Source organism: Anolis carolinensis, chromosome 6 (assembly GCF_035594765.1).
Source record: "Anolis carolinensis isolate JA03-04 chromosome 6, rAnoCar3.1.pri, whole genome shotgun sequence".
Classification (NCBI taxonomy): Eukaryota; Metazoa; Chordata; class Lepidosauria; order Squamata; family Dactyloidae; genus Anolis; species Anolis carolinensis.
The window spans coordinates 115,491,514-115,635,692 of NC_085846.1; the positions used below are offsets into that span (position 1 = coordinate 115,491,514).

Consider the following 144,179-nt stretch of genomic DNA (forward strand, 5'->3'; position numbering starts at 1 on the left):
CTGGGTGACTGTGAGTTTTCCAGGCTGTTTGGCAATGTTCCAGAAGCATTTTCTCCTGACATTTCGCCTGCATCTCTCTCTAATGGCATCCTCAGAGGTCTGTTGGCAGTGAGGCAAGTGGAGTGTGTATATATCTGTGGAATAATGTCCAGGTTGGGAGGATGAGCCCCTGTTTGTTTAAAGCAAGTGTGAATGTTGCAATTAGCAAGCTTGAATTAGTATTTGAGTAGCCGTGAAGTTTGCAAAGCCAATCAGTGAATGCATCTGCATAGATGTAGCCTGTCCCTTGTTGCCTGGAGGCATCCTCTGTTTGTGTGAATGTTGCAATTAGCAAGCTTGAATTAGCATTTGAGTAGCCGTGAAGTTTGCAAAGCCAATCAGTGAATGCATCTGCATAGATGTAGCCTGTCCCTTGTTGCCTGGAGGCATCCTCTGTTTGTGTGAATGTTACAATTAGCAAGCTTGAATTAGCATTTGAGTAGCCATGGAGTTTGCAAAGCCAATCAGTGAATGCATCTGCATAGATTTAGCCTGTCCCTTGTTGCCTGGAGGCATCCACTGTTTGGGAGGCGTTAACTGGCACTTGACTGCTTGTTGTGAGTTTTCCGGGCTGTATGGCCATGTTCCACTGACACACAACATTTCTTCTCAGCCGTTACACAGTCATAATAAAGAAATAAATTAAAATACATGGATTAAATACATAGCCATAATACAGAAATAAAAGGCATCAACAGTGTTTCGTGAATGTACAGCTTCCAAAGGACAGAAATGCCTTTTGAAGTTGTATTTTGGCCATATCATGAGAAAGAGATGATTCACTAGAAAAGACAAATATATACTATAGAATAATGGGAGTTGTAGTTCTCCAAGGTCTTCCACCTTCTCTGGCCAAGAGAGCTACTGGCCAAGCTACAACTCCCATCATTCCTTACTACTGAGCCTATGCAATTGTATGGAATAGGTCATCATTCCTACATAATACCGTAATATCAAATAATTAAAAAAAACTTTTAATAAGACATTATTCCTAAATCATCATGGAGTAGACTAGATGACCTTAAGGGATACCTTCCTACTTTATACATTCAGTGTGCCAATGGGTTGTGACTTCATTCACTGCTCCTGTTGAATTAAACTGCATTCTTTCTACAGTGCAGACACATCCCAATACTTTCTCTCTTCTCTTCTCCAGGAATCCGGAACACTTTCACCCTTGGAAGGAGCAACTTCTGGCGCATGGATCTCCAAAGCAGGGGGTTAAACTCCCTTTAACCCTGCGAGCGAATGATTAACCATTAAAGCAATAGTTGGCTGACCTGTTGACCAAAGAGAAGATGCCTTTCAAAGTGGCTGAAACAAACACACTTTGGATACAAAAGACACGCTACTTAGGCTGGATCCACACTGGCATATAGACCAGTTTCAGAATGCAGAATGCAGCTTAACTGTATTTTATTTTATTCATTGTGTCAGAAGCGTACTAAGGGTACGGATGAAATGTATTTAAAAACAGAAACAAAGTTAAAAACTTGGTATTGTGCTAAATGTCCTTTGACCTGAATCTGGCCACTTGGAGTTCCTCTGGTGTTGCTATAAGAAGGTCCTCCATTGTGCGTGTGGCATTGTAATAAGTGGTGTGTGGTTTGCTCTTCTCCACATTCACATGTCATGGACTCCACTTTCTTAAGATGGCTCTGCATCTTGTGGTGCCAGAACACAGCTTGTTCAGCGTCTTTCAAGTTGCTCAGTCTTATGTGTGTCCAGGAGGGAGTTTCTCGTTCAACATTAGCCATGGCATGAGATTCCGGGTTTAAGCCTGCCACTTTTGGACTCTCGCTTGCTGAGGTATTCCTGTGAGTATCTCTGTAGATCTTAGAAAACTGTTTCTTAATTTAAGGCATTGCCTTGCTGCCTGATATCCAAACAGGGGATGAGACGGAGATGCCACTGCCTTGGTCTTTTCATTGTTGGCTGCTACTTCATTGTGGTGCAATGTCAACTAAACAGTATAATTTCTCCAGTGGTGTGGGGCATGGGCATCCTGTGATAATGCAGCATGTCTCATTAAGAGCCACATCCACTGTTTTAATGTGGCGATTCCATACTGGGCATGCGTACCCAGCAACAGAGTGGCAAAGCGCAAGGGCAGAAGTCTTCACGGTGTTTGGTTGTGATCCCCAGGTTGTGCCAGTCAGCTTTCATACAATGTTATTTCTAGCACCCATTTTTTGCTTGATATTCAAGCAGTACTTCTTGTAAGTCAGAGCACAGTCCAGAGAAATCCACAGGTATGTTGTTGTGCTGCAATGCTCCAGTGGGATTCCTTCCCAGGTCATCCTCAGAGCTCGAGATGCTTCTCTGTTCTTGAGATGAAAAGCACACGTTTGCATTTTAGATGGATTAGGAATCAGATGGTTTCCCCTGTAATAGGCAGTAAGAGCACCTAAAGCTTCAGAGAGCTTCAGTTCAACCATTTCAAAGCTCCCTGCTTGAGCGGTGATGGCACGATCATCAGCATAGATAAAATCTCTGTTCCTTCCGGCAGTGGCTGGTCAGTTGTGCAAATGTTGAACATTGATGGAGCAAGCATGCCCCCCTGAGGCAGGTTATTCTTCTGTTTTCGGCATTTGCTTCTCCGATCCTGAAACTCAACAAAGTTTCAGAAAACAGAATCCAAATTAACTGCATTGAACTAGAGTAAAGGGCGATATAGACTTGTATAATCCAATTCAATGCAATTCTGAAATTGCATTATATGTCAATGTAGATTCAGTCTGTTACGCCACCGATGATGGTCCTATTTTCTCTGGCATTGGTTTGAATTGGATGCCTTTTAGGCTCCCTTCCAGATTCTACTGAAAAAGCAGATGGTTAAAACAATTAAAACATAATTAAATCATCAATAAAATCACAACATTCAAAGCACCCTTGGGGTTTCTCCCAACTCTATGATTCTATGATAAGCATTAAGCACAAAGTCCTGCCCAAGGATACAGCCACACTGCCGAATTAGTGCAGTTTGACACCATAGTAACTGCCTTGGCTCAAGTCAATGGGATGCTGGGAATTGTAGTCTAATGAAGCAACAGTAGGCTATTAGGTATTGTGGGGGTTGAAGTCCAAACCCCCTGGAAGGCTGAAGTTTGCACAGACCTTCTGTAACTGAATAGTGGAAGGACCCTGAGTCCACACCGTCATATATTCCAGTTTGATGTGGATTTTATACAGATGTGTGGATTTTGTACAGAGGTGAGGTACATAACAAATAATAATAATGAAGCGTGCAGATCCCAGTAGGGTGGCCAACTGTAAAAGGCCACCCTACTGGGATCTGCACGCATCATCCGAAAATACATCACACAGTCCTAGACACTTGGGAAGTGTTCGACTTGTGATTCTGTGATACGAAATCCAGCATATCTATCTTGTTTGCTGTGTCATAATAATAATAATAATAATAATAATAATAATAATTATTATTATTATTATTATTATTGAAGGAAAAGCTGATAAGGAGAAGACCTGTCTCTGGCTCACGAATGGGACCCTGAAGAAGGAGACAGAAGGCCTGATCCTTGCAGCCCAGGAGCAAGACATCAGAACAAATGCAATCAAGGCCAAGATCGAAAAATCAGCTGATGACCCAAAATGCAGACTGTGCAAGGAAACCGACGAAACCATTGATCATATCCTCAGCTGCTGTAAGAAAATTGCACAGACAGACTACAAACAGAGGCACAACTATGTGGCCCAAATGATTCATTGGAACTTATGCCTCAAGTCCCACCTCCCAGCAGCAAAGAACTGGTGGGATCACAAACCTGCAAAAGTATTGGAAAATGAGCACGCAAAGATACTGTGGGACTTCTGAATCCAGACTAACAAAGTTCTGGAACACAACACACCAGACATCACAGTTGTGGAAAAGAAAAAGGTTTGGATCATTGATGTCGCCATCCCAGGTGACAGTCACATTGACGAAAAACAACAGGAAAAACTCAGCCGCTCTCAGGACCTCAAGATTGAACTTTAAAGACTCTGGCAGAAACCAGTGCAGGTGATCCCGGTGGTGATGGGCACATTGGGTGCCGTGCCAAAAGATCTCAGCCGGCATTTGGAAACAATAGACATTGACAAAATTACAATCTGCCAACTGCAAAAGGCCACCCTTCTGGGATCTGCGCACATCATCCGAAAATACATCACACAGTCCTAGACACTTGGGAAGTGTTCGACTTGTGATCTTGTGATATGAAATCCAGCATATCTATCTTGTTTGCTGTGTCATACACTACTACTACTACTACTACTACTACTAATAATAATAATAGGAAAAGGCCACCCAAGCAGCCAGCCTTTGCATATCTTTTGGGGAACGCACCCCTCAAACAGCACGATGAACACATTCCAGCAGCTTGATGTGTGTACGATGAAGAGTTTCTGCTTCCCTTGAATGAACGGGATTCAGATCTGGAGGGGGAGAAATATAATCGTATCTGCTACGGATTCCTGAGATTCCAAAGCAATACCGGGGACAATGGGTTGCCAGAGCGTGCCCTGGAGCTCTCCTCTGGCCCAGGTGGGTCAGCCTCAGGCTTGCCTTTGGCCCAGTTGGAGGGGAGTTGGGACCAGTTTCCTATATTTCCTTTTCAGAATCCTTAGCCTGGCTGGTTGGCACGCTGGACAGGCAAACTGGTCCCAGCTGGAGGGACGTCCAATGAAGGTCAGTTCCATGAAGGTGAACCAGATGGAGCAGGTCAGCAGACTCAATGCCCAGAGAAATAGTGAGTCTGGAATCAATGCCTTTGGCAGAACAATGAAGGCATTTGCATTGAGGTGGGTTAATTGCCCAGGAGAGTTGTCCAGGACTCATCTAGACTGCCCTATAACTCAGCCTGGATCCACACTACCCTACAATCCAGATTATCAAACCGGATAATCCATATACCATATATACTTGAGTATAAGCCGACCCAAATATAAACTGAGGCACCTAATTTTACCACAAAAAAACCTGGGAAAACATTGACTCCAGTATAAAACGAGGGTGGTAAATTTCAGAAATAAAAATACTGTAGATACCAATAAAATTACATTAATTGAGGCATCCGTAGGTTAAATGTTTTTGAATATTTACATAAATCTCAAATTTAAGATAAGACTGTCCAACTCTGATCAAATCATTATTCTCATCTTCTTCAATGTAAATGTGCTTATATATCCTTTTAATAATAATAGAGTAAAATAATACATGTAATAATAATAATAATAATAATAATAATAATAAATAACTTTATTTTTATACCCCGCCCCATCTCCCCAGTGGGGACTTGGAGCGGCTTACATGGGGACTCAGCCCGAAACATACAGCAATAAAATGAAAAAATATTTATTCCAACAATAAAACATCAATATCAATAAAACCATCATAAAAATCAACAGACAGCATAAAATGTTAAAAACAAGAGACTAAAACAAGGATCTGGGCCAAAGTGGAGAATATATCAAAATGGGAGAGGTAGATTCTCAGTCAAAGTAGTCCATAAAGTGCAAAGTAGTAGTGGCAGAAAATCCTGTAGTTGGATGGGCAGATAGTTCAACCTAGTAATTAATAATAATAAAAAATACAGGAAAATAATACATGTAATACTGGAGTCTACACTACCATATCAAATTCAAAGCAGATAATCTGTATTTTATATAGCAGTGTAGATGTTGCCCCAGTTTCCGAATCCAGATTATCTGCTTTGAACTGGATTATATGGCAGTGTAGGCTGGATCTACGCTGCCATCTAATTGAGGTTATCAAAGCAGATGATCCAAATTATCTGATTTGAACTGGATTATAGGAGGCTCAATGTACACTGCTCTATAGGCCAGGATATGATTCCAGATAATCTGCTTTGAACTTGATTATATGAATCTACACTGCTGGATAATCTGAGATAAGAAGATAATCTGGGATTAGATCCTGAGATATAGGGCAATGTAGATCCAGCCTGAGCCTCTTCTGCCATATAATCCAGCCCATGGTATGGAATTTACATGGTAGTATAGGTGGGGCCTCATATAATCCAGTTCAAAGCAAATGAGTAGGAAAGGATTACGGGAGAAGCAATGGGTGGGATCATGCAAATTCCACACTAATTGAGAGAGTAAGGAACACTGGGATGTCTGTGGTGGAGGGCGAAACGTCAGGAGAGAATGCTTCTGGAACATGGCCATACAGCCCGGAAAACACACAACAACCCTGTGATTCTAGCCATGACAACATATCTTCGACAACATATCTAAATGCCACTTTTTAAGGGTCCAAACGTTCTACAAAGTAGCTCCCCTGAGATCAAAACTTGTAGGGTTCATGTATCTTAAGCTCCCTGCAAAGTAACGTTTCTATGTAACTACATTCCATCTTTTTCAGAATCCATGTATCCATTTATTCCAGATCTCTGTATCCAATTCCCTTGCAAGACTAACAACCCTTGCAAATTTATATTCAGTTCATACTAATATTGATTTATTTATTAGTGACATTTATATCCTGCCCTTCTCACCCCAAAGGGGACTCAGGGTGGCTTACAAGTTATATATACAGTACAGTCTCACTCATCCAACATTCACTTATCCAATGTTCTGGATTATCCAACGCAGTCTGCCTTTTAGTAATCAATGTTTTTGTAGTCAATGTTTTCAATACATTTTGATGTTTTGGCGCTAAATTCATAAATACAGTAATTACTACGTAGCATTACTGCGTATTGAACTACTTTATATGTCAAATTTGTTGTCTAACATGATGTTTTGGTGCTTAATTTGTAAAATGATAACCTAATTTGATGTTTAATAGGCTTTTCCTTAATCCCTCCGTATTATCCAAGATATTCGCTTATCCAACATTCTGCCGGCCCGTTTAAGCATTATATATTGTGATATTATTAGTAATATTGCAGGCAATATAAATATACAATTATAATAGTGTATTGTTATTATTACATTGAATTACATCAAAATATTATTATCAATATTATATGTATATACAATATATTATAATATTAGTCTAGTATAATATGAATATTATATATTATTACTAGCTGTGCCCGGCCACGCATTGCTGTGGCGAAGTATGGTGGCATGGGAAATAAAGTATTGAGGAACTGTATATTGTATATTGATAATCTTATATTATCTGCTTAGAAGTGGATTATAGAGGCTCCTTCTTCACAGCTGTATAAAATGCCCACTGAAGTGGATTATATGGCAGTGTGGAGTCAAGATAATCCAGTGCAAAGCAGATAATATAAGATTATAAATGGGTTATATAGCTGAGTGGAAGGGCCTTGAGTCTACACTGCCATATAATCCAGTGCAAATTAGATAATCTGTGGAAGAGGCCTAAGTGAGGCCTAAATCTGCCTGTCCCCTAACTGAACCCTGGTTGTCCCTTGGCTGAGTTGGTTACTAGGAGACCAAGTGAGCAGAGATTAGCCCTCTAAACTGGCAGCAATTGGATAAAAACAATTATTGCTCTCCCTCTAATTAGGACTTTATTTTTCTTTTCTTTTTGTTGTATCAACCTAGAGGCATGGATGATGGGTTGTGTTGTCAAATTTCGAGGTTGGGGGGCCTATAGTTTTGTTGTTTTGTGGGTCGCCGTGATGCCATCACTCATTTATATATATAGATAGAAGATAGATAATGTTAAATTGATACCGTACAGGAGACGTGGAGGAATTTCCCCTTGTCTTTTGCTAGGAAAGTTAGAGAAGGATGCGGAAGGGGGCGTGGCCTCTCCGCACGGCCCCGCCCCCTCGCTGGGATTCCCCGCCCCTTCTCCTTGGCTTCACTCCCGAAGCCACGCCCCTTAAAGGCTCCTTGGATTCCTTTCCTCGAAACCACGCCCCCAGCACGGGATTGTATCCCCCGAAACCACGCCCCCTCCGGAAGCCACGCCCCCCGCTTCCCAGCTGGGCTATAAAAGCGGAGTCTGGGTCGCGAGGGCTCCAGACCGGGCTTCGCGGGGGAAGGAACGAGATGGTCAGCCCGAGCGCCGCGGCAGCAAAATGCTGGATGGACACCGCCTGGTGCTGCTCCTGCTCCGCTGGCTCTGCTTCTTCGTCGCCGGCGGGGGACCGGGACCCTCCGCTGCCTACTTCGGGTGAGGCGGGCAGGATGATAGGCTTGGCAGTCCCTTCTCTCCCAACCCTTTCCACTCCTTCCTTTGCCATTATTACTGTCTTGTCGAAGGCTTTCCTGGCCGGAATCGCTGGGTTGCTGTGAGTTTTTCCGGGCTGTCTGGCCATGTTTGAGTAGCATTCTCTCCTGACGTTTCGCCTGCTTCTATGACAGGCATCCTCAGAGGCTGTGAGGAATGTTGGAAACTAGGCAAGAGGGGTTTATATGTCAGGGTGGGAGAAAGAACTCTTGTCTGTTGGAAGTGTCAATGTGGCAAATAATCACCTTGATTAGCATTGAATAGTCTTGCAGCTTCAAAGCCTGGCTGCTACCTTCTTGAGCACTGAATAGTCTTGCAGCTTCAAAGCCTGGCTGCTACTTTCTTTAGCACTGAATAGTCTTGCAGCTTCAAAGCCTGGCTGCTACCTTCTTGAGCACTGAATAGCTTGCAGCTTCAAAGCCTGGCTGCTACCTTCTTTAGCGCTGAATAGCTTGCAGCTTCAAAGCCTGGCTGCTACTTTCTTTAGCATTGAATAGCCTTGCAGCTTCAAAGCCTGGCTGCTACCTTCTTTAGCACAGAATAGCCTTGCAGCTTCAAAGCCTGGCTGCCACCTTCTTTAGCACTGAATAGCCTTGCACCTTCAAAGCCTGGCTGCTTTCTTTTTTGGGGGAATCCTTTGTTGGGAGGTGTTAGCTGGCTGTGATTGTGTCATGCCTGGAATTCCCCTGTTTTCTGGTTGTTGCTCTTTATTCACTGTCCTGATTTTAGAGTTTTTTAAAAAAATTATTAATTATTATTAATTAAAATATTATGATTTATTATAGTATCCCATTATTATTATTAAAATAAAAAATTATTTATAATAGTATTATATTATTATTAAATATAATAATTGTTATTTATAGTAGTATCCCAAGCTTCTGCCAACCTAGCAGTTTGAGAACGTGCAAATGTGGGTAGATAAATAGGTACTGCTCTGAAGATAATGGTGCTCCATGCAGTCATGCCAGTGGCCACATGACCTTGGAGGTGTCTATGGACAATGCTGGCTCTTTGGCGTAGAAATGGAGATGTGCACCAAACCCCAGAGTCAGACACGACTGGACTTAACGTCAAGGGAAACCTTTATCTTTATTTATCCCAAGTTTTGCCTATTCTTATTTCCGTCCTTCTTGCACAAGCCTTTCCCCCTCCTTACTTTGCCATTATTATTATTATTTTATTATACATAGTACCATTTATAATATGATCCCAAGTTTTGTTCTTTCTCTGCCATTATTATTATTATTGTTATTTATAATATTTATTTTATTTACCTTATTTATACCCCGCATCTCCCTACCATGAAGGGGGACGCAAGGTGTCTCACACATGGCAATTATTCAGTGCCTTAAACACATACAGAACATTGAGCTTAAAATAAATACATTAAAAATAATACATATTAAACTTTTAAAAAACAATACATTCAATATTAAAATCTCACCATCCAGAAATCCTAGTCTAAGGACGTTCCGTAGTCATTGCACATATTCCAAAGTTATTATTACACTGTGCTATTCTCTGAAAGCCTGATAGTATCCCAATAATATCCCAAGTTTTGCTGTTTCCTTCTTCCTTCCTTCTCTAGCAACCTTTTCCTCCTCCTAACTTTGCTGTTATAATAATAATAAAATAATAATTTAATATTATTTTTTATAATGTTTACATTATTATTATTTACAATATTATTTACGATATTATCCCCAATATTATTTACGATATTATCACCAATATTATTTATAATATTATCCCAAGTTTAGCCCTTTCTCTTCCTACTATTATTATTATTATTATTATTATTATTATTATTATTATTTATGGAGCCCCCAGTGGTGCAATGGGTTAAACCCTTGTGCCAGCAGGACTGCTGACAGAAAGATTGGCGGTTTGAATCCGGGGAGCGGGGTGAGCTCCAGCTTTCCATATTGCACTTTCCTAAGTCTTACAACCCTTTCCACTTCCTTCCTCTGCCATTATTATTATATTATTATCAATACCACTATTATTGATACTCCACTTTCCTCTCCGAAGAGAGACCCGAAGTGACTAGGATCACCCTTTAAAAAGGGCTCAAGAAGTCTCTGCCCAAACTGCAAATCCCTGGATTCCTATGAGGAAGGAGCCAGGAGGTTTCAAAGTGGCATCAGATTGCAATAGTTCTATGGTGTACGGATGCATTGCGCTTGATTCTTCTTTGCAATCTTTTTCTCCCTTAGAAACTTTCCTTTGAACCTTCCACGACTGTATCCTTATTTATTTACTATCCGTATGCCAGTTATTTGGGATCAGGGCCGTGGGGTTGCATTGGCTGATGCTGCACCCCTTTTTCCTTGAGGGGGGAAATGTGTGCATCTTCACTGTACAATAAATGCAGTTCAGCACCACTTGCAATGGACTCCTGAGATTTGTAGTTTGCTAAGCCATCAGTGAAACTACAACTCTCAAGATTGCATATAGCATGGGGCCACTTGCAAAGAATCTCTCCTTGGAGTAGAATGGAGAACCAGAGCTGGAGAAAAGTAACTTTTTGGTGGCCTTAACTTCAAGTAATTTGCACAGAGACAGGTAAGAAGATATCCTATGGGACTACAAAGCCCACCATCCCCTAACCATAGATACTGGGAAGCTTTTGGATAGTGAAGGGAAAATCTCCCTTAGGACTACAATTCCAACAATCCCCCATAGATGATAGACAGTTGGAATAATGCAGAACAAGGAGGAAATGGCTCTTTAGGACTCCAAGTCCTAGCATCCCCTGTTAATGTGGTCATTTGGGATGAGAGGCAGGGAGAAGGCAAACCAGGAGGAAGTTGTCCTTTTGGACTACAACTCCCAGAATCCCCCATCCAGGCTGGCCATAAGTGTTGAGAGGAAGAAGGTAAAGCAAAGGAAGTTCTCCTTTAGGACTGTAACTCCCCAAATCCCCAGACAGTATGGTCATTGGTGACTGGAAGCATAGAGGTAACAAAACTGTGGGAAATGAATGAGTATCCTTTTGGACTACAACTCCCATTAACTTTTTAGCCTGACTGGGGATTATGGGTGTTGCAGTTCCAAAAATAGCAGGGATCTCTCCCTTTTCCTTGTGGCCAATTTCTGCAGTTCTCTCTCTTCTGAAAAGTCATCCATTCTTAGAAAACCTATTTGCTGAAATATATTTGGCCTCTTGTTGGGATATTTGGGATGGGAAACTAAGCTTTTGGAAATGGTCTAGAAAGTGATTGACAAGTTGGTGCAAAAACGGGTTTTGCTTCTGGGGATGCTGGGAGTTGGAGTCCAATATTGGTGCATTTGGGGTGGTGAGTTGATAAGAAACTATCAGTGGTCAAATCGATAGTGTCATTCTGTGGATTCTCCGGCCTTTGGGTGTGTCTACATTGTGGAATTGATGGAGTTTGACACCACTTTAACTGTCAAGGCTCAAGGCTCTGCAATTGTGGGATTTAGTAGGCAAGATCACTTTTTGTCTACTGTAATGATCTTGTAAAATGACAGCTCTCCCTATTCCTTTGCACTGATCCAGGGCAGTTAAAGTGATGTCAAGTTGCATTAATTCTAAGGTTTAAGCATTTACTTTGCAGGCCAATTGCCTGTCTATTCCTGAGATGTTAGCTTTTAGCATAGCATGGGAGACTACAATTCCATCATAACTATTGGGGGGATTCTGGGAATTGTAGTCAAAAAATACCTTAGACTCTGTTTGGTGGCCTGTTTAGCAGATTTACTAAAACACAAGTGAGTGGTGAGCAGTGTTGTGATTGTGTTGTGGAAGGCTGTCACGTCCAGAATCACTGGGTTGCTGTGAGATTTCCGGCCATGTTCCAGAAGCATTCTCTCCTGACGTTTTGCCCACATCTATGGCAGGCATCCTCAGAGGTTGTGAGGTCTCTTGGAAACTAGGCCAGTGGGGTTCATATATCTGTGGAATAATGTCCAGGGTGGGAGAAAGAATTCTTGTCTGTTGGAGGCGAGTGTGAATGTTGCCATTGGCCAGCTTGATTAGCATTGCAATTATGGAAAACTCCATCCATGGCTTTGGTGCTGGGTGGGTCTAGATGTCCATTGGGAGTCCCTTTCAACTCAGATGAGATAACAGAAATGCAGCTTTATTTTTTGATATTGCCTTTCTCCCAATACAAGGTGGAAGACATCTTCCCCCAACACAGAGATTTATAATCAATCTGGATATTTTCCAGATCCAGGTAATGTGATCCAGGGTGATGGGTGTTGTAATCCCAAGGCAGCTGGGTTGAAGAGTATTGGTTAGATTGGGTACCCTCTTTCTATTGGACTTTTGGAAGGCATTTGTCAAAAATTAAGTATATATTGGCATTCCTGATTTGATCTATACCTGTCTATATCTATCTGTGTATATATTAATATACTAGCTGTGCCCGGCCACGCATTGCTGTGGCTTATGGGAATGCTTTGTTGGCCAGGTGGAATAGCAGTGAATAGCCTTGAGGCCTCAAAGTCTTGCCGTTTCCTTCTTATGGTAATCCTTGTTTGGTGAGTTAGAATGCAATGGAATAGACTTGCTGCTTGGAAGCCTGGGTACTTGCGTTCTAGGGGAATGGTTTTTTGGGCTGCTAGAATTGCAACGAACAGCCTCGCTGCATCAAAGCCTGGCTGCTTGCTACCTAGGGGACTCTTTAGTTGGCCAGCTTCAATAGTACAGAGTAGTATTGCTTCTTCAAAGCTTGGTCTCCTTCTACTAAGGTTAATCCTTTGTTGCTCTGGTTGAATTGCACCGAATAGCCTTGCAGCTTCAATGCCTGGCTGTGTTATACTTAGGCCAATCCGTGTTTTTTGTTTTTTTTTGGGCGGGGGGTTGGGTGAAGAACATACCTTGGATGTGTTGGTGTATTGTGGCCAAATTTGGTGTGATTTGGTTCAGTGGTTTTGTTGTTTACTCAGTCCTATAAACGTATATTATATCTATATATAAAAAAGGTTAATGGGATCACGGCACTGGACAAAACAACTAAACTAAACGCCCCACAACCTTGAAAATTGACAGCACAACCTCTCATCCATGCCTCTACGTTCATACAACAAAAAGAAAAGAAAAATTAAGTCCTAGCCACAGCAATGCGTGGCTGGGCACAGCTAGTTTATATATATATAGATTAACATTCCCAAAATGAAAGGCAACAGCAAAAAGTTGGTCTGTCTTTCCCTTTGTTTGTCTTCCTGTGTCTCTTGAAAAAGCAAAACTTTTCCTGGCCTCTTTTTAGGGATTTATTTTTCTATTTTCTGAGCAGATAGGGCTGATTTGGGTTTTCTCTGTATTTTATTTTTGCTGTTTCCTGTCTGGAAAAGGAGCTGGGTGTGCCACTGTCTTGGGTCAGGAGGAATCTCCACTCTTGATGGCAAATCCTGGATAGATGTGACCACAATTTGTGTGTGTGTGTGATATCTCTTGTTGGACTACAAGTCCCAAAATCCTCCCAGGAGATGCTGGGAGTTGTAGTCTGGGGGATTCTTGGATTGGGATGGTGATGATGATGGTTTATACCAGGCATGGGCAAACTTGGGCCCTCCAGGTGTTTTGGACTCCAACTCCTACCATTCCTAACAGCCTACCGGCTGTTAGGAATGGTGGGAGTTGTAGTCCAAAACACCTGGAGGGCCCAAGTTTGCCCATGCCTGCCTGAATGATATGGACAAGTGCAGTTCCTCTTCTGGCCAGCAGAGGGATCCATTAACCTGTGAATCAAGATGGGAAAAAAGAGCCCCTCCCTGGGTTGTTAAGACTTGCAGGTGTATCCTGTTCTATAAGAAAATAAAATATTTTTCATGGGAAAGTTTCTTTTTGCACTCTCTTCCCCTCCCCCCCTCTTCTGTTCATTGCTATTTATTTTGTTTCTCTCTGGGAGGATCCATTCTCTGGAATGGGAGGCAAGATGCCAGCCTCCACCCGAAATACCATCACGGGATGGGGTTTCTTTGAAGAAAAGCTGTAATAATAATAATAAATAGGGGGAAAGAGGCCGAATCTGATTTTCTCATCAGCTGGTGCTGCGTCGGCTATTGTATTCCTGCATGGAGAATGGGGTTGGTCTGGATAGCCTTTGGGAGTCTCTGTGATTCTATCTCTTAGGCCTTTTGGGGTCATCTACAGGAATAACGGCATGCCATACAGTCATGCCGGCCACATGACCTTGGAGGTGTCTACGGACAACGCCGGCTCTTCAGCTTAGAAATTGAGATGAGCATTTACCTTTACAGGAATAATAATTTCCCTTACTTCTGGTTCTCTTTTCCCACAAAAAATGGGACCTGAAAAGCAAAATCCCAACACAGACTGCATGTAAGTTTGGGAGAGTCTTAATGTCATTGAATTACGGAGTTGGAAGAGTCATCTGCTCAATCCTTTTCCCAGAGAAGAACTAAATTTGGAGAGCTGGATATGTTTTGCTTGGAGAGGCAGAGAGACCAGAAGACGAACATGAGTCAATAGTGTGATGCAGCAGCGAAAAAAGCCAATGTGATTCTAGGCTACATTAAGAGGAGTCTAGTGTCTAGATCAAGGGAAGTAATAGTCCTTCTCTATTATACATTGGTCAGACTTCACCTGGAATAATAACCCTGTATCTAGTTTTGGATACCAGTATTCAAGTAGTAATGGGCCGTGGTGGTGCAGTGGGTTAAATCGCAGAATTCACTGACCAGAAGGTTGGTCATTCGAATCTGTGGGATGGGGTGACTTCCCGCTGTTAGCCCTAGCTTCTGCCAACCTAGCAGTTTGAAAACATGTAAAGGTGAGTAGATCAATAGGTACTGCTTTGGTAGGAATGTAATGGCGATCCATTCAGTCATGCTGGCCACATGACCTTGGAGGTGTCCACGGACAATGCTGGGTCTTCGGCTTAGAAATGGAGATGAACACTACCCCCCAGAGTTGGACTATACTATATTAAATATCAAGGGGAAACATTTACCTTATTCAAGTAGGATAATTTTTGTGTCAGAAATGACTTGAGAACATACTCCTTATTGTGTGAGAGAATTGGCTGTCTACAGAGACATTGCCGGAGCCCCCAGTGGTGTAGTGGGTTAAAGCCTCGTGACTTGAAGGTTGGGTTGCTGACCTGAAGGCTGCCAGGTTCAAATCCAACCCCGGGAGAGTGTGGATGAGCTTCCTCTATCAGCTCCATGCAGGGACATGAGAGAAGCCTCCCACAAGGATGGTAAAACATCAAAACATCTGGGCGTCTCCATGGCAACGTCCTTGCAGACGGCCAATTCTCTCACTCTAGAAGCGACTTGCAGTTTCTTAAGTCGCTCCTGACATGAAAAAAAAAAGAGATATTGCCCAGGGGTCGCCCAGATGTGTTACCATCCTGATGGGAGGCTTCTCTCATGTCTCTGCAAGCTAGAGCTAACAGATGGGAGCTTACCGTGTCCCGTGGATTTGAACTGGCAACCTTCAGGTCAGCAACCCAACCTTCAGTTCAGCAGTTCAGTCAACACAAGGGTTTATTTAATCCATTGCTCCACCATAATTCACTACTCAGTAGGATATTGACAAGTTTGGAAAGTGTCCACTGAATAGTCACTAAAATAGGCCTGGAAGCTATGCATCTCTCTGAGGAAAAGCATAGGGAGTTGGATATTTAGGTATTTGAAAGGATATTATATGGAGGGAGGAGCAAACTTGTTTTCTATTGCTCCATAAACTGGGATTATGACTCCCACCAGCCTTCGCCAGCATAACATTTTGTGATTTTTGTTCCTGGGTTATCAGTGCCATTTCCTAATTGGTTCTATCATAAAAACATAGGAAAAATTTATTGAACTGCCAAAAATTTGTTTTTGTGGGAGGCACATCCTTCAGTACATTTTGATCTAGTTTTTCAATGAGTCTGAACTAATGCAACGTACTTTGTGGCAGCCACCAAAACAAAGTTTCTGTACTATAACAACTAATTTCAATGTAAGTACCACACATTTGAACAGGAAATAATACTTTCAAGCCAGGAACAGAATCTTTTTGTTGCGTAGCGTAATCCGTGATGTTGGGAATTGCTTCTGGATGGCTCCATAGTTGTCATCCCTATACCAAGTTATGATCTCCATGGGCGGAATGGGTTAATGTTTGAGATGGAGATGGGAGAACGTACCTGAGGTTGGGCTCCTGAGATGATTCCAGCTCGAAGGAGCATCAAGGGGAAGTGGTCAGAGCCTTGGCGAGGGAGAGCACCTTTGGAGGCTAGCGGGCTGCAATTCTGAGAAACGAGGGCTGTATAAAATCTCTCTTGCAGAACATCCTTTGGTTGCAGTTCCAGTTTGGGGCAGGTCGCCTGCTGTGTGATGGGGATGTGCCCAAATCTTGGGGGAAAGGTTGGCATCTGAGTTTGCTCAGCCTTTAGTAACTAACAATGATGTCTCCTGGAAGGCATTTTTGCTCTGGTACACTCCATTCTTGCTGTAGCTGTTCGCTTTTCCGTGGAAGGTCCATGGTGAAGTTATCCCTTGAAACATGGTGGCCACAACATGTGTGAAGGGATCATCTAGTCAAACATAAGCAACGGTCATCCCCGACTCTTGTATTTCTGGTGCTGACAGCATTGGAAGCTCGCCTTGGAGCGTATCATAAGAGGATCCAAGAAAGAGTTTGAGCCTTGTGTTGACTTCAGTGTCCTTTGCTAGTCTATAGGATAGGACATGTTTTCATCTTGGCATTGGTTAGCAGTTCCAGTGTTGGTCCAATAGACCACTTGGGCATTGTCTTGTGTCCTATCATTGGTCAAGCTCCAGTAATGTCATGATAGAAGGGCAAAGTCTTGGTTGAAGGCACATTTCACACCAGATCTGGCAACAAGGGTTTATCTGCACTGAAGAATGAATGCAGTTTGATGCCATGTGAACTGCCATAACTCAATGCTATGGAATCATGGGAGTTGTAGTTTTATAGGTCTAAAGTCCTTTTCTTTAACCAAGATTCTTGTTTAAATCTCATTGTGAACAGCCAGGAGAAAGGCAGCAAAAGTGGTGCATCCCTTACCCAAAATGCTTGGGACCTGGAGTATCTTGGATTTCTTATTTCCTTCAATGTTGGAATATTTGCATATAAGTGTGGGACCCAACTCTAAATACAAAATGAATTTATGTTTCATATGCACTTTCTACATATGGCCTGAAATATACAAAATATTTTTTAACAAGACAGTTTTTAAAAAATAGCTTTGTGTGTGGGACAAAGTTTGTATACATTGAACTATCAGGTTTGATGCCAGTGTAACTGTTGTGGCTCCAACATATAGAATCCTGGGATTTGTAGTTTGTTGTAGTTTGTACTTGGAATTCCCAGCTAGAAAGCTTATATACAGTAGAGTCTCACTTATCCAAGCCTCTGGATTATCCAAGCCATTTTTGTAGTCAATGTTTTCAATATATCGTGATATTTTGGTGCTAAATTTGTAAATACAGTAATTACAACATAACATTACTGCGTATTGAACTACTTTTTCTGTCAAATTTGTTGTATAACATGATGTTTTGGTGCTTCATTTGTCCTTATTATCCAAGATATTCGCTTATCCAAGCTTCTGCCGGCCCGTTTAGCTTGGATAAGTGAGACTCTACTGTACTTCAATTCAGGGGCTAATTCAGCACCCACTTCAACCTACAAATCCCAGGTTTTAAGAGGATGGAGTCCTGACAATTATGCTGGAACCAAAGTGCTGTGAAGGCGAAGTGCAGATACTGCCTATATAGGCTTGGAGGTCTGGATTTGGAGTCCCACCTGCTACGCTTTCCCTCTTGACTTGCAGGAGCCGCAGCTGTTGCAGTCTCAACATGTGTTTGTGAAGCTTCTGTTGGCTTCCATAGGCTGTATGTTCCCATTTAAGTTGGGCCGGGGAAAATGCAAAATGCCTTCTCAGTCTGGAGTCGAAAGATCATCTTGTAGGCTGGCCTCATTTCTGCCTGTTGATCAGGCCTGGGCAAACTTGGGCCCTCCAGGTGTTTTGGACTTCAACTCCCACAATTCCTAACAGCCGGTAGGCTGTTAGGAATTGTGGGAGTTGAAGTCCAAAACATCTGGAGAGCCCAAGTTTGCCCATATCTGCTGTAGATACTGCGTCTATCTTAAGCTAGAGTTTAGTGTCATGTGGAATTGGTGAAGCTGTGCTTGTGTTGCATTGGAGTGACTGAATATTAACTTTGCAAGGTATTATTCAACACTAATAAATGCCATTTTAAAAATGGACTTCTAATCATCATGAAGGGGAAATATTTATAGTCAAGGGCTTGAAGAAGCTTTAGCTTTCTCAAAGTTGTGACCATGAAGTCTTAGAAATGGGACGTGAAGGCCACAAGTGGTAGGTGTCCAAGGATTTAAGGAATGCTACATTTAAGGCCCCAATCTTTACAGAGAATCCCAATAGGAACAAAATGATATACAGTAGAGTCTCACTTATCCAACATTCACTTATCTAATGTTCTGGATTATCCAACGCATTTTTGTAGTCAATGTTTTCAATACATCGTGATATTTTGGTGCTAAATTCGTAAATACAGTAATTATTACATAGCATTACTGCGTATTGAACTACTTTTTCTGTCAAATTTGTTGTTAAACATGATGTTTTGGTGCTTAATTTGTAAAATCATAACTTAATTTGATGTTTTATAGGCTTTTCCTTAATCCCTCCTTATTATCCAAGATTCGCTTATCCAACGTTCTGCCGGCCCATTTATGCTGACTCTACTGAGACTCTACTGTACTTGAAATGTTGTGATAGAGAAGCATTGCATGGCTGGTCAAAGAGATAAATGGGTTTAAGAGCTAATCTAGCCTGAAGTAGAATCATAGAATCGTAGAGTTGGAAGAGACCTCATGGGCCATCCAGTCCAACCCCCCGCTAAGAAGCAGGAAAATCTCATTCAAAGCACCCCCGACAGATGGCCATCCAGCCTCTGCTTAAAAGCCTCCAAAGAAGGAGCCTCCACCACACTTCGGGGCAGAGAGTTCCATTGCTGAACAGCTTTGCTCCTTGCTTTAGGTAAGCCCTGTCTACGATTGCATTAAAAAGCTGAGTTTGTGCTTGACTCACTGTGAGAGCTCCAAACGGAGGCTACTGTACTTTGGACATATCATGAAATGGCATGACTCTTTGGAAAATATGACAAAAGGAATGTGAGAAAAGGGAAGACCGATATCTTGTGTGTTAAGATTTCTGGCTCAGTTTCCAAAGTGTTGTTACTTACAGTCTTAGGAAATGATGGAAACCAGGCGGTACCATTCAGTTGGTGGAACATTCTTCTTGCCAAATGCTATTTGTGCCTCACTGGGCATTGAATGGAACGTCTCAATAGAGTTTCCATACATGGGATTTCTGATCGGCGGCTGTTAACCTGCCTGCTATGGGCACCTCATCGCATTTGGAAGAAGTCACTTGTTCGAAGTCTTCCTTGAGCCTCCGCCGAAGCCTTCTCTGGCCGGTGGAAAGAATGGGGACAGCTGGGCCTAATCTCTTTCTCTTTCCCCCTCCTCAATCCCAGCCCAAATGTTTGCTTTTATTTCAAGTGAGGAATTCTTGGCCTTTCCAAATGTGTGGCCTGTCTAGGCCCGGGAGCAGCGTGAGGACGGAAGGCTTTCATGGTTGTCCGTTAATGAGATGGTGTCAGTCGGAAGCTATGCTGCTTGTCTGGTTCCTTGGTCCTGGTGGCAACTGTTGTCTGGAGGAACGTGGTGGCCGAGGAAGCCGGGTCAGGGCCCTAAGCCATCATTAGCGCTAAACGTGTTATTTCCACCCCCAAAAGCATGGCACAAGGCAGCTCACAAACTAAAACAGATGCATTGGAGTTGGGACATGCATGAGAATATTTTCCACCATTTCACAGATGAAATCTGGAGTCATGCTCTCTAATTTTCCCAATTTGACAGGGACGGTCCCATCTAATCCTATGTCCTCTCAACTTTTCAGTTACTATTAAAATGTCCCAGTTTCTTTCATTTCTTCCCACCTTGTCTTTGTCCTCAGCTTGTTGCAAACTGAGTTCAAAGTGCAAAAGGAGTTGCCATTGCAAGAGGAAAGAGAAGCAGAATCATGCTTTTCCAGCCAGTTCAGGCAAAAGCAAACTGCTGCAGTCCTTCCTTAGCCTCAATAATGTTTGCCATCTTGACTGCATCCTGATGTTGCTTGGCCACATGAGTCCTGATGTTCACCTGTGAAATGTTGGTGGGTATGTTGCCAATTTGGCAAATATTCTTAAGGAGGAAGAATGCACAAATATGGAGAGACTGCTGAAGTTTGCATTTGGCGAAAGCCAAGATTCTACCCCTATGTTCTTTTTCTCCTACTGAATTAATTGGGTGAAGACTACTTTTGCACTTTGAACTCAGTTTGCAGAAATTGGAAGGGAACTGAGAACAGAAAGGGAAAGTACGATGCAAGAAAAGTTAGGACGCTTTAAAAGAAGCTGAAAAAACAGGATGGCGGAGGATTAATCGGTACATGGAACACCTAGGAACATAGGAATGATACTAAATGTCCTTGGTAATTGTTGCTAGACAGAGAACGGCCTCTTCAGAAAAGTCATGGGCTATCCTGGCAAGGATCTCATCCTTGGGTTACTTCACCCAAAACCCAGCAGATCGGATTCCTATGGCAAGTGATTCCTGCTGATGGCTGGCCAGCCCTTGGCAATGTGCTTTGAACCACAGTCTTGTTAGACATGGTAATTTGCACAATTATTATGCTTGGCTGCTTTGGTACTTCCTGGCTTTTGTGGGGATGAGGACTCTTGTGTTTGCGGAGTGGCCTCGGCTCTTCCAGGCTGCTTCCAAATTGGTGTTCTTTGGGTTGGAGGAGGACATGGGTTTGGCGCTGGGCTTTTAGTGTCTTCAGGCCTGATGTGAGGACACTGTGCTTGCAGAGTTCATGGAGCTGACCTGCACTCTCCCATGAGGTTGGTGTGTGCTTTTGAATCATTCCTGACTTAGTGCGACCTGATCACATAGTCGTCTTGACAGAAGACCATGAGTAGATGGTGCCTATGGGCCAGGAGCTTCCACTCCTCATGTTGGTGGTTTTGGAAGGCGGTTGGTTAATTGGTCTTGTTGACAGGAGGATGGCCCATTGCTGATTTGTCTGTGTCTTGCTCATTCTACAAGAAGAGTTCCCACGCTGCCCTTATCCATAAGGTAGACCTCTTTAGCAATGATCCCAGGAACATTCAACTCTGTCTTTGTAGCTTCACCTCTGAATTGTTTCCTGATTCATTTGGTGGTGGTTGCCATTGCATGCATTTCGGTGTAAGTCTGCAAATTTTAATCAAAAATGACCCCCCAAATTGCATCAATTTATCAATGTGTCATAGTTAAGTATTGTATGTTAATTCTGACAAAAAACAGAACCATCCCTGAGTAGATGTTGGCAAAAGGCAAGAACTTAAAAGAAGCACTGAACTTTTTTGTTCTTTCCACCATACTTCCCCTTCTAGGCTTTTTGAATGCTAGGCTTAACTTATCCACAGTTCATATAAGTCCATATTTTGGCCAGAAAATCTGCCTTAGACTATTAGACGAGGTTGACTCATACTTGGTTATATACAGTACTTATGACTAGTTTCTGAAGTCAGCTTATACATGAGAGTATATATGGTACTTATGGTTTCTGAGGTTAACTTACTGTATATACTCGAGTATAAGCCGACCTGAATATAAGCCAAGGCACCTAATTTTACCACAAAAAACCTGGGAAAATATTGACTCTAGTATAAGCTGAGGGTGGTAAATTTCAGAAATAAAAATAGATACGAATAAAATAACATTAGTTGAGGCATCAGTAGGTTAAATGTTTTTGAATATTTACATAAAGCTCAAATTTAAGATAAGACTGTCCAACTCTGATCAAATCATTATTTTCATCTTCTTCAATGTAAATGTGCTTATGTATCCTTTTAATAGGAATAGAGTAAAATAATACATGTAATAACAAATAGACTAAAATAATAAATGAAATAATAAGATCAGAGTGAAATAATAAATGTATTAATAATAATAAAAATAGAGTAAAATAAATGTAATAGTAGCAACAGTAATAGAGAAAAATAATAAATGTAATAATACCAATAATAATAGAGAAAAATAATAAATGTACCATATATTCTCAAGTATAAGCTGACCCAAATATAAGCCAACCAGGACTCTCACCCGAGTATAAGGCGAGGGGGGCTTTTTCAGTCTTAAAAAGAGGGCTGAAAAACTAGGCATATACTCGAGTATGTACAGTATATATACTTACTAATTATTTCTGAATTGTTTTCATATCAATTTCTGGGACAAGGGGTGAGGACAGACATGTAGCCCATCTTTCTCAGAAGGAATTGGCTGGAAGTAGAGTCCACTGTTACTGACCTCACCATCTAAAGGATCACTCTTCCTAATAATGTTTTTTGTTCCTGGGTTATAAATGTCATTTCCTAATTGGTTCTATCATAAATACATGGGAAAAAGTTTATTAAGCTGCAAAATATTTGTTTGGGCAGGACATCCTGCAGCACATCTTGCTCTAGCTTTTCAATGAATATCTGATAGAGTCTCAACCAACCAGTTTCTGGAGTAGAACAATGACTTGCAAAGTAAGTAATTCACAATTAAACAGGAAATAGCACTTTCAAACCAGGAACAGAAAATATTTCGAATTTTGTTGCATAGTGTAATAGGAGCTAAGCTTCTTGGAGATTTTGACCCATTTGAGTTTGCACTCTTGCTTATGAATGAACCGAGCACTCTTGGGGGTGAATTAATCTTCCTGGTTGTCTTGTCACCAGAATTTGGTGTGATAAAATACCCTGAAAGGAGCAGATGCTACCTGCCAGCTGGCATAGGTAACTCTTTGTGACATCAGTGGGGAGGGGTCCCAAGGAAAGGTTGTCCATTCTGGGTCATGTTGTTTGGGTCTTTGGATGAACGAGAAGAACTTTAGCTCTGCACTGAAGGCAGCAGTCCTTCGGCTCATGCAAAGAGATGGAAGAAGGTGAATGATTAACTTTTAAGGGACGCTGCGAGTTGGAAAAGGGAAAACACCACTGCCTCCTCTTTTTCAGGGAGCCTTTTTTGTTTAATAATTGAAAAGGTTTGTGCTCTATCTCTCCCTGTCAATGGTTTCCTATTAGGCCTCACTTGCTGCCGGTAATTGAATTGGCCGGACCAGGAGGCAGGTGATGGAGGGTCTGGAATTTGGAGCTTGGGGGGTGGGCATGTGGTTGGCACAAACTAGATCACTTCTATTCTAGACAACAATATCCTTTTGAATATCTCACCCAAACTGCCATGGTTTTGGCCTTAGGAGCTCAGGGACAAATGCAACATACTTCACATAGGCAGAAAAATGAAATGCAAAGAAACAGAATCGGAGACGCCTGGCTTGACAGCAGAGCGTCTGAAAAAGATCTTGGAGTTTTCGTGGGGAGGAAAGGGAACATGAGCGAACAATGAGATGTGGCAGCTAAAAAAGCCAATGGAAGTTTGGCCTGCATCCATAGGAATCTAGTGCCTAGATCCAGGGAAGTCCTGCTTCCTCTCTCTTCAATTCCGCCTTGGTCAGACCACTTTACCTGGAATCACATTGTGTCCCATTCTGAGCACTGCAGTTGAAGGGAGATGTTGACTCTAAGCTGGAAAGTGTCTAGAGGAGGGTGACTCAAATGATCAAGGGTCTGAAGAACAAGCCCTATGAGGAGCGGCTTAAAGAGCTGGGCATGTTTAGCTTGCAGAAGAGAAGGCAGAGAGGAGACATTATGAGGGCCATGGATCAAGATGTGAGGGGAAGGAAGTCATAGGAAGGAGGGAGCAGGCTTGTTTTCTGCTGCTCTGGAGACAAAGACGCAATGGAACAACAGTTTTAAACTTCAGAAAAGGAGAACTTTCTAACTGTGAAAGCTGTTCAGCAGTGGAACTCTCTGCCCCGGAGTGTGGTGGAGGCTCCTTCTTTGGAGGCTTTTAAGCAGAGGCTGGATAGCCATCTGCCAGGGGTGCTTTGAATGTGATTTTCCTACTTCTTGGCAGAATGGGGTTGGCCTTGATGGCCCACAAGGTTTCTTCCAACTCTGGGATTTGTAGTTTATTGAGGGACTTAGTATTGTCGAAGGCTTTCATGGCCAGGATCACAGAGTTGTATGTTGTTTGGGCTGTATGGCCATGTTCCAGAAGTATTCTGTCCTGACGTTTCGCCCACATCTATGGCAGGCATCCTCAGAGGTTTCCAGCAGACCTCACAACCTCTGAGGATGCCTGCCATAGATGTGGGTGAAACGTCAGGAGAGAATACTTCTGGAACATGGCCATACAGCCCGAAAAACATACAACAACCCTGGACTTAGTATTCTCAGCCAGATAGTTCTAATGCATTCCCAAACAACTACTCTCAGGGTTCTCTAGGATGTGCAATGGTATCAAAGTACTTGCATTTTATAACGTGAGGGTTCATTCAGCTTGGGCAGAAGTGGTGGACTTTGGCTCAACCTGTTTTTGTTAACTTTTGTTGAGTTCTGGTTATGGCAACTTTATGAGTAACAGACTTCCAAGTCCCCCTGTTACCACGTTTTGCAAACTCAATGTTTTTCTTGACTGGGTCTGTCCATCTGAGATATGCTCTACTGCCTTCTTCCTGAAATTTGCATTTAGATCTGGGTCACATCTCCTAGATACCTCACTATGTATATGCAAGTTTTCCAAAATACAAATTGCTTCTTCTCCCAAGCAATTTGGATAGCGGATATTCAACTATACCAGTATTTTGGGGACTAAAGAACGATGTAATTGGGAGGGGAGAACTCATTTACATCCATAATAGGATATTTGCACCATCTGTAAATTTTAAAAAAATGATGGAATAGCAATAAATTTGTCTTGGATTTTGGATTTTCTCTATTTATTGAGTCCCCCCCCCCCTCCAATGTCAAAGTGAAGCTGTAAATAATGGGAAGAAATCACTGAAATGCTATAGTTTCTAGTTCCTTTTTTTCCTCTCCAGATGGAAAAAGCAGATTCAATCTGCTTACTGCTCATGTTCTGGGAGGATCAGGAAAAAAAGAAGCCCAGAAACCCTTCATGTCCAGAATGTTGCGTGTGGCTGCCGGCTTCTGTTTCCAATATTAAACCACTCGTTTCCAGCGAAAGTTGAGGGTGGGGTGATTCTATGGTTTGGCCTTTTTTTTAATGGAACGTGGGGAGGGGAGGGGGGGGGGAATAGCATTTTTAAAACCCGGTTACTCCCTCTGGCTTCGGATTTGGCAGCCGCTTGCAACACGGAGTATGCGAGAGGCACTCACTCCACCGCGGCAGTTCATGAACTTTCAGCAGATCGGCTGTCGAAGGGAGAAGCGGATCGGAATACTTGCCGTTAGAATAAAGCCGGGGTTGGAATTTCCTGGTCTGGAGAAGCAAGGAGCAAAGATGGGTGCAGAGCTCAACATGAGAATCGTTCTTACAAAAGAGGAGGAGCCCACCTCTAGAATTCAGGGATTACGTTGGAAAACTTGCCCCAGACAATGGACTCAATGGATGAACATAGCCTTCTGTGTGGAACAGAAATGGGAACATTGGTTTATGTTTAAGGCTTTCATGGCTGGGATCATAGTCAACTTCATGGCCTTCAACAACAACCAATGTTCTAGGGTTATTGTGTCTTTTCCGGGCTGTCTGGCCATGTTCTAGAAGTATTCTCTCATGATGTTTCGCCCACATTTAGGGGCCGGGCTGTGGCGCAGGCTGTTGAGTAGCTGCAATAAATCACTCTGACCATGAGGTCATGAGTTTGAGGCCAGCCCGTGGCGGGGTGAGCACCCGTCAATTAAAAATAAAAAATAGCCCCTGCTCGTTGCTGACCTAGCAACCTGAAAGATAGTTGCATCTATCAAGTAGGAAATAAGGTACCACTTATAAAAGTTGGGAGGCAAGTTTAACTAATTTACGACTTGGAATGAGGAAGTGCCATCAGAGTGGATGATGAAGCAGCTGCTCCCCCCTGTGGCCAGAATCGAACATCCCCTCAGGAGAAGGTTAAATTGCCTCTGCGTCTGTCGGTCTCTGTTTGATGTGTTTATGGGCATTGAATGTTTACCCCATGTGTGTATAATGTGATCCGCCCTGAGTCCCCTTCGGGGTGAGAAGGGCGGAATATAAATACTGTAAATAAATAAATCTATGGCAGGCATTCTCAGAGCTTGTGAGGTCTATTGCATAGTTTTCCAACAAACCTCACAACCTCTGAGGATGCCTCCCATATATGTAGGCGAAACGTCAAGAGAGAATACTTCTAGAACATGGCCATACAGCCCGAAAAAGACGCAACAACCCTGGAACATTAGTTGTTGCTGTCTACCATGAAGTTGACTTTGACTGATGGGTGCCCCATGAATGAGAGATCTCCGCATCACCCTGTCCTCGACAATAGTGCTCAGGTCTTGTGGATTTAGGGCAGGCATGGGCAAACTTGGGCCCTCCAGGTGTTTTGGACTTCAACCCCCACAATTCCTAACAGCCGGTAGGCTGTTAGGAATTGTGGGAATTGGAGTCCAAAACACCTGGAGGGCCGAAGTTAACCCATGACTGATTAAGAAACATGGCTTCCTTGATAGGATCTATCCATTGGAATCTGCCCTACCAAGCATTACTGCCCTGGTGAGTCATCTCCTCTAATGGTGTTGTCCTTGACCAATGTCAAGTCAACTTACAGCGACTCCGGTGCCTTCCACATAGTTGTATAAAATCCACATTGAGCTGGATTATATGGCAATGTGTTCTCAGGCAACCCAGTTCAAAACAGATATTGTGGATTATCTGCCTTGATATCCTGGGGTACATGGCTGTATGGAAGAGTCCTCCATGAATGAGAGACCTCCAAGTCTCTATCCTCAACGATTCTGCCCAGATCTTGCAAACTTAAGCCTCTTCTACACAAAGCAGATGATCCACATTATCTGCTTTGAACTGGATTATGAGTCCACACTGCCATACAAACCAGTTCAAAGCAGACAATCTGGATTTTGTATGTCAGTGTAGAAGGGGCCATTGAGGCATGGCTTTCCCGATGGAGTCAATCCATCTGGAATAAGGTCTCCCTCTTTCTACTGCTTTCTACCTTCTTCTTGTTCTTAACTCCATTCTATATGACTTTGAGTTTTTCTTGCATGGCAAGGGGTTGGACTAGATGGCTCATGTGGTCTCTTCCAACTCTATTGTTCTTCAACTTATGGCAACCCCATGAATAAGAGGTCTCCAAGTCACTCTGCCTCCATCTAGGATGTGGTCTTCCTCTTTTCCCTACCTTCTGCTTTATCGTAGTTCTTGACTGTCATCAAGTCAAGGCTGATTTAAGGAAACCCTATGAATGAGAGGCCTCCAAGTCTTCCTCAACGGCTTTGCTCAGGCCTGGCAGGCTCAGGGCAGCTGACTTCCTTGAGGCAGTCTATCCATCTGGAATGCAGTCTTCCTCTTTTCCTATTGTCTTCATCTTAAGTGCTGTCAAATGAACTTTAATGTATGGTGACCCCCATGAATAGAAGACCTCTAAGTCAGCCCATCCTTGACAGCCCTGCATAAGTCTTGCAGACTTGGGGACATCACTTCCTCCATATCCTCTATCCATCTGGAATGGGTTCTTCATCTATTCTTCCTACCTTGTCAATAATTATTGTATTATTGCTAGTCATCTTGGCTTCTTGGGAGAATCCAGACTTCGTTTGCTCTAGGACTCTATTTATTGGTGTTTCCAAAGAACTCTCCTCCAGCACCACATTGGCAATGAGTTGATTTTCTCTCTATCAGCCTACTTCATTGTCTAGTTTCACAACATATCCTTAGTTAGCAAAGGGTAGAGACGAGACACATCTTGCCCTTCCCAGTAGGCTCAGGCAAAAGCATACTGCTGTAGTCTCTCCTACATAATGTTTGCTCCTTGAATATTGCCTTATGCAGTCATGACTCATCTTGGATTTTGCTTGCCTGTATGTCTCTGTCTTTCCCTCTGTAAAATGCTGGAGGGTCTGCAAGATTGGAGAAAGTCCATTATTTCAATAGCTTGGAGTTTTTCTATGCGGGTATAGTTATCCCTTTTGGTTGTTCTCACTAAAAAATCTGGCCTAAAAGGAACTTGGTGGAAACTTTAAAAGTGTACGGACACCTTGCTTTGCTTGGGTCTTGCATTTTTCCATTGACAAGGCAATCATGAATAGAAATAAGACTTTCTGTTGTAGCTTCAAAATATTTGGAACTATATCACCACCTTCCCAAGGGAGTCTGTTCCACAGTTGAAGGTGTTGCATTCCAGGCCTGGAAACACCCATGACCACCGCACCACACAAGAGTCCAGGAATATAAGCGAACAGTGTATTGTAAAAACACATAAAACGCGTATAAACATCAGGAATAAGAAAGGAAGATATATAATCCAAAATGGTTTAGCAAAAGGTGAGAACCAAACAATTATCCAAATGTCTCATAAACTTCAGAGGTGGCAAAGTTTAGGAACAGCCAGGAATCACAGATGTGGCATAAGTCCACAATCAGAAAGATAGAACTAGTAAGACTTGAGCAGAAGTACATGAACAGGAACATAGAAAACTTCCATGATATATTAAATCCAAAACCAAAGCTTGACTTGAACTAGGAACAAGAGGACTCAGGCTTAGCTTCTCACTCTAGCGCAGTGTTGCCTGAACTGACCTTCAGGTAAACAACTTGTAGTTTAATAGACACCCATGAAATCATTCCGTTTTCCATGAATTTCTTTCACAGCTTTCCCAAGTAAAATCTCTGAATGATCCAATCTATTTTTGGCTCTGATTTGTAAATGAAGACCTTCGTTGATCTCCGTAGCTAGGTGGGTTCCCATGGGAACCCTCTTTATCACTCAGCTCTTCACTCGATTCCTTATCTGCTGTTAATACTTCTGACTCCTCTGAATGCCCTTGAGGCCTTGTACTTTCTGAGCCAGTTTTCTCACAGAGAGAATCAGAAATTCTTAATGGTAAGAGCCCTTCTGTTGGTAGATCAGTCACCAGAGACTGATGGTTTAACTGATGATTTAGAGAGGATTGTGAGCTTTCCAGTGGCTCAAAGTGATGGGCCCTCAAGTCTGGGAAATGATGGTGATTTAGCACCACACTTTGTGTAATGTAAATCCATTGAATCAGGTCCTATCCTCTGGAGCAGCAGAAAGCAAGCACATTTTGTGTTGTGATAATAGTGATTGATTACTAATAGAAAAACACATTTATGTATGTTAGTGGATGGTGGATACCCTTAAGTGCTGTATAACACATGGCTGCCTAGAAGCATTGTGCATTGGAAGGTTACACAGCAAATGCTTAATGCTTCTTTGTAGCCATTATATTTGGCTAGATCTGGATTGGACAGAGGGGATAGAGAGAAACCCATGTTGACCCATGTGATGGTTGATGTATTGAGTCTAAAGATGAGAGACTCAGGTGAAAAATGGCTAAAAGACATGTTTTTTTGAGTGTCAAAACACCTTGACAAGATCAATCCTGAACCTGGGATGTTGGGACTTAATCTGTGCACAATTCACACATGGTTATTTTGTGCAAGAAAACAGCATTTCCTGTTGAGAAAAGTGTTTTTCTATAGAAAAATTCCATGTACGGATTTCGTGCAAAATAAGCCTTGAGCTTTGAAACAGTCTTCAAAAACTATTTAACAGCCATGTATGGATTTTGAGTCTTGCTAAAATTACTTCCCTTGAGAGGAAAATTAGCGAAGAATTATCGACCTTAATTGAGATGCCAGGAGCCGAAATTTCCTTGGCATTTGAATCCTTCCACCAAGTCATTTGGGCCGCTGTGTGTCATGGAGACTGTTCGACGGAGTCCAAAAGTGACACCACGTTTGGGGAGCTAAAATGTTGTAAATTTGGGCCCCTTTTTGCTCCTACCAGCTTTCCCCAACTCTTTTGTTTGCTGATGTAAAAAGAAGGGTGAATCTGCCGATTGCAATGGAAACCTCCGATTCTCGGCTCGGGAGAAGACGTTGACTTTCCCCCTCTTCTCTCTCTCTCTCCTCTCCAGGAAGTTCAGCCAGAGAAAATATCAACAGTTCCATTAAAAAGTCTGCCGGTTTTGCTAGAGTAGTGAAATAAACATACCTGTAGGCAGAGCAGATTGAACCACACAGGAAACATTAACTAGAGAGAACACACACAGAGAGCCTCGCTCCCCGCTCCCCCGTATAATCTCTCTCCGATAAAAAACATTGTATGGGCACATGGCAAGGGATAAATCAAAACAGCCTCTGTGGGGATTGGGCTGGAGGTGGGGAAGGGGAGACCCGGCCGCGGTCCAATGCAAATGGAGCCGCCGGTCAGCCAAGAAAAAGACTTGTGCCACCGGACTTGGAACACAAAGCCTGAAACTGGAACCGTGGGTGTAGCCCAGGCCAAATTGGGCCACTTTGTGCCTTTCTCTGCAGAAGAAGGGGAGGCAAAACAAAGTCCCATTCACAGGTTCAGTCTCCAAGATGGACCATCAGAAATATCTTGGATGCCCTGGAGAATGAGCCTCAAAAGACCTTTCCTGGTTGGCGTTGACCAGAGCTTAAATCCTAGGGTGGATCTACACTATAGAATAGATACAGCTTGGCACTGTACTTTGATTTCCATGGTTTAAAGCAGAGGTCCCCAAACTAAGGCCCGGGGGCCGGATGCAGCCCTCTAAGATCATTGACCTGGCCCCCACCCTCAGTTTTAGACTTTGCCTCGCCCAAAGTCTGAAATGTCTTGAAGGCACAACACCAACAATCCTACTTAACTTGACTATCTCATTGGCCAGAAGCAGGCCCACATTTCCCATTGGAATCCTGATAAGTTTATGTTGGTTAAAATTGTTTTTATTTTTAAATATTGTATTGTTCTTTCATTTACTAATATTATGCTATGGTAATAATTGAATATATTGTGTATACATATAATATTGATACTAATATTATAATGTAATACAATATAATACTAATAATTATACAATATAATAATATTAATTACACATTATATATTAAATGTAATATTACTAATAATATTACGGTAGTGTTATAGGACAATATACAGTAGAGTCTCACTTATCCAACATTCGCTTATCCAACGTTCTGGATTATCCAACGCATTTTTGTAGTCAATGTTTTCAATACATCGTGATATTTTGGTGCTAAATTCGTAAATACAGTAATTACTACGTAGCATTACTGCCTATTCAACTACTTTTTCTGTCAAATTTGTTGTATAACATGATGTTTTGGTGCTTAATTTGTAAAACCATAACCTAATTTGATGTTTAATAGGCTTTTCCTTAATCTCTCCTTGTTATCCAACATATTCGCTTATTCAACGTTCTGCCGGCCCATTTATGTTGGATAAGTGAGACTCTACTGTAGTAATACATAATGCTAATATTGTGCTAGCCAATAATATAATATATATGTACATACAACTTGTAAGCCACTCTGAGTCCACTTCGGGGTGAGAGAGGGTGGGGTATAAATGTAGTAAATAAATAAATAATTGTTTTTTTTTGGGGGGGGGGGTAGTTGCACTACAAATAAGACTTGTGCAATGTGCATAGGCATTTGTTTGTTTTTGTTTTTTTTCAAATGATAATTTGGCCCCTCAACAGCCTGAGGGACCATGAACCGGCCCTCCACTTAAAAAGTTTGAGGACCCCTGGTTTAATGCAATCACTGCTAAAGACTGATGGTGCCTCACCAGACTCCAAATCCCAGGCATTTTGAGTACTGTCAAACCACATTCACAGTGTATACCAGGCCAGGGCAAACTTTGTCCCTCCAGGTTTGGGAGTTTTGGATTTCAACTGGCTCTCAGGAACTGTTGGAGTTGAAGTCCAAAATACCTGGAGGGATGAAGTTTGTCCAGGCCTGGTATAGATGCATCCATGATGGACATCTTATTGCCCAACATAATGCTCCCCACCAAGTGTTGGAAACTCTGTGCCAAAAACTTCTGGAAGGGTATTGTTATCCCAGTTTTGGAGCAGGCAATGGAAGCTTCCACACCAACCAGTGGTTGGGAGAGGTCATATTGTGTGAAGGAACATGCCTTGTTGGTCTGAACTGTCATGGAAAACTGTGGTAGGAGGTATTGCTGACCCTTAGACCAACATCAACATCCAAGGACTGTTGCTAGTTGGAGCAGACTGGAGATGAATTATGACCTCTCCAGATTTTATTGGCCTGCACTTCCCATGGTTTCTCCTCGATTGCTATGCCAGCTGGAAAGTTCAGGCCAAAACTGCTTGGAAAGGACACTCTCAGTCTTGGAGGAGATGATAGGAACTTCAATGAGAAGTAGTGGTTGATAGAGGCTGGTAGAAGGAACTCAGACTGCTTGGTCAGACCATGGTCTGGACTCTCATGTTAAATTGGGGTAGAAGGTCTAGTTGGCCTTCCATTTGTGGGTTAAACATTTGCAGATTTGATTAATATGGTCTTTCTAGGAATCTAGGTTTTTCTGGGTGACTTCTGGTAGAGGATTTGAACAATTTCTAGTGACAACACATTCTTTGATGCCCATCTTTTCCACTTGAAGGTCAGAGAGCTGTGATGGATGTTGTGAGATTCCAAATTCAGATCAATTTTGAGGGGAGAAAGTCCTAAAATGCAACTACAGAAATCTTAGAGATGACCACAGTTATTGGTCCCCGGCGTCTAAAGAAGGATGACCAAATGGTCAAAGTTCTGGAAAGTATCACTCCATATCCATAGGGAAAGAGAAGGTTGAGAGAAGGGGACATGAGAGCCATGTTCAAATACTGGGAAGGATGTCACATAGAGGAGGGAGCCAACTTGTTTTCTAGTACTCCAAACACTGGGACACAATGGAGAAATGGATTCAAACTCTGGGAAAAGATTCCATCAAAACTTTAGGAAGAACTTTCTGGTGGTAGCAGATGCTTGGTAGTGGAATCCACTTCTGCTTGGGAGTGCAGAGGCGTCTCCTTTGGAGATTTCGAAATTGAGATTGGATGGCCGTCTGTCGAGATGGCTTCTTGTATGACAGAAGGAATTGGACTAGATGATCCTTGGGGTTTCCTGACATGCTGTTCTGAAGGGAAATTTTATTGCCTCAAACACTATGCCTAGGAGTTGTGATAAAAGTAAAGGTTTCCCCTTGACATTAAGTCTAGTCGAGTCCGACTCTGGGGGGTGGTGCTCATCTCCATTTCTAAGCAGAAGAGCTGGCATTGTCCATAGACACCTCCAAGGTCATGTGGCTGTCATGATTGCATGAAGCGCCATTACCTTCCCACCGGAGCAGTACCTATTTATCTACTCAACATTTACATGTTTTTGAACTGCTAGGTTGGCAGAAACTGAAGCTATTAATAAATTCACCCTGTCCTGCAAATTTGAACCTCCGACTTTCCAGTCAGCAAGTTCAGCAGCTCAGCAGTTTAACTCCCATAGGAGTTGTGGTACAACCAGAAAAATACAAATAGTAAAAATGAAATTTTCCTCCAGATGCACTTACAGATTTTGTGTCTTGATTTCTCATTGCTCCACACACCCCCTGTTCCACCAGACTCTGTTCTGTCAAACCCATTGGCTGCTTCCTCTCCAACATTTTGGGTGTAGCAGCCTTCTTGCCTCATAACTCCATTTTCCCTGCCCTGGCCATGCTGTCATCTGGCAAGAGGAAATTCCACTGGAACATGCCGTGTGAAACCTGGGCAGTTTTGCCAGCGGCCTCTCCAGGTCCATTTGACTCTTTCAAAAGACCCGTCTCCGGGCTTCCTTGGCCCAAGGGTTTGCCATCCTCCGCGTCCTCCTCTTCGTCGCCATCCCCCATCACCAACGTTTTCTCCAGGATGGATGGAGCGAAGCGAAACCTTGGCAGTCCATGGAGAGGTTTGGCGAGCAGGGCTCTTCCTTGACTCCTATCTGCTCTGCTTGAAGCTGCTGAGCTGTGATGGATGTTGGAAGACCGCAAGTGTGGAGAGGTTGAAGAAAAGCATGATAATGCAAATTGGAGCAGACTTTACAAAGGCAGTTCCAATTAATCCCATTCTTCTCACTTTTCCAGCTGCTTTTAAAATGTCCCGGTTACTCTCATTTTCTTCCCCTTTGTCCTCAACTTACTTTAGCTGTGACAAACCAAATTTACGCGCAGAAGTAATCACTACTTTATTATTTCGAGGAGAGAAACTTTCCTTTCCCAGTAGGCTTGAGCAAAAGCAAACTGCTATAGTTTTGGCTCTTCTATGTATTCATAATTAATAAGTTTTGTTATCTTGATCACATACGTCCTAATTTTCAGCTTTGAAATGTGCACAAGCCTTCAAGTTGCCTGTTGGCTTTTGGAGACCTAATGGATTTCATGGGGTTATTCTTAGGCAAGGCGTCCTCAAAGGAAGTTCCTTCCTCTGAAAGCATTATAGCACTTTGTATTCATTGGCGGTACCCCATCCAAGTCCCAACCAGGACTTACCCTGCTTAATTCCCAAGATCAGATGGGAACTGGTGCCTTGTATATGTGGATATATGTGTTTTCAGGTGGCCTATGGACTTGTGGTGACCCCATGGATTTCACAGGGATTTCCTAGGCAGAGGGAGCTTTGCCAGTGTCTTCCTCTAAAATAGAATTTTTGATATTCATTGTCAGTCTCCCATCCAAATACTATCCAGGACTAACCCTGCTTAGCTTTTCCCAGTCTGGTGTAATTCCTATTATTTTTCTCTCAGATTGGAAGGCGATCAGCTTCTCCTGTTGATGTACTTCTCCTTTCTCATCCATCCTGGCATGTCTTTCCCCCCCCTGAAACATAAATACCTGTTTACATCTTGACAACCTAGAACAGAGTTTTCCAAACTTTTTATGTTGGGGACAGATTTTTTAGACATGCATCCTTTTGCAACATGGTAATTCAGTTTTATTAGCAAACCGGAGATCAAACTAAACCTAGAAGAGTTGTATGCAATATGTATATATGTGTGTGTGTATACATATAATATAATACATATATCAGTTTTGTATCATCTTTACTGCAGATACGAGGTTTGGAATTTTTTTCTTTACACTTCTTATGTATTACAGCTGATTCTTGTGTAGTTTTCTTTGTATCCGCCCCATGTGGTTCATCACAAACATTGTTGGCCCCAGATTTTCTTTCCTTGATTAGAAACGTATCCAATGACAAATTGTGCAAATTATAAAAGTTGTTTTACTGCCTATGCTTGAACAGCCCTGGTATCCCTCATCTGTAGTGATTAAATGCCTTTACTTAAAGGGACATGTATGTCAGGATGATGGTGGTGATATTTACATCCCATTTTCCTCGCTTAAATAGGATGCAAAGTGGCTTAGTGTAAAGAATATGCTTGCTAGAAACTGAACACATTGCTCAAATGTCATAATTATTGACCTACTCAGCACTTTTCCTATTGGTTCTATTACACCTCCCATTGTTTGTAGTCAGCATGATGGGCTTTGAAGTTCAGTATATATAAAGGCAGATTGAACTGGGACACTGAGAAGGCACAAGTTCGAATCTCCACTCCGCATTGGATGCCAATAGATGCTTTTAGGCTGGTTATTATATCCTCCAGAATTTGCTAATATGTCAGTCAGTTGCTCTTCCATCTTTGTGAGTCATTGGATTTAATTTAAGGTGCTAGTTGTGATGTCACATCTTGATTTGGGTTCACCACATTTTGGTGATTTTTGCAGTATATGGAAAACTTACTATGTAGTGAACTCGCTGTACCTGGAGATCTGCTTAGAAAACCTTGGACCTCTTGCATGTTTTGTCATCACTGCATAATCTCTTTTTCCCATAAACTTTTTTTTGTGCCTAGCATTTGGGTCAGTCTAATTCAGGATAGCAATTTTGCTGAAATCCATCGGCTTGCCTCTATTTTTAGGGGCCCACGGATCCCTTTATATAACTAGATTGTGCCGAATTTGTCACAATCTTGAACCCGTTCTAATCGGATTGAAATATTTTGCAATGTTTCTTTAGCTGCTGTTTGTCCTACTTTTGGGATCTTTTCACACTGTTTGGTTACAGCAAGCACGGGCAAACTCGGGCCCTCCAGGTGTTTTGGACTTCCACAATTCTTAACGGCCATCATTCTTTGGGGACCTCACTGTTTGTGATTATGTACTGTAAAGGGAAGTGTGGCTTTGCTTTCCATGTGCTTTCCACCATGTGTGATCTCATTACCCTTTATCAGAGCCCTCGTCTTGTCTCCGAGGCTATCTATGACTGGCTATCAGCTTTCCTGCATCCTCCTCTGGAATCCGCGATGGTATATGTCTCACAGTTGTGCAAATCTATGGCTGTTCCATCAAGATTAATAGTCTTCCTGTGGTGACAAAGAGATAAGGATCAGGACCACCTTTCCCTCCTGCCATTCATACTTTATGCTTATCTTCCTGCATAAAATACCACATCGCTTTGTGATGATAGCTCATTAAAGCTTATGGAGGGAAAAGGTCTGGATTTGCAGCAAAGTAATATCTTCACTGTGTTAAAGGCTTCCATGGCCAGAATCACAGGGTTGTTGTTTTCTGGGCTGTATGGCCATGTTCCAGAAGTATTCTCTCCTGACGTTTCGCCCACATCTATGGCAGGTATCCTCAGAGGTGTATACACCTCACAACCTCTGCGGATGATTGCCATAGATGTGGGCGAAACGTCAGGAGAGAATACTTCTGGAACATGGCCAGACAGCCTGGAAAACACGCAACAACCCAATATCTTCACCTTCCATCCTTTTGTTTGGCTGAGCTGTTTAAAGGTCCCTCCTTAAAGTGGATTTAAAGTGGATCCAAACTCTAGTGTGATGAGATCTCTAGCGTTGGAAGAGACCTTGAGGGACATCTGGTTCAACAGTGTTCTTCTATGTAGGGAGACACAGTCAAAGCTCTCTTGGCAGTTTCTGTTGACAAGCCTATATATGTTCTGCTGTCAAATGTCTCTGACCATCAAGAAGTTCTTCCTAATGTTGAGGTGGAGTCTCATTTCCTGTGATTTGAATGCATTACTCCATGGTCCTAGTCTCCAAAGCAGCAGAAAACAAGCTTCCCTTCACAATGGGACATTCTTTCAAATATTCAAGCATGATTATCATGTCTCCTCTCAAACATCTCTTCCGAAAGCTGAACATCCCCTGCTCCTTAAGCTTCTTCTCAAAGGGATTCATGCTTTCCAGACCTTTGACCTTCCTCATTGCAGGTCCCAGCCTGTCAATATCTTCCTTGAAGTGGGGATTTATCCCTTCTGCTGTCACAAAGTGGGCCTTTGTTTTGGGTGTCGCTTACTTGCCTAGTAATCCTAGGTGCGTCCGCTCCAAACCCGCCCAGCCTGCGCTCGCTTGTGGGAAGGGAGGACGTCACGGCTCTTATTTGGAAGCAGGTGGTGGGTGTGGATCCCAGCCAGAAGCCGGCCTGTTACGGAGGTCTTTTAATTTAGGAGGTGAGACCAAACAAAAGCTGTTGAAGGGTGTTAGGAAGACAAATGGGTCAGCTGTGCGCATTCTCCGGCGCCAAGACTGACACTGACACCTGGCCTGGAGCTGATGGAGAGCCACGGATGGGGGTCCCGGACAGCTTGCTTGCCTGCCTTGTACAGACAGGCTGTTCTGGCCAAATCTCAGGAGAGCCCTTGTCTTGAATTAAGGGGTGGAGAAAGGAACCCTCTCTGCTTCCAAGTCTGATCCCTTTCACCATCTCCCTTCGACCACCAACCCTGCATGTGGCACATGAAGTGCTGTTCCCTGTGAAACACCACAAATCCTTGGCACTAATGCACCACGGGGAGAGCTTGGGAATGCCCCTTTAAAAATAATCCTGCAACCTATTGGGAATTATAGAATTATTGGCCTCTCTCCCTTAAAGTTGACCCAGAGACAACAGAGAATTAAAGGTGATGTGGCAGCTAAGAAAACCAATGTAATTCTAGGCAGCATTAATAGGAGTATAGTGTCTAGATTGAAGGAAGTGAAAGTCCCACACTATTCTGTGTTGGTCAGATCTCACTTGAAATATTCCCCTGTCCAGCTCTGGTCACCACAATCCAAGGAGGACATGAACAACCTCAAATGTGTCCACCAACATGGTCAAAGATCTGGAAACCACAAATTCTTTTGAGTCGTGGCTAAGGGAGCTGGACATGTTTTGCTTGGGGAGGAGGAGGTTGAGAGGGGACATGGCAGCCAGGCTTGAGGAAGGGGCAAGCTTGTTTGCTTCTACTCTGTAGGACACAATGGAGGAATGGATTCAAGCTGCAGAAAAAGACTCGACCTGAACATTAGGAAGAACCCTTTGGCTGTTACATGGTACATGGGCTTCTCATCTAGCAAAAAACATCCCTACCAGACTTCTAGAAAGCCAGAGTCATGTACTATTTAAGCACTGGATTAAGATTCTGGGACACCAGGGTTCAAATCTGGAAACCGAGCCAATGAGGAATAACTTTGCTGGATGTGTTTGGCTTGGAGAAGAGAAGGTCAAGAGGGGACATGGAAGCCATATTTGAAAGGATGCCATATTGAAAATGGAGACAGCTTATTTTGTAATGCTCCAGAGACAAGGATGCAATGATGCAATAGTTTCAAGTAGCAAGAAAGATTCCATCTCAATGTTAGGAAAACATTCCTGATGATAAGAGTTTCCTTCTTTGGAGATGGTTATCTGTCAGGAGAGTTTTCATTGTGTGTTCCTGCCTGGCAGAAGGGGGTTGGGCTGGATGGCCCTTGGGGTCTCTTTTAACTCTAGGATGCTATGATTTCAAATCCCTGCCAGCCATGGAAACCTCCCGGGTTATTCAATCAGGATGATAGTTTTGCTTTAGGTTCACTATTAGTTGGAAATGGGTGGAAGTTGCATAAGAACAATAATGTCATGGGCATCCTACTATCAAAGCTAATACAGGGAGGTTTGGTTGAATAACTTATAGATCTGGAAAACAGAATGGAAAATGTAGCTACTCTGTCCTGGCACAGAGCACACTATATTTCTCTGCAAAACTGGAACACTTTTTCTGGTTGGTGCAAGCGATTTGGGCAAGGTCTGTGTATGTGATGCTCAGGGTGAGAAGAAGGAAAACAAATGCAACTTGGCATAAAGGCTGGCTTAGGCATCCCCTTGGAACCAAGTTGTCTTTTAACCCTCTGACATAAAGTATCTGCCAGATTGGAGAAGACCAAGGACAAGGAATGTAATATTTCATCCTGCCTGTCACTGCCTTGCTTAGCCATGATGGATGGTTTGCCTGTTGATGCTGCAGGATGTTGTTTGGCATCTCAAAAATGTCTTTGGGCTTGAAGGGGAGACTTCTGATCTCTGCAAGGGGTGGGAGGTTGAGCAGATCCTGTATCTTGGGCTCCACCCCAAACCAAAGTAGTCTACCTCCAAAGGGAGTAGCTGTTATCTGAAATGCTTCTGTGTTATAATGTGAAGCTTGGAGAACCATCTTCTGTGCTTTTTCGTGTTTCTTGCACCATGTAATTAAAGCATAGTGGAATTATAGAGTCTGTAGAGACTCCTAAAGACATCCAATCCAGTCCCATTCTGCAGAAAGACCCAGTCCAAGCCCTCCTGACAAATCCCACCTTTGTGCAAACCTCCAAAGAAGAAGGCTCCACTTGGCTCTCTTAGGCAGCAGCAGCAGCAAATTTGACTCTCAAACAGCTCTTATTATTGGGAAGTTCTTCCTAAGGTTTAGGTGGAATCTAATGAGCAGTAGAAGAATTACCCCGTCTTCAATATGGCATCTCTTCAAATATAACTTGGCTCCAGATTAAACATATCCAGCTTCCTAGACCATGTCTCATGTGGATCCTTCATATGAGAAACAGCTTAGGGAGCTGGACATGTCATGATAGCCATTTAAAAATGTTTGCATGGATGTCCTATTGAACCTGGCTTGTTTTCTGCAGCTCCAGAGACTAGAACATTGAGCAATAAATGTAAACGCCAGCAGAAGATATTCCAGTTGAGTATTAGAAGCAACATCCTGATAGAGCTGTTCAATCATTGAATCCAGTGCTGACTCAGAGTCCATTGGAGTCTCATTCTCTGGAGATGTTTAAACAAAGCTGGATGGTCCTTTGCTGGGAGTGCTTGGATTGTAGATCCCTGCAGAGTAAAATGGGGTTAGGCTGGATGGCCTTTTAAGGGGGTCTTTTTCCTAATTGTGTACTCAATTGACCAGGAGGAAGAGTAGAGCAGGGGGGGAAATCTTGCCCTTCTCTGTAGGTTCGGACCAAAGCAAACTCTGAGTTGCTATGTTCTTCCTCATCCATAACTTTTCCTCCCTTGATTGTGCTCTGATGTTGCTTGGCTCTGTGTCCTGGTTGTGGTCTGACAATGTGGAGGTGAGATGGTGCCTTGAGCTTAGAAGCATTGCTTTCCCCGTCCTTCGAAGTAATCTCTGGCCCTGACTCACTCCTCTGAGATGGATACAAAAGAGGTCCTGGCAGGGGATGCCGCTGGCACTGGGCCGCCCGATGGGCGATTCCAGGGAGCCGGTGCCAAAGCTGGCAAAAATAGCTCCTTTGCTGCAGAGACTTTGCTGAGTCTCTGGCAGGGTGACCTCAAACGACCCCTCCCTCCCATCTCTGCTTTACATGGCATAATAAAGGGGCTTTATCGGAATTACATGGGTGCCATGCAGCGGCAGCTCCCAACCGATGCCCTAAGCTGTGAGCACGGAGTTGGCCTTAATGGCTGTCCTTGTTAGATCTTGGTAGAAAAAGCGAAACTACGTTGGCTGTAAAATAGCCATGTTCTGGGGCCAAGCTCAGGGGCTTATCTGTTGCATGCACAGAACCCCTTAACACTCCACGGTGGGTGAGGCCACGTTTATGTGCTTGGGGAGGGCCTTTCCATCGGCAGGCAGGAGCAAGTGTGTGCATGTGGGAGAGCTTATGTACTGATGTCCTCTTCGCTTTCTATAGACTTTAGGACAACAGGGAGGAATCTCAGGGTGAGAGCACTGGGTTCAAAGTTGACCATTTTCTGCACTTGTGACCCTTGGACCCTGGACAACGGTGACTTATGCTTAAGGACGTCATTCAGGGCCTGTTGTTTCTGACATTGCAAGGGATTAGCCCTAGGTTTGGACCTTGAAGTCCTAACATGGCAATTGTAATACTGGCCCATTCCAGATGTACCAATTCCATTCCATTCTGGCTGCAACCTTGTTGTATTAGCTCAAAGCTTCAGCTTCCCCCTAAATTATAAAGGCAAATTAAAAGCCCTATTTGTTGTATCATTTCCAACTTATAGCCACCCCAAGGTTAACCTATCCCAGTGTTTGCTTTGGAAGATTTCTTCTGAGGAGGTTGACCTTGATCTTCTAATGCCAAGAGAGTGGGACCTACCCAAGGTCACCTAGTGGGTCTTCCACTGGATGTTACCATAGAATTGCCCTGCAGGATACAGCAAATTCTTATAGTGGATACCTTTCTAGGAATTTTTTAAGCCTTTCAGCTGGAGTTCCTTTTAATAGGGCTTCCTTGACCTTGATCTTCTAATGCCAAGAAGGTGAGACCTACCTAAGGTCACTAAGGTCACTGCCAAGAAGGGTCCTCCGCTGCATGTTACCATAGAATTGCCCTGGAAGATATAGCAAATGCATAGAGCGGATAACTCTCTAAGCCTTTCAGCCAAAATTCCTTTTAATAGGACTTCCTGTCCTGGAATGTGTCCCCTGCAGATACACGGGTGCTGGACTGAAACTCTGTTCTGTTTGAGCCTCTTATATTTTATTCCTTCCCCTTGAGTGACAGCAAATCTCACTGCCTTGATTCCCCCTGGCTCCTCCTTGGGAGAACGCTTGAGCCATGCTGGAGATGGGAGCGATCGGCAGTCCGGCTGAACTGGTCCCAGTTCCAACAGATGTTCTTTCAGCCCCGTGAACTCCCCAGAGCTGGTGCCATGCTGGTGCCCGTCCAACATGTTGTCACACACACAAGGCTGGGAACAGTACTCTGGCACCTCTCCTTTGCACGTTTGTGGGCGGGTGGGGAAGAGAAGAGCAGCCCTCGCTGTCATGGGAGGGACTGGGAACAAACATCTTTCCCCTGGTTGCATGCTTCTTTGGAAGGCTGCCTTGCCAAGTACGGGCAGCCTGAGACACTGTTTGTATCTGGGATCTGAGTGTGTTGCAGGTCAGGATGCAATGAAGACATTCTGGTTAGAATCATAGAATACAAAAACTGGGAGAGACCCCAAGGGCTATCCAGTCCAACCCCCTTCTGCAAGGCAGGAAGGCACAATCCAAGCCCTCCCGACAGATGGCCATAGAAAACAAGCTGGTCCCATATCAAGTATAACATCCTTTCACATTTTGAAACATGACTCCCATGTCCCTCTTGACCGTCTCTTCTCTAAGCTGTGCATCATATTCTGAGGCAGGGAAAGAGATGCCACCCAAACCTTAGGAAGAACTTCCTGATGCTCAGAGCTGTTTAACAGTAGAATAGGTTGCCTGATGGAGTTTCCTTCTCCTGAGGTTTTTGAACATGGGCTGGATGGGCATTCTTGGGCAGGCTTGCATTGTGTTTTCATGTGTGGTGGAATGAGGTTGGACTGGATGTCCTTTGGGGGCTCTTCCAACTCTATGGCTGGAAGAGTCCCCAAAGTAGGCTTCCCAGTGGGCATCTCAGTTGGGAAAACTGACTCCTAGAAGGTTGTCACCATTGGAAAGGACTTCTATCTCACGGTTAGTTGTTTTGTGAACCTTATCACACAAGGCAGGTCAAATGGAATTGTTTCAGGACAATAGCACCTTTGGTTGTGGCTTACCACAAGACATTGTTCTTGTGTTGTCACTAACTCAAAATAATTTTTAATGATCTCTTTTCCCATTGTGATTTTTCGTGTGTAAAATTCCAGTGGTATTTTTACCCTGTCTTTGGGTGACCAAGGCAAGCATTGGCCGGGAAAACGTTTGCTGGAAGCTGAACACAGAATGACATCTGAGGACTTCGGAAATCTTAGAGAGTTGTTCTCTCTAGAAATGTATAGTATGGCTGAAGGAAGGTGACCATGAAGTCACCTTAGAGAATCCAGGTACACCTAGAGAGAACATTTGAAATCAAATCTGCCAGAGTCAAAACCGCAACTGTAGAAGGATTTACATGGACTAATATGAAATCCTTGATGTTCACCAATTTGAATCATTTTGCCTGGGCTACTGTTAGACTCTGGGAGGCTACTCCCATCCTACCCAAGTGATTCTTTTTCTGGATGACTTACGGCGTCCTCTTCTCTCCCCAGGTTGACTGGGAATGAGCCCCTGACCATCCTCCCTCTGACTTTGGAAATGGAGGAAGCTGCCGTCAAAGCCCATTACAAAGTGTGCGACCGCCTGAAGCTGGAGAAGAAGCAGCGGAGGATGTGCCGGCGAGACCCCGGCGTGGCCGAGACCCTCATGGAGGCCATCAGCATGAGCGCCCTGGAGTGCCAGTATCAGTTCCGCTTTGAGCGCTGGAATTGCACCCTCGAGGGGCGCTACAGGGCCAGCCTCCTGAAGAGAGGTAACGGAGGCCATGCCAAAGTCGGGGCCGGTTGGGGTTATGGGGTGGCATTGATCCCTTGTCCTGCCTGCTTCTGGGAATACGGTCAACTCATGTCGATTGATTAAAATGTTATCTCTAAGAATTTCTAGGTCCTCTAGGGCATCTTTAGGGTTATCTTCCTCTGGAAGTCGACCATAAATATGTGCTGGAGGACCCAGAGATCCCCAGAGATCTGCGGTTGAAAATTGTGGATTTTTTTTCATGGTTTCCCCACTTTTGTGGGGGATCCTGTGCCTCTAGCCCCAGTGAATGATTGTGTTTCATTCCCTTATGTTCAAACCTACAAGGTGGCACACAAGTAGGGGTTTTGCCACTATTGTGGGTCTCTCTGGGCATCTTAGACTCAGAGGAGGCATTACTGTCCAGTAGACAATGTCCCAGAACTTGACTTTTGGATCACACTATTTTTTGGGGGAAATAAAGATCTCTTCTGGACCTAAAGTGGCCTTAGTTGGGGAAATATGGCTTAATTGGGGGGAAATATGTCAAAACTTAGTCCTTTAATCCAGTGGGGCATTTGTAGGTATGTAGGACAATTTTGTTGCTTGGTTTTAAATAAAAACTAGAGAGCCTTTTGGACCCCAGAAGCAACACTCAGGGGTCCATTACCTTTTGGCCTTACTTCTAGTTGCTTGAAGGTTTATGAAGTTTTAGTAGACCTTTCAAGCAGGTTCATCCATCCATGAAGACCCAGGACCTTGGTTCCAACCATAAAACAAAACTCAGGGTCTAATTAGATAATGTGAGGAACATGTATCCCTTAAAGTGAATCTTGCTTTCCCTTCCCACCAATCAATCCATGAGACTTGTAGATTAAGCCCATGTTTCTAGGAGCCGTTCTCCAAACTCAGTGTGATAAACGTGTGATGCATATAGGACAGATAGGCAAACCTGGGCCCTCCAGGTGTTTTGGACTTCAACTCCCACAATTCCGAACAGCCTACCAGCTGTTTGGAATTGTGGGAGTTGGAGTCCAAAACACCTGGAGGACCCAAGTTTGCCCATGCCTGATATAGATGATTGATACGGTTGCTTTTGTGTCTCCCTCTTTTGCAGGCTTCAAGGAGACCGCCTTCCTGTTTGCTATCTCTTCGGCGGGGCTCACCCATGCCATGGCCAAAGCCTGTAGTGCCGGGCGCATGGAGCGCTGCACCTGCGACGAAGCCCCCGACCTGGAGAACCGCGAGGCCTGGCAGTGGGGTGGCTGTGGGGACAACCTCAAGTACAGCAACAAATTTGTCAAGGAGTTCCTCGGGAAGAAGTCCAACAAGGACCTCCGTGCTCGAGTGGACTTCCACAACAACTTGGTGGGCATGAAGGTGAGGGTCTGCCGGCATTGTGTTAGCCTTGGAAGCAAGCCATGCTGAGCATGTGTGTGTATTTTGGGCACTGGTGTTAAGCAATTGACTTCTCCACCAGTGTTTTTCTAAGAACCATGGTGTGATCCTAGGGTAGCTCTCGGCTTTGAAGGAACGCTACTATTGATTGCCATGTTTCAAGATCTCCTGTGTATTTTGGGCAATGGTGTTAGGCAATTGACTTCTCCACCAGTGTTTTTCTAAGAACCATGGTGTGATGCTAGGGTAGCTTTCAGCTCTGATTGCTGTATTCCAAGATCTCCATATTTGCTTACACTGAGAGGTTTGAATGTTGGATTATGACTCTAGAGACCAGAATCAATGTGGAAAACTACTGGGTGACCTTGGGGGCAAGTCATGCTTTTTCATTCTCAGAAAAAGGCAATGGTAAACCCACTTTGAAATAATCTGTGATGGGTCTGCTTTAGGTTCTCCATCATTCAGAATTGAGTTGAAGGCACACAACAGCGATTGTAGATGGGACCATATAAATACAATGGGAATGTGTTTGGCATTTGATGTTTACTCCCAATGTTGGGATCCTAGGGTAGCTCTCAGCTTTGAAGGAACGCTACTGTTGATTGCTGTATTCCAAGATCTCCAGATTTGCTTACACAGAGAGGTTTGAATGTTGGATTATGACTCTGGGCAAGTCATGCTTTCTCATCCTCAAAGCAAGACAATGCTGAACCCGCTCCGAAATAATTTGTGATGGGTTTGCTTCAGGTTCTCTCATCATTCAGAATTGAGTTGAAGGCACACAACAGCGGTTGTGGATGGGATCATATGAATACAATGGGAATATGTTTGGCATTTGATGTTTACTCCCTATGTTGGGATCCTAGGGTAGCTCTCAGCTTTGAAGGAAAGCATTTTGAAAAATAAATACATAAACAAAATAGAAAAGGCATACTGCTATTTTTCCTTTTGTGTGGCACAAAACCATTTTCCAGACCTTGATTAATTTTGAGAAAATTATGGAATCTTTTTTAAACATTCCCATGCTTGTGAGGTTTGGAGAAACCTCTGGTGGCCTGTCTGGGGATGATGGGGATTGTAGTTCAGCATGCCATACTTTTGGAGGTGGCTACCTTGCAGCATCTCTTTGCACCATAGGTTTCTGCAACGGGTGTCCCCCGATTATAGATCATTCAGAGCTGGCTGAAATGGCTGATATTGGGTTTCAGGGAAAACAAAGAAGGCCTGCATTGGAGAGTGAAGGTTTCTTTTTTCTTTTCTTTTTTTTTGGGGGGGGGGGTGATCGAGGTAAGCTGATGCTAATAAGATTTGGTTTGGCACAGTGTGTTAATCAGAGCCGAAGCCCCGTGGGAGTGTCACTATGAGGTTGGCCTTGGGGTGTGAGAGCCTGGGCTTCTGTTTGCTTCTCCCGAGAAGGACAGAAAACACCTTGTTGAGAATCTGGAGTTGTATTTACACTACTTAATTTTAGCACAATTTTCTGTTGCTGCCAATCTCAGGATCTCAAGGATGGAACCATGTAGGATAATAGAACAAGCGCATTGTACAGTTGTTGCCACATTTGCATTGGTGGTCCAGAAACCCATCTTAAAAGTCAGTCAGCCATCTGTGTGATGCAGTTCTGGGAGTCTGGAGGGCAAAGTGTTGCAGGATGATGGAGGCAGTCCTCCCCTGTCAGTAAGGGACTTGTTGTGATGCTTCATTTCATTATTGTCACCAAGGAGGGAGTGGGTCATCTCACTGTCCCTTTGGCTCGTCCCATGGACCTCCCTTCATTGCTGAAGGCACCTGGCTTTTCAGTACAACTCAAGGGCCACATTAGGAGAGGAAACATAGCTGCGATGTCAAAGCTTTGTCTCTGGGTGCCGAGCCAAGGCCCACATCTCTCAGTGTTGGAGTCAACCTCTCAAGAATCCTAAGAATTCTGACTTTGCTCTCCTGAAATTTCTTTCTTCCAATTTCTTCCATCTCCATCTAGGTACCAATTCCTGGCGAGGCAGATGAGTCCTTAAACTCCCATCAAGCAGGGATGGGTGACCATTTTCCTCCACAAATCGTTGCCCTGCAGCCCGTCATCTCAGGTTGTCATAGTCCATTGGTTCTTAACTTGTAGGTCCCCAGACGTTTTGGCCTTCAACTCACAGAAATGCTAACAGCTGGTAAATTGTCTGGGATTTCTAGGAGTTGTAGGACCCATAAGTTGAAAACCACTGCCATAGTTGAAAGTTGTCAAACTTGTGGCCCTCCAGATGTTTGGACCTCCAATTCCCAGAAGCTCTGGCCAGCTTGCCCAATGGCTATGAGTTCTGGGAGCTGAAGTCCAAGACACCTGGAAGGACACAAGTTTGACACCACTGCCATAGCTTATGATGAGGGATGATGGGACTTCTAGTCCATATGATCTGGTGGGTCAGTTTGGATGGAGAACTGGTGGCTTCCATGTCAATGAGAGCGGTAGATCTGATCTGGATCTAAGTCAAGAGGTTGTCTAAAGTAGCTTCACCTCCATCCCCAGACCTTGTTCATTGACTAGATCATTTACCCAGAAAGCATTCATTCTCTGTACTGAGATAAGGGCATAGTTCATTTTGGCCACTTTGTGTATGACTCCAAGCATTCGAGTTCCAGTCATTTAACGGCTTGACCATTGGTTCTGTAGATAATTTGGCTACTTCTGGTTCATATTCAGCTTGAGAATCTTCTAGCCCAATATTGCCTTCATTTGTTTTGTCTAGGAAGATTTCCTGGAGGTGCTGCAGCCAGAATCCAACCAATGCTCCAATAGTAGCTTTTAGTCCGGAAACTTCCCTTTGCAGCAAATCCATTCTCTGAAATAGTTTTTCTGCTGTTTGCTCTACTAGGAAACATTGATCTCGCATGTAGTCATGCAGTGTAGATTCAATGTTCTCTTTTGCTGCTGGATGAAGACTGCCAGAACTCTATTTTAGAGTGTTTATAATTTCTTTGTATGAAGAAGGTTGTCTTTACAATGCTGGTAAGGGAGTCACTTCCATCAGACCTGAGTCAACGGACCAATTAGCAGCACCTTCATTAAGGGAGAATAGAGAGATAGTCTCTGCTTCATCACCATCATCTCTTGCCTCCGGTAATTTTATTTATTTATTTACTACATTTATATCCTGCTCTTCCCACCCTGGAAGGACTCAGAGCAGCTTACAAATCAAATGTACATACAATATATTATTAGCATACCACAATATAAGCACCATATAGTGATATTGTACTATATCACTATATGGTAATATTATTAGTAATATTACATTTAATATATAATTAATATTATTATATTATATTATTATTAGTATAATATTGTATTACATTATAATATTATCAATATTATAAGTACAGTAGAGTCTCACTTATCCAAGCCTCGCTTATCCAAGCCTCTGGATAATCCAAGCCATTTTTGTAGTCAATGTTTTCAATATATTTTGGTGCTAAATTCGTAAATACAGTAATTACAACATAACATTACTGCGTATTGAACTACTTTTTCTGTCAAATTTGTTGTATAACATGAAGTTTTGGTGCTTAATTTGTAAAATCATAGCTTAATTTGATGTTTAATAGGCTTTTCCTTAATCCCTCCTTATTATCTAAGATTTTCGCTTATCCAAGCTTATGTCGGCCCGTTTAGCTTGGATAAGTGAGACTCTACTGTATATACGATATATATTTATAAATTATTGTGTGTGTGTGTGTGTATGTATATATATATATGTGTGTGTGTGTGTGTGTGTGTGTGTGTGTGTGTGTGTGTGTGTAAAATAAGGGAGTCACTTTCATCAGACCTGGATCAACGGACCAATTAGCAGCACCTTCATTAAGGAGAATAGAGAGATAGGCTCTGCTTCATCACCATCATCTCTTGCCTCTTTGATTTATTTATTTATTTATTTATTTACAGCATTTATATTCCACCCTTTGGTTGCACAGTCTGTATTGCTCCTAATATGGTGACATCTATGAATTCTTGATTGAGCTGGTGCTCACTTGCTTCTGATTCTTTCTCAACGTTTGTTGGATTATAGTATTCCAAAATTGGCTTTTGTACAAAGGTAGACAAAGTATTCAGAGCAGAGGCTTTGAGTATCTGGGCCCATGTAAAGATCATCCTATGGCGTTGAAAGTTTAACTGTACCTAAAATCAAAACTGTTTAATAAAGGAGTGCAATGGTGATGCTACTTTTACTTTTACTGTCATGGGAGGCATGAACCAGGGCCAGTCTGCCATCAATAAAGGCCTTGCCCCGGCTGTGTCCTGACCAGGTCCCTGTAGGAAACTCCCGAAGATGCCTTCTCCCAAGCTCCATCTCGGTGGTCTCTCCGCCGTGGCATGGAATGTTGTCTTTTCCATTACACACGCAAACATGCCGGATGGTAATGGGACTCGTGGGACTTGGTAGATGGGTTAATACCCCGGTCCTTTGAGCGAGCCACCAGCGAGAACGGCTCGCTATTTCTGGCTCAGGAGAACGTTTTCCCCGTCTGCCCCGAAACCAGAAAATGGTTCCCGAGTGAGGCAACTCTTCCATCGCCAAGGTCAAATAAAAGAATCAAAAGGCTCTCTTGCTCTCCCAAAACGTTAAGGGAAGCTCCCTGATAGATTTTTTCCTCCCCTTCACACCCTCCTGGGCTCGGCTGGCGCGAGCATGCCGCAAATGGTGAAATAATCAGCCGCCCGGGCTTTGGTTGCGCACATTTTGTGCCGTGCTAAGTCCTTACCGCATGACCTCAACGCCGGTGACAAGGCCGGTTTGTCTGGCACGAGAGATGAGGTCACTGGCCGGGAGGATGCCTCCAGCCGCCGCCTCTCTCTCGATGGAAGGCCTGGAGAATGTGGCCAACGATCTTTAATTAAAAACAAGGCAGTTTCCCATCTATTTGAGGGCATTCACGTATTCTAGGACTAGAAGTTGCAGGGATGAGAAATGGGAGCATCGTCCTCTCTCATAGGTTGTGGCGACGCTGGATGTTTTTCATCTGAACTTGGGAAAGTTACTTTTTAAAACAGCTGTTCCTCGAAACCGTCTGCCAGTTGGTGTTTCCATAATCCTCAAACCAGCCTGCCAGGAAACTAGAAATATGTCTGGTTAGATTCTGGTAATTGTCATCCAGGAAAAGTAATGTTCCCAAGTTTGCATATTTCTGACATGTAAGAAGTGAAAGTACAGTCACCCCTCTGTTTCAGTGGATTCTCCAATGGATCCTTCAACCAGAGAGGTCAGCCATAGCAGAGCACTTGATGAACCAACCTGGACACAACATATTATTTGAGAACATAAAAATGCTGGACCACTCTCACAACCACCATGTCAGAAGACACACAGAAGCCATTGAAATCCACAAGAAACACATGGACAGTTTCAACAGAAAGGAAGAAACCATGAAAATGAACATAATTTGGTTACCAGTATTAAAAAAATTCTAAAATCAGGACAATAAATAAAGAACAACACTAAAAACAGGGGAATACCAGACAAGAAACAATCAGGGCCAGCTAATGCCTCCCAACAAAGGATTCCCTGAGACAGGAAGCAGCCAGGCTTTGAAGCTGCAAGGCTATTCAATGCTAATTAAGGTGATCGGCTGCAACATTCACACTTGCCTCCAACAGACAAGAGTTCTCTCTCCCACCCTGGACCTTCCACATATATATATATATATAAACCACACTTGCCTAGTTTCCAACAAACTTCACAACCTCTGAGGATGCCTGCCATAGATGTGGGCGAAACGTCAGGAGAGAATGCTTCTGGAACATGGCCATACAGCCCGGGAAACTCATAGCAACCCAGATCCTGCATCTTTTTAAAACATCTTAAAAAAGAAAATACTGTTTTTGCCATTTTGTGTAAAAGGCCCCACATATATAATGGGATTTGAAGAGCCATGGATTTTGGTATCGAAGAGTTTTCTCCTTGCCAGGCAACATCACGAGAGCTTTTGCCAATTTTTAAAAAGGCTATTCTTTGCATTTCTGAACTTTTTGTGAAAATGTCATAGCATTTGTATGCAAACATCTGAATTAATTTTTGGAAAAAAGTCAATGTATTTTTTATTTTTTTAAAAAAAACACCTTGCGAACCTTTCTGAAATTTTCGTCCTGAAAGTCCTGGAGTGTGCAAAATCTCCGCATTCTTTGGCGGGGGCCCCTTTATGTGTCCAAACTTTCCCACCACGCTTGGCACAGTTTGCATGCATTCTTTAATCCCTTTTCTCCATATATATTAAATTGGGAGGTGTTGCTCTATGAGGGCTATGGGCTGCCCTTGTCTCGGTCTAATAGAGCCCCCCCTCCCAAATAATTCTCCCCTCGGTAGCCGCTCTCCCTTGGTATCCCCTTAATGAAAAGTCAAGAGCATTCGCCCACTTGATTTGTTCCACCAAGCCCGAGTTAACCGATGCTTTAATTAAATCTCCCTCCCACCCGCCCCTCTGCTTGCCTGTTTTTCTCAAAGTATCATTAAGCATGACTTTCCGACTACATCTCTCCGGAGTGTTGCTAAGTTCCTTAATCCCCCTTTGTCTCACCCCCCTCGAGAGATATCTGACCAAGCCTGTCTTACAACTTGGAGCAGATGGCATGAAAGTGGAGGCCGTTGCCCACGGTAGAATCGTGTTCACAGCTGGCATATCATTTTGGAGCTCTTGTGCTTTCCTGCTGGAAAGCAAGAACTTCAACGTTGGATGTTGACCAAACAATGACTTGGGCCAACTGAGCCAGGAAAACGTGACTTGTTTGCATGGGTTTCTGGTTAGCTGCAGGAGGTTTAGTGGTAGAGCATCTTCTTTGTGTGCCAAAGGTCCTAGGTTCATCTCCTATCACCGCCATATAAAAGCACCTTTTCTGAAAATTTGGGAGGAGTTCACTGAGGTGTTTCCCAAACCTGGCTCCACAAACATTTGGCCTCTCATTCCCAGCAACCTTTGTCGTAGGTGATGCTTCACAACTGCTGGGAGCTGAAGTCCAATAACATCCAGGAACACTAGTTGGAGGTCATTGGTGTAGACCAGGCATGGGCAAATGTTGGCTCTCCAGGTGTTTTGGACTTTAATTCCCACAATTCCTAACAGTCTGACCTGGAGGGCCCAAGTTTGCCCATTCCTGACATACACACATACCTGTGGGCTACATACATTCCAAATCATTCCAAACTTGATCGTTGGAATTCTGAGAGTGGATATCCAAAACACTTGGACGTCTAGAGCAGGGGTCCTCAAACTTTTTAAGTGGAGGGCCGATTGACAACCCCTCAGACTGCTGGGGGGCCGGACTAGGATGAAATAGTCCAAAGTTAGGATTGTTGTTGTGTGCCTTCAAGTCATTTCAGACTTAGGTCAACCCTCAGTCTAAAGTTTAGGGCCTTAGTTTGGGGACCCCTGATCTAGATGATCTCATAAGACCATAGGTAAGCAAAGAGACCTCCAAAGACCATCGAGATGATCTCATAAGACCACCAGTAAGGAAAGGGACCCTCAAAAACCATCTAGATGGTTTCATAAGACCATAGGTAAGGAAAGTGACCTCCAAAAGCCATCTAGATGGTCTCATAAGGCCATAGCTAAGCAACGAGACCTTCAAAGACCATCTAGATGGTTTCATAAGACCATAGGCAAGGAAAGGGGTCCCCAAAGGTCATCTAGACAATTTCATAAAACCATAGGTAAGGAAAGTGACCTCCAAAAGCCATCTAGATGGTCTCATAAGGCCGTAGCTAAGCAAAGAGACCTTCAAAGACCATCTAGACAGGCTCATAAAACCATAGGTAAGCAAAGAGACCTCCAAAGATTGAGGTCAACTTTAAGTCTAAAGTTTAAGACAGGGGCCAGGTCAATGGCCTTGGAGGGCCGCATCCGGCCCACGGGCCTTACTTTGGGGACCCCTGGTCTAGAGCATGGGACTCATTTCTGACTTGCAACCCATTTCCTCCTGAGAAATGTTTATGTGACCTTAGGTATGTAAATATATAACATAGGTATAAAATCAAACATTTACTTTATAACAAATCAGCATTTGCAAGGCTTTCTAAGGTGGAGAGTCTACTGTAAATTCTTCAGGTTGTTGCGAACAGGTTTGTGTACATGGGAGGTGTTGAGACACCTTTCACTGTATCCAAAGTTTTTGGGACTAGAGGGTCCCATTTGGGGTCAAGAACCACAGTTAAAGAAGCCTTGGTGTAGACAATACTAGATTTAATGGACTGAGGACCTGATCTCCACAATGTAGGTTTCAGTTTTGTGGATTTAATTATTCACAGATTTGTTTGATGGTCTCTTGAGGTTATCCAAAGTGATTCTGTGGTCAACTTCTGCTAGATGTTGACTACACGTTTGTGTTGGAGGACTCAGAGATTACTAGAGAGGTGTTCCCTTTTGATATTGGATTTTCCCATATTTGTGGGGGTCCTGCACCCCTAACACCAGTGAACGTGGAGATCTTACTATACTTAGATGCATGGTCAGAACTACCCTGCCCATTTTTTTCCATTTTTGAACCAACAAGCTACTTGGAGGTAGGGAGTTAGGTCTACTTCCCAGTTTTCTTGTCCTTCACCAAAAAAGAGAATCTCCACTAGAGAACAAGTGTTTTAGTATTGTGTGAAAAAATTATTAATTTTGGTGTCGCAGACACAAACATGTATTCTCTGTGTTCTGTACACGTGTGTGTTTTGTACAAAAGCAGGGGTTGTTTTTTTGCAGAAAAATAATTTTTGGTTGAAATGATAATTTTCAGTGTGAAAAGCCATGGAATAATGCACCCTCCCCCTCATAATCTTTCCCTGTGGGGAGCAAGCATTCCTTCTTGCATGCAAGAAAGCAATAAGGAGAGATTAGCATACGCTGAGGTCACTGCATGTTCTCCCTGCCTCTCCCTTTGCAAAGTATTAATGAGCGTTAGCATCTGTCAGGTGCGGATCCATCCAGAAAATGCTTCATTATGGAGACTTGCCCAAGGTCACCCAGTGGGTTGCTGTGGGTTTTGAAAATACAATCTCAACGGATGCAAATTTATTCTCTGTAGATACTTGTGTATAAGTATAACTTGTGCATAAGTTGAGGGAAAGTTTGGGGGCCAAAGTTATGGATTTTGATACGACCCATGGATACATTAATTCAGTTTTTTTAGGATGATTTTTTAAAAACTTAAATGTCTAGACTTATAAATTAGCATACACAATCGATAGAAGCAGGGTGTTGTGAGCTTCTTTAAGTCAGAAATACTGAGTGAGGTAGTCAGAAGGTTGGTTAATGTATATAGAGCAGATATGGGCAAACTTGGGTCCTCCAGGTGTTTTGGACTCCAACTCCCACAATTCCTAACAGCCTACCGGCTGTTAGGAATTGTGGGAGTTGGAGTCCAAAACACCTGGAGGACCCAAGTTTGCCCATGCCTGATATAGATAGATAAAGATATATACTGCATATACTCGAGTATAAGCCGATCCGAATATAAGCCAAGGCACCTAATTTTTATTTATTATTTTATTTACAGCATTTATATTCCCCCCTTCTCACCCCAAAGGGGACTCAGGGTGGATCATATTACACATATAGGCAAACATTCACTGCCTTTTAACATAGAACAAAGCAAAGACAAGACAAACATAGGCTCCGAGCGGGCCTCGAACCCATGACCTCCTGGTCAGAGTGATTCATTGCTTGCTCTCCAGTCTGCGCCACAGCCCGAGCCCATAAAAACTGGGGAAACTTATTGACTCGAGTATAAGACGAGGGTGGGAAATGCAGCAGCTATGGGTCAAATTCAAAAATGAAAATGTATATTAATAAAATTGCATTGTTTGAGGCATCAGTAGGTTAAATGTTTTTGAATATTTATATAAAACTGTAATTTAAGATAATAATAAGACTTTAATAAGATAAGACTGTCCAACTCTGAGTACCTATATACTCAAGTATAAGCCGACCTGAATAGAAGCTGGCCAGGACCCTCACTCGAGTATAAGCTGAGGGGAGCTTTTTCATCCCTAAAAAAAGGGCTGAAAAACTAGGCTTATATTTGAGTATATACAGTATATACGGTGGCAAAGTGTGTTAAAGCACTGAGCTGCTGAACTTGCAGACCGAAAGGTTGCAGGTTCAAATCCCAGGAGCAGAGTGAGCGGTTGCTGTTAGCTCCAGCTTCTGCCAACCTAGCAGTTCGAAAACATGCAAATGTGAGTAGATCATTAGGTACCGCTCCGGCAGAAAGGTAACGGTGCTCTGTACAGTCATGCCAGCCACATGGCTTTGGTACCGCTCCGGCAGAAAGGTAACGGTGCTCTGTACAGTCATGCCGGCCACATGGCTTTGGAGGCGTCTATGGAAAACGCCGGCTCTTCGGCTTAGAAATGTAGATGAGCACCAACCCCCAGAGTCAGACATGACTGGACTTAATGTCAGGGGAAAACCTTTACCTTACAGTATGTTTGCCATGAGTGGGAATTGGTAACTTGTAGAACCTCTGCCAGTTTGAGAAATGGGGAGGAAAAACCATGTACAGCTCGCAAAAACCCTGTGAGATATAAGCAACACTTTATCCGCACTGCACAATTATACTAGTTTGATCCCCCTTTAATTCCTCCATCTGTCAACCTCAGACCCTCTTCTTGAGAAATCTTGCCAAGAAGACCTTCTGATGGCTTTGCTTTGGGTTCGCCACAAGTCAGAAATGTCTTGGAGACACACAACAATAAAGCTCAGAAGAGGCACATCACCCACATTGAGACCCCAGGCTGTTATTGAATGATGTTGGAAATCCAGGGGTGTGATTACAACTCTGTTTCCTTCTCCGCAGGTCATCAAAGCCGGGGTGGAGACCACCTGCAAATGCCATGGCGTGTCGGGGTCCTGCACCGTCCGGACCTGTTGGCGGCAGCTCTCTCCGTTCCACGAGATCGGGAAGCAGCTGAAGCAGAAGTACGAGACGGCGCTCAAAGTGGGCAGCACCACCAACGAAGCCACGGGCGAGGGAGACATCTCTCCGCCCAAGAAATCCATCCAGGGCCACGGCGACCAAATCCCGAGGACTACAGACCTGGTCTATATCGACGACTCCCCGAGCTTTTGCCTGATGAGTCGGTATTCGCCCGGCACGTGGGGCAGGAAATGTTACAAAGACAAGAACTGCGAGAGCATCTGCTGCGGCCGGGGCCACAACACCCAAAGCCGCGTGGTGACCCGGCCGTGCCAGTGTCAGGTCCGCTGGTGCTGCTACGTGGAGTGCAAGCAGTGCACACAGAGGGAGGAGGTCTATACCTGCAAAGACTGACAGGTCTGCGGTATCATCCAGTAGATGTTCTGCAACGATGGGAGATGCCACCCGAAGACGACCATCCATGGAGGCAAAACAGGGTCTTGGCAGATTTTTGGGTGGTGGAAATGGTGGACCGAAGGCTCCAAGATGATGCAAGCACTTTTTGGGGGTAGTAGTAACCAACTGTATGGTTTTCTGTGACCTTCCCTCCTTTTTTTGTGCCAGTCCAACTGATTTCAGCAGCCCAAGAGGATGGATGAAAGTGCCTTTCACCTATAAGGGGACATTAGTTTTGGAGGTGATCACCAAAGCCATCAACAAAATGGTTCACCTTGACTGGATGAGATTGGTTTCTGTCTTTGTCCCTTTCTCATCTCATATCATTTGCAAACACTCTGAGCTGAATGAAGGCATCCTGCTCAAGAGTCGGAGCTCGTGACTTTGATTTTATTTCGGTCCTCCTTGTTCCACAGCTGGCTGGGTTACCTCCATAAATAGCTAAAGCGAACTTTCCAATGGAGAACACAATTTTCAAGAAGCGACGTAAGGAATGGAGTTCTTGTTTGGCCTCTTCTCACACATGAACTGAAATTGGGAAGGGCCATCTTCTTTGTTGGGTCTCCAGAAGTGGAAACGAAGCCTGCTTTGAAAGCGGGAGGAGCATTGTGGTCCTTCAGAGAGACTCAGTGGCTAAAGCCACCCGCACTTTGCACCGGACATTGTGGGAATCCCTTCCCTGCCTTTCAAATTGCTCCCTTTCATTGACATGCTCCTTCAGAATCCACTTGTTGTTCACTTGCCACCTTCATTGTCTACCTTGCCAATGATTCATACCACTAGAGGCCTTCCTATACACTTCTGTCTCTCCAGATTGTCTGGTTTCCTTACCGTGTGTCGCTCCCAGGTTGCCCTATGATGGCTGCTTTGAATCCCTAATATGGGCTGTAATTCCTGGTTCTGGAAAGATAGTTAGACGAGTCATCTTCTGGGAAAAAAAAATCCCATTGCCTTAAGGACCTTTGTTTGTTGCTTCAACTTTGCCTTGATTTGTAAGCCATTTGGGGAGGCCACAGGTTGCTTCCTACGATTCCTCCATCTATTACCCACCCAGAGCTCCGTGTGTGCCTTTAACTCTCTCTAAAAAACCACTATGGGCATGCATATTGGAGACTGAAGGAGAACCAAGAGCAATGCAAACGTTTTGGAGGCCACGAGTGACCGGGAATGGGAGAAGAATAAACCAGAAATGACCAAAACAACGATTGAAACGATGGCTGTGGACTACTCGACATTCCTTGGTCTGTTACAATGGGGATGTTACAATTTGCGACGGGGCTGCGGCAACTTCAACAATACTACTTTGGATCAGAAGCATCTGCAGGCAAATCTCATGGCACCAAATCATGTGTCGGGAGTCGCATGGGCTGTGAGCACCTTCTGATTCTCCTGTAGTGGCAATTTCTCTAGTTTAACCAATGGACTTGCTTTTCCCTGCAAAACGGTCCAATCCTTTGAGGATGTTCTCTCTCTTTCTTGGAGCTTCTTTCAAATAATAATGATAATAATAATAAAGTAGTCACTTGTATCTAAGCTATGTTATTGCACATGTACCGGGAGCTCATGCCTTCAGCTGGTCTTCGTCTTTGGAATCACTGATCCCATTGTTATTATTGGGGAAGGTGGAAAAGGAGGAAGAGTATGCTGTTCTTCCATTTGTTGGTCCAAGATCCTATAGATGTGGAAGATCTAACTCTTGGGCATCTCTTTGAGACCTTCAAGAATTGGTGTCCTCTCCGTCCCGGTGGCTCAGCACCGTTTTGCACCTGAACTGTCACCTTCCACCCAAAAGACAGTCCTGAAGCGATGTGCAAATAATATTTTACGCATAACCTTTAAGACTGATTGCAAGCCTATTATTCAGTGTGAATACTTTATATATATATATATATATATATATATATATATATATATATATATGCCTAAATATAAATATTGAACAGTTATTTATTAAGTCTTTCAGAAGGACCTTCTTATGGTTTCAATGTGGTATTATGTTCAGTCCTCTCCTGAGTGTCGGCTTCTCTCTCCTCCAGTTTTGCTTGCACACCGACTTTTGGTCCCCCAAAGGCCTAGCATTTTCTGCACAGGGAATAATACATTATTTTAATATATGAATATTTCAGCAATGCCTTTTTTTGGGATACAATGCTGTTTTATGTGCCAAAAAACCCCTAAACAAAATGTATGATTTTCTTGAAGAATGAAAACACTGTAGATTTAATGTAGCTTGATGCTACTTTAACTGCCATGGCCCAATGCTATGGAATCCTGGGAGTTGTAGTGTCTTTAGCCTCCTCTGTCAAACAGTCCTGGTGTCTGACCAAACTAATGTCAAGAATTGGTCTGGCATGCTGTATATATAAGATGTATATATCTGCAATAAAGTTTAAGCCGCTGTTTACAGCTGAAAACTTAGAAGTTTGAACTTTGTCCCTATATGATTTGAGCTGATGCCAGATTCGTCAGGAGAAGGACTGAGACTGATGGAAGTAATTCATCTCTATTTAACCAATTCTTGACAACTGCAACTTCCATGATTCGATAGTATTGAGCTATGGCAGTTCAAGTGGTGTCAAACTGCATCTATTGTACAGTTTGGATGCACTCCCTAGTGAAGACTTACACAAGTTGACATTGAAAGTGAATTCCTAGCACGCACTTGGGGGACTTGTTCAGCTTTTCCAAGTTCTGACACTTCTGGGAGTGTTGTCCAATCTGTCTAGGTCTCCTGCACTCACCTGTTTTGCTCGAGCGTTGTGTGCAACTCTATGCGGGGAGGAGAAATGGCCTCACGGAGAGGATGTTTTACAGGCTGGTCCAGCGCATGGTTGCTCAGAAGCTGTGCTCCATTCACATGACACAGTTATGGCGTTATCATTCCACTTTGAACTCTCATGGTTCCATCCTATGGAAGACAGCAAGGTTGCAAGTAAAGCTCTTTGGTTGAGAACTATGATTGACTGTAGAGCAGTCATGGGCCAACTTGGGCCCTCCAGGTGTTTTGGACTTCAACTCCCACAATTCCTAACAGCCTACCGGCTGTTAGGAATTGTGGGAGTTGAAGTCCAAAACACCTGGAGGGCCCAAGTTGGCCCATGACTGCTCTAGACTGACAGTTGAAGCAGGAAATTGTAGATGATAGAAAACCCTATTGGGAAGCTACCATAGAGTCGTGCTGGAGGACCTAGAAAATGTCTAGAGAGGTGTCCTTTCCAGGCCTGTCCTAGGTTAAAGTGGATTCATAGCGCTCTAACTGCCTGGTGTGGATGGCCTCCTGCTCTCCCTGGATCCGGTGGGAGCCTGCCTGGGCTAGTAGCCTTTGAGACGAGAGGCAAAGAAGCGAATGAACTACTGAGTGGGAAAAATGAAGCTCTTCTTTGTGTAATAATAATTCGCGTACTGAAGCCAGGTGGGGTTTCTGTGAGTATTTAAGACTGTATTTATGTTATTGCAAATATTAATTGCGTTCTCCTGTTATATATTGTAAATAGTAAGGTTTTATTTCCTCCTGTGGTTTTTTGGGGAAAAAAAGAAAGTTATAAATAGTACCGAGGCACATGCTTTCAATGTATAGGCCGGCGTAGTATGCATATTATTATTATTATCTTCATCCTGTTCAGAAACTGGGAGAATTGTGTAACTTGGGTCAACTTATTATGGGGAGGTGGGTGGAAGGGCAAGGACAGAGCATGGATACTGGTCATGCTGGCTGGGGGATGCTGGGAGGTGGAGTCCAAAAAGGAGTTCATCCAGTTCTGGACAAGGATCCCAAAGAAGGGTTGGTCAGGAGCATCTCAAATTTAGCAACCAAGGGCTGCATTGAGTATTGAAAATAGTGTGGTCCTTCAAGTATGGCAAGATCCAGTTGCAGTTCAAAAATATATGGAAATCTATCTGATTCCTATCCCTGGAAGTACAAACACATAAGTTGGATAAAAGTCTACTTCAAGTATAGCAATGTTGGCCCTTCCAGCTGCAGTCCAAAAATAATATAGAAGCCTATCTAATTCCTATCACTGGAAGTACAAGCATATAAGTTGGAGAAAAGTCTACTTCAAGTAGAGCAATGTTGGCTCTTTCATACATTGGGTTGCAGTTCCTGGTCTCAATGTCACTTATCAATGCTGCCCAGGATTGATGTGAGTTGTAGTCCAGGAGCATCTGAATGGCCAGATGTACTCTTCCCACTTAAAAATCACTCCTCAAGTGTTGAAATATGTTTAGAACAGCATTTGCTTCTCACTTCTGTATGTTGCATTTGTTGTTGTGCGTATTGGGATTGGTCTCGGAAGGGAAACATGGCTTTGCTTTGTTTGTTGAGGAACGCATCCCATTATGAGAAAGACAATGGATTACACCTCCCAACATTTTTTTCTCTTGGTGTCTTGGTTTTTAGGCCTGTTTCTTGGGTTATTTAGGGCACTAATTCAGAAAATTGCATTAGGTACACCTCATCAGCTCTAGTTTTTCCTAGTTATGATCATTATGGTTTTCTATGGGTGAGCAGATGGTGACTGGTAGATAGTATACCATGTTCTGTATTGCAAAAACTAGAGCTGATAGAGGAAAACCGGCATCGTTTTTGACATCAGCAGGTCAAATATACCCAGAAACAGGGCTTAACATTTGAGGCATCAAAATGTGTGTTGGCCAGTGTTATCTGGCCAACACATACTTTCCCGTAATGTCCATTGTGATCATTAGTCTGAAAAGAAACCTATCTCACACTTTCTAAATTGGACTCTGTGGGAGACCCAATAATGGCATATGAAGCACCTTGGTTGCATCAAGCCTGGAATCAATGGGGCTGAGGGTAGAATGAGGGATTATAAATTTAAAGGTAGCTTACCAACTTTTCCAAGGCTTTCTTTAGAGCTTATTAATAGTTATAAATGGGTGTCATCAATAAGCAGTTCAGCTATTTCTGCTGATGCAGTTAGGTAGTATAAGAGAGGTAAATGGGGCTAAGCTGTTAAGACATTGGCCAAAGGTTGGCATGAATGGTCAACCATTCCATCAACGCATGAACTAACTGAAGAATAAGGAACGTGGTGGTAGTTTTAGTGTTCATCACATGTCAAGAGAGAAGGACTTGACTTCCCACTCTCAATGGAATACTAGGGCTATTGTAAGTGCCCAGTTTCTGCCCAAGGTTGAGACATTGTTCTTCATTCGTATCATGGCTTCAGGAAGTTGAAGTATAAAGCAGCTTGGAGGATCTCAATCCAAGCCTGGCTAATTTTGGAGACAGGAGCAAGGATTTGGATCCCTAGATCTTAGATTGGCAATGGACTGAGAACATTCGTGAGATTGACTTTTGTGGTTTTGGTTATTCAGTGGAGTAGATTAAAATATTCTTTCTAGGAATCCCCACTTCTTCTGGTGCAATTATATAATCAGCTTACATCAGAGGTCTAGTGGAGACCTAGAGATTCTTGGGCCATTTTACATAGATATTGAGAATTGTGCTGGAGGACCTAGACATTCCTAGGCAAGTGTTCTCTCAGATAAAAAATAATATTTTTATTTATGGTTTCTCACTTTCACTGGGGTTTTTGTCCCTCAATCTGGCCAATGTGGAAGGATGACTGTAGTTGTCTACGGATTAGACTGAGAAGAAAGAGGACTTGCATTGAGACCATTAGATCATTGCCTACAACCATCTTAGAGTGGAATGGTCCTTCAGACTTGTTTGCATTGCAGCTCTCAGAATTCCTTACCACTGGCAAGGCTGCTGGAAGATGTTGTCCATCTGTTGGGTCATGTGATTCCCACCTCTGTGTCACAGTGTCTCTACACTACAGGTTTGTACCAGCTTGAGACACTCTTAACTGCCATGCCATGAAATTTTTACTTCTTGAAGACCCTAGGCCAATGTCCAGGACATTCTGGGAGCTGATATCTTAAACATCTGGAGGACTAGCATCAGACCCACTGAATTCGGTCAATTCCTCAGGATGCCACTGTTCTGATGCATCTGGAAGCAAGTTCTAAGTCTCTCTCCCAGAATTCCATAAATGAGATATAACAGTTACAGTGGTATCAAACTGCTATAGAACATAGAATAAATTATATTCTCCAATGTTCAGGATGTGAAGGAGGGATAAAAGTGCCCTCCTGAAATAGAGGTGTGGAAAGTGGGGGTACTAAACACAACAGAACCCCCCATAATTTTGTTTCTGCTACTCCAGACATTCAATATTTCTTGCCCTACTGTGTTGGCATGCAGGATGGAAAGACAGAAGCAAACCAGAAGGAGGACCATGAGATGTGAGAACATCCCATGGTCCTCAACATGGACCCCTTCCTACATTTGGGCCCATGACTCTCATGAGCTCCACTTAACATGGCCAATGTTCAGGATGGGAAGGATAGTCTGAAACATCTTCAGGTGATGGACTCTTCTTTGGATGTTTTGAGATGAAAGATCGGTGATCCTGACTTGAGATGTCCTTTCTGGAACATCTTCCATCCTTTCTTGTCCTCCCCTCAAGCCAAAACAACCAGCTGGTGGGGGTGATGAAATCTCCCTTTCAGAAATGACTACCACCTGGACCAGTGTGTTTCCCTGCGGACAGACATATTATTAATCTCTTCTATCCATAGACATATTGGGGGATTTTGCTTGTTCTTGCTTTCTCAGTGCCGCCTTTCCTCTAAGGAGCTGGCATACGGACTCAAAGACTTCTGTGCACCTCGAAATGGAAGGGTTGAGAGGAACAAATGCTAACATATGAAGGATTTGTAGTTTTTTTAAAAAAAAAAGAATTTCCATGGGGATGGGTTGGGGGCGGTTTACGTCTTATGGGGAGCCTAAATTATTATTTTTCTCTACCTCATGTGTACAGCTTTGTAGGTATATAAATCTGATTCTGGAGTGACTGTGGAGAATGTATTTAAGTTATTTAACTTCTTTGTATAACAAAATGAGAACAAATGAGACAATAAAATGTATTTTAAATTATACATGCAGCCTTGGCTTGATGTTTTGCTGGAGTCAGTACTAATATACACAGAAATAGAAATCCCAGCTTTTAAAAGTATCCAGAATCTTGGATTAGTTCAAGAAACAGTCCTTGGATGGAAATCTCTAGATCCTCCAATGGTCAATTAGTGGATCTTTAGGTCAACCTAAAGATTCCAACAGAGAACACTTCTCTAGGCATTTGAAGGTGTTCAAGTGCATAGAGTCTACATAGACTCATGTTGGAGGATCTAGACATTTCGAGAGAGGTGTTCTCTTAGGGTTTTTTTTTTGTTGAAAAATAGCATATTTGTTCAGTTTTTCCACTTTCGTGGAGGTCCTGAGCTCCAAACCCACCGTGAAAGAGGAAGCCGGCTTAGATGACATCTTCCCATTCCATGTTTGGTTAACTGTCCTGGTGTGAAACTCACATTTCCTGCTTCAAATCTTCTCCTCTTGGGAACCTCGCACATCAACATGGAGACCTTGGAGTCCTGGCACACTCTGCTGAAAGGCACTTTGTCCACATTTGGGTGTGGAGACATGAAAGTTCTTGTTGTGGTGTTGTTTACCATGGAAGGTCTTACTCACCCCTTTGGACCATCCTCTGAGCCGTAAATCTCTGCTGCTATGCACTCAACATGGTGAAGTCTCCCTTCTCTTTCAGAGCAGAGCCAGTTACCGTGATCAAAGACATATCTCTCTTGTTGCTTTCCACAGAGACACTCTGGATACCAAGATGAATTGCTTTACTACTGCCTATATACTTCAAACATTATAGTCCTTTGTCCCCCATGCCTGATGGAGTGGCCTCCAGGCCAACTGGGTAGCAACAGATACAAAAGTAAACTAGTAAGATGTGATCTCTAGACAATGTTAGGTGGATTTGTGGATGGTTGACCAAACACAAAGGGTCTCCTCAATAGCTCCTCTTCATCCTGAAGAGAAGTGACCAGCGAAGTCCTACAATGTTCTGCCCTGTTTTCAGTGCTGTTCAATGTCTTTATCAATGAGTCAGGTGATGGAATAGAAGGCATGCATAACAAACTTGCAGATGACATCAAATTGGGAAGACAGAGGACAAGATCAGTATCTAAATGTACCTTAACTGATTAGAGAACTGATTGGGCAAAATGAACTTAATGGATTTCAACAGGGAAAAATGTGCATTACCACACAGGCAGAAAAAAAAAGAAATACGCTTGCAGATATAAGATGGGTGACACTTGGCTCGAAAGCAGTCCATGTGGGAAGGATCTCGGGGTCTGAGTAGATCACATCAGGAGTCAACTGATGTGGCATCTAAAAAAGCCAAGGCTGTATCAACAAAAGCATAGTATCCATCTAGATCAGTAGTTCTCAGCCTCAAGTGTTTTGGCCCAAAACTCCCAGAAACTCCAGCCAGTTTACCAGCTGTTAAGATTTCTGGGAGTTGAAGGCCAAAACATCTAGGGACCCACAGGTTGAGAAACACTGATCTAGATCACGGGGAGTCATGTTGAAATTTCAGATGGCACCAGCTTGGCAGGGGGAGCTAATACCACAGAGGAGAGGATCAGGATCCAAAATCACCTTCAGAGATTGGAGAGCTCATTGGTTAAAACTATGTCAATGAAGCCAGGAGTCCATAACTTGCAAATTGCATGACCCACCAAAAAATAAACTATCTTGATGTCTTGGTTTTTAGGCCTGTTTCTGGGGTTCTTTGGGGAGCTGATTCAGAAAATTGCATTGGATAGGTAGCATCAGCTCTAGTTTCTTAGATATGGCTATCATGATTAGATTGTGACTGGAAGATGTTCTGTATCTCAAAAACTGCAATTCATAGGAGGAACCTAGTGACATTTTTGGAATCAGTGGACCAAATATACCCAGAAAAAAGTCTAACATTGGAAGCACCTTTATGTGTGTTGACCAGGTCAACCTGGTTCCTTGGATCAGAGACTAAGGGATGAAGCATCTCTACAGGATTTGAGATCTGAAGCAATGCGTTGGGTTGATTCAGAACTTTGCCCCTTCTTTTAGTGAACCCCAAATGAAAGTATCATGAGCTTTAAGGTATTGTTGTTAACTGCCATCAAGCTGACCCCCCTGGATAAGAGACTCCCAAACCCTCCTGTCCTCAGGTCTTTCTCACACAACTCTTTCCTTCTGCCTGGATCTGAGATCCCCAAAATGCAAGCGTTGCACCCTCTTCTCCCTTCTATAGATGACCCATGAAAACTGGACCCAGAGATCTGTGAGCCGTAACCAGAGTCCCATCTCTGCAAATAGTTTCTCCCTCCAAACAAGGAGGCATTGAGCGCCTTGCCATGTTTCCACCCGCTCTTTGGCCACTTTGACTCAAGGCTGGGTGTACCTGTCATGCGTCAGCGTGCGCTTCGCCCAAGGCCCCGCTTGGCATCCCACAAAGGGAGAGGGCCTTTTTTCCCTCCCCTCTTTGGCACGGCTGTTTGCACATGGTTCTTTCAGGCCTCCTTGGGTTTCAGCTCCCACGGATGCCACCCAGCTTCATGCCACCTTTTCCTTCTTTTTCATACATTCTTTTTTTTCCAAGCTGTCTTTTCACGAAGACTCTGGGGGTGAATGCGGAGAGGTAGCCCAGGTAGTAAAAAGGAGAGAGAAAAAGAAACCCATTGCCTCACTGGTAGGCAAACAAGTGATGTCACACTGTTTAGTAAACCTGCTTCCTTTCTCTGGAGCGGTGGAAAGAAGCTGCCCATTTGCAAACCCCTGGAAAGTATAACATCGGCTCTTCCTCTCTCCCCCTTCCACATTTCAATGGCTTAGGTTTGTTCCATTGGTTGCAAGAAGGCGCCTTTGGACTTTTTTCCTTCCTTAAAGGGTCAGGTGGTCAATGAATTGGTAGGAGAATGACCTCCGGCGTTCCCCAAATACCTCCACCCAATATTGGATAAATCCCCTCCTTATTTTTCTAGCTGAATCTTGGGCACTGTCAATGCCATTTTTATTCATTTTTCATGGCAAGGAGCAGAAGCTGAATTTCCAAGTGTTTTCTATATAAAGAGTTGAGTAATCAATAGCTGGTGCTTTAAACAGCACCTGAAGTTTGGGTTCACCCATTGAATCTCCACTTGGAAAAGGAAACCAATTGAGTGACCTCAGGCAAGTCACACTTTCTCAGCCTCAAAGAATGGCAATGGCAAGCACCCTTTGAATAAATCTTGTCAAGATCTCAATGAATTTGGAATGACTTGAAGGCACACAGTAACAACAATGTAGTGGATACATGCACACACACACACACTAGCTGTGCTCAGCCACGCATTGCTGTGGTATATGGGAATCCTTTGTTGGCCAGATGGAATAGTAGTGAATAGCCTCACTGCTTCCAAACCTGGCTGCTTGCTACCTAGGGGAATCTTTGGTTGGTCAGCTTCAATAGTAAAGAGTAGTATCGCTGCTTCAAAGCCTGGCCGCCTTCTTCCAAGGTTAATCCTTTGTTGGTCTGGTTGAATTGCACTGAAAAGCCTTGCAGCGTCAATGCCTGGCTGTGTTTTACCTAGGGGAATTCTTGTTTAGTGAGCTGGAGTAGCACCTTCAATCAAAGAGCTGCTTTAAAGCCTGGCTACTTCCTTTGTAGGGGAATTCTTGTTTGGTCAGCTTGAGTTGCACTGAATAGTCTTGCAGCTTAAAAGCCTGGCCTCTTTCTACATATGGTCATGGTGTTTTTTTTTTTTTTATGGCCGAGTGATTGGAAAGTGATTAGTTTTGTGGCCAAATTTGGTGTGTTCTGGCCTAGTGGTTTTGGTGTTAACTTGGTCCTAATTATACACACTATTATACAATAGATTATTATTACATTTCATGTATGGTGACATGGCCTAAAGGCTAAGCAATGAAATTTATTTATTTATAAGTTTTAGCCTATGATTTAGCAGTTGCGGACACCATGGTTTAGTCCAGAGCTTAGAAGGAATGCCTTGCAAGTAACAATGAGACAACACAGTCCCCTTCCAGAGTCATAGAAATTAGAAAGCCTTGCCACTAGTAAGTAAAATGGGCCCAGGATATTAGTCATAATATAGAGTCAGCCTTCCACATTTGCTAATGTTAGAAGTGCAGGATCCCCATAAAGTGAGAAAAAAATGAATAAAAACACACACTTTTTATTGGAGAAAATATTATTACCAAGTTTATGTTTATGTATACCCTGCTTTCTCTTCCATAAGGAGACTCAAAGAGGAATACTTCTCTAGGAATCTCTAGGTTCTCTAACTAATCTAACCCTTTGGTAGCAGTTAATGCATAGAATCAAGGTGATCTATAGAACTTGGTCCATAGAATCATGCTGGAGAACCTAGAAATGCCCAAATAAGTGTATGGAGAGGGGAAAAAGGGAAGGAGCTAAAACTATTGAAGCACTATCACCACCACCACCATTTGTATTCTGATTTTTCTCTTTAAGAAGGGGACTCTAGTAGTTAGGATTTTCCATTCCTTGGCTGATTCATTCAGGTGGAGGCTGCAACCCAAAAATCAGAAGACAAGCACTTGAGAGGATGACTGTGAGGAACTAGGCAAGATCCTGAGGTTTAAAGCTATATCCTTGAATACTAAAATGAGGGTGGTCCATGCCATTGTTTTTCCTATATCTGTATGATTATCCAAGATGGACAGGGGAGATACTCTGCTCATTCGAAATGTGTTGATGTCTCACCAAACTGCAGTTCGGAGGATCCCATCGCACGCAGCCAGGGTAGTTAATGTGGTGTCAAACCACACCAAGTTTACAGTGTGGAGTAGATCCACCCTAACACAAAGTGCTGAGCTTTCAGAAAGACCCAGTGAAGTGTGCTTGCTCCATCAATGTTTAACATTTACATAAATGATCAGTCATTGGCAGAAGGGACAGTGAGTTTTCTCTATGCCAACGATCATGCAATCACTGCTCAAGCAGGGAGCTTTGAAATGGTTGAACAGAAGCTCTCCAAAGCTTTAGGTGCTCTTGCTGCCTATTACAGGGAAAAGCAGCTGATTCCTAATCCATCTAAAACACAGATGTGTGCTTTTCACCTTAAGAACAGACAAGCATCTCAAGCTCTGAGGATGTCTTGTGAAGGGATCCCTCTTGAGCAGTGCAGCACACCAAAATACCTGGGGGTTTCTCTGGACCATGCTCTGACTTACAAGAAGCACTGCGTGACTATCAAGCAAATAATGGGTGCTAGAAATCATATCATACGTAAGCTGACTGGCACAACCTGAAGATCACAACCAGACATAGTAAAGACTTCTGCTCTTGAGCCTTGCTACTCTGCTGTTGAGTATGCATGCCCAGTGTAGAATGCATCTTGGTATGTTAAAACAGAGGATGTGGCTCTTAATGAGACATGCTGCATTGTTACAGGACATCTACGCCCTACACCGCTGGATTGATTATACTGTTTAGCCGGTATTGCACCACCTGATATCTGCCAGGAAATAGCAGCCAGTAATGAAACGACCAAGGAAGTGACATCTCCAGCCCATCCTCTGTTCAAATATCAGCCAGCATGCCAATGTCTTAAATCAAGAAATATTTTTCTAAGGCAGTGGTTCTCAACCTTGGGTCCCCATATGTTTTTGGCCTACAACTCCTAGAAACCCCAGCCAGTTTACCAGCTATTGGGATTTCTGGGAGTTGAAGGCCAAAAACATCTGGGGACCCCAGGTTGAGAACCACTGTTCTAAGATGTCATCAGCAAGTGAGAGTCCAAAAGTGGCAGGCTAAAACTCAGAACCTCAATCAGTGGCTGATACTGGATAAGAAACACCCTCCTGGGCACACAGAAGATGGGGTGATGTGGAAGCCACTGAATAGACTGCACTCTGGCACTACAAGATGTAGAGTCAATCTTAGGAAATGGAGCCAAGAAAGTGGAGTCCATGACAAGAGAGTGTGGAGAAGAGCAAACCATTGACCACTGACTACAATGTGGTCTGAGCCCCGCCACATGCATAATGGAGGACCTTCTTATAGCCACACCAGAGGCACTCCAAGTGGCCAGCTTCTGGTCAAATAACATTTAGTATTGTAGTCGACCGCGCTTTAGGGGATCGGGCCCTTAAGGAGAGTCCCGATCCGGTCCTGAGAGAACGGACCTTGGCGGAGCCAATAGGAAAATATGAGCCGCAATACAACCTGAAGCCGAAATGAAGAAGGTCCGCCAAAGTTGAAGGAAAATCCGCCAAGGAGTCTTTATTGAGCGATTCAGCTGAAAAGGACTCTAGTAGTGATCATTCAGTCTACTAGGGTACCATATAACCAAAATAAAGCCATATTTATACAATGTTTCAGTCTGACAGCCCCTTGAATTTCCCGCCCCGCTCCCCCGCCCATCTGATCGCGGATAGGCTAGAGGGTTGAACGAGGCGGGCTTTCGTTTCCCGCCTTGCTCTGCTGGCCCAATAGGGAGCTGCTTTTTGTCCCCACTCGAGCCAATCAGAGAGGAGAAGGCGGGAGTTATTGGAACAATGAAGTGACTGAGCAGGAAGGATCGGATTAATTCCTGCCCGGCCGAATTCTAAAGGGATTAATGACAGCAATCAAGGGTTCCTGTCACGTACACAGATTTCAGATATGCCTTGGGGTGTCAGAGGTGGAAGTAGGGATGGGTGGTGATGGGCTCAGCAGGGCACCTTCCTGAGGTGTCCTGGATTTCCTTTTTGGAGGAGATATGACAATGTTTGCCTTGAGGGCGAATCACCTTTAGGTCAAATACTCCGAATTCGGCGACTCAAGCCCTATATTGTCCATGCAATCTGAATTTGATTGGGTTAGGCGGCAGCGGATTAACCTTTTGTTTTTGGGAAGGTAAGCCTGGGTCATAGAAAATGGGGCAGGTTCTGGGGTTCAAGTTGAGTTCGAAATATTCCCTATTTGATTTCATGACTTGGCAATTATATGAAATAAAATGAAAAATAAAATAAAGTTGGAATATAAACCCAGCTGGGAAAAATACATATTTTCCGGGGATCCCAAGGAGTACAAATACATATAGGCAGATAGATGGATTTCAAGGAAATAAGGGAGAATCCATAGAGGTGGGTTACATTGCATAAAGGGGAATCATGAATGATATAAACAATTGAAAACATTTGATAAGAACGAAGTTCACAACATCTGGGGAATCCAATATGGAAATTCATAGAAGTGGAGTTCTAGCAGCATGATCTCACAATTCATGAAGTTAGCCCAACGATTAGAAATTCATACAACAGTGATTCATGAGGGTGTCCAGGTACATAGAATATGAAAATTCACGGATACATGAGGAAAAAGAGTTCATCTGTGATGGAAGGAATTCATAGAGATGGCATGGGAAGAGGCACATGTGGGTTGCAGTCTTTGGAAGTATAAGATTTCATAAGTTCAGGGATAGGTCTGGGGAAGAGTGTTCTTCTCCTTCATAAAATTATGAAGGTATGAATGAAACGTGGAGGGCGCCCGTCCAGGCACCCTCCTGGCCGCTGTAGAGAGGGTGAAGGTCCTTGGAGAACTATGTCTCCCCAACGGGAGAGCGATCCCCCCATCCCCAGTTCACAGAAAGGGACCAGGGATCTCCTAAAACCATCCCGCGGGTCGCGGGGAGAGGAAAGTCCGGGATAAGGCTGGAAGAGAGCAGTCTGGCTTGAAAGGAGCAGTCGGTTCCGTTTGACAGTCAGCTGATGAGGTGCCGAGAACTGGACCGATTTTGGTTCCGCTGGTGGTCCTTGAGTCAGGAGCCTTAGGAAGGGTTAGGACTAAAAGAGGAGTGTGCTAGGGGTAATTTTGATAAAGATATGAGCCAATTTGTATCGTCCGCCGTATTAATCTATGGCGGAGAAGCCTCAGCCAGAGTTAAAGGGACGGACGGGTTAGAGAGAGAGAGAGAGAGAGATTGCGTGCAAAAGAAGGAGTCAGGGAAAGACACAAAATAACCAGGTAGAGAGTGTTACTGTTAAAAATGAAGGCTACTTTTATTGGGGGATTTGTTACATAGTTCAGGGAAGGGGAAAGTGAGAAAAAAGATCTTTTAATAATAGTCTGCTGCGGTCCCGCTCCGTTCCTTTTGGTGATGGATCTGCGGAACTCTCCGCTGCGGGTTCAAATCAATTTGAAAGCCGGGGTCACGGTCATCAGTATCATGCCAAATTATTAATGTTGTTTGTGGCTTTTTATACATTACTAGCTGTGCCCGGCCACGTATTGCTGTGGCTGATGGGAATAATTTGTTGACCAGGTAGAATAGCAGTGAATAGCCTTTCAGCCTTAAAGTCTGGGTGTTTTCTCCTTACATTAATCCTTGTTTGGTGAGCTGGAATACAATGGAATAGGTTTGGTGCTTGGAAGGGTGGGTACTTGCGTTGTAGGGAAATGGTTTTTTTTAGCCAATTTGAATTACACTGAATAGCTTCGCTGTTTCAAAGACTGACTGCTTTCTACATAGGGGCATCCTTTCTTAGGTAGGTTGAATGAGACGGAGTAGCCTCATAGCTTGAAACCCTGAGGGTGTACTATCAAGGGGAAATTTTGCTTGGTTAGGTTGAACATCACTGAATAGCCTTGCTGTTTGCAAGCCTGGTTGCTTCCTGCCTGGAGGAATCCTTTGTTGGGAGGTGTTAGTATACATTATAACTGTATTCTCAATTCGCTTCCGACCCGATAAATAAGGGAGACCTAAGGTGCCCCCTGGTGGTACCACGAGGAATGGGTTCCTATGAAGTTCAACTGAAAAGACTCCAGGTCAATGGCATGAAAGCATCAGTTTTAGACAGAGGACAAGAAACAAAGACATCTTAGTGGTGAGTATGGGCCTACGGCAGGCATGGGCCAATTTCGGCCCTCCCTCCAGGTGTTTCGGACTTCAACTCCCACCATTCCTAACAGCCTACCGGCTGTTAAGAATGGTGGGAGTTGAAGTCCGAAACACCTGGAGGGAGGGCCGAAATTGGCCCATGCCTGGGCTATGGCCTTCTTTTGTCTCCTGTTAAGAGCTGTAGTCTAAACAGGTGATGCATCTCCAGAAACACACAGTCTCTCCAGCAGGTCCCAGGTGAAACCAGTGCCCAAGGTGTCATGATCTCCAATCTTTGACATCTCCGGTCGGCTGACAAAGAAGAGATGCCAGCCATAAAACGGGCCAGCCATAAAACCTCAATTACCCTCTGGTATGTGAGAGCCCCTGTGCCGTCGCGCCTGGGGCTGTAAACTCTTAGTGAAAGAGGCATGGACGTGACATCTTTGCCCAGGGGATTGCTTCTTGCCCTCCTTTAGGGAAACTGGAACTCCCAAGGACCAAAACACTGTAGTTAACTCAAAAACTGGGTTTATTCTTCACAAAGGGGGTAAAAGAAAACATACATTACAGTCTTTGATTGTTTAAGTCCATGAAGCTTGTCCAGATCCCTCTTTCTCTGGCTGTGAATGCCGGAGCAAACTCAGCCTCAGTCCAATGACCTATATCTGAAGACAAGAGTCTTCCTCTGTTGCCAAAGGACTGATGTGAAGGCGCTTGAGACTCCTCAACGTTGTTCAGGTTGGCCCTGAACATGAAGTGTGAGTCCCAAGGGTAAGAACCTCAGAATTGGTGCTGAGAGGTAACTTTTGAAGGGCTTTCAGAGCCAAGCCTCTCTTTCACGTCCATCCGATAGAGTGGAATGAAAAGGAGGAAACACAGTCCTACTCCAGGAAGAGGTGGAGCCAAACAGTTTTGCTGAGTGAGCAATATAACAGGTACACACAACATTGATTGACAGATATAAATAACCAATCCAACTACATTTACAGGGTAAGGGCAAAATCAGGCATGATACAACAATTCAAACCTTGCAACTTATAGTTCCAACACATAGATGGCGCCACTCGCGCCGTCACAGCCCCTATATAAATGGGCTAAAGAGAAGGTTCTGGTATTCTGTACAATAAAACCTGTTGGAATCTACCAGTGTGTGTCTTGGTGCTTTTTCTGGTGGAAGACTGACCCACAGCACAACTGGGAGAAGAGAACCCGACACAAGGCTGCAATGGCAGCCTTGGGCACTGGTTTCTCCTGGGACCTGCTGGAGAGTCTGTGTGTTTCTGGAGAGGCCCCCGTGGCCGCCTTACTCATGGGCACTTTGCATCACCTGGTTTCCCCTTTTGAGTCGACATTTCCAGGGAAGATGAAGGCGACTGTCAGCTTTCTGAAGGGATGCCAAAGACATCTGAGTGCCGAGGAGGTTTCCACCGAAACAGGAAGGGGAGCCTGGGTGGGACCCAGAGGGAAAGCAAGAGGAGAGCAAAACGATGTCACGGCTCCTTTGGTGCCAAGGACGGTGCGCAGAGAGAGAGAGAGAGAGAAAAAGAAAGGAGGAGAAGCAAATAAACAGGGATGAAAGCAAAAGGGGTTTACGCACGGAACATGCCAGTTGCATGCCTTCAAGTTGCTTCCAACCTATGGAGACCACTAAAGTGGACCCTATCCCAGGGTTTTCTTTCTTGGCATGATTTTAATTCACAAGAGGTTTGTCATTGTCTTCCTCTAAGGATTTGCCCAAGGTCATTCAGTGTGCTCTCAAGACCAAGCAGGGATTCGAATCCAGGTCTCCAAAGTCTCCATTGTGGAATTAGGGCGGTTTGATGCCACTTTCGTTGCCATGGCACAATGATATGGAATCATTGGAGTTGTAATTTGGTGAGGGACTGGCGTTTTTTTTAGCCAAAAAGGCCAAAGACATTGTAAAACTACATATCCCATGATTCCATAGAAGTCAGCCTCAGCCACGGCAGTTTAGGTTATGTCAAAATGCACTCATGCACCTATAATCCGATGCTCATACAAGAAGATAAAAAGGTAAAAGTTTTCCCCTGACGTTAAGTCCAGTCATGTCTGACTGAGGGTTGGTGCTCATCTCCATTTCTAAGCCGAAGAGCCGGCGTTGTCCGTAGACACCTCCAAGGTCATGTGGCCGGCATGACTGCATGGAGCGCTGTTACCTTCCCGCTGGAGCGGTACCTATTGATTTACTCACATTTGCATGTTTTCAAACTGCTAGGTTGGCAGGAGCTGGAGCTAACAGCGGGCGCTCAAGCCGCTACCGGGATTTGAACCTGGGATACTATATAGAAATATATGGTTACTATGCATTAAATAAGGGACCTCTGGTGGCAAAGTGTGTTAAGGCGGTGAGCTGCTGAACTTGCAGACCAAAAGGTCGCAGGTTCGAATCCGGGGAGTGGAATGAGCGCCCGCTGTTAGCCCCGGCTTCTGCCAACCTAGCAGTTCGAAAACATGCCAATGTGAGTAGATCAATAGGTACTGCTCCAGCGGGAAGGTAATGGCGCTCCATGCAGTCATGCCAGCCACATGACCTTGGAGGTGTCTACGGACAATGCTGGCTCTTCGGCTTAGAAATGGAGATGAGCACCAACCCCCAGATTCGGACACGACTGGACTTAACGTCAGCGGAAACCTTTACTTTTACCTTTACCATACATTAAATAGGCCATAAAATATAATATTAATTCAACTTAAAAGAGAATAAAACATTGTTTTGAAGTGGCTATTACAGAGATGAGTTAAAGGTTAATTCACAAGAATTTGAACCTGAGTTAAAATGGATAAGCTATTAATACGAATATTTCTCATGGTTATGTATTAATATTTATATAGAGTAGGAACTAAAATGCAATTAAGTCCAACAAGAAGTAGACGTGATAGTTTAATAACGGATTTGAAATATGTTGCTTCATTTTGAGCAGAAGCCAAAATACAATTAAGTGGAACAAGAAGTAGATGCAATAGCTTGGCAGTTGCCTTTGCATGAGAAGGAGAAGAGCCAGTTGTTTTTGTTATGTTCTATTTTGTATTTTAATTCTTTTTTTATTGTACAATTTTCAACCTGAAGAGAAACTTGCAGCTTCTCAAGTCACTGATATGAAAAAAACCTTGAAGGTGTAAGGACAGCTGCAGATGTAGACTGCTTCAAAAGAGGATAGGATACAGTCATGCAACCATGGGACTATCAATTGCTGGTCAGGGGATTCTGGGTATAATTGTCACACACACACACACACACACACACACACACACACATATACATACATACGTACATACATACATAAAATCTCCAAGCACTGGTCATAACCTACCCAATTATTTTGCTGTCGAATATGTTGTTCCCTTTGCTTGTGTGTTTTGGATTCAGTAGCAATGGGGACAGAGTCGCCGCACGTGTTTAAAGGGGAGATAAACCTCGGGAAGCCTCTGCGTCCAAAAGTGACTCATCCCTAGACCTGATCCCAACCAACAGCTGTGCTAACATTGACTAAGTTGCTTATTAAAAATATTGGCAGCTGAAAAAGGATCCTTCTCCATTGGGTCATCTCTTTTTCCCCCTCCTTTTTTTGCAGGGAAATTAGCAAAACAATCTGGGGAGATTTTTCTAATAATGATGATGATGATGATGATGCAGACTGTGCAAGGAAACCAACGAAACCATTGATCATATCCTCAGCTGCTGTAAGAAAATTGCACAGACAGACTACAAACAGAGGCCCAAATGATCCATTGGAACTTATGCCTCAAGTACCACCTCCCAGCAGTAAAGAACTGGTGGGATCACAAGCCTGCAAAAGTATTGGAAAATGAGCACGCAAAGATACTGTGAGACTTCCGAATCCAGACTGACAAAGTTCTGGAACACAACACACCAGACATCACAGTTGTGGAAAAGATGTCTTATTCTGTTCTGTCCTGCCTCCAAACAGCATTGAATGTTTGATGTGTATGTGTACTGTGATCCGCCCTGAGTCCCCTTGGGGAGCTAGGGTGAGATATAAATAAAGTGTTGTTGTTGTTATCATTTTTATTATTATTATTATTATTATTGACACAATGACATTGTATGACACAGCAAACAAGATAGATATGCTGGATTTCGTATCACAAAATCACAAGTTGAACACTTCCCAAGTGTCTAGGACTGTGTGATGTATTTTTGGATGATGCGCGCAGATCCCAGTAGGATGATGATGATGATGATGATGATGATGATGATGATGATGATTATTATTATTATTGATAGACAACCAGAAGGCATCTATACGCACAAGATCTGACCCTCATCTCTTTCCCTGAAATACTTCCGTCTAGGGCGTCCAGAGCTTGGGAAAGTGTACCTTTTGGGATTGTCACTCCCAGAATCCATGCTGGCAGGGAGATTCTGGAAGTTGCACTCCAAAAAGAAGAGAAATGTTGAAGGAGAAGTGTAGGATACTTCTTTGGAGGCTTTTAAACAGAGGCTGGATGGTTATCTGTTGGGGGTGCTTTGTGCTTTTCCTGCATGACAGAAGGGGGTTGGACTAGATGGCCCCTGGGGTTTTTTCCAACTATAATTCGATGATTCTAAGAACCTTCCCCAATTCCAGAAGGGACCAGAAAAACCGTCTTTGAGGATTCCTTATTAAAGAAAACCCTTTGAAATCCATGGGGGTAATTATTAATCAATGGGTGACTTGAAAGGCATGTACACACGAACATGCAAGATAGCAGAAGCTTTTCTGTGAATAATCCTTTCCTGTTCACATATAAAACATTCTCTTTTGGAACTAAGGTGGCCAATAGGGCCACAAAATGATGTCCGAAAGGCTCCTTAGCGGACATTTTGGGCAAAAATATTTTTATCGGTCACCTCCAACAGCTGTCCACCCTTGCTTTAAAGGACACAGAGGACAACAGTGTAGACAGACACAGAAGTGGAAAATGTGCTTTGGTTCCCTCTCCTCCCAGCTGTGCACAAACACACACTCGGGTCTGGTTGAACATAAATGCGACAGGAGCATCTCAGCATCCAGGCCAAAGTGGAATTACCACGCTGCTTGGTAGGGCTGCAGTTGTTTTGAATCTGAATGGGACTGAAGTTTTCCGTCCTCCAAGGATTTCATCTCGCCAGACTGGATTGCTTGGTATGCTGGGCACGGGGCCAAGCCATCACAAGTGTGGGGCAATGTGCCTCACGTTTGTTCTGGCTGGTTTGCTCCCTCTGCTCCTCCCAGGGAGCCTGCACCTCGCAAACGGCCACCGATCACCTCGAATCAGGGATCTTTATTGATCTTGTACTTCAAGCCAGTGGGGCGGATGGGGTGCGATCCTTGAGCCATAGAAATTAAAAGTATAGATCAGGCATGAGCCAACTTGGGCCCTCCAGGAGTTTTGGACTTCAACTCCCACAATTCCTAAAAGCCTCCAAAGAAGGAGTCTCCACTACACTGCAGGGCAGAGAGTTCCACTGCTGAACAGTTCTCACAGTGAGGAAGTTCTTCCTGATGTTCAGGTGGAATCTCCTTTCCTGTAGTTTGAAGCCATTGCTCCATTGCATCCTAGTCTCCAGGGCAGCAAAAAAACAAGCTTGCTCCCTCCTCCCTATGACTTCTCCTCACATCTTGATCCATGGCCCTCATCAAGCCTCCTCTCAGCTATCTCTTCTGTAGGCTAAACATGCCCAGCTCTTTAAGCCGCTCCTCATAGGGTTTGTTCTCCAGACCCTTGATCCTTTGAGTCACCCTCCTCTGGATACTTTCCAGCTTGTCAACATCTCCCTTCAATTGTGGTGCCCAGAACTGGACACAATGTGATTCCAGGTGTGGTCTGACCAAGGCAGAATAGAATAGAGGGGGAGCATGACTTCCCTGGATCTGGGCACTAGATTTCTATTGATGCAGGCCATAATCCCATTGGCTTTTTTAGTTGCTGCACAACATTGTTGGCTCATGTTTAAATTGTTGTCCACGAGGACTCCAAGATCTTTTTCACATGTTCACATGTGATGCAGCAGGTAAAAGAGCTAATGAAATCCTAGACTGTATCAATAGGAGAATAGGATCTAGATTGGTGGTTCTCAACCTGGGGTCCCCAGATGTTTTTGACTTACAACTCCCAGAAATCCCAGCCAGTTTGCAAGCTGTTAGGATTTCTGTGAGTTAAAAACCAAAAGCATCTGGGGACCCCAAGTCGAGAACCACTAATCTAGATGGAGAAGTCATAGTCCCGCTTTCTTCTGCTTTGGTCAGACTTCACCTGGAATAACCCTGTGTCCAGTTCTGAGCATCACAATTCAAGGAGGATATTGACAAGATGGAATATATTGTCAGTGAAATGGTTTCCAGAGGAGGGCAACCAAAATTTCCAAAGGTCAGGAAAGCATGAAACCCTTCTGAGGAGCAGCTCAGGGAGCTGTGGATGTCTAGCCTGGAGAAGGTTGAGAGGGGACATGAGAAGGGTAATTGAGTCTCATTCTCTGAAGGTTTTTCAACAGAAGCTTAGTGTCAGGATTCTTGGAGTGTGTTTTCCTGCCTGGCTGAATGGGTTTAGACTGGATGGCCTTTGGGTTCTTTCCCAATTCTAGGTTTCCTAATCCCTTCTCTGTCATGGTTGTTCAGATAAGGTGATAGTAATACATTAGGGTTGCCATAAGGTGGAAATGACTTGAAGATGATGGAATATGCTGCCTTGGAGTCTGGTGGAGCCTCTTTCTCTGGAGAAGGCTGAATGGCCATCTGTTGGGAGGACTTGGATTTTCCTGCCTGGGAGAAGGAGGCCGGACTTGGTGGGGTCTCTTCCAACTTTATGAATCTATGTCTTGTGTCTCTGTAGCTGTCATGAAGCAATTCCATGACCCACTGAGGTCCACAGGAGGTCCTCCAATGGTCTCCAATCTGCCATAAGCTGGAAATGACTTGAAGACTAGCTGCCTTGGTGGAATCTCTTCCTCTTGCCATCTTTTGGGAAGGCTTGGATTGTGTCTTCCTACCTGGGAGAAGGAGGATGGACTAGGTGAGGTCTCTTCCAACTTTATGAATCTATGTCTTGTGTCTCTGTAGCTGTCATGAAGCAATTCCATGACCCAGTGAGGTCCACAGGAGATCTCCAATGGTCTCCAAAAATGATTGTGCAAACAGGAAACCATGGATAATAGAGAGTCCTCCTGAAATGAATGGCTTCTGGCAAACGTTATCGAGTCTTTCTGGCAAACGTTATTCGAGTCTTTCGAGCCCGAAAGACATACAACAACCCTGTTATCGAGTCTTTCTGGAGGCCTAGAAAATTCCTAGAAAATTATAGTGAATGTTTTGAATTGTTTTCATTTCAAGGGACCTCAAGCTTTGATACCTCCTTCTCCAAAAAACATGCACAGAAACCCACATCCATGCGAAATGTCTGCTTTCTGCAGCTCTCTCACCCCCTTTCTATTTGTTCCAGAAATTATTTCAGCTTACATGCTTGGGATAGCTGAAAACTAAGCATCATTGTTTCCAATTACACTTCTCGGCTTTTATCTCTGTTGTATAATCTAGGCAATCCTTCCCACTAATTGGATCCTTATTCCCCTTTCTCTTTTTTAAAGTTTCTCCTTCGTACGAGTCCTCACATCTCGGCTGAGCTTCTGTTATCTTTACATTTGGAAGAGACGCTTCGGTTTTATTGGCACGAGCGACTCCATCTGTTCCTTCGAGACCCCACGATTTTCCATAGTAAATTTAGCTAGACAATCAAAGAATGATCAATGTTAGCTTGGTTTTCCCCCTATTGCATTTCACAGGATCTTAAAGATGAGGTTGGGAGAGAAACAAACTGCAAAATATCCTCTCCTCTCAACCGCGTCCTTAGGATTGGCTCCTATCTGATGAGGCTCCAATGGCACCGTGCCCAGGCATTTTCTGTTGTATATCATACTTGGCTCGGCTCTCCAGACTGCGTCCAAGCTATCTTCGGATCTCCCCACAAATTGTTTAAGGGGGAAGAGTTATGTTATGCCCAGAGCGAAATCAAGGGAGGAAAGAGACAACAACCCGATGAGTGATTCTGCAAGAGAGGAGGCTGCTAGGCGTGCGTACAAAGCAAAAGCTTATGCTGACATCTGAACCGTGAGGCAAATGGCTGCAAAGACTGCTAAACACACATGCACCATCACAGGAAGGGTTAGCATAATGGAGCAAGTATATTCTCGCTTGCAAAAGTCAGCTTTCCAGGACAGCAGCAACAATAAGCTGGAAGCAAAGCAGAGTATTTTGCCTCAGAGCAGCCCTGGATTCAGACATTTGCAATACAGGGCACATCTACACTGACCACTTAAGGCAGTTTGATAGCAGCTTGAAAGTGGTGTTTACATGACACATGGCACAAATGCATAGTAACAGTTTTAGACTGGCAGAGTCATACGAGGGTTGAATGAAAAGTAATGCCTCCACCTTCGTTACTTCGGTTTGGATGGGAATATTTTAATAAATCAAACGCAGAAATAATCCTTAGAATGTGCTCTTTAACTACTACTATTCACTTTTCCACATAATCACCAGACAATTGGATACAATTTTGCCAACTATGAACAAGTTTTCTGAAGCTGTCATGGAAGAAGTCGACACTCTGTTTCCGCAACCGGCGTCTCACAGGACCCATTGTGCACAGATCTTCTGACAGCCAAGCAATGCAAATGCCGATGATGCTTGAAATTTCTCTCTGAGTGATACAATGATTGTCCTGAATCAATCTGTCAACCTTTTGCTTGTGAAACTCTGTGGTTGCTGTAACAGGACGTCCAACTCTTTGTTTGGCACCTCAACATCTTTAAACTTACTCACCCAACAACGCACAGTACTCACATCAACACAATCACCATAAACAGCTTGCATTCTCTGATGAATCTCCTTTGGGGTACCCCTTCTGCTGTCAAGAATTCAGTGACTGCACGTTGCTTAAGTTGCATTGACTGACCGTTTGCGCAGGGTTCCATACTTTGCACTTTAACAACACAACCGACCAATGCTAAGGCTTCCCACCAAATGGAACTGTAGAGTCTCTTGAACAAGCCAGGACCTGCCGCAGACCAGGATTGCCATGTGTTGAGGAGTTACCAAGGTGGAGGCATTACTTTTCATTCAACCCTCGTAGTTGGGAGATCCTCTGAAATAGAGCATGCGAGGCATGTCATCCTAAGTGAAAACCACATCATATGGTGAAACTGATTAAGGAATGGGCGCATTGCACATGTAAATTGTGGTGGGAAGAGATATAAAAATCTGATTCGGCCACAACCATGAAGCTGTGCAAATCCTGGAATACCTATGGAGAATGGCTTAGGGAGCTGGCCAGATTTAGCCTGGTCAAAAGAAGGCTCAAAGAGGACCTGGTAGCTTTGCTTAAAGATGCAAAAGGATGTTATATTGAGGAGAGAACAGGCTTGTTTTCTGCTGTTCCAGAAACTAAGGGCAGATCTACAGTGACCCATTATCCTGGGGCTGATCTGGAGTGTCAAATGTGGATCAGCCCAGAATGGTTTAGACAAGGGCTTCTGAAATTTCTGAAACTTTTCCACTCATGATCCCTTTCTGCTGGAGAAATTTTTATGTGACCCTTGTTTTCTGCTGCCCAGGAAACTAGGACTTGGAGCAATGGGTTTAAATGACAGGAAAGGAGGTTCCACCTGAACATTAGGAAGAACTTCCTGATCGTACAGCCTGCTCAGCAATGGAACTCTCTGCCTCAGATTCTGGAGGAAGCTCCTTCCTTGGAGGTTTTTAAACAGGGGCTGGATGGCCATCTGTCAGGGGTACTTGGATTGTGCTTTTCCTGCATGGCAGAAGAGGGACTAGATAGCCCATATGATTTCCTCCAGATCTATTATTCTATGATTCTATTATTCTAATGGATTCAGACTATAGGAAAAGAGATTTCACTCAAACAGTAGAAAGAACTCCCTGATGGTAAGAGCTGTCTGACAGTGGAATATGCAGCTGTCTCAGAATCTGAATGTTGAGAGGGCTTGAAAAGTGTCTCCTGTCTGGCAGAAGGGGCTTGGATTAGATGCCCTTGGGGGTCTCTTCCACCTCTGTGATCCTATAAAAGGTGAATTGCCCTTCAACTTCTTTTTGATTGGAAGAGAAAAAGCAAGTCCTAAGAGTATGGGGAACTTGAGGGTCCACCAACGAAGCCCTAAGGGAGCACCTGCACTACGGGTTCCATCCCCATTCAAAAGCAATATTATGCCAAAAGCAGGCTTCTGAATGTGCAGTCTAGGCTCCTTCCTTCCTGCTTAAGCTTCCTTTGAATTGCAGCCTCTCATATTGTTTGCCCAGGGAAATGTCAGAGCATTAACTTTGTCCCTCCTGAACACCAAAGGCTGGACAAAGAAGATGCGAAATCCCACCGGATTGTAAAGCAAGGTCTTGTGGACAATGCCATGCCATCCGCGAGGACATTCTCATTGCCTCCAAAGCCATGACAGAGGCAAACATGGTGGGAATATTGGCCCACCTCCCTCCCCCATTGCCTTGTAAAGCAAGCAATGGGTTTTCGTGCTTTTATTACATTCAGTCCACAAACATTGCTCTGAACAAAACCACCAAGCTGGGTCCTATTGATGTCCGGCGCTGTCTCCGCATTTGCCAAATGGATTAGCTCCTAAATTGCTGGGTTCCTCCAATACGAGAGGATTTGAAGGCGTTTGGGAAAGGGATTTTTAAATGATTATGATGTGGGTTGCATTTTTGAAAAGAAAAGGTCTCGGAGGCCTCACAATCTCCTTCCTAAATCCCCCTTTTTTCATTAGAGAAACAACGGGGAGAGAGTGGGGAAAAGAACGATAGGAAAAAAGGACTTGTTTGGGGAACTGAGTTATTAAGGCTCCCTTACAAAGAATAATTCCACATTCCGCAGCGTGTTTAAAAAGTTAAAATACTAGAGATCAGGGTAAAGATCAGCCACAGCCATTGTGCCAAATGTAGACCTGTGGAACTGGAACAGGTGGGAATTGGAGGAAAAGGCATTCAAATTTGGAGTGAAGGTACACTGTAGAATTAATTCACTTTGATCCCACTTTAGCTGCTGTGACTCAATGCTATGGAATTCTGGGAGTTGTAGTTTGGTGAGACACCAGCATTCTTTGCTCGAAAAGGCTCAAGACCTTGTAAAGCTGCAACTCCCAGGATTGCACAGCATTGAGCCATGGCAGTTGAAATAGTGCCAAATGCATCAATTCTAAGGTAAGTTAAAGGTTTTCCCTTGACATTAAGTTCAGTTGTGTTCGACTCTGGGGTTTGGTGCTCATCTTCATTTCTAAGCTGAAGAACCGGCATTGTCCATAGACACCTCCAAGGTCACATGGCCGGCATGACTGCATGGAGTGCTGTTAACCTCCTGCCAGAGCGGTGCCTATTGATCTACTCACATTGGCATGTTTTTGAACTGCTAGGTTAGCAGAAGCTGGGGATAACAGCGGGAGCTCACTCCACTCCCCAGTTTTGAACTAGCAACCCTTTGATCAGCAAGTTCAGCAGCTCAGCGGTTTAACCCACTGCACCATCTGGGGCTCTGGCGTGCGTCAAATCTAAGATGTGCTAATCTGAGATGTATGATCAGCAGCAATAAAAACAAGTCATTACATCCTACGTATTTTCTCCCCTCATTTCTACCATGTGCTCATATATGGCACAGGTTATGCTCCATGACTTCAGATTCGGATGGCACGCATATTCGCAGTATGATAACATGTAAGCAAAGAAAGACATTAGCAACTATTTTGTAGGGATTTACCTATGTGTTGATTTGCCATTCAACAATGGATTCAATGGATTGACTCTAACCAATAAAATTTGGATCATTACACTTCAGTAGCTGGGCTGAGTATCCTAAAAGCACCTTGGGATCACCATGAGTTGATAGGCAACTGGAAGGCATCAAGATGTATAAGATCTGATCCTTGACTCTTTCCCTGAAATGCTTCTGTCTAGGCCAGTGGTTCTCACCCTGTGGGTCCCCAGAGGTTTTGGCCTTCAACTCTCAGAAACCCTAACAGCTGGTAAACTGGCTGGGAGTTGTAGGCCAAAACACTTGGGGACCCACAGGTGGAGAACCATTGCTCTAGGCTATAGATACTGCAAGATTCATATTGGCTGCTTTAGTTGCCACATCAAAAAAGCTCATGTTCAGCTTGTGGTCTAGTAAGGCTATAGATTCCAAATATTCCTATCCCTCTACTTTTTTAGGGGTCCTGTGCCCCCAACTACAGCGAATGGCGAGGTCTGTTCATATGTGACTTGTGCAAAGGGTTTTGTGATGCGTGTTTGGAACTACCATGCTTATTTTATCCCTTTCCTTGAGAACAAGAATCCCACCTGTTGGAGCCATTCGTTTGGCTCATTAGCTATTGCTTTGGGAGGATTATAAAGTTGGATGGAGGCAACTGTTTATTTTCAAATTGACCTTCAGGAAATAATGGGTTAAGTCTAAAAGAAGCAAGGAAGAGCTGGGGATCTCGGAAAGCCTCAGCAGGTTCTGTTGCTGAGATCTTGTGGCTCATTTCGCTTGCTCCTGGACAGAATCAGATGCAAAACAGATGCTCTCCAGCTTGCAGCCACTGCCAGTCGCCCAATGAAGCTCAAGGCCCTGTCTCGCTCACGTTGAACCCTGAAACAACTGTTTATGGGAAGTACTTTGGAAGGACTATACTCTCTAACTGCCCTAAATTGGAAGAGGAAGTCCCAATGAATCCTCTGCCATCCTACTCTTTCAGCTACACTCAGAATGCCCTGGTTGTTATCTCCTTCTCCCACTTTCTCCCTTGGTCCTCAGGCAAGAAACAGGCTAAAGACTAAAGGGATGTGTGGAGGAGAGAGAAACCAGCATATTTGAAAAGCAGGTGAAAAAGTGCAAATCACAGAGGAATACTAGGTTGCTGTGAGTTTTCCGGGCTGTATGGCCATGTTCCAGAAGCATTCTCTCCTGACTTTTTGCCCACAGAGGAATAACTGGCACAGTTGGAGAATATATTGTGTGTGCACAACTAAGCACCTTCAAGTTACCTATCAACTTATAGCAACCCCATGGATTTCATGGGGCCTTGAGTCCTCAAAATTGTCAATTTCTCTGAAATAGAGTCTGGAGCACCTGGAAATCATTGGCAGTCTCCCATCCAGGTTCTAACCAGGGCTGACCCTGCTTAGCATCCAAGATGGGATCTGGTATCTTTAGGGAATGTTGGCCCTTCAGAGTATCTTCCATGTTTATTTTAGTTATAATTGTAAAAGTATCCATTTTATACATTTCTGTGTATCTGTTGAACTGGAAGGAGGGGTGGCTGATTTCCAGTTCCTCCCATTCAGCTATGATGCTCATAGTCAAGCTACTCTTTCATCTACATCATAAAATGAATGCAGTTTGATACCACTTGAACTGCCATGGCTGAATGCTATGAAATCATTGAAGTTGTAGTTTGCTGTGACATCAGCACTTTTTGGCAGCTTGTAAAACTATAACTCCCAGGATTCTATAGCATTGAGTTAAAGTGGTGTCAAGCTGCATTTAGATGGCTTTGGGGCCAAAATGACCCCAGGAATTGCAGCTTTTTAAAAGCTGAGAAACTCTGAGGAAAACTTCCACGGTTTCCAAACCTTGTATCATCATGGTCAACCTTCTCTGGACATGTTTCAGCTTGTCAACATACTTCTGCTTGTCAATATTGTCCAAGAGCTTAGTGAAGGCATCTGGGGCCACATAGAATTTTTGAACCACATTTTTCTATTTTTGATCTATTAGATCACTTTAGTTCTAGTAGATGTTATGACGAAGGTTTTATCTATTAGATCACTTTAGCTCTAGTCGATGTTATGACCAACGTTTTAGGAGCAATGCTTGGGAGTGGAGAGCAGAGATGTTACTTTCCGTTTGCCAACCACATATATTAATCCTTCCTCTTTTTATCAGGTAGAAAGCAACAAGGTCCCAAAACACACCCAAAAGGCATCCAAAAGCATCCAAAAATGCATCCAAGAACATCTAGCTCCCACAAATCATAGATAATGACATGGGACAACTTCAAGTGAGTCCCATGGCAATGGTTCCTCCATATCTCATCCAGCTTCTGGCTTCTTCATTGAAAAGCCTGACACTATTCTGACAAATGCTTGCAGATTTTCTTTTCCTTGGCTCCTTCCTCTGTTACTAGTCTTGGCACGCAAAGCAAAACCTTTTCCGTGCCACTAACGAGCGTAAATCATTAATTATCCTGATGGAGAGGAAATGCTCGTGACCTGAGCTTGGAAAAAGGACTTTTCTCGAATGACAGCTCTCCAAATAGTATAAACAACATAGGGAATGGCTGGTGTTTCTGGGAGTTGTAGTCCAAAAAAAAAAAAAAGCACATTACTCAGTCTGGTCCAGATATACTGATTAGGAAGGGAAAGGATATGGGTGGGACAGAAGCCTTATTACACAGGCATATTTTAAGAGTTGCAACCAAGCGTGTTTCTACACTGTTTGAATTAATGCAGTTTTACACCACCCAAGATTCCACGTGTGGTATTTTCTGCACTGGATTTTGCAAAATGTCCTCTACCATCCTATCCATTGCAATCCATATATTTTTCATGCTTTGTTGCATGGCCACCATATATGATCAGAGTGCTTCCTATTGGTTCCTCTTAATCCAGGAGAAAGGTGACTAATTGGGTGTCACAGGGACCAGTGCAATTCAACACCTTTATCGAGGGAAGCCCCTGGTGGTGCAGTGGGTTAAACCCTTGTGCCGGCAGGACTGCTGACTTGAAGGTTGGATTGCTGACCTGAAGGTTGCCGGTTCTAATCCAACCTGGGTAAAGCATGGATGAGCTCCCTCTATCAGCTCCAGCTCCAGCCTCCCAAAAGTATGGTAAAACATCAAAACACCTGAGCGTCCCCTGGACAACATCCTGGCAGACAGCCAATAACATCACACTAGAAATGACGTGCAATTTCTCAAGTCGCGCCGATACGAAAAAAAAAACTTTATCAATGGCTTGGACAATGGAATAGAAGGCACGCTGATCCAATCTGCAGATGGGACCAAATGTTGTTTTTATATTTTGCTATATTGTATTGTCCTGGGCATGGCCCCGTGTAAGCTGCCCCGAGTCCCCGTTGGGGAGATGGTGGCAGGGTATAAATAAAGTTTTATTATTTTATTATTATTACTATTAAATAAGGAGGGAAGGCTAACATCTGAAAGGATAGGACCAGGATCTAAAATAACTCAAATGATTGGAGAGCTGGACAAAATGGATTAAAATAGGGATAAATGTACATTATTACATTTAGGAAATAGATGTAGGATGAGGGACACCTGGCTTGAAAACGGTTCATGTGAGAGGAATCTAGGAGTCATAGTAGACCACAAGCTGAACAGAAGCCAAGAGTGTGATGCAGCCATGACAAAAGCCAATGCGATTCTATGCTGCATCCTGAGGAGTCTAATGTTCAGATTGAAAGAAGTTCCAGTCTTTTCTTCTTTGGTCAGATCTCACCTGGAATGAGCTTGTGCCCAGTTTTTGGTATTATAATTCAGGAAGGTGTCCCGAGAAGGGAAACCAAAGTGGCCAAAGCTCTGAAAGCCAAGCTCTATGAGGAGCAGCCAAGGGATCCGGGGATGTTTAGGTTGGAGAAAATAACACTGTGAGCGTTAGATAGATAATGCATTGTAGACAGGAATGCATTGGCTGTAACCCTGTTGTGCAATACTGGTAGAAAATACAGTTCTAATGGACATGTGATCACACACCCGCTGAAGGGTTAAGTAGGTGTTGATGTGGAACTTGAAGAACATGAGTCAAGACCATGTGACAGTAATGATGAGAGTTGCGTCATTCACTTTTGTTGCTGGCTGGGTATAAAGTAATCATGTGTTCTTTCTCTTGCCATGATTCTCTTGCTTCTCGCTGTACATTTGTTGCTGATATCTCTTACCTACGTCATGAGTATATATTTATGTATGCCATTGACTGACAGGAGATCAAGGGATCCTGATTTGTGTGTATATATTTGTGGACATAGAGAAATGTGTCAAGATTAAAAGCCTCCACTGTGAGTTTGGATGAAACCTGAGTCTAAAACAGTAAGCAGCACAAGGTCAGACTGTGCTGTAAAACTCTGCAGACAACTGATAAGGACTCTGCTATGTATGGATTGATTTTTCTGGCTTAATCTTGAGAAAATCAGTCTGGTGCACAGCATATTTAGGGAAGAAGAAAATGATAAATTACGCACCTATCCCGCCTTCAACAGAGAGAAGGGGACATGAGAGCCATGTTTAAATATTTGCAAGGATGTCCCATTGGAGAGGAGGCAAGCTTGTTTTCTGCTGTTCTGGAGACTTAGGACACAATGAAGCAATGGATTCAAACTGCAGGGGAAAAACAGATTCCTAGGAAGGACTTCCAGGCAGCAAGAGCTGTTTGACACTTGGAGTTTGTCGAAGTTTGGTGGATTCCCCTGGATATTTTAACATGTGTCTTGATGGCCATCTCTCAGTAGGACTTGGGTTGTGAGTTCCTGCATTGCAGGTGGTCAGCCTGGATGGCCTTTGGGTCACTTCCAAATCTATGATTCCATGATGGAGTGTCCCTACCTTGTTTTCCAAGCAAGAGGCCTTGCAAAAGAAAGCCTTCCTGACCCTGGTTTATCAGCCTCCTGCCAGCTGCTATCTCCATCTCCCGAGGAGCAAGACTTTGTATACAAAGCTGTCAGCGCCTGCAGGAGTGGGCGGATTTTTCCAAATCATCGGTAACCCGAGTGTCACTCGGAGCCCAGATTCTTTCTTCCTCAGTGTCAACAGCACACGGCCGGGGACGGATCCGGTTACCGATGATCTCCGTCCAGTTGATGGGCAGGAGGGCACGGGGCCAGCAGTAACTGTGACAGCCCGGGCTGTTTTGACAAGCAGGGTAGTTAATAGGCTGGCTAATGTGAAGGATTATCTGAGGCTCTTTTGCAGGCGGGGGAATGGAGAGAAGGAAAGTCAACTGGATCCCAGGAATGTCCTGTCAGTGAAAGTAACATCAGATCTCGAAGCCTGCATTTCTGGAGTCACAAGGTGCATATACACTGGAATGAGTGCAGATTGACACCACTTTAACTGCCATGGCTCAGTGCTATGGACTCTTGGGTGCTACAGAAGAGAAGGGCAAAGACCTTGCTAAATTACAACTCCCAAGATTCTATAGCGTTGGGCCCTGACAATCTCAAACAGAAGTCATTCTGCAGTGTAGACAGAACCTTGGTTGATCTTACAGTAGACAACATAGTTCCCTTTATTGTAATGGTTCTAATAAGTATGGAGTTAATTTGTTTTATAGCATCTTAGTTTAAAGAGTCTGAGTACAGACTGTAATACGATTTGGTTATAGCAGCCATGGAGCTCCCAGTGGCGCAGCGGATTAAACTTCTGAGCTGCTGAGCTTGCTGACTGAAAGGCTGGTGGTTCGAATCCAGGGAGCAGGGTGAGCTCCCGCTGTTAGCCCCAGCTTCTGCCAACCTAGCTGTTTGAAAACGTGCCAATGTAAGTAGATCAATAGGTACTGCTCTGGAGGGGAAGGTAACGGGGCTCCATGCAGTCATGCCGGCCACATGACCTTGGAGATGTCTACGGACAAGGCCGGCTCTTCGGCTTAGAAGATGAGCACCAACCCCCAGAGTCGGACATGACTGGACTTAATGTCAAGGGGAAATTCGGCCATCCAGGTATTTTGGACTGCAACTTCCACAATTCCTAACAGCCAGCAGGATGTTAGGAATCGTGGGAGCTGAAGTCCAAAACACCTGGATGGTCAAAATTTGCCCATACCTAGGTTATGGGGTTTAATATTTTAATGTGTTTTAATCTTACGTCAATCTCTTTTAATATATATCTTTTAAGGGTTTTATGTTTTTATCTATGAATTTTAATTATGTTTTATCCCACCTTGGACCTTAAGGATAAATAGGAAAGAGTTGTTGTTGTTGTTATTTTTATTATTTTATTATGACACAGCAAACAAGATAGACATGCTGGATTTTGTATCACAAAATCACAAGTCGAACACTTCCCAAGTGTCTAGGACTGTGTGATGTATTTTTGGATGATGCGTGCAGCTCCCAGTTGTTGTTGCTATTATTATTATTATTATTATTATTATTATTATTATTATTATTATTATTATTATTATTATTGCTACTCCTACTCCTTCTCTATGATGGAACGAATGCCATTTGACATCACTTGAACTGCCCTGGCTAAAAGAGTTTGCTCCACTTTAGTGATTGCATTTGTAAAATGAGAGTAGTTGTACTCTAATAATGAAGAGTTCTGCATTCCTTAATGACCATTGGTTGGAAGTGCAGCTCCCAGTCTCCCCCATCCAGCATGGCTAAGAATGAGCAAACCCGACTTCGGTGCTCTCCATCCTCAGCACAGAATGTCTGTTCTTTCTGGTCTGACAAAAGCCACTCAAAGAATGGAAATGCCCTTCCATGTGTATGTACAATGCACACGGAATAGCCATGGCCTCCGCTCCCTTCCAAGAAGCTGTGCTATGAGTAACTCCATCTGGGCCATTAAACCCAAAACCCTCGCTCTGGTGTCCATCCGGGAGGAAGTTCCACACCTCTGCTGCGCATTTCCCAAAGAGTGCATCCCTCTCATCGCTGAGACGCCCGGAGCTGGTGTTTCCTCACTCAACAAGAGGCAGGTCAAATGTCCAGGGACGCATCCAGAACGGATTCCATGCAGCATTCAGAGGCTGTGCCTAAAGAAAGCAGAGGGATCACCCACAGGCTGGGAGGGGAGGGGAGGGGGCTGGCATGGGGGTACATTTCCCCCACAGCTGTCTCTGTCCATAGCAATGTGTGGCATCTTTCCAGCCAGCATTGGTCGAGTGGCCTTCTGGGCTGTTACAGGGAGAGACTGGACACAAGGGGCTCTTCTGCTCTTGTCTACAGCCGTGGTGAGCGAACTGTCCTTTCAGCACACACTGAGGTTTAATTTTATTTATTTATTATTTACAGTATTTATATTCTGCCCTTCTTTCTCACCCCGAAGGGGACTCAGGGCAGATCACATTGTACACCTATAAGGAAAACATTCAATGCCATATAACATAGAACAGAGACAGAGACAGAGGCAATTTAAACCTTCTCCAGCTTCCTGAGGGTATGCTTGATTCCAGCCACAGGGGAGCAGCTGCTTCATCATCCACTGCAACGACACTTCCTCATTCCAACGGCAGCTGGGTGATTTTTATGGTGTCGTAAATTAATCTCCCCACATATAAGTGGTACCTAAATTTCCTACTTGATAGATGCAACTATCTTCCGGGTTGCTTAGGTCAGCAACGAGCAGGGGTTATTTTTTATTTTTAATTGTCGGGTGCTCACCCTGACACGGGCTGGCCTCGAACTCATTTATTATTATTATTATTTATTTACAGTATTTATATTCCGCCCTTCTTTCTCACCCCGAAGGGGACTCAGGGCGGATCACATTATACACACATAGGGCAAACATTCAATGCCCATAAACACATCAAACAGAGACAGACAGACACAGAGGCAATTTAACCTTCTCCTGAGGGGATGTTCAATTCTGTCCACAGGAGGGAGCAGCTGCTTCATCATCCACTGTGACGGCACTTCCTCATTCCAGGTCGTAAATTAGTTAAACTTGCCTCCCCACTTTTATAAGTGGTACCTTATTTCCTACTTGATAGATGCAACTATCTTTTGGGTTGCTAGGTCAGCAACAAGCAGGAGCTATTTTTTATTTTTAATTGTCAGGTGCTCACACTGACACGGGCTGGCCTCGAACTCATGACCTCTTGGTCAGAGTGATTTATTGCAGCTGGCTGCTAACCAGCCTGCGCTACAGCCCGGCCCACTCATTATAGTTCGAGGACTGGGCCAAAATGAACAAAATGGATTTCAGCAGGGAGAAATGAACTGAATGACACTCATGCACTCAAAAACATGAGATGCAGAGATATAGAATGGGTAACATCTGGATTGAAAAAAGTCAATGTCAAATGGATTGAGGACTCTTTAGAGATCACAGGCTGTACATGAGTCGAAAGTGTGGTGTTGCAGCTAAAAAGGCCAATACGAGTCTATGCTGCATCAGTAGGAATCTAGCGTCTAGACTGAGGGAAGACATACTCCTGCTCTATAGTGATTTGGTCTGATCTCACCTGCAATAACTCTGTGTCTAGTCTGGACAAAGCAATTCAAGACAGAATGTTAGGTGTCTAGAAAAGGATGACCAAAATGGGCAAAGGTCTCAAAACCATGAATCTCTTTAAGGAGTGGCTGAGGGAGCTGGGTATGTTTAGCTTGGAGAAGTCAAGGTTAGGAGGGGACATAAGGGTCACATTTAAATATTAGAAAGGATGTCATATTGAGGAGGAGGAGGCAAGCTTGTTTTCTGTTGCTCCAGAGTCTCGACCATCTTCCATGTCCATGATTCTAAGACACTGTTCATAGAGTCCTAGGGTTTGTCGAGGAACCAGAGTTTTCCAGCAGAGAACCTTAAATGCCCCATAAAACTACAAATCCTAGTTGTCCATAGGATGGAGCCATGACACTTAAATGAGCATTCTTCATTATTGTTTGCCTTCAAGTTTGACTTATGGTGATTCTATGAATGAGAGACTTCCATAGCCCTGCTCAGTCAGGTCTTGCAAAGACAGCCATGGCTTCCTTGGTGGAGTTTCTCCATCTCGAATGTGCCCTTCCTCTTCTCCTACTGGCTTCTAACCTATTGTTGTCCTCAACTTCTACCAAGTTGACTTCAATCTATGACGGGAGACCTCCAAGTCCTCCTGTTCTCAACAGTTTTGCTCCAGTCTTCCTTGGTGGAGTCCATCCACCTGGAAAGCAGCCTTCCACTTTTCCTACTGGAATCTACCATATTGTTGTTCTTAACATCTCTAAAGTCGACTTCAACCTATGATGTGTCACAGGATAGGTGCATGACTTACAGTTTTCCAATCACGCCCTCCCTGGAAACACTGCACACTGGACAAAACAGAGGCAAGCAAAATACAATAGAGTTTTTTCACAGCAACTATTTTATTTACAGTATTTATATTCTGCCCTTCTCACCCCGAAGGGGACTCAGGGCGGATCACATTATATACATATAGGGCAAACATTCAATGCCCATATACACATAGAACCGAAACAGAGACAGACGCAGAGAAAATTTAACCTTCTCCTGAGGGGATGTTCGATTCTGGCACAGGAGGAAGCAGCTGCTTCATCATCCACTGTGACAGCACTTCCTCATTCCAACATCGTAAATTAGTTTAAATAAAGCTGCCCTGAGTCCCCTGTTGGGTGAGAAGGGCGGGATATAAATATTGTAATAAATAATAAATAAATAAATAGTTAAATTTTCCTCCCCACTTTATAAGTGGTACCTTATTTCCTACTTGATAGATGCAACTATCTTTCGGGTTGCTAGGTCAGCAACAAGCAGGGGCTATTTATTATTTTTTAATTGACGGGTGCTCACCCCGCCACGGGCTGGCCTCGAACTCATGACCTCATGGTCAGAGTGATTTATTGCAGCAGGCTGCTCACCAGCCTGCGCCACAGCCCTGCCTTGAGTTTCACTCAGTTAATGAGTCTTATCAGTATAGCATAACTGCAATGTCTGACCTTCTTCAGCACACTGTTCAGTAAATTCACAGATTCTGTTTTTCATCCAAAATATCAGGAGGATTTAATCTGGACATGTTGCACTATATACAGCTTTACACAGATTAGGATCTCCTGATCCAGAATCAAACAATTGGCATATACAGATATACTCATGGTGACGTTCACAGAACAAGAGAGACACAGGCAAGAGAGAGATTGAACATTTCATCCCTTCTTTTAAATCCACCTGCTGACTTGTCATCAGTAAGTGACAAATGAATGATGCAACCCATTGTCATGAACATCACATAATTACAACTCAGCCTTAGATATTTCATCATCACCCACACGTGTGTTATCACATGTCCATCAGAACTGTATTTTACACATAGAATCAATGCTGAGGCATTTCTATCTAACATGATGACCCCATGAATGAGAGACTTCCAAGTCACTTTAGCCTCAAAAGCCCTGCTCAGATCTTGCAAATTAGAGCAGCAACCACGTCTTCCATCTGGAATGGGACCTTCCTCTCTTCCTATTGTCTTCTACCTTTCCAAGTATTATTGTCTTTTCTAGTGAGCCATGTCTTCCGAAGCATGACAGCCCCCATTTAGCCATCTTGGCTTCCAGGGAGAGTCCAGGCTTGATTTGTTGTAGGACCCATTTATTGCCCTTTTGAGTATCCACAAGATCCACAGAACTCTCCTCCAGAACCCCAGTTGAGTTTCAGTTGAGTTGATTCTCTTCCAAAGAGTTTTGACACCTCATAGAAATGGGGATACAGTGACATGGACCATCCTAACTTCAGGATTCAGTGATATATCTTGAGGCTTCAGGATCTTCATCTGAGGATTAATTGGGAATGTTCTTGCCAAATCAGGACAGTTGGAGGAGATGTTCTTATATTTCGGATGTTCTGGGTCTTTCTGAAGTCTCTGGCAAGCTCGTCTCCAGATCTCACAGAAAGAAACCAGCAAAGAAATCGACTTGCCACAGCTGGCTGAAGGCATTCTCTCTGAGCAGGGTGTACTTTGAAGCAAAAAGCCAGACATAAGCATTTATTATCCGTGTCTCTGCCGTCATGGGCAGGGCGGGGTATGAACCGAGCCGCGATGGAGAAGGAAGAAGGGAATGTTCATTTTGCTAGAGAACCGCAGGAGAAACAGAAAAAGGGGGAAAGGAGGGATTGAGTTCCCACCACAAGATGATGTTGGGGTTGCCATGTGATATGAGAGGGTTTTTTCTCTCTTCTCTCCAAGAAACGTTGCAGTGAAATGGAGCAGGGATTCCTGTGCCAAGAAAAAGCAGTGGCATGCAACCGGGGAAACAGGAGCATTTTCTCAGGCTGGAGTCGGACGGCGGAGTGAAAGAAATGGTTACAATATAATAGTGAGATGGTAGACTCTCCAGCAACATTGGCATAGCACAAACCACTACTAGACCATCCAGCCTCATCCTAGTGCATTTAATTATTTTTTTCCTGCAGCAAAATGCTTTGATGGGGGACAGATTCTTATTTTTCTTTTCTTTCACTGTCAAATGAATGCCGTTTCCATATTGGCCCCATTCACTTGATGCTTTATTGACCATGCTCCACTTTCTGTGTTGGGTCCACCCTCTTTGTGCTTTATCCCTACTCAGGTATCCTCTCGAGAATTTTGTTAGTTCCTCCAGTGCAACTTTGTGGTAACTTCTGGGAAAAATATGGCATAGGATCAACAGGAGGACCTAGCAAATGCCATACTTGCAGTGGATATTGGGAATTATAGTCCATGGGAACATTCCCCCTCTGGCTTCTTTTCTGCAGCTCTGGAGATGTCATGGAGCAATGAAGAATTGTGGTGGCACAATGGGTTAAACCTTTGTGCCGGCTGAACTGCTGACCTGAAGGTTGGTGGTTTGAATCCACGAATTGAGTGAGCTCCCGTCTGTCAGCCCTAGCTTCCCATACGTAGACATGAGAGAAGCCTCCCAGCAGGATGGTGACACATCTAGGAGTCCCTTGGGCAATATCTTTGTAGACGGCTGATTCTCTCACAACAGTAGTGACTTGACGTATGTTCTCAAGTTGCTTCTGACACGATTTTTGAAAATGGAGCCATAGATTTAAATAGCAGGAAAAGATATTTTATCTAAACATGAAGAAGTACTTCCTGACAGTAAGAGCTCCTCAACAGTGGGGCCTGATGGAGTTCTCTTCTGTGAAGGTTTTTAAGCTGAGCCAGTATGGTCATCTGTTGGGAAGGCTTTGATCATGCCTTCCTGCTTGGCAAAATGGGGTTGGACTGTATGGCCCTTGGGGTCTGTTTCATTTCTAGGGTTCTAGGATTCTATCTCTGTGCAAAACAACTGGTTATAGCATGGTAGCTAATATGAGCATGATCTTAACTCAAATCAATGGGATTATTACAGTATTTATTTACAGTATTTATACCCTGCCCTTCTCACTCCAAAGGGGAATCAGAGTGGCTCACAGAACACATATACAGCAAATATTCATTGCTGCCAATTCTACAATTATACAATTAATAAGGACAGACAAGGACAGACAACATAAACAGAGGTAAAGGCAGTATTTCCCATCTTATTTCCGGCATCTTGGAGACTGTGCTCGACTCGGCCAATGTGTGTGTGTGTGTGTGTGTGTATGTGTGTGCTGTCACTCCATCTTCCATGCCAAGGAGCTTTTCCTCCAATCAATGTCCTTAAGGACGCCTTGATTACCTCCCCACTAAAAGCAGTACCTATTTATCTACTCATTTTTCTGCTTTCAACCTGCTAGGTGGGCAGATGAGCTGGGGTTAATGGCAGGTGCTCAACCCCAATCCGGGCTCGAACTGCTGACCTTTGGATCAGCAGGATTTTTCTGCAGCTGGCCTGGCCCCATGCGCCGAGTCTAATGCGCTATCGAATCTAATGCGCACCTCCATTTCCAAAACCCTGAAACCAAAAAAAGCATTTGCTGCCAAATGTAATGCGCAGCAGCAAAAAGTGCCCTCTTTGTAGTTTGGCCAAAGAAAACCTGGGAATGCATCTATGCTATAGAATGACTCCTCTTTAACTGCCCTGGATCAATGCTATGGGGTCATGGGGGCTGTCGTTTACAAAGTCTGTAGTTTTCTCTGCCAAGGAATACTGATGCCTCACCAAACTAAAAATCCCAGAATCACATACCCTGTTTCCCCAAAAATAAGACATCCCCAAAAAATAAGACCTAGTAGAAGTTTTGCTGAATTGGTAAATATAAGGCCTCCCCCCAAAGTAAGACCTAGCAAAGTTTTTGTTTGGAAGCATGCCCAGCGCCCGCCAAACAGAACACCAGAGCATTCAGGATTGGTAAATGTACATATCGTAGAGTGTTGTACATGGAAATATTGGTAGTAACAAGAAATTCTTGATTCGATTCACAGTTTGTCTGGTTATGCTGGTTTGTGATGACAACTACTGTACAGTATATAATAAATGTTCATTTTTATGTTCAACAATAAATGTGAATTCTTCTTCATTGAAAAATAAGACATCCCCTGAAAGTAAGACCTAGCACATCTTTGGGAGCAAAAATTAATATAATACACTGTCTTATCTTCGGGGAAACACGGTAGCATTCAGTGGCAATTGAATTAGAAACAACGTACCTCAAAGAGGAGCTCCTGAAGCTTTTTTACTTTGAGCTTTTTACGCTTTTCACTTTGGCTCTGCACTAAGATTACTGCATTACACAAATCTAATGCACAACATTATTTTGCAAGGTAATTTAGCCAACAAAGGTGAGCATTAGATTTGAGTAAATAGGGTATTTCTCTCCCCTAAACAAGTGACAACCCAAGGGGTGTCCATGTCCTCTACTTCCAGTTGTCATCTCCCTTAATAAAAGTCAAGAGAATACTGTAAAGTTCGGAGTGGTGGGGAGACATTTGGAGAGGGATCGTGAATGCCATTCCCAGGAGGTCCCACGCTGCTTTGGCTACGGTTTGTGACCCCGTCACTGAGAAGTGTCCCGAAATCAATAAGGTATGGGGGGGGGGGAGCCTCCGAGTTGTGAGACCCACCTCACATGGCACTTGAATTACTCGCTGCCCGCCGTGCATTTTGGACGCCGGAGCCAATCGCCCCTTAAGCTGCCCACCCGACTCCTTCGTTCGTTCGCACACAAGGTAGGCGACCGGCTCGGTCGGCCAACGACAAGCCGGTCACACAAGTATTATGTTTTTCCTCTGGCAGTCTACGGTTTCACCCTCGTCGGAATTATACAGCCAAGACGCCCCGAGGAAGAATGGCTCCATTCACGGCCCCCTGAGACCGGGGCTAATGCAGATGGCAAACACCACGGCGGGGGCAAATTAGCGTCTGATTTCATCCGATCCAGGAGCAAATTTTGTTTGTGTTTACCGGGCATCGTTCGGAAGGAGGCAGGAAAAGGGACCGATTCGGCACGGGCGCCTTGCATCATCCGAGGCCTTCTTCCACAAGCACATCAGAGGATGTTTGCCATTGCGTGCAGGGATCACCATGCTAAAAATGTTGTGGTTAGAAAAGCAAATGGGTAGCCCATGGATCATTTGGATAACAAGGTGCCAGTCGGAAGCTGTCAAGAAAGGGGCCAGCTTTGGAGCATGGGAAAGTTGTTTTGGAAGGTCTGCAACTCTGCCAAGAACAGACATTTGTTTCTCAAACCTGCCTTTGATTTATACATAAAATAGCCTCATGTATAAGTCTATCTCATGCATAAGTCGAGGGCAGGTTTGGAGGCCAAATTATGGATCTTAATTCAATTCAGGAGTCATTTCATGGAGAGGGGAAAGCACCAAAGCTACCACAGGAGCCCTGCTGCCTTTGGATGCCACAATTTTCCCACCTCAAAAACCCAAAAGTACAAGCGTTGAATGAAAAGTAATGCCTCCACCTTCGTTACTTGGGTTTGGATGGGAATATTTTAATAAATCAAATGCAGAAATAATCCTTAGAATGTGCTCTTTAATGACCGCTATTCACTTTTCCACACAATCACCAGACAATTGGATACATTTCTGCCAATGATGATAATAATAATAATAATAATAATAATAATAATAATAATAACAATAATAATAATTTTATTCTTATACCCTGCCCCATCTCCCCGAAGGGACTCGGGGCGGCTTACATGGGGCCAAGCCCAAATAGAACAATAAAAACAAGACATGAAACCAATAAAACCAATAATCAAACCATAAAAACAAGTTATAAAAACCACATACAAGATAAAATGTTAAAATCATGAATAAGGTTCAAAGAATCTAGGCCAAAGTGCTAAGAGTGCAAATAAATCATATCATCAAGGGAAGGAGGTTACTCAACTGTAATGGCTATAAAGTGCCATTATTATACTGGGGAAGGCGTTCACTGAAATGGACAGCCGGTCAATGATACAGAGATCAGTCACCAAAAGCCTCCGGAAGAGCCAAGTCTTCAGGCTCGTCCAAAAGGAGAGGAGGGTAGGGGCCTGCCTAATCTCCCCGTGGAGTGAGTTCCAGAGCCGGGGGGCTACGATGGAGAAGGCCCTCTCTCTCGTCCCCACCAGCCGAGATTGTGAAGGTGGTGGGAGCGAGAGGAGGGCCTCCCCCGACGAACGAAGAGGTCGTGCAGGTTCATAGGGGAAAATGATCAACAAGTTACAGAAGTAGTCGACACTCTGTTTCCACAACCAGCATCTCACAGTCCCCATTGTGCACAGATCTTCCAACAGCCAAGCCAAGCAATAATGTGACCCACATGTTCTTGAAAAATGCTGATTATGCTTGAAACTTTTCTTCCAGTGATACAACGATCATCCTGTCAACTTTTTGCTTGTGAAACTCGGTGGTTGCTGTCACCTCAACATCTTTAAACTTACTCCCCCAACGGTGCACAGAACTCACATGAACACAATCACCATAAACAGCTTGCATTCTCTGAGGAATCTCCTTTGGGGCGACACCTTCTGCTGTCAAGAATTCAGTGACTGCACATTATTTAAATCACATTGACCGACTGTCTGTGCAGGGTTCCATACTTCTCACTTTAACAACACAACCGTTCAATGCTAAGGCTTCCTGCCAAATGTAACTGCAGAGGAGAGTCTACTGAACAAGGCAGTACCTGCCGCAGACCAGGACTGCCATCTGTTGAGGAGTTACGAAGGTGGAGGCATTACTTTTCATTCAACCCTCATAGCATCATGGCAAAGAGAGTAGAGAGGGAGATCGGTGATTCTTTTAGGTTCTTCTGAAATAGACTAAGCCTTTGCCCTTTGCCACTCAGAAAAGATTTATTTTTGGATAAGAATTAAAGTACCGGACTCATTTTGACCTGCGGATAACTTGATGCTGCAAGAATGAAATAAACAGTTAAAAAAAAAACAATTTTCAGTGCTCACTCTTGTGTTAAAGTGATTCTAGAGTATCCATGTTCTCATATAAAGTTAAATATATATGTCCTCATACAAATGTAAATGTGTGTATTCATAAAACAGTATGCCTGTATTGATAAGTATTTTCTTTATAGTCCCAACTGGGTATTATCTTATTAGATAACACATGAAACATAACATACATCAATCTCAAATGGAAAACAGACCAAAAATATGGTGTATAAACATACACAGCTATACAACAACAAGTAATCCTAGGTACAAAGTCCTTGCGGATAACTCAACCCAGGTTATGGATAAGCTAACTCAGATTTTTGGTTTCATTTTTGGTCTACAGCTCCTAGAAGTTGACCATACAACTATGCTTGAACTTTACAGATAATACTTTTCCAACTTGTTGTTGAAGGCTTTCATGGCTGGAATCACTGGGTTGCTGTGAGTTTTCTGGTCTATAAGGCCATGTTCCAGAAGCATTCTCTCCTGAAGTTTTGCCCACATCTGTGGCAGGCATCCTCACAAATCATAGAATCATAGAATAGTAGAGTTGGAAGAGACCACATGGGCCATCTAGTCCAACCCCCTGCTAAGAAGCAGGAAATCGCATTCAAAGCACCCCCGACAGATGGCCATCCAGCCTCTGCTTAAAAGCCTCCAAGGAAGGAGCCTCCACCACGGCCCCGGGGAGAGAGTTCCACTGTCGAACAGCCCTTCTCACAGTGAGGAAGTTCTTCCTGATGTTCTCGTGGAATTTCCTTTCCTGTAGTTTGAAGCCATTGTTCCGTGTCCTAGTCTGCCTCTTAGGATGCCTACCACAGATGTGGGTGAAACATCAGGAGAACTACATTCAACTGAAATTATATGAGTCTACACTGGCCCTTTAATGCAGTTTCAAACTGTGTTGTATGACAGTCTAAATCCAGCCCAAGACAGCAAAGAAAATAGCATTCTAGATTATTTATGAAAATTGTATTACACGACGAGTTCCAGAACAGGCCCCTAATATTATTTACGACCCTATTGTAGTATATCTAAAATATAATAAAAATTAATAGGGGAGAAGGGGCTTTTAGCAAAAGATATTGCTTGAAGGCATTTTTTTCTGGACTGTAAAAATATGACGTTATTCAGCATGCCCATAAGCTGTACTTTAACCTGTTAGAGCATTTAATACATGTTTCAAACTGATCCTTGCGTGTAAGGTTTCACATTTCAAATTGTTCAAACTGATTCCATTGCAATATACCCTGAGATCTTCATATATAGGGTGAGATATCAATATGTTTTAGTGCATTGATGGAATCGAATGAATGCAATTTGGCACCACCTGATACTCCATGGCCCAATGTTAAAGAGTCTTCGGAGTTGTAGTTTGGTGAGGCACAATCTCTCTTGGGCAGAATATTCACAAGATCTTGTAATAGATGTGGGCAAAACGTCAGGAGAGAATGCTTCTGGAACATAGCCATACAGCCTGGAAAAACTTACAGCAAGCCAGTGATTCCGGTCATGAAAGCCTTCGACAACACAAAAGACTGCTTGGCAGAGTGAGTTTTTTTTGGAACATAACACTTGGAATTGGCCACTAACATAGGTTGGCTGGAGGATGTTGGGAGTTATAGTCCAGAAAACAAATATTCCCATGCAAATTGGCATTTGCAATGGCACTTTGAGGGCAAGTTCTTCACGGTGTGACTGGGTCATGGAGGATGCAAAAACGGCACGGAAGATATTTCATTTTCGTTCCCAAATTCTCCTTGTCTTTTATAAATACCATTATAAAGTGACAATGCAAGAAGATTTTTTGAAAAATTCCAATTTCCCCAGGCAATTTATGAGCTGTTTTATACTTCTCAGATCTTTGGAGTGTTTTATACCCGACGCTTGGTTTTGCTCTTGGTTTTATTGGAGGTTACGTCGGTTTTATCTCCCTTTTACTATGTGCTGTTTTATTGTGGCTGGACTGGGTCCAGACTGAGTCATATCCAGAGCGACGGGGCTTCAGTGACTCAGGATTGGCTTAAGCCCCATTGACTTCAGTGGGCGCCTCTCCCCCAAGGATGACTAAAGCCATAGTTTCAAGAAATGGCTTGGAGGCCTTCCAACCCATACTTTGATTGTTATCATGCAATTGTGTTATACGTTTCGTTTATCAGGACAAACGGCCCCAGGAGTTAGTGGGCTGATTTAAAAATATAGCCAAGGAATAATAATAATAAAATAAGAATGAAGGCAAAGACATAGGCATTGAATGCGGTGTCTCAGGCTTCCTGAGCTCCCATGGGCAGCTGGATATTGTTCCTGATCTAGGATAACCTTCAGATGAACTTATCCCATGGTTTGCTTGGCATGATTGATTTAGATTGGGTTTGAAGCTGCCTCCCTTTGAGGCTGAGAGAGTGTGACTTGCCCTGGTCTCCACAATCAAAACCCAACACTCAGACTGCTGTACAATGATTGGCTCTTACAAAGCAGGAAAATACGAGCGATATATACTTCCAAGGCAGCATCCTTGCTCTGAGATTCCTCCCTCAACTGGAGAAGAGAAGACCGGTCCAGCAATATGGGAACTATCACTTCAAAGTTATCCCGAGAGAGCGAGAGATTGTGTGTTTTGCACCATGTCAAGCTTGCAGTCCTCAGTGAGGACAAGTGAATCTCTTTCTCTCCATAAAGCTTGCTGTTAACTCACCCAGCAACTTCAGGGTTCATCTACATGACAGATCCTATGCCAAACTTTGCAAAGCTTTGCAAAACTTTGCAAAATTCTTTTGCGCATTTTGCACAAAATAAGTCCCAAATTGCTTACTCGTGGAGGGGGCATCTCCACTGCAGAATTAATGCAGTTCAGCACCACTTGAACTGCCAAGGCTGAGTCCAATGGAATCACGGGAGTTATAGTTTTACAAGGTCTTCAGCTTTCTCTGAAAAACAGTACTGGTGCCTCACCAAACTACAACTCTTGGAACATTAATGCATTGATCTGAGGCAGTTCAAGTAGTGTCAATCTGCATCATTTCTAATGTGTGGATGTGTCTAAGGTTGCAGTCCTCAGTGAGGACAAGCCAATCCCTTTCCAGCTTTCTATTTGCTTTCTTTTGGCTCACTGAACAATTAATCTCCACTGTCCACCAGCAAATGTTGAGCTCTACATTCAAGCTTCCTGTCATAGAGGGAGGGGAAAATGCGTGTGTGTGTTTAACTCCTGGAAGAGATATCATCATTGGGAAAAGGGGTATCCAGTGCAGCTTTGTCACCAGTCCTTGTCTCCATAACTAGCCACATTTTTCAAAATTCAATTTTCACAGGGACAGAAAGTGAGGGGAAATCTTCTGAAGAGGGGCACAGAGAGAAACACAAACACCACAGGGGTGTTAACCCTTCCCTGTGCTATCCAAAGTGCATAGGTACTAGGTAGGTAAAGGTTTTTCCCTGATCTTAAGTCCAGTCGGGTCTGATTCTGGAGGTTGGTGTTCATCTCCATTTCTAAGCCAAAGAGCCAGCGTTGTCCGTAGATGCCTCCAAGGTCATGTGGCCAGCATGATTGCATGGAGCGTTGTTACCTTCTCGCCAGAGCAGTACCTATTGATCTACTCACATTTGCATGTTTTCGAACAGCTAGGTTGGCAGAAGCTGGGGCTAACAGCGGGAGCTCACCCTGCTCCCTGGATTTGAACTGCAGACCTTTCGGTCAGCAAGTTCAGCAGCTCAGTGGCTTAACCCGCTGCACCACCGGGGCTCCATCCAAAGTGCATATGTATATATATATATGTGTGTGTGTGTATGTGCATATATATATATATATAGCCCTGTGATTGTGTGTGCAGTGTAATTGTGTTGTATCTTACTGGATTGTGATGATGGATTGTGTCGCCAATTTTGGAGTTTGGGGAGTTTTGGGTTTTGTTGTTTTGTGCGTCGCCGTGACGCCAAAAGCCTTTTATATATAGAGATATATATATGTTGCCTGGTATAAATGTGCCCACGCGAAGCAGATGAATATAGCACTGAATGATGTTAATGTGGGATTTGTGTATTGGTAGTGTTTAAATGAAATTTGTGTCTTGCCAGTATTGCATACTGATTGCATCATCCAGAGTGTACTATAGTCTGGAAAGAGTTAATTACTAAGAAGCTGTGATGACCTTGATGTGTGGCTGGAGCTGGGGAGTATCCAGACACAAGTGTGTATGCATTGCTGATTGCATCAGTTCAGTTCTGTTCTGAGTTGAGTCGAGTGCTGTCTGCCTGGAGTGAGAGTCCTGTGTTCGTCCATTGTCTGCAAACTTGTTTGTCTTGATTGTTACTGAAGTCAGTAAAACTTTGTATATAGTTTTACCAATATCTCTGATGTCACTTCATTCTGCGTTCCACTGTTTCCATCCAATTACTCTGACAAACGAAACCCACTGCGCCACCAAACCTATATGTACCTGTTCTGACTTACATAAAAATCCAGCTGAAGGACAAACATATACAATTTATTTTGTTCATAACTTGGGGACACCCAGTATGTATGAGTATATATATATATACACACATACATACATACATAAGGCTCTATGCGGAATGCTCTCTCTGCTGGCCACCTGCTTCTCCTGCCCTCTTTGAAAGCTGTCAAGAAGGCCTTCTGTGGCAAATGCAAATGCCCAGCTCCCCGATGGCACGGATCATAGTCAAAACATGGCTTTGGGGCCAGTCAAAACACAGCCAGGTTGCTAATCCCAATCTAACAGCCTCTCCGACGTGAATGCCACATTCCTCTCCAATCCTCCGCCATCCGAAGCTGAGAGGTTAGTCCCATCCATCCGTTCAATATCGAGAACCCTTTGTGGGTCTTTCCCAAATCCTCATTTACAAACGCTACGTCCAACACTTCCTTCCTTCCATTCATATCCTCCCCCCCCCCCCCCCATTTTCTGCCAAAGGTCTTTCTTTCCAGGACGGCGTGTTCAGATGACGCTGGTTCGGACCTCACATTGCGATTTTTTTCTGGTGTAAATCTACACTCGCGTAATTACACGCCGGTTACGGTACACCACCTTCCTGCTGAATGCCCACATTGTGCGAGCGGTTGCGTACCTGCCAATGCGCTTGTTTATTGTCCCATTGTGCGGCGGGGAATGCGGGGTTTCTGCAATCCCAAGGAGTCCAGCGGTGCATGGAAGGCACTGAGACATAGTGCGTTGGAGGTTGCTGATACAATGTGCTAGTGCATTCCTGAATGGTGCATCGCTATGTATCGGTGCCTTCCGTACACCGCTTAATGGCAATGCTGCATTCCCCGCTGTACAATGGGACAATAAACACATCGGCAGGTACGCAAGTGACATTGGTCACGATTGTGAAATTTGGCTTGAGTCAATGTGCTGAATGTGCCCGTTTCACAATGGTCCGAAATGTTTAAGGGGATATGTAGGACACCAAAAGGGCCGTAACGTTATTGCATGATCGTTGATGTTTTTGTGTGCTTTCAAGTCATTCCTAGGATGTGGCAACTCTAATGATGTTTTCTGTAAGTTGATATGAATCTCTGTGGCTGAGAGTATGTGGCTTGCCCAAAGTCATTCAGTGGGTTTCCAAAGCTCAATGGGGATTCAAACTCTACTCTACAGCCTGTGTTCAGACTCTTTAAACTAAAATGCTATAAAACAAATTGACTCCACACTTAGTATGCCCATTAAAATAAACGGGAATCACGTTATCTACTCAAAGATTGAGTAAAATTCTATCTTATTATTTATTTATAAGTACAGTAGAGTCTCACTTATCCAACACTCGCTTATCCAACGTTCTGGATTATCCAACACATTTTTGTAGTCAATGTTTTCAATACATCGTGATATTTTGGTGCTAAATTCATAAATACAGTAATTACTACATAGCACGACTGTGTATTGAACTACTTTTTCTGTAAAATGTGTTGTATAACATGATGCTTTGGTGCTTATTTTGTAAAATCATAACCTAATTTGATGTTTTATAGGCTTTTCCTTAATCTCTCCTTGTTATCCAACATATTCGCTTATCCAACGTTTTGCCGGCCCATTTACGTTGGATAAGCGAGACACTACTGTATTTATATTCCGCCCTTCTCTCTCACCCCAAAGGGGAATCAGGGCGGATCACAATGCACATATACATGGCAAACATTCAATGCCATTTAGACAATACCACATATATAGACAGACACAGAGGCAATTTAACATTCCACCTTCCAGCTTCATGAGGGTATGCTCGATTCTGGCCACAGGGGGAGCTGCCGCTTCACCATTTACTTGTGACACCGAGTCCTTGATAGAGTACTTCTTCATTCTTCTGCATGCTGCTGGAAGGTTTTTTTTAATGGTGTCCTAAATTAGTTAAATTAGCCTCCTCACATAAAGCAGTACCTAAATTCCCTACTCGACAGAAGCAACCGTCTTTTGGGCTGCACAGGATAACAGCCAGCTAGACTATTAAATGGTCGAGAGCTCACTCCGACCTGGGCTGGATTCGAACTCATGACCAGTAATTATTTACTGCAGCTGGCTACTAATCAGCTGTGCCACAGTCTGGTCTTCATTGTAGGATGAATGCAGTTTGAATTTAAACTTCTGTGGCTTAATGCTATGGATCTATGAGAGTTGCTGTTTTAACATGTTGTCGTTTATTGCCAAAGAGTGCTGGTGCATTCGCAAACTACAAATCCCAGGATCCTGTAGCATGGAGCTGTGCCAGATAAAGTGTTATCAGGCTGCATTTATTCTACAGTGTCGATGCTCCTGTAGTCCAACACTTTTGCAAGGTCTTTATCCTACACTGCCAAAGAGCAATGGTGCTTTACCAAACTACAAATCCCAGTGTTAGCCCTGGCAGTTAAATTGGTGGCAATTCATTCTATAGTATAGATGCACTCAACCTCCGAAAAGTCACAAATTAATGAAAAGGCTGGACCGACACTGCCATGACTATTAGCTATTGCTTGAGTATGTTTTAATGTATTATATGTTTTATGATTTTATATGTTTTAAATGTATTTATGTGATTGTATTTTATTGTGTATTGCTGGTCTTGGACCCCATGTGAGCCACCCTGAGTCCCTTTGGGGAGATGGGGTGGAATATAAGAATAAAATAATAATAATAATAATAATAATAATAATAATAATAATAATAATAATTATTATTATTATTATTATTATTATTATTATTATTATTATTATTATTATTATTATTATTATTAAATGCAGCTCAAATCTGCATTGTATGGTCAGTGTAGACCTGTATAATGTCGTTGGGCTGTTCTGTGCATTGCAAACTGGTTGTCAACCACAAGAAACAATCTTCCTTCTGGAATGAAAAATTCAGCAGGCACTTTGCATTTATGACCTCGCTCATTATTTTAATTTTCACGTTGCACCAAGAGACATTGGCAGCTCCGCCAAGCCCTTGGCACAGCACAGCCATTTCATAACCACCTCATAAAAAAATCCCCCTTTCCAAGATCCATTCAGCAAATGCCTTCGCTGCAACCAAATCAATACCATTTTCTCTATCGGTGTGGAATTTGGGATTTGTAGTTTGACTTTAGCATCCTCTCCTGCTTTCTCCTGATGCCAAGAAGTGCATCCATACTGGAGAATGTATGCAGTTTGACACCATTTGAACTGCCGTGGCTATGGAACCCTGGCAGTTGTAGTTTTACAAGGCATTTAGCCTTCGCTGCCAAAGAGTCTGATGCTGAAGCCAAACTACAATTCCCAGGATTCTATAGCATTGAGCCATGGCAGTTCAAGTGGTGTCAAACTGCATTCATTCTGCAATGTAGATGCACCCAGTCTGAGGACTATCAGGCAGAAGAATCTAAGGAAGAAAGAAACTCCAAATCCTAATTATGGCAATGAAAGCAATATCAACACATTGTAATGTGTGGTATCAAGCAGGGCCTTGAAATGAAACCACCCTGAGAGATATTACTTACAGTAGAGTCTCACTTATCCAACATAAACGGGCTGGCAGAACGTTGGATAAGTGAAAATGTTGGATAATAAGGAGGGATTAAGGAAAAGCCTATTAAACATCAAATTACATTATGGTTTTACAAATTAAGCATCAAAACATCAAGTTTTACAACAAATTGACAGAAAAAGCAGTTCAATACATGGTAACGTAATGTAGTAATTACTGTACAGTAGAGTCTCACTAATCCAAGCTAAACGGGCTGGCAGAAGCTTGGATAAGCGAATATCTTGGATTATAAGGACTGATCAAGGAAAAGCCTATTAAACATCAAATTAGGTTATGATTTTACAAATTAAGCACCAAAACTTCATGTTATACAACAAATTTGACAGAAAAAGTAGTTCAATACGCTGTAATGTTATGTTGTAATTACTGTATTTATAAATTTAGCACCAAAATATCACTATATATTGGAAACATTGACTACAAAAATGGCTTGGATTATCCAGAGGCTTGGATAAGCGAGGCTTGGATTAGTGAGACTCTACTGTATTTACGAATTTAGCACAAAAATATCGCAATGTATTGAAAACACTGACTACAAAAACATTGATTACTAAAAGGCTGACTGTGTTGGATAATACAGAATGTTGGATAAGTGGAGGTTGGATAAGTGAGACTCTACTGTACTAAAACATATTTGGGGCCCCATTTAAACTGCCATTAAATGCATTGCATTGCAGTGTAGATCCAGCCCAAGTGCTGTCAAAGTGCATTAATTCTATGGTGCTGATGTGCCCATAGTTGTGTATTTCTGTATAGCGGGGGGTTGGACTAGATCAATGATGGGCAACCTTTTGCACTTGGTGTGTCAAAATTCACTAAAAAACCTAGCATGACTTGGGTGGTGTGTCACTTCGAGAAAAAAAACATAATTTCGCAATATGTATAGTTTAAATAACAAAAATATATAATTGTAATATATAACTGTATTCAATAAATCAAAAACTATTTACTACAATTAATTCCATGTACAACAATCTATGGTACCTCTTGCCGTTTCCTTGCCGATTTCTCTCTATTCTAGTTTCAATGTAGTCATGAATAATTAATAATATAATAATAATAATAATAATAGTAATAATATGATAATATACTACAATAATAATAGAATAATAATAGAAATTATATATATATAAATGTTATGTGCATAATTCCCATGAAGTAAACAACAAAACCACTGGACCAAATCACACCAAATTTGGCCACAAAAGACATAGTCATCCAATCAATCTGCATGCGGCAGCGTGTCAGCAAAAATGGCTAGGCGTGTCAGTGCTGACACGCGTGTCATAGGTTGGCCATCACTGGACTAGATGATCTTTGAGGCCCCTTCCCTTTTTAAGTATGCCATTTTTATATGAGTGTTCTATGGTGTTAGTTTTAGCCATGTGAGTGTGCCGAGTGTTTCTTTTTTCCTCCCCAAAGCAGCCCCGCGTGAAGGCCATCGTCTCATCTGGATGTCACCGAGGGCAGGTGTAATTGTGGCGAGGCCTGGTTTGATTACAGATTGAGCCGGAGCATTGTTCTGCCGAGTCTGAACCTGAACCGGAGAGCTCTCCGGGCAGCCCTTACAAATCCATTACACCTTGGCGGAGATCCGACATCGTGCTCGCCGGGTGTAAATCTACACTCGGAGAGCTCCAGGGTGGCTGCGCTGCTCCGCCCTGTTGCTGAATGCCGACATTGTGCGAGCACCGGAGCCTTTGCCAACACACTTGCATCTTATCCCACGGCGCAATGGAGACATGCACAGGGGCCCTGGACGCAACACCAGAGAAGCTTGCAATATTCCGAAGGCAAAGAGCAATGCGCCATCCGAGAGTGCAGTCATAGAATCATGGAGTTGGAAAGGATCTCAAAGTTCATCCACATGTGGCCAGGCAGGAACACACAACTAAAGCACTGGGTTGTTGTGTGTTTTCTGGGCTGTATGGCCATACAGCCCAAAAAACACACAACAACACTGTGATCCCAGCCATGAAAGCCTTCAACAACTAAAGCACTCCTGACAGGTGGCCATCCAGTCTCTGCTTAAAGAACTCCAATGACTGGAACTCCATCACCAAATATTCCATCCTGAAAGTTCATAAAAACATAGAATCGTGGAGATGTAAGCGATCCCAAGGACCTTCCAGTCAAACCCCTTCTGCCATTGAGGAAGACACCATCCAAACCCTCCCAACAGATGGCCATTAATCCTCTGCTTAAAAACTTCCAAAGAAGGAGATTCTATCACATTGTATTCCACTGTTGGACAGCTCTTACAGTCAGGAAGTGGTGGTGCTTAGAAGTGGACACAGCATTAGGCAATGCCTTGAGTATGATGGTTTTCCAAGTGTAGTGTCCTGGCGGTGGATACGTAGGTGACTGTGGAGCCCTATTCTTGACCCGCATGTTCTTCCACAGTGAGGACATCGGTTTCCAGGTGGTCCCAGTCAGGGTTGCCTTGATGTGCCTTCCTCTTGGCACGTTTCTCCCTTTCACCCTCCATTCGTGCCTCTTCAAATTCCACAGCAGTGCTAGTCACAGCTGACCTCCAGCTAGAGCACTCAAGGGCCAGTGCTTCCCATTTCTCAGTGTCTCTGCCACAGTTTTTAAGGTTGGCTTTAAGCCCATCTTTAAATCTCTGTTCCTGTCCACCACATTCCGTTTTCCATTCTTGAGTTGGGAGTAGAGTAGTTGCTTTGGGAGACGGTGATCGGGCATTCAGACAATGTGGCATTCAGTCCATTGGCGTAGGAGCATCGTTTCAATGCTGGTGGTCTTTTCTTCTTCCAGCACGCTGGCATTTATCCGCCTGTCTTCCCAAGAGATTTGTAGGATTTTTCGGAGACAACGCTGATGGAATTGTTCCAGGCATTAAGTGTGTCTGTAGGCAGTCCACAGTAATATTAGAATGGCAGAATAGAGTGGGACTAGGACTTGCATTGATCTAGACACTAGACTACTTTTAATGCAGCCTTGAATCGTATTGGCTTTTTTAGCTGCCACATCACACTTTTGGCTCATGTGGTCCAGAACTCAACACAGTAATACAGGTGAGGTCTGACCAAAGCAGTATAGATGGTACTATTATTTCCCTTGATCCAGACTCTACATTGCGACCAATGCAGTCTAGAATTGCATTGGCTTTTTGAGCTGATGCATCAGATGGGAAGATGTTGTTGCTTGGGCCACAAGGGAAAGACAACCTCCTTGTTGTGCATCTCTGCTGCTTATCTAACTTTTCTATTTATTGGGGTTGATGTTTGTTTTCTGGGCAGTATGGCCATGTTCCAGAAGTATTCTCTCTTGACGTTTAGCCCACATCTATGGCAGGCATCCTCAGAGGTTGTGAGGTATATGACACATTTTCATCCATCCAGTCTTCATACTACATCCACTCTTTCATCTTACCAAAGCAAAGCTGTGAGAAAGACATCTTGAGAACAACTATCTATTCATCTGTATTGTTCAAGGCTTTCTTGACCAGAATCACTGGGTTGCTGTGAGTTTTCCAGGCTGTCTGGACATTTTCCAGAAGCATTCTCTCCTGACATTTCTCCCACATCTATGGTAGGCATCCTCAGAGGTTGTTAGCTCCAGCTTTTTCCTCTTCTCCTTTCCTTCCTTCCTTCCTTCCTTTTTTGTAACACAAAAGCTTTCCTTGGAAGTCGCTTGGCGACTGTCAAAATGGGACGCCTGAAAACGGGTGGTCCCAGACCCTGCCTCCTCATCTCATCCCAGGTGCCTTTTTTGATTAAAAGCAAACATAAAGGACCACAAGCAAATACCTATAAAGGGGACAAGGGAGATTGGTAAAGAAAACCCCCTATTTTTTAATAGCAGGGCTTGCTGAATTTGGACAAGGGGGGATTGAGGGGCAAGAGGTGTTTGCAGCCGGCAAGGGAATCGCTTCTGGGGTTCACCTTGGGAATCAGGGTTCTTTCGTGCAAATGTCATTTCCCTGCCTTTGTTTCTGCCCTAAGGAGCAAAAACAAACCTTTTACACTTATATAGTGAACAATATAGCAAACCCAGGTGGGAAGGAATAGGCCATTTAACAGTCATGGGGCTGATCCTCATCTATGCTGGTCTAAGTGGTCAGTACGGATGTGTGTGTGTCAGGAGCTGTGAAGACTCATGATTTTGTCCCAAAGTCTCACTGTTTTGCATATACAGTAGAGTCTCATTTATCCAACATAAACGGGCCGGCAGAATGTTGGATAAGCGAATATGTTGGATAATAAGGAGGCATTAAGGAAAAGCCTATTAAAAATCAAATTAGGTTATGATTTTACAAATGAAGCACCAAAACATCATGTTAAACAACAAATTTGGCAGAAAAAGTAGTTCAATATGCAGTAATGGTATGTAGTAATTACTGTATTTATGAATTTAGCACCAAAATATCACGATATATTGAAAACATTGACTACAAAAATGCGTTGCATAATCCAGAACGTTGGATAAGCGAGTGTTGGATAAGTGAGACTCTATTGTAGTACTTTATTGATCAATAGATAGCAAATGCAAACTATATATGACATTGGTTTGCTGTGAGTTTTCCAGGCTGTATGGCCATGTTCCAGAAGCATTTTCTCCTGACGTTTCACCCACATCTATGGCAGGCATCCTCAGAGGTTGTGAGGTTTGTTAGAAACTAGGCAAGTGGGGTTTATAATTCTCACATGGGGTTTATAAACATGGCCATTCAATCCAGAAAACCCAAAGCAACCCAGCGATTCCGGCCATGAAAGCCTTCAACAAAACATTACACATGACTGTTGTATGTTTTCCAGACTGCCTGGTCATATTGCAGAAGTATTTTCTCCTGACGTTTCACCCACATCTATGGCAGGCATCCTCAGAGGTTGTGAGGTATAGCTCACAATCTCACAACCTCTGAGGATGCCTGCCATAGATGTGGATGAAACGTCAGGAGAAAATACTTCTGGAACATGGTCATACTGCCCAGAAAAACACACAACAACCCTGTGATCCCGGCCATGAAAGCCTTCGTAACTCATTACACATGACGTTTGTTTTCAGGGCTGAACCATTGTCTGCCATTCAAAGAAAAACATCAACATCAACTTCGTTGATCATGCATCCCAGTTATTTGTTCTCATTCCTGTATCTATTGTAAAAGGGTCAGTTTCTGAGAGCTCATCAGTCTCATCAGTCTTTTATGGTTTCCTTGATTCACACAGCAAATTTAGACAAATAGTCTTCCTCTAAACCCTATAGTCTTTAACACAAAGTTGTATGTCCTATGTTAACATTTATGGCATGACTTTTTAAGGAGTCATGATATTGTGGCCTAAAATTACAATGTTTAAGATAGGAATAGATTGGTGCTGGTGTTCCCGGAATCAATCTCTTTTGATACATGGAGTTACCCTTTAAACATCAGTCACAGCTGAATGAAATATGCAATTCAAACTACAACAAGGACTAGGCTGTGGTGCAGCTGATTAGTAGCCAGCTGCAATAAATCACTACTGATGGAGAAGTCATGAGTTTGAAGCCAGCCCAGGTTGGAGTGAGCTCCTGACCATTAATAGTCTAGCTTGCTGTTGACCTATGAAGCCTGAAAGACAGTTGCATCCGTCGAGTAGGAAATTTAGGTACCACATTATGCAGGGAGGCTAATTTAACTAATTTACGACACCATAAAAAACTGCCTGCAGTGTGCAGAAAGGAATGAGGGAGTAATCCATCAAGAATGGTGAAGTGGCAGCTCCCTCTGTGGCCGTAATCGAGCATGCCCTCAGGAAGCTGGAAGCTGGAATGTTAAATTGCCTCTGTGTCTGTCTATATATGTCGTATGTCTAGTGGCACTGAATGCTTGCGATGCACATGTGCATTGTGATCCTCCCTAAGTCCCCTTTGGGGTGAGAAAGAAGGGAGGAATATAAATACTGTAAATAAATAGAATAAATAAATAAACATTTTGTACTTTTGTAGACTACAATTTCCGTATTGACTGAATGGAAAGTATTGACTAACCAAGTTCTCATGGGTTCACTGGGCTGATTCAAGACCTCACACTATCGGTTTGAATGTTGAACTAGAGGTGCATCTACAAGGTAGAATGAATGCAGTTTGACACCACTTGAACCACCATGGCTCCATGCTATGGAATCCTGGGAGCTGCAGTTTTAGCCTTCTCTGTCAATGGGTTCAGATGCCTCACCAAACTCCAACTCCCAGGATTCTATTGCATTGAATCATGGCAGTTCGTGTGGGTTCAAACTGCCTCCATTCTACAATATTGGTGCAACTTAGAATTTTGGAAAACCAAGGTTTGAAGCTCTGATCAGTTATAGGTGACCTTGTGTGCGTCACACTCTCTCAACCTCAGAAGAAGGCAATGACAAGCCTCTCTGGAGTTAAATTGCCAATAAAATCCTAGGAAGTTGGTAAAGGTAAAGGTTTTCCCCTGACATTAAGTCCAGTCATGTCTGACTCTGGGGGTTGGTGCTCATCTCCATTTCTAAGTCGAAGAGCCGGCGTTGTCCGTAGACACCTCCAAGGTCATGTGGTCGGCAAGACTGCATGGAAAGCTGTTACCTTCTCGACGGAGCGGTACCTACTGATCTACTCACATTTGCATATTTTCAAACTGCTAGGTTGACAGGAGCTGGGGCTAACAGCAGATGTAAAGGATTGTCCTTTTTTGTCCAGGGCATTTGAAGGGGAAGTAAAGGAGAGAATTCCAAGAGAGCGATAAAACAAGCATTTTATTGTTATCACAGCTATGATAAGGCAAACAGCCGTACATACCCCAAAGGGCTGTATCATGGGAATGGCCGTCGCAAAAGCATGTCGCAGCAAACAAAGAATATATACCTTGGCTTATCTAAAATTGACCAATGGCTGAGGGTCTTCCTCACCTTCCACACCAACTTGGCATAAGTGATACCTGTGACCTCACTTGTTTATTTCAAGCTAACTTTTGGTCTTGGAACTTTCTGGAGAAAGGCACCAGCTCACAGGAAGGGAAGCACATATGCAGAGGCAAAGCCACAGAGGCAAAAGTTTACTATTTTTCGGCGGCAGCCAGACTAATAACAGGAGCGGCTTACAGAGAACGTACTACTCCCATGTTGAGTCAGCTCCACTGGCTGCCGATATGCTACCGAGCCCAATTCAAAGTGCTGGTTTTGACCTACAAAGCCCTAAATGGTTCTGGCCCATCTTACCTGTCCGAACGTATCTCCCCCTATGAGCCTTCTAGAACTCTTAGATCATCGGGGGAGGCCCTGCTCTCGGTCCCACCAGCCTCACAGGTAAGGCTGGTGGGAACGAGGGACAGGGCCTTCTCGGTGGTGGCTCCTCGGCTGTGGAACACCCTCCCCAGCAACATAAGGCAGATACCAACTCTCCTAGGCTTCAGGAAAACCTTAAAGACATGGTTGTGCACTCAAGCTTTTAATGAATGAGAACATGGACTTTACATGACCTGTACAAAGGCTTGAGGATTCTGGATGAATGGATTTTAATCTTGGACATTCTTAAAATTTTATATAATGTGATTTTATTTTGTAATGGTATCTGTTTTATATGAACTGTTGTTTTGTAGATTGTTTTATATGAATTGTTGTTTTTACATTGTTTTTAGGCATTGAATTTTTGCCTATTTACTGTAAGCTGCTTTGAGTCTCCTCGGAGAGAAAGGCGGGGTAAAAGTGATGTAAATAAATAAATAAATAATATGGTCCCTTCACAGAAGCTCACTCTGCTGATAGTCCCAGCTTCTGCCAATCTAGCATGCAAATATGAGTAGATCAATAGGTACTGCTCCGGCGGGAAAACCCTAAAAGGAGGTTGCACTAATTTGGAGATAACTTCATATTAATTTAGGACGCTTGGCCATGAAGAATGGGAAATTTGGGGCATTGCATTTGACGTGCAGCTGTTTGCCAAGCGCTCTCCTTTTGATGTCACTACTGGTCCATGAAACTCTTCTGAGCACAAAGTGGTGGGACTTGTACCTGTTGTCGCCTGCAAACAGTTAAAGCTCCAAACCTTCCTTCACATGCTTTGGAAGGAGGAGAGAAGGCGAGCGGGAGAGGAACCCAAATGAGTTACTGCCAGTTCCAAACATTTCTTTTTTTAAAAAAAATACTCTAACCCAGCAACTGTCTTGGATTTCAACGTCTTGTCTGCAAGCATCCACAATTAAAATTGCTGCTCCTAAAGTTTCACCGAGGAAACGAATGCTCGGATATGCTCCCTCCCTCCTCGCCACATCCACGCACACAGCAATGGGAACTCTCCACTTTCTTGGCAGGCCTTGGTTTCATCGTTCACTTCCATCCTCAACAGCAATGCATACAACTGCCCCATCCCCTCTCCTTACTCGTCTCCCAATCAAATGCTGTGTTTGGTTTGCTCAGTAATTGCAAACCATCCTTTCCCTTGCTTTTCTGCCTTGGCACTGACCACGAGTACAAGGCGGGAGGAGAGAGAAATTAACTTTGCTTCCTCTCGTTAGTCATGCTGATTTGTTCTGCAGATATTTTTAAAACCCTTCTGCGTTGTGTCTACACTGTAGAATGAATGGCATTTGGCGTCTCTTGAACAGCCATGGCTCCGTGCTAAGGAATCCTGGCATTTTTAGTTCGCTGAGGCACCAGAGCAGAGAATGACTTTGTCAAACTACAACTCTCGGGATTTCACGGCAGTTCAAGTGGGGTCATAGGATCATAGAATAATAGAGTTGGAAGACACCACATGGGCTATCTAAATCCAGACCCATTCTGCCATGCAGGAAAAGCACAAACTATCCTTGACAGATGGCCATCCAGCCTCTGTTTAAAAGTTTCCAAGGAAGAAGCTTCCGCCACACTTTGAGGCAGAGAGTTCCACTATTGAATAGTTCATACGGTCAGGAAGTTCTTCCTAATGTTCAGGCTGAATCTCCTATCCTGTCGATTGAACCCATTGCTCAGAATTCTAGTTTCCAAGGCAGCAGAAAACAAACCTACACCCTCTTCCTTATGGCATCCTTTCACATATTTATACGAGGGTTATCCAGAAAGTAGATTACGTTTTGGAATTAAAAATGAACAAAGTATAGGAGAAAACATTTACCATATGCAGTTGAAAGCCACACCCAAATACCACTTCTCAACATAGTCACCATTCAAATCTAGGCATTTATCATAGTGATGAATGAGCTTGACAACTCCTTCCCCACAAAACTCTGCTGCTTGCATCCTCAACCATCCGGTCTGCCCTTTCCGCAGCCAAAACTCTGTGTTGAGGATGCAAGCGGCAGAGTTTTGTGGGGAAGGAGTTGCCAAGCTCATTCATCGCTATGGTAAGTGCCTAGATTTGAATGGCAACTATGTTGAGAAGTGGTATTTGGGTGTGGCTTTCAACTGCATATGGTAAATGTTTTCTCCTATACTTTTTGAGGACGCAAGTAGCAGAGTTTTGTGGGGAAGGAGTTGCCAAGCTCATTCATCGCTATGATAAGTGCCTAGATTTCAATGGCGACTATATTGAGACGTGGTATTTGGGTGTGGCTTTCAACTGCATATGGTAAATGCTTTCTCCTATAATTTGTTCATTTTTCATTCCAAAACGTAATCTACTTTCTGGATAACCCTTGTACATGGCTCTCATGTCTCCTCTCCATCTTCTCTTCTGCGGTCTAAACAGACCCAGTTCTTTAAGATGCTCCTCAGAGGGATTATTTGTGGTCTCCAGACATTTTATCCTTTTAGTCACTCTCTTCCTCTGGACACCTTCCACCTTAGAGTCAAGATCTCTTTTGAACTGTGGGACCCAGAATTGGACTCCGTGTGATTCCAGGGGAAGAGGTCTGACCAAAGCAGAATAGAGGCAGTGTCGATCCAGCCTAAGCCTGTCATAAATGTGACTCCCGATACAAGGTCTAGGACACACAATTACAGAGCACAATCACCATGCAAAATAACAATGCACAACAACAATGCAGAATATTGGAGACAAATTGAAGGTACAAATGAACCTGTGCTCTTCTCTCCTCCTACCGTGTTTCCCCGAAAATAAGAGTGTCTTATATTAATTTTTGTTCTCAAAGATGCTCTAGGTCTTATTTTCAGGAGATGTCTTATTTTTCCATGAAGAAGAATTCACATTTATTGTTGAACAAAAAAAATGAACATTTATTGTATACTGTACAGTAGTTGTCATCACAAACCAGCATAACCAGGCAAACTGTGAATCCTATCAAGAATTTCTTGTTACTACCATTATTTCTATGTACAACACTCTATGGTACATACATTTACCGATCCTGCATGCTCTGGTGTTCTGTTCAGTGGGCATGTTTCCAAACAATAACTTTACTAGGTCTTACTTTCGGGGGAGGCCTTATATTTAGCAATTCAGCAAAACCTCTACTAGGTCTTATTTTCTGGGGATGTCTTATTTTAGGGGAAACAGGGTAGCTAAATAGGTTGACTTTTGGACTCTAGACCAGTAGTTCTCAACCTGTGGGTCTCCAGGTGTTTTGCCTACAACTCCTAGAAATCCCAGCTAGTTTACCAGATTTTAGGACTTCTGGGAGTTGAAGGCCAAAACATCTGGGGTCCCACAGATTGCAAAGCACTGGTCTAGATACACAGCATGAATAATTTATTTATTTACAGTATTTATATTCCGCCCTTCTCACCCCGAAAGGGACTCAGGGCAGATCACATTGTACACATATAAGGCAAACATTCAATGCCATATAACATAGAATAGAGACAGAGACAGACACAGAGGCAATTTAAACCTTCTCCAGCTTCCTGAGGGTGTGCTTGATTCCAGCCACAGGGGAGCAGCTGCTTCATCATCCACTGTGACAGCAACTTCCTCATTCCAACGGTGGCTGGGTGATTTTTATGGTGTTGTAAATTAGCCTCCCCACATATAAGTGGTACCTAAATTTCCTACTTGATAGATGCAACTATCTTTCGGGTTGCTTAGGTCAACAACGAGCAGGCGCTATATTATTTTAATTGTTGGGTGCTCATCCCAAGACGGGCTGGCCTCGAACTCATGACCTCTTGGTCAGAGTGAGTTATTGCAGCTGGCTGCTAACCAGCCTGCGCCACAGCCCGGCCCCATAATGTGTGCATATGTCTTTAAATGATTCCTGTCCCCTTATTTTGGCATAAAAGATTCTGGGAAGAGCTGTACCCCTTTGCTCAGTTTGTGGGATATCTAATCCCTCAGCATTATTTCCTTTGGTCACCGAGGGAACAACGGAATGCTGTACTCGGCGGACTTTTATTTGAATCCAGCGGTGCATTTAGGATTTCACAAAGAAAACGAGGAAGGGGAGAGGCAAGGGAGAGAAGGAAAATGGCAAAACCCATGCTAACACCGCCCAGGGTGAAGGTCTAACCCACTGGGAGGCTGGGAGGGAGTCGCTGCAAGAAGAACGGATATTAATTTTTTAATGTGGCAGAGGTGACAAAGAAATATGTTCTCAGCTCGCTGGTGAGGGCTAGTGCAGGCTACACAAACAGACCTCTGTTGCCTGCACTCACTCTTTTAAGTGTTCAGATGTTTAGAAGGGACTCTTACACCCAGAATCCCCCAGGCAGCATGCTGGGAGTCCCATGTTCCAGGAACATATCCTATCATCTTTTAAAACTTTCCAGGTCTGCAGATATCTTTGCATCTTCTGGGTAAAAATGCTGCAGTTTATGTTGTCAGTATGGTGTGCAGCAGGTTAAACCGTTGAGCTGCTGAACTTGCTGACCGAAAGGTTGGTGGATTGAATCCAGGGAGCGGGGTGAGCTCCCGCTGTTAGCCCCAGCTACTGCCAACCTAGCAGTTCGAAAACATGCAAATGTGAGTAGATCAATGGGTACCGCTCCGGAGGGAACGTAACAGCGCTCCATGTAGTCATGCCGGCCACATGACCTTGGAGGTGTCTATGGACAACGCCGGCTCTTTGGCTTAGAAATGGAGGTGAGCACAAACCCCCAGAGTCAGACACGACTGGACTTAATGTCAGGGGAAAACGTTGACCTTTACCTATGGTGCCCAATGCAGAATATGTGATACACAACCAGAATATTAAATATAGGAAGCACAACAACAATGTAAAGCAAGGAATGCCAAACCGTAAGGCATCATCAGAATGCAAAATATAGGCTGCACAGCAAGAATGCAAAGCACTGAATGCACAACCACAACACGCAACGCATAAATGGCAAAGGCAAGGCAAGTGCTGAACATAATGTCTGGGTAAGTCCATTTCTGCTGCTATCAGCAGGATACATCCACTATGCGATGGCCCAGTGGTGGCTTTTTGGCTCCAGTCCCCACCTGGATTGGAAACAAAATGTGCAAAAGGGATCTAGGAGTCTTAATAGACTACAAGCTGAACATGAATCAACAGTGTGATACCGCAGCTAAAAAGGCCAATGCGATCCTAGGCTGCATCGCAGTCTAGTATATGGATCAAAAGAAGTAATAGTATTATATTCTATATTATATTATATTATATTATATTATATTATATTATATTATATTATAACAGTGGTTCTCAACCTGGGGTTCTCAGATGTTTTTGGCCTTCACCACCCAGAAATCTTAATGGCTGATAAAGTGACTAGGATTTCTGGGAGTTGTAGGCCAAAAACATCTGGGGACCCCAGGTTGAGAACCACTGTTCTATAATATTATATAATATTATATTATTATATTCTGCTTTGATCAGAACACATCTGGAATATCCCTGTGTCTAGTTCTGGGCAAAGCAATTCATGAAAAATTTGGAGATGATGGAAGGAGTCCAGAGAAGGGCAACCAGAATGGTCAAGGTTCTGGAAACTATGAATCCCTCTAAGGATTCTAGTAGAGCATGGGAAAACTTCAGCCCTCCAGGTGTTTTGGACTTCAACTCCCAAGTCCAAAACACCTGGAGGGTCGAAGTTTTCCCTTGTCTGTAGTAGAGTCTGCTTTTTTGGGTGGGTTTTTATTGGGATAATTGTTTTATTGTTGATGTTTTTATTGGGATAATTGTGTTATTGCTCTGTTATTGTTATTTATTTGTTTTATCGGGCCAGGCCCCATGTAAGCTGCCCCGAGTCCCTTTGGGGAGATGGGGCAGGGTATAAAAATAAAGTTGTTATTATTATTATTATTATTATTATTATTATTATTATTATTATTATTATTATTAGCAGATGCTGGATGGTCATCCATCAGGAGGGCTTGGATGATGTTTGGATAGCCCTTGGGGTCCCTTACAACTCTACGGTTCTATGATTGTGCATTCTTGGGTGGCACGTTGCTCTTGTGTTCGATCTATTACCAGATGCCATGGGGTTGTGGCTGTGGACATTGGAGTCCTGTCTCTTCCAACTGTAGGAATCCTATGATTCCCTTTCCGCCCGAAGGCAGGCGAGGAAACAGATATCCTGGGAGTGGGTCTCTTGAATTTCCTCCTCCTCGGAGGAACCAAATTCCCAATCTGGCCTCCTTATCGACCCATCCCCAGCCGGTTTCCAAGGCCACGGCGGAGAAATTCTGCAGACTCATTGCATTCCAAGCCAAGGGCCTGGCAGGGATCCAGGGCTGCAAAATGCCAAGCCAGCAAAGCCCGGGCAACCTGGGAGAAGCCTGCAAGGACCGCACAGCTCCGAGCCCCTTCTGCCTTTGCTCCCTCCAGGAGACCAAGAAGAGCAGTTTTTCGTTCCAGATTGAATTAATTGCGGCGTCCGGCGTTGGTCTTCCACCTCCCGGCCTGTCTCCTGGAATTCCTCCTCTGGACGATGCCGAGCATCACACACGTTTTTGCTGATGCGAAAGGACTGAATCCTCTCTAATGAGGAGGCCGTGCGGCCGAGATGAAAGCGCCAACCCCTGCTGCGGAAAGATATGAACTAATAAACTTGAGCCCAAGGAAGAGGCAGAGCCGGGTCATGTAATTTTTTTTCACTCTCAAAGAGAGATTTTCATGTTTTCGATTAAGCCGGTGGCTGGTTGTGAAGGAGTTCAGGAAGTCGATCCTCCTGCCAGCCCCATGCCACTTGCTTGCCAATTCATTCATAATTGAATTAACAATTTTGGCACAGCTCGAAAGGCAAAAATCCAGCTGTGCGTCCACAGGGCGGAAGAAGAAAGGGGCTGGAAGACACGAGCGATGTGTTGTGCATTGGCCAGAAAAGCAGGGTTTTCCTGAGGGAAGATTAAGTCGCTAGTCCTCATCGAGGTTTGGGATGGAACAATACTTTATTTCTTCGATTCTAAGATGCCATTGCTTGCAAGACACGAGCCAACTTCAGTACCAACAGAAAAAAATAGATACAGTAGAGTCTCACTTATCCAACAGAAACGGGCTGGCAGAACATTGGATAAGCGAATATGTTGGATAATAAGGAGGGATCAAGGAAAAGCCTATTAAAAGTCAAATTAGATAATGGTTTTACAAATTAAGCACCAAAACATCATGTTATACAACACATTTGACAGAAAAAGTTGTTCAATACGCAGTAATGCTATGTAGTAATTACTGTATTTACCAATTTAGCACCAAAATATCACAATGTATTGAAAACATTGATTACAAAAATGCGTTGGATAAGCGAGTGTTGGATAACTGAGACTCTATTGTATTAGCATATATAACTGGACATTGGAGGGTCCACTGGCCTTCTTCTTTCTCCCTTCTCCAGCTTCAAAATGATCTTTCTGCTGGCCCTTACAGAGACTCCATGGCTTTCCTGTGTAATCTGACATAATTACACAGGGTGGTCAGAGTGGTCCAGCATTTCTGTGTTCTCAAATAATATGTTGTATCCAGGTTGATTCAACAAGTGCTCTGCTATGGCTGACTTCTCTGATGGAATTAGTCTGCGGTGCCTTTCGTGTGCCTTGATCCATATCTGTGCAATGTTGCATCTGGTGATCCCTATGTAGACTTGTTCACAGCTGGACGGTGCACGGTAGACCTGCAGTGGTTAGAAAAGGATAAGAGGGATCCTCTAACCCAGTGGTTCTCAACCTGTGGGTCCTCAGGTGTTTTGACCTACAACTCCCAGAAACCATAGGATCATAGAATCATAGAACGAGAGTTGGAAGAGACCTCATGGGCCATCCAGTCCAACTCCCTGCCAAGAAGCAGGAAAATGACATTCAAAGCAAATCTCAATCAGTTTACCAGATGTTAGGATTTCTGGGAGTTGAAGACCAAAATATATGGGGACCCACAGGTTGAGAACCACTGCTCTAACTACTGCTAGAGTCTACCATATACTGTGTAGCTCTGGACAAGTATACATAGTAAAGGTTTTTCCATGACATTAAGTCTACTTGTGTCTGACTCTGGGGGTTGGTGCTCATCTCCATTTCTAAGCTGAAGAGCCAGCGTTGTCTGTAGACACCCCCAAGGTCATGAGGCCGGCATGACTGCATGGAGCACCCTTACCTTCCTGCTGGAGCAGTACCTATTGATCTACTCACATTTGCATGTTTTTGAAGTGCTAGGTTGGCAGAAGCTGGGGCTAACAGAGGGAGCTCACCACACTCCCCGGATTTGAACCACTGACCTTTCAGTCAGCAAATTCAGCAGCTCAGCGGTTTAACCATGGGCACATATATACATAGGGCCCACCAAACACAGCAGCAATGCCCAGATACAAATCAAAGACCCTGGACATGCTACTCCCTTTATTGCCAACATAGCCTCTGAGGATGCCAGTCACAGATCACAGATGCAGGCAAAATGTTAGGAGAGAATGCTGCTGGGACAGCAACCCATCTTTAGCTGCTTCCCTAGGGCGTGAGAGGTTGTAGTACCCCTCTCACCCACTAGATGTCTCTATTTTCTGGCAGGATTCCCACTCAGAACTCTGGTTCCATAGAACCAAAGAAGGAAAACATGGGGCTCAAGTTGTGTGGATAGATTGGGTAAGCTTCATGGAAATGGTTTGTATGCCAGGAATTTCCAGTATATTGCCTCCGTTCCCAGTTAAATGTACTGGATAACTCCTCGAGTTTCGGAATTTGAACGATGATTCACAAGGTTGAGTTTTATGACATATCTGGAAACCGCAAAAAGGGCTTCTAAAATATTCCGAAGGATACCAAGAATCCACAAAAAAGATCACCAAGGAAATACATTGGATTTTGAGATCACTTCTGAATCCAATTAACCCCATCAATAGTTCAATGGGCCCGGTTTGATGGGAATCGTAGTCCATCACATCTGGAAGACTGCTCTAGTATGGCGCGTCCCCTGTTAACCTGTCAGCTGTCAAGTTCAGAGAACATTCTGGTAGTGATTTATAGGACGAAATCCCATAAATCGAATATTTCCACATAGAAAAGTTCCTATAAATTCATCGGAAAGAAAAGAATTGGGAGCAGGAAAAATAATAATAATAATATGGAAAGCATGAAATCAAAATTAGTATATCCAGATGTTGGATTCCCAGAATCATCAAATTTGAATTTCTTATTCTTGATTCAAAACACAATGATGAGAACCATAACAATTAGACCTGAAAGTTAGATGCATTGACACTGGCTAGTTTATTTTATTTGTTGCCTTTATTTTAATCCTACCTTTCTCCCAATAGGATCTGAATTGCTGTGGCTGAATGCTATGGGATCCTGGGAGTTGTAGTTTGGTGAACCACCAAACCAAGAAGCCGAAAACCCTTGCAAAACTACAACTCCCATGAATCCATTGCATGGAGTCTTAGAAGTGAAAGTGGTGTCAAACAGCAAGTGTTTTGGGTTCAATGTGTTGAAGGCTTTCATGGCTGGAATCGGGATTGCTGAGAGTTTTCTGGGCTGTCTGGCCATGTTCCAGAAGCATTCTCTCCTGACGCTTCGCCCACATCTATGGCAGGCATCCTCAGAGGTTGTGAGGTCTGTTGGAAACTAGGCAAGTGGGGTTTATATATTTGTGGAATGATGTCCAGGATGGGAGAAAGAACTCATGTCTGTTTGAGGCAAGTGGGAATGTTGCAATTGCTCACCTTGATTAGTATTTAATGGCCTTGCAGCTTCAAAGCCTGGCTGCTTCCTGCCTGGGGGAATCCTTTATTGTGAGGTGCTAACTAGTTAGGGGAATTCCAGACAAGAAACAATCAGGGCCAGTTGCAAGATGAACCAACCTGAACACAGAAATGCTGGACTACTCTAACAACCACCAGGTCAGGATACACAGAGAAGCCACTGAAATCCACCAGCATGTGGACAATTTCAACAGAAAGGAAGAAACCATGAAAATGAACAAAATCCGCTACGAGTATTAAAAACTAAAATCAGGACAGTAAATAAAGAACAACACTCTGAAAACAGGGGAATTCCAGACATGAAACAATCAGGGCCAGCTAACACTCCTCAACAAAGGATTCCCTCAGGCAGGAAGCAGCCAGGCTTTGAATCTGCAAGGCCATTAAATGCTAATCAAGGTGATCACTTGCAACATTCACACTTGCCTCAAACAGACAAGAGTTCTTTCTCCCACCCTGGACATCATTCCACAGATATATAAACCCCACTTGCCTAGTTTCCAACAGACCTCAAACAGACAAGAGTTCTTTCTCCCACCCTGGACATCATTCCACAGATATATAAACCCCACTTGCCTAGTTTCCAACAGACCTCACAACCTCTGAGGATGCCTGCCATAGATGTGAGCGAAACGTCAGGATAGAATGCTTCTGGAACATGGCCAGACAGCCCGTAAAACTCACAGCAACCCAGATAAAAGTAGTATCAAACTGAATTCATTCTATGGTTTGGATACAGCCAAAATCCCAAACTTATAAACAATGGCGGCACGTATGTTTTTGGGTGTTATTACAATTCCCTTTCCTTTCATTATTATTATTATTATTATTATTATTATTATTATTATTATTATTATTATTATTAACAATAACAAAGTTCTGGAACACAACACACCAGACATCACAGTTGTGAAAAAAGAAAAGGTTTGGATCATTGATGTCGCCATCCCAGGTGACAGTCGCATTGACGAAAAACAACAGGAAAAACTCAGCCGCTATCAGGACCTCAAGATTGAACTTCAAAGACTCTGGCAGAAACCAGTGCAGGTGGTCCCGGTGGTGATGGGCACATTGGGTGCTGTGCCAAAAGATCTCAGCCGGCATTTGGAAACAATAGACATTGACAAAATTACGATCTGCCAACTGCAAAAGGCCACCCTGCTGGGATCTGCATGCATCATCCGAAAATACATCACACAGTCCTAGACACCTGGGAAGTGTTTGACTTGTGGTTTTGTGACATGAAATCCAGCATGTCTACCTTGTTTGCTGTATCAATAATAATAATAATAATAATAATAATAATAATAATAATAATAATAATAATAATAATAATTTATTAATACCAGCCTCTCCTTGTGCCTCGACACAGGTTACAATACCATTAGCCTTTATGTTTGTTGCATATGAGGAGGGGGAGTATTAACTCCCAGGGCTTCCTCTGACCTCTATGCCTTGTTTCCACAACAGAGCCTGAGTTTAATATTCTGTTTATTAACTTGTGATTAAATGCAGGGATTTCGTTCTGATCCGGGGCTTAAAATCTAAGTCCAAGCTCAGGCTGGGAACTTGTTTTGAATTCCAGGATGCTTGGACTTGGAATATTAATATGCAATGCACATGAGTTTCCGTGGAGCTGGTGAAAGGGATTCCGGGTGAAAACCTACACTCTGGAATTGATGCATTTTGATACCACTTTAACCACCATGACTCAATGTTATGGAACCCTGGTTTTCAGCCTTCATTGCCAAAGAGCTCTCCAAATCTCCAAATCTCAGGATCCCATTGCACATGGCAGTTCAAGTGGTATCAAACTGCATTAATTCCACAGTGTAGAGATGAACCCAGAACCAGTAGGATTTTTTTTTAATGGAGCAAAAGAATAGCAGATGTTTGGTTTCTCACACATAGTAGCGTTTTTTTAAAACTTTATTTGTACTATGCTGACAACTTTAATTATCTTTGCTCTTATTATTGTATGGCATGTTATTATTTTTGGGAAACAGATGAAGCCGAATGGTATTTGATATCGAGCGGATAACTCTGATATCGGCCCCCTGCCCTGCTTTATCTGAGAAGTCATCAGAAATTTGAGTCCTGATCATTTGAGGTCTTTTACAACGTCAAGTGGCAGCGAGAGAAAGCAAAACAGCTGCATGGAGACTGACAGGTACTTGGAAAGATTTAATTTCTCGTTTTCGCCGGGCATCACTCCCCCCCCCCCCCATAGTCCTCTCGACTGCAAGAACAGCTGAAATGTTCATTGAAACCCCAAAAGATAACACGTAGGTGATGATAAAGAGAGAGATTTTTGGGTCATTTTATGTCTTATATCCACGCTGCAACCTGGCTGCTAGTATCCAAGGATAAGCTCCAAATTCAAGTGTTAATTGGAACTAGAACAGACCTATTAAATCAAAGAACTTGCACAAGTGTTGCACATTAATCCATGTTACATCAGGCCTGGGCAAACTTTGGTCCTCCAGGTGTTTTGGACTTCAACTCCCACAATTCCTAACAGCCGGTAGGAATGCATTCATTCTGCAGATTGTAGTTTTACAAGATTTTTATCCTTTTCCGCCTACCAAACTACACATCCCAAGATTCCATACCATTGAGCTATGGCAGTTCAAGTATTGCCAAAATGCATTCATTCTGTAGATTGTAGTTTTACAAGATCTTTACCCTTTTCCGCCTACCAGACTACAAATCCCAGGATTCCATACCATTGATCTATGGTAGTTCAAGTATTGTCAAAATGCATTCATTCTGCAGATTGTAGTTTTACAAGATTTTTACCCTTTTCCGCCCACCAAACTACACATCCCAAGATTCCAAAGCATTGAGCCATGGCTGTTCAAGTATTGACAAAATGCATTCATTCTGCGGAGTAGATGCATCAAGCTATTGGATTTAAGTACTGTAATTGATGGGAATGCAGCCCTGCAGAGCTTTCTGTATTGCAACTCCCAGCATTCCTTAACTCTGACTAATAATAACTAAGGCTGTTGGGACTTGTAGTTTTGCAATATGGGGACAGGCATGGGCCAGAATTCTGTTCCATAAAAGGTGCATCCAAATTGTGGAATGAATGCACAATGAGATGGAATCCTAGGAGTTGTAGTTTGGTGAAGGGCTAAAACCCTTGCCAAACTACAACTCCCATGATTCTTTAGCATTGAGCCATGGATGTTAAAGTGTTGTTAAGCTGCATTCATTCTACGTGTAGAAAGGCATGGGCAAACTTTGGCCCTCCAGGTGCTTTGGACTTCAACTCCCAGCATTCCTAACAGCCTACCGGCTGTTAGGAATGCTGGGAGTTGAAGTCCAAAACACCTGGAGGGCCAAAGTTTGCCTATGCCTGGTGTAAATGCACATTTAGTTGTGTTATGAGTTCAAAGTTACTTTTTTGGACAATGTTTCATAAAATTCCAACTTCCATAGAATTGCATGGAGGACGTAGACAATTCCTCGAGAAGACATATTTTGTCGAGTGCAAACTGTACTGTATCACTATCTCCTTTTTTGTAAAAAGATATCAAACATTTCTAGCCTTTGGATGAGAAGAAAAGGGGAAAGGGAGAGATATCCTTCTCTCTGTGTTTCTCTTTCCCCTTTTCCTTCTTCCATGCAACATCTGGCCGCAATTAGTTTTGGTATCTCACATGGTTTGAGTGGATGTCAGCAATAATTTGTGTATGTGTGTGTTTCCCACCTCGCTTCCCTCCCCTTCCCCTGCCAAAGACGTGGTACGTGCTTCTGGAGGCATCAAAATCGCCGTCCGCGTCATTCCTTCCCTCCGACGGATGGGTCTCAGGGCGCCGGGATGGCCCGCGCACCGGAATCCATTCTCTCCCCATTCTGTCATCCTCCGCATTCATCATCACCTCATTCGTCCCGCTCTGAGCACCGTCCGGGGAGTTGCGTAACTTCTGTGCGAAATCGCGGACGCCACATCCCTCCACAAACGTGGGCTGTGAGCGAGGGAGGCCAACGGACCCACCACTGGAATGGAGACAACGGCATCACACTACGGCCGTGTTGGGACCGCAAAGACAACGTGCGTTTTTCATTTTTACGGCCCTCGGCGAACACCTTGGAAGCATGTTGTATGCTGCGTGAAGGAAAAAGCAAAAAGAAATGATGCGGAAGTTGTTTGTTTCACACAAGAGTTGCTTTTATTAGAGTTGCTGATTATTTAATGCAGATTGGATTGAACTTGAAAACTGTAGTGTCTAGACCAGTGTTGCACCTCAGCACTGGTTCACCTTGCTCTTAACACACTCTTCACCACAACAGGCTAGGTTTATACAGTTTATTGATTAAAGATAGCAAAGTCTGAATAAAAAGCAATAAAGAAAGCAAACATCCAAATGCAATGGCAGTCAGTAAAAAGCAACATTCAAATGCAAAGGCAGTCAATCAAAAAGTCTATAATCCAGAGGTAAAAGCAATTTGCAGAATATCGCCTAGAGCATCTTGGATGGAGGGCAATTAATAAGCAATTAAATGATGATGATGATGATGATGATGATGAATATAATCCCAAGTCTCTGATATAGGAAATTAGTCCTGAAAACAAGGCTTCAGTGTAAAATCCCAATCACAGATTCCAGGCATGAACATAAACGAGAATCCTTAGACAAGGCAGGAGATGTGCTTCCAAAAATCAACGTTGCTTCGTCTGAAATCTCTCTGTTTCTCCTGTATTTACCCATGTTTACAAGCCCAAAAAAGCATTTCTCTGCCCTTGAATTCCCATGCATTTGCCAGCTATTCTAAGGAAACCTCTGGGACGAACCTTTAATCTTAACCTTGTATCTCTATCTAAGAAAGACTCCTCTGAGTCACTGCTCGAAACACCTGGAACTTGGTGATGTTCGAACTCCTGGGAAAGGTCACCCTTATCATTAGTTTCTGTTTTGTTGCTGGCCTGTGGCCTCACTGACAATTTAACATTTCCAGCATCAGACAATTCAACATTTCCAGCATCAGAGCCTTCGAGATTTGTCTCTTCCGCATTGCTTTGGTCAGCCTGCAGGAACCCAAATCCCCCTTCATCATCAGACTGAACCACAAAAACCAGTGGTTCCCAACTTTTGGGCCTCCAGGTTTTTTGGACTTCAACTTCTAAAAATCCCAGCCATTTTACTAGTTTTTAGGAATTGTGGGATCCGAAGTCCAAAACACCTGGAGACCCAAAAGCAACTCCACAGAATGCGAATCACTGTGCGCACATGTGCATTCTGGATGAGGAAAACTCACATTTTCCGCTGGCTGTCAAGTCACAAATACTGCCAGTTCTGGAATTGGTTTGAGTCCAGCTTTTTGCCGTATGTGCAATCACCATGTGGACCTTGAACGGTTCCAGGATTACCCATCTAAACATTCACACATCAAAACCACTTCCATCTATGCCAATTCAAAACTGACTTAAGTCATCAGTGTAGGTGTCCTTAAATACGTCTGGGTGTTGTTCCGTTCCTTTAAGTTGATTCCGACTTACAATGAACCTATCCTAGTAGTTCTTGCACATTCATGTAGCAGCACTCTTTGGCAGAGAAGGCTCAAGAGGTCATAAAACTACAACTCCTTGGATTCTATAGTACTGAGCCCTGCCAGTTAAAGTGGTGTCAAACTGCATTCGTTCCACAGTGTGGATGCACTCAAAGCAAATTTAGGAGCGTTTGCATGTGATGGTGATAACATCATGCACACAACACAGAGGGAAAGAGTCATAAAATATAAACCCATACAGTACAACTGTAAAAGAAAATATCCAGATGAAACACATACACAGAAAAGTACTATCTGATATAAAGCAAACGGACCACGGCTCGTAATCAAAATATACAAGATTATAAAACAATATTAAACTCAAATTCCCCAAGCTTTGGAAAACAAGAAAGTTATTAACTGAGATTGAAAAATACTGGGGGAAGGGGAAGTCTGCAAAGGTTCAAGGAAGGAATTCCAAGAATACGGAGCAGCGAGCGAGAAAGGATGAAAGCAAGCAATGGGAGAGGAAATCCTTGTCTGGGTGAGGGTGAGTCTACACAGTAGAATTAATACAGTTTCACACCACTTTAGATGTCATGTCAAAGAAGCTGGATTGGCTGAAAGGAACCAACTACTCCGAATCCATGCACAAGCGTAGCAGTTAAGTTAGTGTCAAACAACATTAAATCTAAAGTGTACATTCTTATTCTTATGTTTATTTATATTCTGCTTTTTCTCTCCGTAAGGAGACTCATTGTTAAATGTCATTTCATTTTTTAAAACATAGCTTTCAGGTCATAACTGAGGCCCCTTCCACACCACCATATAATCCAGACTATCAAAGCAGATGATGCACATGATCTGCTTTGAATTGGGGTTTTTTTCATGTCAGGAGCGACTTGAGAAACTGCAAGTCGCTTCTGGTGTGAGAGAATTGGGCGTCTGCAAGGACATCGCCCAGGGGAGGTTGCCCGGATGTTTTTGATGTTTTACCATCCTTGTGGGTGGCTTCTCTCATGGAGCTGGAGCTGACAGAGGGAGCTCATCCATGCTCTCCCCGAGTTGGATTTGAATCGGCAACCTTCAGGTCAGCAACCAACCTTCAAGTCCTGCCGGCACAAGGCTTTAACCCATTGCGCCACCCTTTGAACTGGATTATCTGAGTCTTCACTGTCATATAATCCAGCTGAAAGCAGATAATCTGGATTTTATGTGGCAGTGTAGATGGGGCCACAGTTTCAACGTCAAGCTTTTCCTTTGAATGCGATTTCCTGCTTCTTGGCAGGGGGTTGGACTGGATGACCCATGAGGTCTCTTCCAACTCTATGATTCTATGTTTCTATGATTCTATCCGCAACTTCCTCATCGCTCCCAATGCAACTGATTACCAAAGTTTTGCAACTGTTGGGATGGTTGTGCCTGTTGAAGTGGGAATGATTGTATATAGAGTTGTTTAAATGTAATTGAGTTATAGTGTTGCAATGTGAGCTGTAGATTGCATCATGCTCTGTCTGCTGTCCACTATGCGAGTGTGTAAAGAGTTAACTGTGTATTGCATCAGACAGCAGAGGTGGTTATAAATAGCTCCTTGTCTTATCTCTTTCTCTCTCTGCCCTCTGCATTCTGCATATATCGTCTTGAGAGTTATCAGTTTGTTAGTAAACTTTTTATAGATAGCCAAACAGGCTACAGCCTCTTTATTGGTGCCAGTGATTCTTCGCTGATCTTCCGCTGCATGTGTGTTTATCCAAACCGCGTGCTCTGACAGTGCCTTCCTGCATGACCGATCGGGGTTGGTCTTGATGGCCTTTTGTGACCCCTTCCAAATCTAATTTTCCATGATTTTATTCAACAACTGCACAGGATTCCAGTTTTCACATCCCACATGAACTGGGGCAGAGAAGTACCATTTCGAAAATGCATTTACGAATCAAGGGAAGACATTATAGAATCCACCTTGTCTCCCTCCACCAAATACACATATTAACCTATATTCAAAATAAAAAGAGAAGTTGTGGGGAGAAGACAAAACATTGACAGCGCTCCTCCGCTTTCAGCAGCGAACCCAATCGTGCCTTTGGCTCCGGGAATAATACAGAAAGCAGATGGGCTCCTGACATGATTGTGTTTGCAAGAAAGCAGCTGGAAAATCCATATTCTGAAGTTCAGGCCCCCAAATACTGGCAGGGGTACGGCCAGACTTCACCGGGAAGCCGGCGCTGGATCTCTGGAGGCTCAAGGAGGGCTCGGTTGTAAACTGAGATCGCAAGGAATCGTTTGGAAAGAGAGGAAAGAAGGAATACACCGAGATCCATCCTAGATTGTGCTTGCATGGTGCAAATGACCAGCGAGGACAATGGACTGGTTTGGATTGGAAGCTGGTTGCATGGTCCATGTTCCTAAGGTCCATGTTCCATAGGAACTCCAGAGCATTTGCAGACTTTCCTTAACATGGCATAAAACTCCATAGTTTACCCTATATTATGGACCAGAGGACTCTGAATGTCATATGGGGTGCATCCATAGAGCAGGCATGAGCAAACTTTGGTCTTCTGGGTGTTTTGGACTTCAACTCCCATCATTCCTGGCCTCAGGCCCCTTCCTTTTCCCCCTTGGCCGCTTAAGCGGCCGAGGGGGAAAAGGAAAGGGCCTGAGGCCAGGAATGATGGGAGTTGAAGTCCAAAACACCCAGAGGACCAAAGTTGGCCCGTACCTGCTTGAGAGTGAATGCAGTTTGGCATGGCTCAAGGCTATGGATTTGTAGTTATCCATAGTCTTTATCCTCCTCTGTGAAAAAGTCCTGGGCCTCACCAAATTGCAACTCTCACGATTCCATAACATTGAGCCATGGCAGTTCAAGTGGTGCCAATCTGCGTTGGTTCCACAGTGTAGATGCACCCCAAGTGTCACTTTCACTTTGATGATTAATTAATTGACCTGTTATCATCTCTCCACACATTAATATGACTGCTGGATTTCAAAGTCCGGTTGGTTTTGGATGGTGATCCGGGTTAAAATTTAAAGCTTGCTCTGTCTAGAAAAGTAATGCCTCCACCTTCGTTACTTCGGTTTGGATGGGAATATTTTAATAAATCAAACGCAGAAATAATCCTTAGAATGTGCTCTTTAGCTACTACTATTCACTTGTCCACATCATCACCAGACAATTGGATGCATTTCTGAAGTTTTCTGAAGCCGTCACAGAAGAAGTCGACACTCTGTTTCCGCGACCAGCGTCTCACAGGATCCATCATGCACAGATCTTCCGACAGCCAAGCAAAGCAATATTGTGACCCACACATTTTTGTGAAATGCTGATTATGCTTGAAATTTCTCTCTGAGTTATACAACGATCATCCTGAATCAATCTGTCAACCTTTTGCTTGAGAAACTCGGTGGTTGCTGTCACAGGACAATCAACTCTTTGTTTGTCACGGAAGTCAGATGTTCCCACCTCAACATCTTTAAACTTACTCACCCAATGACGCACAGGACTCACAACAACACAATCACCACAAACAGCTTGCATTCTCTGATGAATCTTCTTTGAGGTGACACCTTCTGCTGTCAATAATTCAATGAGTGCACGTTGCTTGTCGCATTGACCAACTGTCTGCGCAGGGTTCCATACTTCGCACTTTAACAACACAACCGTTCAATGCTAAGGCTTCTCCGTCTGTGCAGAGTTTTATACTTTACACTTTAACAACACAACCGTTCAATGCTAAGGCTTCCCCCCAAATGGAACTGTAGAGGAGAGTCTACTGAACAAGCCAGGACTTGCCACAGACCAGGAATGCCATCTGTTGAGGAGTTACGAAGGTGGAGGCATTACTTTTCATTCAACCCTCATACAACTTATTCCTTCTCTCCTCTTCCAAACTCAGTCTTTCATAAATCAGGGAAAGTGGTTCTTTGCTTGCAAAAAAAAAAAAAATTACGTCCAGATTGTCTTTCAGCAGAGACCAAACTTAGACGGCTTTTGTTCCGAAAGTGGTTTGCTTTCAAAGGTCAAAGGTGGCAAAACGCGGACGGATTTATGTTGCTGGTTATGGCCAAATGCTCAAATAACCTCACCGTTTAAGCTACAAGGCAACCCACTTAAGCTGAAAAATTGGGATTTAAGCTTGTGTTGAAATGCGTGCAGCTCAGATTACTGCCGTGCAAGCTATCGATTCATGAAGCCTCCAATTAATTGGAAGCATTGGTGCCCTGTCATATCTGGCAAGATCTTGGGACAGCATTCAAACGAAATCGATTCCGTGGAATGGTTTATAAACAGTTCACCTTGCAAAACAATACAAATAATCTAAACTGCCTAAACTGCATGTGAGTTTTCCGGGTTGTATGACCCTGTTCCAGAAGCATTCTCTCCTGATGTTTCACCACATCTATGGCATGCATCCTCTGAGGTTGTGAGGTCTGTTGGAAACTAGGCAAGTGGGGTTTATATATCTGTGGAAGGTCCAGGCCGGAAGAAAGAAGTCTTGTCTGCTGTGAGTTTTCCGTGCTGTATGACCCTGTTCCAGAAGCATTCTCTACTGACATTTCGCCCACATCTATGGCAGGCTTCCTCAGAGGTTGTGATGTCTGTTGGAAACTAGGCAAGTGGGGTTTATATATCTGTGGAAGGTCCAGGACAGAAGAAAGAAGTCTTGTCTGTTGGAGACAAGTGTGCATGTTGCAGTTGGACACCTTGATTAGCACTGAATGGTCTCGCAGCTTCAAAGCCTGTCTGCCTCCTGTCTGGGGAATCCTTTGTTGGGAGGTATAAGCTGGCCCTGATTGTTTCTTGGCTGGAATTCCCATTTTCTGAACGTTGTTCTTTATTTACCATCCTGATTCCAGCCATAAATGCCTTTGACAACACAAGACAGGCATAACTAGCTAATAAGGTTTTGGCAGTTACAGCCTCCTACAAAGGAGTATTTTTCAGTCAAGCACATCCAAACATTACGTATCACCTGTATGAGACACTGAAGTATATAATTTTCCTCTTTCCTTTCTCTTCCTTCATTAGCCTTTTTCCTGGAAGTCACTGTCTCTCAGCCTCAGAGAGTGTGCAGACACCCCCCCCCCCCACACACACACCTTTCAAAATATAGATATTTATTAAATTGTTTCCTTATAGTTAGTCAGATGTCCCAATTGTGGCCTTCTGGGCTGTGTCTAATCCCTTCTATCTATAGACTGCTCTCTTGTGGTTGCACCTGCGCACTGCGTACATACATACCCATGGGCCAGTAGATAATCCTTTCTATCTCTAGACTGTGATTTTTAAAAACCCTTTGTTCCCTTGCCCCAAAACTGGGTTGAATTTGTAGTTCAAACTCGACAATTATTTTAAGTTGGGTAACGAAGGGTATACGTGCCATGTTTGGTCCATATCCATCAAGTCATTTAGGAGTCTTTTTTGTCACAGATGAAAAAATATACATACCTGCAGAACTTCCTGATACCTTGTTTCCCCGAAAACAAGACAGTGTCTTATATTAATTTTTGCTCCCAAAGATGCTCTAGGTCTTATTTTCAGGGGATGTCTTATTTTTCCATGATGAAGAATTCACATTTATTGGTGAACAAAAAAAATATGAACATTTATTATATACTGTACAGTAGTTGTCATCACAAACCAGCATAACCAGCCAAACTGTGAATCCTATTGAGAATTTCTTGTTACTACCATTATTTCCATGTACAACACTTTATGATACGTACATTTACCAATCCTGCATGCTCTGGTGTTTTGTTCGGCGGGCATGCTTCCAAACAAAAACTTTGCTAGGTCTTACTTTCGGGGAGGCCTTATATTTAGCAATTCTGCAAAACTTCTACTAGGTCTTATTTTCTGGGGATGTCTTATTTTAGGGGAAACAGGGTAATAAAAAGAGCTGTTCAGCAGTGGAACTCTCTGCCTCAGAGTCTGGGGAAAGCTCCTTCTTGGGAAGCTTTTCAACAGAGGCTGGATGGCCATCTTGTCAAGGATACTTTGATTATGCTTTTGCTGCTTGGCAGGGGGTTAGACTATATGACTTGGAGTCTCCTACAACTGTATTATTCTATTATTCTATGAACTTTTTAGAGGGAGCCCCTGATGGCACAGCGTGTTAAAGCGCTGAGCTGCTGAACTTGTAGACCGAAAGATCTCAGGTTCGAATCCGGGGAGCGGAGTGAGCGCCTGCTGTTAGCCCCAACTTCTGCCAACCTAGCAGTTAGAAAACATGCAAATGTGAGTAGATCAATAGGTACTGCTCCGGCAGGAAGGTAACAATGCTCCATGCAGTCATTTCCATACCCTGAGTCCCCTCGGGTGAGAAAGGCGGGATATAAATGTTGTAAATAAATAAATAGATTTCAGTGGCCACATGACCTTGGAGGTGTCTATGGACAACGCTGGCTCTTTGGCTTAGAAATGGAGATGAGCACCAACTCCCAGGCTGGGACACGACTAGACTTCATGTCAGGGGAAAACCTTTATCTTTTTTTAGCTATTAAATGGCCTCTTGTCCTTTGTGAATAAAGTGTTATATGCTGTGTCAGCTTCCTTTCTCACTGTATCTGGACCCTGGGAAAATCATTTTCATTGGAAGGGCCCTTTGGCTTGCTGCAAGGTCTTTCTTTCCCGAAAAGAGCGAAAGAAGCCGGCAGAAGGGAACCGAGAGACCTTTGTGTTGCATTTTCCTCACACGTTGTGTTGGAAAGGTCAGCAAAGGGTCTAATTCATTTCCTCGTTACACAACCCCGTTGACTGATTTAATGAGGGCTGGCTAAAATTAATGAGAGATTTATGCCCGTAAACATTTCGAACACGAGCCTCGCTCTTGATTCCGTTCCTGGGGCTTTCCCCCAGTGCAACTGTCTCATTCATTTCCTCATTGAATTATTAGAAAACACACACAAGGCACACGCACCTCGTTGCCGTGAAAACAGAGATGTCAGGTGAAATTAATGCAAGCGAGAACGCAGAGTATTAGAATGAGGCAGCAGAATAATCTAAACTCCTGATGGCAGTGGATGCAAATACTTCCATATAATGCTGCTCTTTTAGGAGACATTGAAAGTGGAAATGAGTTGCATTCGGTAGATTAATCAACTGAGAAATGTGTGAAATTTAATCTAATGATCTGTAATTAATTAGGGACCTGGATGCATGCTTTGCAACATTTGGGAAGTGGGTTGCTGTGGGTTGGTTGACCCGCTGTCCACAATTTATATTCATTTATTTACTTACTGTATATACTCGAGTATAAGCCTAGTTTTTCAGCCCTTTTTTTAAGACTGAAAAAGGCCCCCTCAGTTTATACTCGGATGAGGGTCCTGGTTGGCTTATATTTGGGTCAGCTTATACTTGAGAATATATGGTACATTTATTATTTTTTCTCTATTATTATTGGTATTATTACATTTATTTTACTCTATTTTTAATACATTTATTATTTCACTGTAATCTTACTATTATTATTATTTAATTTATTATTTTATTTATTATTCCATGAATTATTTTCCTGTATTATTTATTATTATTATTATTATTATTATTATTATTATTATTATTATTATTATTACAGTAGAGTCTTACTTATCCAAGCTAAACGGGCCGACAGAACCTTGGATAAGCGAATATCTTGGATAAAAAGGAGGGATTAAGGAAAAGCCTATTAAACATCAAATTAGGTTATGATTTTACAAATTAAGCACCAAAACATCATGTTATACAACAAATTTGACAAAAAAAGTAGTTCAATACGCAGTAATGTTATGTTGTAATTACTGTATTTATGAATTTAGCACCAAAATATCACGATATATTGAAAATATTGTCTACAAAAATGGCTTGGATAATCCAGAAACTTAGATAAGCGAGGCTTGGATAAGTGAGACTCTACTGTATTACATGTATTATTTTACTCTATTATTATTAAAAGGATACATAAGCACATTTCGTTGAAGAAGATGAAAATAATGATTTGATCAGAGTTGGACAGTCTTATCTTAAATTTGAGCTTTATGTAAACATTCAAAAACATTTAACCCACTGATGCCTCAATTAAAGTAATTTTATTGGTATCTATTTTTATATCTGAAATTTACCACCCTCGGCTTATACTGGAGTCAATGTTTTCCCAGTTTTTTTGTGGTAAAATTAGGTGCCTCGGCTTATATTTGGGTCAGCTTATACTCGAGAATATTTATTTATTTATTTATTTATTTATTTATTTACAGTATTTATATTCCACCCTTCTCATCCCGAATGGGACTCAGGGTGGATTATAATGAACACATCTATGGCAAATATTCAATGCTAACAGACAAACAACATACAGTATAGACACACACAGAGGCATTTTAACATTTTTCCAGTTTCACGATTCCGGCCACAGGGGGAGCTGTTGCTTCACTGTCCACTAGTGGCTGTACTTCCTCATTCCTTTCGTCGTGTTTTGCTGGCAGTTTTATGGTGTTGTAAATTAGTTAAATTAGCCTCCCGCATAAAGTGTACCTAAATTTCCCTACTTGACAGGTGCAACTGTCTTTCGGGGCTGCATAAGTCAACAACAAGCTGGGCTTCGAACTCCTGACCTCTCGGTCAGTAGTGATTTATTGCAGCTGTTTACTAGCCAGCTGCGCCACAGCCCGGCCCAAGTATATACGGTACTTTCCCTTTCATCTTTCTCCCAATATAGGCACCCAAGATTGCGCCAAGTGCTGGACATTCCTGACTTTGTTTGACATGGGGATAAACCAGTTCAGCCCAGTTTACCCCACACTCAGGACTGGAAGTGTCATTTGGACATCTAGGAGTGATTTCCGGTTTTACGGCTGATGTCAACAAGCCCTTAGATGCAGGTGCAAAGGTCCCACCCAACCTAATGTGCATTGTTGCATAGAGGAGCACACCAGCTTTTCTCAGAAAGAACCGTAGTCTCGTGTAAATCGCGGCAGCCCTCCGACACGGGATGCCAACATACACAGGCCTTAATTCCCACCACTTTCTCAGATTATAAGCAAGCTGTAGGTTTGGCAGGCCATGTGTGTATTTGCTCAGTGTATTTGTTTGCTTTGAACACGAATGCTGTGCTTCCGTCATTCTTTTTTAAAAATCCAATGTTCTGTGTCTTTATTTAGGGGTCCCTCTTGGGTACATTTTGCAGTGGATTAGCACAGTATTATGACACAGAAAGAGGGAAAGGAAGCAAAGGTGGGATGGAAAACATCAACCCCACTGGCCAACCTCACATCCAGTAGCAAAATGAGGTTTTTGCCAGGCTGCTGGAATTGCAGACTTCAGGGGATTGTTGGGAATGGGGCTTTGTTCCTCTGGCTGAAAAGGACTGGAAAAATGATTAAAACTATGAGAAAAGGAAGCCCGGAGACCTTAGACTTAAAGCGGGTAGGATGGCTCAGGGATGGGATTGAGAGATGCATCAGGCATTCTTTCTCTTGCTCTTTCCGGGCTTAGCACAGCGGGTTAAATTGCTAAACTGCAAAAAATCCTGCTGATTGAAAGGTTGACAGTTGAAGCTCAGGTTGGGGTGAGCACCTGCCATCAGCCCCAGCTCCCTGGCCACCTAGCAGATTGGAAACAGACATGTGAGTAGATAAATAGGTACTGTTTTAAGTGGGGAGGTTAAAAGGACATGCCGGTGATACAATCAGGAGGATGTCTAAGGACAACAAGGCTCCATGGAAGTTGGAGTGAAAGCAACCCCCTCCCAGCCCGGAATTTGAGCATAGCCTCCAGATGTTGGACATGGAATAGATGGGGAAAGCCTTTACCTCCGTTTATGTATTGTCTGTCCTTGTCAATTGTATAACAGCATTAAATGTTTGCCATATATGTGTTCTGTAATCCACCCTGAGTCCCCTCGGGGAGATAGAGTGGAATATAAATAAAGTATATTATTATTATTATTATTATTATTATTATTATTATTATTATTATTATTATTATTGTATGACACAGCAAACAAGATAGATATGCTGGATTTCGTATCACAAAACCACAAGTCGAACACTTCCCAAGTGTCTAGGACTGTGTGATGTATTTTCGGATGATGCGCGCAGATCCCAGTAGGGTGGCCTTTTGCAGTTGAGAGATCGTAATTTTGTCAATGCCTATTGTTTCCAAATGCCGGCTGAGATCTTTCGGCACGGCACCCAGTGTGCCCATCACTACCGGGACCACCTGCACTGGTTTCTGCCAGAGTCTTTGCAGTTCAATCTTGAGGTCCTGATAGCGGCTGAGTTTTTCCTGTTGTTTTTCGTCAATGCGACTGTCACCTGGGATGGCCACATCAATGTTCCAAACCTTTTTCTTTTCCACAACTGTGATGTCTGGTGTGTTGTGTTCCAGAACTTTGTCAGTCTGGATTCGGAAGTCCCACAGTATCTTTGCGTGCTCATTTCCCAATACTTTTACAGGTTTGTGATCCCACCAGTTTTTTACTGCTGGGAGGTGGTACTTGAGACATAAATTCCAATGAATCATTTGGGCCACATAGTTGTGCCTCTGTTTGTAGTCTGTCTGTGCGATTTTCTTACAGCAGCTGAGGATATGATCCATGGTTTCGTCGGTTTCCTTGCAGAGTCTGCATTTTGGGTCATCAGCTGATTTTTCGATCTTGGCCTCAATTGCCTTTGTCCTGATGTCTTGCTCCTGGGCTGCAAGGATCAGGCCTTCTGTCTCCTTATTCAGGGTCCCATTCGTGAGCCATAGCCAGGTCTTCTCCTTATCAGCTTTTCCTTCAATTTTGTCAAGGAACTTTCCATGCTATGTTTTGTTGTGCCAACTGTCAGCTCTAGTTTGTAGTGCGGTTTTCTTGTACTGATTTTTTGTCTGCTGTGCTTTGAGGAGTTTCTGATTTTTGACTTCAATCATCATCATCATCATCATTATTATTATTATTATTATTATTATTATTATTATTATTATTATTATGATTATTATTATTTCCCATCAGACTGGCTTTGTCTTAGGGTGACCCTATAGATGAGAACCAAGATGGCATAATGGCTTGAGCATTGGACTACAGCTCTGGGAGACCAGAGTTCAAATGTTACTATTAACTTTATGGGCAAAGTATTGGTCATAACATTTGGAGCCTACATGGTTTGAGTCCAGATTACCTATGGAATCACCTCTTCCCATATAATCCATCCTATATACTCAGGTCATCTGAGGATCATTTATTCCATTGAGGCAGGGCTGCATCACCTAGGGTGCATCTACATTGGCTAAAGACTTTGCAATAATACAAACCCCAGAATTCCATTGTATTGAGTCATGGCAATTGCAGTGGTATCAAACTGCATTCATTCTACAGTGTAGCTATTAGGGCTGTGCAAAACTATCCTGAGTCCTGGTATGTTGTTAGTAATTAGTTAGATTCATGCAAATGAATTGCTATTAAGAAACATGCAGGAAAGGGGGGGGAGAAAAATTTAAGAATCACAGCACTCACCAATAATTTTCATTAATATTCTGTAAAATTTGGATGCTTCCCAAAGTCAGTTTAATCTTCAGTATAAGCATTAAACAACTTTGGCAAAGTCAAAGAGGTCATTGCTAGTGTTTAAATTAAGATCCAGGCTGCTTGCTGGTTGCCATAAGGAAGGGCAGCTGGGCAGGAGACTGAGAACCCAGCATTCTGGGAAATGTAGTTTGGGAAGGAGAGAACCACTGTGGAAAAGAACTCAAAAGGCCCTGTTCTAAACTACATTTCCTGAGATACAGTGTTCAGCATCTGAAAGTCCCAATGAGGGCTGCAACAAGCAGTCATTTAGAGTCAGTCTAATAATCTATATACATAAAAATGTAATGTGTGTTTTATTATGGAGTAAACAACAAAACCACTGAACCAAATCACACCAAAGCTGCTGCTGCTGTTTCTTTCTTCTTCTTCTTCTTCTTCTTCTCCTTCTCCTTCTCCTTCTCCTTCTCCTTCTCCTTCTTCTAGTCACCAGTTGTTTCCAAGGTCTCCTCCTCTATTAATACCATCTTCCACTTTATCCAGAATTGTCTCTTTTTTTTTCTGGAAACCTTGTTATTCAAAACAGGTGCATTTCTCCAGGAAAGAGACCAACTCAAACACAGCAACAAGCATTTTAGATAGATAAAACAACTCCATTTTTGATATAATTTTGGCAAGGTGGTTGAAAAAAAAGTTTTGCAAACTCTACTACATGAGAATTAAGCAGATTATCTCCCCAAGAGATAATGTGTGTTTTAGATAAGAAGCAACTGGCTTTGATATTTTCAGATGTAGAAAAAGCTTTTGATAAATCGTCCTGGCTTTTTGTTTACTGCTCATACTGAAGAAGATGACATTCAGGAGAAATGTTGGAGGATGAATTCAACAGATTTAAGATAACCAAAAATGCCCAAATTTTGATTGATGGAAAGGTATTAGGCAGGGATGTCATATTTCCTCATAGTTACTTTTAATTCAGATAGAAGTATTAAAGAGAGCAATTAGAGCTGGAAGGGATATGAAAGGAGTCTATGCAAAGAGTCCCTAGAATGTGCAAATTCATCTATTACTCAGGGTCTTTCCTGTCCAAACTCTGTCCTCCCCCTTTTTGATCAATTACCTCCAGGTACAGTTTGCATCTCCCAGTTTGTGATTTCTTTGAAAGGTCGCTGCTAATACGATCCAGCCCTCCCAGTGCCTTTGCATGCCAGAAATGTTTTTGCATTGCCTTTTTTCTCAAAGAGAGGAAGAAAGAACCCCCGCTTCCCAAAATACCACAAGGGCAGGGCTTGATGGAGTATGTCATCATCTGTTCCATGAGGTTTTCATTTGGACATGCCACAAGATGCATTTTTAATTTGCGTGTGTGTGCGTGTGACAGAACGTGTCAGCGTGCATACATGATGCTGCCAAATGAGAAACACATGGTCCGAGAAAATATGCCCAGAATGGTATTCTCCTTTGTAAACATTCTCATGAAACACCCAGGCAATTCTGAGTTGAAAGGAATGAATTAGTGGCCGGATGGAAAGATGGAGGAGGAGGAGAAAGATGGACAACCAGATGTGAAGGGATGCATCTACACTGTGGAATTAATGCAGTGTGATACCACTTTGACTACCGTAGCTCAATGCTGTGGAATTCTGAGAGCTGTCGTTTGGTGAGGCAACAGCACTCTTTGGACAAGGTGAAATATCTTGTCAAACTACAACTCCCATGGTCCCATAACCTTGTGCCCTGGCAGTTCAAGTGGTGTCAAACTGGATTCATTCAACAGTGTAGATCAGGCATGGGCAAACTTTGTCCCTCCAGGTGTTTTGGACTTCAACTCCCACAATTCCTAACAGCCGGTAGGCTGTTAGGAATTGTGGGAGTTAAAGTCCAAAACACCTGGAGGGACAAAGTTTGCCCATGCCTGGTGTACATGCATCCTTAGACATTGATCTGTC

At 43.4% G+C, this 144,179-nt stretch overlaps 1 protein-coding gene across 1 annotated transcript; it reads left to right on the forward strand.

Moving 5' to 3' along the window:
* The first annotated feature begins 7,996 nt into the window (after window positions 1-7,996).
* On the forward strand, window positions 7,997-59,493 carry wnt9a (Wnt family member 9A). The gene is made up of 4 exons (XM_062984313.1): window positions 7,997-8,158; window positions 43,483-43,742; window positions 44,841-45,103; window positions 55,941-59,493. The coding sequence occupies exons 1-4, from the start codon at window positions 8,064-8,066 to the stop codon at window positions 56,412-56,414; spliced, it is 1,092 nt and encodes a 363-aa protein (XP_062840383.1). The 5' UTR covers window positions 7,997-8,063; the 3' UTR covers window positions 56,415-59,493.
* The last annotated feature ends 84,686 nt before the right edge of the window (window positions 59,494-144,179 follow it).

Bases quoted from the DNA above. Each gene is read 5' to 3' on its own strand.
- wnt9a (XM_062984313.1), top strand. From the start codon at position 8,064: ATGCTGGATGGACACCGCCTGGTGCTGCTCCTGCTCCGCTGGCTCTGC. The intron at 8,159-43,482 runs GTGAGGCGGGCA...TTCTCTCCCCAG, and splicing joins CCCTCCGCTGCCTACTTCGG to GTTGACTGGGAATGAGCCCC. The intron at 43,743-44,840 runs GTAACGGAGGCC...CCTCTTTTGCAG, and splicing joins GGCCAGCCTCCTGAAGAGAG to GCTTCAAGGAGACCGCCTTC.